We start from the raw sequence: 144,179 nt of genomic DNA, 5'->3' as shown, positions 1-144,179 counted from the left end.
CTATATTTTTGGTAATCCTACCTTTTTCTATTAAACGCTTAGTTCCGGAGGAATTTAAAAAATGAAAAAAACATGACATTTTGGTTGTTTTTCTTTTCAGCAAGGACTAAGCTCCACCCACAAATCGAGACAATCTCAGATTATTCATATCATACGCCTGCTTGAGTATTTAAAACACTTTTCAGAATTCAACTAATTTTTGGAAGGCAACTCCCTTTTTGGAGCTGATTTTACTCGCGTATCTCGGGTCCAATTCAAGCGGCTCGGATGTAGTGTTATAAAATTACGTTGACTGCTTCGTTTCAATTTAGCTGCATTCATGAACACTCTGTAAGTCTCTTTGATCGCCATTATGCATGGAAAAGGCTATAGAAGGACTTTATTTAGCAATCGGTGTCAAATTACTAATGATGATCACACAGAAAGGACGTTCCCGTCAGTCTATGCAGCGCAAAGCCCACAATTCAGTTACCTGCAAACACAGAGAAGCAACTTCGGATTTTATCATGGAGATCGATGTGCTCGTTTCTCTGAGGCAATTAATTTATCAGTATGAGGGATTACAGTAATCTGTCACTCGTTAATGCTCACTCAAAAACGTTTCATAACTTTTCCTGCAAATCTAAAGGCCTGTTTCCAGTATATATATCTTTATCTTCCACAACTTATAAAATTTTACATTGAATTAGTAGTCAGTACGCTCTGTCCAACTGAATTAGCCTATTTATAGGACATGGATAGGATATGACGACAGGAAGATCTTCCCAATTTGTTCGTTAGAATTCTCTCTCTGCCCAGTGATAAAATATTCGCAGGGAACTCATACTTTAAAAGCGCATTTCTCTACAGATGTCGCAGGTATTCCGTTTTACTTTAGCTTATCGACGCATTCTGCATTAAAAGGTCAAGGCCAAGATCAAGTTTAAGGAATGAAAACCTCACGTAGCTCAGTAGAACGTTTCGCCGCTCCGTATTCCGATGCAACTACTCTCGCCACGACTCCCATCGAGACCACCAAATCGTCGCCGATCAAGTTTCGCCAACAACCTTGTGCCACTCCCTCCCCCGCCCCCACAATTCATCCTTCATCCTCCCCTAGACGTACGTGACTCGCCGTTAGTTGCGGAGATTTACCGAAAATCACGCCGGCATTGCCGGTAAGCTGCTCACGTATTTCACCGCCAAAAGAGCTCAATCCTGCCAGAGAAAGGGATGCAAAACCCGACTGGGGAGACGTGGTTTTAAAATTAGTGCATTATGGGGATATTGAAATTCCACCTTCCAGACGTTACGTATCTGAGAGAGCTGAATACCGAGGCAGTAATGCAATTTCTTTGGAGTCAGATTTCTTTACAATATCTTTCTCGGTGACGATAATGATGATGGTCAGGATTATTGTGTTGGGAATGCTTGTCATTATGGTCATTAGCTCCCTATTGTTTCTACTGTATGACACAGTTGAGAGACATTAAACTATACCCTGTGGACAACTACATCTGAAATAAAGGAGACTGGAAAAATCGTCGAAAGTAGACGAACTGTCAAGTATGGACTTACATTAAAATAGAAAATAAAATACTAATTCAAATGGAAATAAACACTCGTAGCAGGAAAACGTGCTGCCGTTATAAAACTTGGTCTAAGGAACAATAGCAGAATGTATATGAAAATAGTAACTGTTCTCGAAAGAGCGGATACCATTGATGACCGTGCAGCTTCTCTAGAATAAATGATAATTAATTGAAACCTTCAGCTGCCGACAGGTGTTGTTGACATACCTTGGCAGAGACAGCTGAAAATGTCTGCTCCGACCGGGACTCGAACCGGGGAACTCCTGCTTACATGGCAGACGCGTTATCCATCTGAGCCACAGAGTACACAGATGAAAAGCGCGACTGCAGGGACTTGCACGCTATCCGGCCATTGACCTTCGTCTGTGCGAGTGCGTACAGCAGGTTGCCCTAAGTCTTACGGGAATCGTCAACTTAAGTGGGCGCGAGTAACGAGTGGATGGGCAAAGTATCTACTAGGAACATTACGTATGCACATTGTGGACAGTTTCGAATGTGGGTCTCACAGGAAGCGTGCAAGGGATAAGTCCCTGTAGTCACGCTATTCATCAGTGTCCTCAAAATGGGACTTAACATCTATGGTCATCAGTCCCCTAGAACTTAGAACGACTTAAACCGAACTAACCTAAGGACGTCACCCAACACCCAGTCATCACGTCAGTGTCCTCGATGGCTCAGATGGATAGAGCGTCTGCTGTGTAAGCAGGAGATCCCGAGTTTAAGTCCCGATCGGGGCACACATTTTCAGCTGCCCCCATCATGGTATGTCAACCACACCTGTCGGCAGCTGAGAGTTTCAATTAACTATCATTTAATAGCAGAATGTCTTTTGACCGGATCAGTCTTGTTTGACAATGTTTCCAACATCTGGCGGAGTTTACGCCCCACGAGTGAATCACGCCGGGGTCTCGGTTATGATTTGGGCAGTCATATCGTGGTAGTCCGTTGGCCACGTGGTTACACTGCAAGATCGCATTACAGCCAAGGATTATGTGACTACTTTAGCTGATCAGGTCCAACCTACGGTACAATAGTTGCCTCCTGATGACGTCGCTTTTTTCCAAGACGACATGTCTCCTATTCTAACAGTTCGCATCGTCAAGGACTGTTTCCGTGATCATAGGGATGAATTATTGCATCTTCCGTCGCCGCAATAGTCACCCAACCAGGCTACAAGTAAATCTACTTTGGATATTGGCATGCTGGAAACTGATCTTCGATCGGTCTTCCGCCGTAAAATTTTCGCGATCTGTGATACTGAATGGCGACCCTCGGTACAACAAATAAACTCCGTGTAATCAAGGAGACAGCGAATGTGTGGCAGCCATCCGTGCAAGCCACTCACAGGGAGTCCGTTGTCATTTGCAGGCTCCGCATCGGCAATACTTTGCCAACACATGGTCACCACCTCCGTCGCGAGGACCAACCTTGGTGTCGCTGTGGCTCCCACATGACTGTCGTCCACATCTTGTTGGACTGCCCTATTTTAGTCGCTCAGCGGGAGACTTTTAACCTTACCAGCACCCTGCCTCCGGTGTTGGGCGACAGTGCCTCAAGGCTGGTGTTGTTTTACGTTTTATTCGTTACGAGGGTTTTTATCACACAATCTAGGGGTTGGAGTCTGGCCTTCACTCCTAGGTCTCCCTCCATTTTAGCTCTTCCTCACTTTTTCCTCACTATTTGTTTGCCTTGATGATATTGTTATCCCCCTATGTGTGTTCATTGGGCCTTCTCTTTTAGGCTGGAGATTTTAGTGAGTTGCAGAGTGGCTGGCTAATCCTTGTTTATTCTTGTGTTCAGCTAGCCTCGGACAACTGCTATATGACTGTAATACCTTCCCTACTTTTCCTCTTAGTGTACGTTTTCCCCTTTTGGTTAACTTCCATCGTTTTTTCCGTGTGGTTCCCTGTTTGTTTCCGCCCTTTTCCTGACTCTTTTTGGGAATTGTTTTAACATGAGTCTTGTTTGCATGAGTAAAAAGGGACTGATGATCCTGTAATTTGGTCTCTTTATACCCCAAACCAACCAACCAATCACCAGATCTCTATATTATTGAGCCTTAGTGGTCTGCTTTGGAGAGAAGGGTGCATGATCGCTATGCACCTCTATCTTCGTTACGTGAACTTGCCATTACGTTGCAGTAATATCGAAATAAGATCCCTTTGGAAACCACACAGGACCCGTGTTTATCCAGTCTGAGACGACTGGAAGCTGTTTTGAACGCTAACGGGTCTCCTTCACAGTGCTAGGTATGGTAACGTCTTGTGTTTTTGGTGTTTCCATATGTTTGTAGACTACTGCATGTCGTACAGTCAGTAATGCCTCACTTGTTTCTAGTATTCAGTCCATCCTTTTATATTGGACATACAATTTGGCAGTCCTTGCGTAGGAGACTGCCACGAGGCAAATTATTTTTATGTGTTCCAACTTGTGTTAAACATTCTTCTCTGCATATACAGTAAAAGAAAGATTTCCTTAGTCATTAATAAAAACCAAAAATGTAACATATATTCAATGGAATATGCACTTCAGTGAATGGCAGTATTTGTGTAATAGTATGTGTTACAAGTATATTCATTCACTGTGTTGTAATTCGGGTGCCTAGTCGGTGCAGTGGGTACCGTATTAGGTTAGTATACTATCCTTTCTTGCTAATTCCTGTCCGCCCAGTAATACTATGGAACATATTGGCTAGAAAACATTACATATCCTAAAATAACATAGTGCAATAGTCTCAGCTATAAATATAATACACGGATAACTACAACGTAAACACGGGTGGAGGTTGCAGCCAGAATATCGCCGTCAGGAACAGATAACTGGAAGCTGTTCCGGGATTCGAGTTGCATGCATCTTTTACCGCTGATGCCATACCGCAGGCAATAAACAGTTTAATGCAGTTAGGTCATGCTCATGAGGGGTGATAAGTGGTTTTCTGTAGTGCCGAACAAATGTGTGACACTTCTGTTGCTGCTGTTCAGATTGTCGGCGAACTGTCTGTAGTCTACCTAGAAGTTGGGTTGGTTGGTTTGAGATATGAAGGGACCAAACTACTGGGTGTAATATCCATGCCTATGGTTTATTCAAAATAATATTCACGACAGCATTGTATGTGGAATGTGACTGAACTTTGATCGTATTCTCGTGATACTGATAAAAGGGACTTCATCGTTAGTAAAATAATAAATAATTATTGTCAACGAGATATTTTACATTTTGTAAAAAATTATATCTCAGACAATACCCATATAAAAAGATAATTAAAATCTCAAACTTCTGTTATCCATGATTTTTGTAGAAAAATCTTTCCTCTTGTTCGAACTGTTGTAATGATAGGTTGTGATTGATGTCTCGTAAAACAGAGGTCAGTAAGAAACTGTAGTAAAGTGTTGTTATCTTGCTAACTGATATTTGAAAATGGAGATTATGAGTTATTGAAATTAATTTCCTTTGTTTGGAGATTTATTTCATTGTAATTCTCGTCCTGTATAAATGTTAAGTTTTCAGTTCAGCTACCACAGAGCGCAGCCATTAACGATATTGATCTACAGCGCGGTTTATTGGTAAATAGTGAATATTAATGTGTCACTGAAACATTGATAAATATTTTCGAATGTTAATGCATACAGTAAAAGTGAGAAAAGATTTAATATATATTACTTATTACGAGTAAAATACAGCCTGAAGCAGAATCGGTAAATTTATTGCCTTATGTTAGCCGCCATCTTAGTGAAATATTGCAGCGGCAGTTTTAAACTGATTTTCTATACAGATTTAAATGTTATTGACTATAACTGCAATAATAATTGTGTACTAGTCGCCGAGGACCCACTCTGAGCTAATAAATTCCAGTTATACTCTGAACATACCGAACTTCTATGAATGCAAACAGCATCTCACTAGATATAAATTCTTATCTGCTGATGTATGAATCCTGGTAATTTCGTAACAACTTTTATGAAATATTTCGACAGCGAAATACATTAGTGTCGTGTACGTGTGGTACCGAGTGAGAAAACCGTTCATTTTGCTTAAAGAAAAGTGTTGCCACCTCGAAACAACAGTAACGATAATTTTTATAAACGATCTGCAAGCAGCAAAGGGCCTTCTACACAACACCACTGAAACTACTAAAAATCATTACTCTTGTTTAATTCAGATTACTTATTATACATTTAGCATGTTTGTTGGTTATAAATTATTACTTTTGTGAATGATGTTAGTGACATTTACACTCCTTGACAGACAACATTGCTACACGTTCCCAGGTGGAGATATCTTTAACAAGATAACGTTCATTAGCCGGGAAAAGCAGTGATTAAATAAAACCTCATGTTACACTGATAATAAGTAACTAGTTTTATTGTAATCTTCCTGAAATTTTACAACACCACACACGCAATTACACCACACACCACAAGGGTCATCAGTCCCTTTTTCTTGACTCAGACAATGCTCAAGATAAAAAAAAAGTACCTAAATTTAGTTTGGGAAAGTAAGAGGGGTAAACGGAATCGGGAAACACACCGAAAGAGAAAAGAAAAGGAGCGAACAAAAAAGGGGGAAAACGTACACCACAAGGAAGAGTACAGGGAGGTATTAAAACCATAGAGCAGATGGTCTGGGCTGGCTGACCACAAGAATAAAAGAGGATGAGGCAGCCACTCTGCAACACACGAAGACGTCCAACCCAAAAAGACAAGGCGAGATGAACACACAGCAAGCCAAACAAAATGCAAAGAAAGGATGACAGAGAGTGAAATCAGAGGGAGGGTGGAGGCCTTAGAAAGAAGGCCAGACGCCCACCCTTAGATGGTACAAAAAAAAAAAAAAACCCTCAGGAGCAAAACGTATAACTAAATCTGCAGTGGAGACATTGTCACCCAACACCTTAGGTAGGGTGCTGGGAAGGTTAAAAGTCCGCCGCAGAGCAGCAATAGTTTGGCAGTCCAACAAGATGTGGACGACAGTCATAGAGGTGCCACAGCGACACCGAGGAGGGTCATCGCGATGGAGGAGATGAGCACGTGTTAGCCATGTATGGCTGATGCGGAGCCGCGAAAGGACAAAAGATTCCCTGTGAGTGGCTCGTATGGACGACTGCCACACATTTGTCGTCTCCTTGATAACATGGAGTTTACTTGGTGTACTGAGGTTGCGCCATTCAGTATCCTAGATCGCGAAAACTGTGGCGGAAGACCGAACGCAAATCGGTCTCCAGCAGGCCAATCTTTTAGAGCTGGTTTAGTGGTAGTCTGTTTGGCCAGGCGGTCGGGAAGTTTATTACCCGGTATCCTGACATGTTCAAATGAAGGTCACTGAATGTCCACTGTTCTTGAGGGCATAAAGAGACTCATGAATGGTCATTACCAAAGGACGTCGAGGGAAGCACTGGTACAGAGCTTGTAGGCTGCTTAAAGAGTCACTACAGATGACAAAGGACTCACGGGAGCAGGAGCGGATATGCTCAAGGGGGCGATAGATGGTTACCAACTCTGCAGTTAAAAAAGACTGCAGCTATCCGGCAAGGAGCGTTGTTCAGTATGTCCAACGTGAGCGTATGCGAAGGCAACAAGATTGTCGAATATTGATCCTTCGCTGTAGACTATTTGAGTCCTGGAACTCGCTGAGAAGAGAGAGAAATTGCCGGTGTGGGGCCTCTGGTGAAACGAAGCCTTTTGGGCCGCCGGCCGCGGTGGTCTCGCGGTTCCAGGCGCTCAGTCCGGAACCGCGCGACTGCTACGGTCGCAGGTTCGAATCCTGCCTTGGGCATGGATGTGTGTGATGTACTTAGGTTAGTTAGGTTTAAGTAGTTCTAAATTCTAGGGGACTAATGGCCACAGATGTTAAGTCCCATAGTGCTCAGAGCTATTTGAACCTTTTGGGCCTTGTGATGGGTTCAGCTGAAGCCGTGGCAGAGGTATGGACAATGGAGGTGTGTGGAAATGGACCGTCAGGAAAGGTGGTATGGGGAAAGCATCGAGTTCATTAAGAAGAGACCGGCCACGGACGGCGAGAGGATTCCCAGTGCTGGGCGGCCTCTGCGTGAGATGGATTGCCGTGTTAGGAAAAAGTAAACGGTAATTTGGATGGCGAGGTGAACTACGAATGTGGGCGGTATAATTTGCAAGCAACAGTTGCCGCAATGGAGGAACGCCCAGGTGGGCCGCAGAGAGCGCCCATCCACGAGGCCTGCACCTTTCCAAGTGCTAGAATCATAATGTGGAGAGAAACTGGATGTGAGAATAGAACTGAATGAGAAATTACTGAAGGGAAGTTGAGTGGTCGCTAGTTGAGAAAGCGCGTTGTTGTACTATTCTTGAGCAGGGTACCAAATGACATATTCCAGCCAGATGACACGAGACCCTAGACTGCAGTACTCCACCAACACATTACGGTATGTACGTCCCCCTGATTTAGCACTCACAGAAGATGTCTATGATGCGATGAGCCTTTTACTGGCAATGTTCATGGACTAACATTGTATATATTTCAGGCATTAGTCAAGACGACATTCGGAGTCTGATGGCTTCCATGTTACAACTAATGCGAATGTCGATTCGTACTCTCACCGATCAGACGGCATACTAATGTTGACTGTGGACATTATGAGAATCCTGCAAGTCATAAGTACTTTCTTAGAACAGTATTACAACGCCAGAGATCGATCATCTAAATGAATAAATGAGTACTGTTTATGCTAATGAAAATGTACGAACGGCTACGAAATACCACGAGTGTAAATAAGTACGAGGTACTGACTGCGCTCCATAGCCATTAATCGCCGACGGGAAGGCACCCGATCTAATTATGTTGTGAGACCATGCCCTCAGGAAGATGTTAGTTTTCAGTTAATCATTATTCATTGTGTCGATATTATCAGTTTATCCTGTTTAGTAAATAAATACATCATGACGGCATTCTTTTTGAACGTTATTCCGCGTGATAGGGCCTCCCGTTTCAGCAACAGGAAGCAAAATTCTACTCTACAGAGAACCCGACGGTGCCGATACTGCTTCTGTAAGGGACGTAAACTTTGAGAGAATCTCGGAGAATCAGGTAGAAAGAATTCTACACTGAGAAAGTCTATGGACGGATTGTCTTAAATTCTCCAAAACTCGAATGGAAAAGTCCGGCCAGTCATATTGCATGCCTCTTATACAGACTCACTGGCTAAAAGAAGACATTTGTGGAGGTTTAGTATATGTAGAGGGGTGTTCCTGCGACAACAGTTCGGGACGGAGTGGCCCTTTAGTCAACTGTAACACTTGCCATTTTCATCAGTATGCCACATCTTCATCGTGGACTACACACTGATCATAAAATCGCTGAATGTTGGTTATTTATCTACCCTTGTCAGGGTTCTGTAGTGACATAATCCAAACCGCATGTAAATAACATGTTTCTTTTCCGGGATCAAGGATTAGACCCAGATGCGTTCCGGATAATAATAGTATGTGAACCATGCGAAAAGTATTTAATTTGGTAATTTTGTGTCGCTTCTGTTTGCACCATTCATGAGAGTGGAAACGGGCAATGCAAAACTAGATGTATTACACAGCTGAACCAATTAGCTTCCAAAATGTGTGTGTGTGTGTGTGAGAGAGAGAGAGAGTGAGAGAGAGAGAGAGACAGGGGGAAAGAGAGAGAGAGAGAGAAAGTCGGGTGTTCAGTGGCTGTGCGAATTAACTACCCGTTCTGTTTTACACTCTGTTAGGTACGGATATGTGATTAGCTGAGTGCACGCAGTGGCAATTTCACTATAGTGTCTTTTTTTTGTTTTTTTTTCCTGCGTGCCACAGTATCAAAGGAGTCATATTACGAAATTATCTGTGTTCAGTAACGCCTGAAAGCAGTTTGCACGTGCAGTGCCACGCGTCTCCGTTTATTAAACAAAATTTCTGTATGTTTAATTATCAAGTACGGCTGAGCAATGTACTCACTGCCGCAGCTAAGGTCAACGTGCTCACTTCAAGAGGACAATTGATCTGCACTATCGATGGAAAAAACCGATCGATTAAGACCGATACCGGTATCTGGGTTCTGAATAACCGGTATTTATCGGCATATGATCACGGTTATAGCAGGTCATTTTTTATTGATAACCGGTGTAACCTCCCCACAAAATTTTGAATGACAATACTTAATAGAAATGGGAGCCACAGCTAAGTGTAACCTCCCCACAAGATTTAGAAGTCAATACTCAAATGTTAATCGGAATAGAACCAAGTGTAACCTTCCCGCAAAAATATTAATGGCAAAGACAATTAAATGAAAGCTCGCTATCTGACTCAAGTATAAGTTCCCATAAAATAATGAACGATAATCTCATGACAATGAAACTACAGTGATAACCAAAAGTCAATTAAACCGAAATGTCGGTGTTTGCCCTGTGCGAATTCAGAATAAATTTCTTACCTTAGTGAAACTGCATGTCAAAATTCTGCTCTTATTGTTGGGCGCCGCTTGGAGGAAATGCATTGCAAGTACCTTTTGAAAATCTTTGTTAAAAGGAAATGGAAGGAAATTTGAATGATTGTCTCTAAAATTGCTTTTAAATCAAAATTATTATTGGGGGCGATTTTTGAAAGTTAAATACAATGACTGTTCGTTACATTATCTGATGAGCGCAAAGCTGCATGATTATTTATTTAAATAAATTATACCTCGTCCTGAATCTCGACCATTGCGATGCCGACGCCCGCCGACTGCTCTCCGCTACTGCTAGCAACCGACTCCTAGCACTACTGAGGACTGACTACTGCACACTGACTGACTGCTCGCTACTGCGAGTCGAGCGCAACTGCTCTGGTCAGAGATTCTACAATGTCTCAGCATCGCTGCCGCACAACATACGTGTTTCATAACCCTCCACTGGGGGGGCAAAAATTTGGCAGCGATGGTGAGTCATTTGGACTTGCCATCGTAACAAATTTTTCCTTTAATTAATTAACATTTACAAAATATTTGGATGTAATACATGAATTAAATGTTGTGCGCATGCACCAATTACAAAACATTACAGACAAGACAAAATATAAGTACAAAACAAATCAGGAAAAATGTATATACAAATTATTTGACAGATAACAAAGTGTACACACACTGAAAAATTCTTTAGCAGTTTCATAACAGGCAAAAAAAAAAAAAAAAAAAATCATGTTGACAAGTGTCATGAGTGCACATGCACTGCAGTGGAGAACATATCAGTAAAAGACGAAATATACAAGAGTAACAAATGACATAAATCATAAAAGGTATACAGAATGAACACAAATCATATCGAAAATTGAGAAGAGTGCACAGGCACTGTAGTTCAGTTGAAAACATATTCACATAAGTGCACATGCACTGAAAACTTTTGAACATTTTTATAACAAATAAACGCAAGAGTAGAAAAAATCATCAAATCACAAAAAGTATATACAGTATAGATGACAAGAGTGCACACATACTGCACTTCAAAACAAATCGAAAATGTCTTTAGTATTTTGACAACAAATGGCAAAAATCATGTCGACAAGTGACATAAGTGTACTCGCACTAGAGTTCAACAAATCGAGAAAAAATGTATATGCCATGAACATAAATGGTGTTAGTAAAAAAATGATTTTCACTATTAGGATAGGAAAGGAAGGATTGCATCATGGTTGTAGCACTTTAGTTTGCACATAGCTGCACTGAAAGTCCATATCTTTCCACAGAATCACAACTAAGTGATACAATCTACAGTTCCGTTCCCAGAAGTATTTATCAGCGTATCAAGACAGTGAAACGTCGTAGTAGTATTCCATACTATCATTTGACAGTATACCAGGTACACCAAACAGTGGGACCAGAATAACGTCTTCATCGCTTACGGTGGTGGACAGCATGTCGTGTCAACACCACGCTCTTAAGAGGCGGCACACAGTGCTCCATAACAAAGTCTTGATTAGTGATTACATAAGTAGTTTCTTCGCCTACAGTGGTGGACAGCATGTCGTGTCAACACCACGCTTTTAAGAGGCGGCACACCAACGTAGAATTAGTGCAAAAACCAAATATAGTGCTCCATGATAATGAGGATGGACAAGACAAATGGATGTTACAATAATTTCAGGTAGTTAGGTCAGAAGGTGAAGGACATTAACTAACACACAAGTCTTGATTAGTGATTACATAAGTAGTTTGCGGTATCCATACTCTAGTCATTGAACATTTCTGTACCATGAATGTAGTATTACAGAAAAATGTTCATTAATTAATTTAAAGACAAGAGTGGTAATCAATCGCCATCAAGTATTGAGTATTACAAAACATTTTTCCTCATTCAAATGACATATTTACAAGTAACTATTAACACTCAGTGGCCTAGCAACTTTCGATTAGTACAAAATATTAATCATCATTCAGTATTAATATGGGAAGTCATCATTGAAAACACTAACAAAACGTTAAGTTACATTAATTATTGGCACTCAGTGGCCAGCAAGTATTGAATAGTATAAAACATTATTCATCATTCAGTATTCTTCATATCATTAAGAAATCATTATTAAAAATCAGTTAATTACAGTCATAGCCTTAATAAGCATGGGCATTATAAGTTACATTAATTATGGGCACTCAGTGGCCAGCAAGTATTGAATAGTACAAAACATTAGTAGCATTAATAAGCATGGGCATTATAAGTTACATTAATTATGGGCACTCAGTGGCCAGCAAGTATTGAATAGTACAAAACCTTAGTAGCATTAATAAGCATGGGCATTATAAGTTACATTAATTATGGGCACTCAGTGGCCAGCAAGTATTGAATAGTACAAAACATTAGTAGCATTAATAAGCATGGGCATTATAAGTTACATTAATTATGGGCACTCAGTGGCCAGCAAGTACTGAATAGTACAAAACATTAGTAGCATTAATAAGCATGGGCATAATAAGTAATTACATTACAATAGATAGTGGCAATTATGTTTTGGTATCATTAAGAAGTCATTATTCAAGTGACATACTATTCAGAGCTGATCAGTGTTATTCAGAATTATCATAAACTAGTGACATTATCTGGGACTGTTAATACATTTTGTTTTTTCTGCTAGCAATGCATTGCTTTGGGTAATTATAAGGGAAAGCAAGAAGAAATAAGAGAAAAAATTGCTTCTAGGTTGTTCCTATAAATGAAAAGATTGTGTAACGTCATTCGTCATGAGTCAGCTGTAGCAAGGTTATCACATTTATAAATGATAGACACAAGTGGGTAAGAAAAATGCAAGTACTAGAACAGGTATAATAAGTAACAAGTTTAGTAACTATCATAAAAAGCTTCTCCTGAAAGAAAAATACAAAATGGATTATTGAACTGAAAGAAGAAACGCAGACTATGCTGAAAAGTAGTGAACTTCGAATTAACAGGTAGTGAAATGTGTATAAAAATGTGTTCCATAGCTGTCCTTTCCAAAACCTTCAGTCATCCTACTACGCAATATAACACCTGCTGTCAAAGTAAACTGCAACAAATACTTAAATAACTACATAGCATAAATACATAACTTCAACATTATCCTCATCTGTAAAGAAAAACTTCATTATTCATATCATCATAACTCCATCATTATCATCACCTGTAAACAAAAACTTCATTATTCATAGTACCATATTCTTCATCATTATTCTTTATCGGCATTCATTATCATCTGCAAAAATCATTTCATTATTCATCACACAACTATTCCTAATCCCTAGCATATTTCATCACTTAAAACTAAAATGTGTAGTTCTGTCTGACAGCTTGCATCAATCGCTTTGTATTCTGAAAGAAAAAATTAGTTAAGACTGCTATTCTGCGATGTGTATAATATATTCTGGTTAATGCTTGTTAATTCTGATCCATTTACTCGTCCTCATTAGCTTATTGCATCTTCTTTCATTTATTCCATAGGTGAAATTCCCACTTCTGTTTAATTCATTTCCTGTACGCATCATTTATTTCTGAAATTGATGAACAAAGATTAATGTCTTGCATTTAAATCATATACCCATTAAATAGTGACTGGTTAATGGTGACTCAATTAAGCATACAACATAACATGACAGAAAACGTAATATCTCAAAACATAGACAGTGTTTAAGGGCAAAAAGTGTACAGAGAATATGGTAATGCAGCAGCAAAAAAGGAAAATGTAAAACAGTCACGATGTTGAGATGTCACAAGGCAAAATGTCAAAGTCAAATGGTGTGTGTTATACCTTAACTAGTTCACAGTGCATACAAACAAAACATGAAAACAATCGTACATACATAAGAAAGACAAAATGTGACATTCGTTGTGTTCAGCTTATATGTAGTGTAGTTAATAGATGCGATAATTAAAGACTTCAATGGAGAGAGAATTTGATAAAATTAATGCGTCATTATAGAGAATTGCATAAGTATTCATAAAATGCGTAAGTTCATCTGAAAAAATGCACGGTCTAGTGTGTAACGACAAGAAGAGCGACCTGCTAACCTTACCTTGCCGGGCACTTGCCAAGAAAAAATACGATAATCATCAATAGGTAGTCACATAAATGTAATTGCATAAGTGGTCACAAAATGTGTAAGTTCATCTGGAAAATATGCACGGTCTGATGTGTAACGACAAGAAAAGCGACCTGCTAACCTTACCTTGCCGGGCACTTGCCAAGAAAAAATACGATAATCATCAGTAATTAGTAATGTCAATATAATTGCATAAGTGGTCATAAAATGTGTAAACGGCCTCATAGCATGTTACATCGTAAAGTGGTTTCATTCGATAAAGGGTTTAATGTTTGACACATGATGGTTGCCTTTCGATTTTCTGGTTCTCAGAGTTTCGACGTGTACAACATTGGGGTGAGGAATGCTGCGAATCCGATATGGACCTGCGTATAGAAGTTCAAATTTACTGCACTTACCTTTTAATTTGCTGGATAAATAGTGTGTACGTACTAATATCTTCTGTCCAACGTGAAAGTCTCGGTGTCTACAAACCTGTTTTTGCTGTCTTCTCCGGCGCTCTGCGGCACGTTTGATGTTGTTCAGCGCAATGTCAATTATTTCGTGGTGTCGTAATCGACGAGATGTAGGAAATGTTACTAATTCTTTGATTTTGTTGGGTGGTTCAACGTTTTTCAGTATAACAGACGGAGATAGCATAGTGGATTCATTTGGAATAGAATTAATTACATCTTGAAATGAGTGTACGTGTGTGTCCCAATTAACATGTCTTTTGTGGCAGTATATTCTACACAGTTTACCAATTTCTTTCATTAGTCGTTCACAAGGGTTCGAAGAAGCGTGGTACTTAGATATATAGATCGGAGAAATGTTTCTAGCTCGTAACATGCGTGTCCATATAGCAGAACGAAATTGTGATCCATTGTCAGAAATTACTTTCATCACATGCCCTACATGAAATAGAAAATGCTTTACAAATGCTTTCGAAACAGTTTTAGCAGTAGCTTTGCGTAACGGAGTGAAGGTAACAAATTTTGAAGTGAGTTCAACAGCGACAAAGATGTAGCAAAAACCTCTATTAGTTCTCGGAATTGGACCAAAAATGTCTACTGCGGCCATATGTCTTAATTTAACAGGTACAATGGGGTATAATGGAGGAATATGTGAAGTGGTGTCAGACTTAGCTTTCTGGCAAATTTTGCATGACGCTAAAACTCGTCGTATACGTTTTTCCATGTTTGAAAAATAACAGTTCTGTCTCAGTATAAGAAAACATTTTCTGGCTCCGTAATGTGCGTAACTTAAATGAGTGTACCAGATTAATTTGTTAACCAGTTCGTCAGGAATGCATAATAACCAATTGTTACTGTCTGGATGAGAGCGGCGAAACAGAATGTCATTGCGTACAGTGTAGTGGTTTCTAATCGTAACATTATTCTTATCTTGCCAAAGGTGTTTAATTTCTTTCCACACATTGTCTTTGCTTTGCTCTCGTGCTATGTCCTGTAATGACGATGAAATAAAATTTTCAAATGCAACTTGCTGAATGTACATGACACTGAAATTTGCTTTGCAGAAGTTGGTTGCTACGTCTTGCTGATTGTTGCTGAGAGAACGAGAAAGTGCGTCTGCTATAACATTTTGTGTGCCGGGAATGTGAACAATCGTAAAATTAAATTCCTGTAAATAAAGTTTCCATCTGCTTAATCTATCATGAGTAAATTTAGCCGAAAGTAAGAATTGTATAGCTCTGTGATCTGTGTAAACAGTCGTATGTCTACCATAAAGAAAGTGTCTAAATCTCGTAAAAGCCCATACAACACACAACGTTTCCAATTCTGTGACGGAATAATTTCGTTCAGCAGGTGACAGAATGCGGCTTGCAAATGCGATGTTTTTAATTACTGTAGAACCATCTTCTTCAATTTCCTGAAAAATATGTACGCCTAAAGCTGTGTTGGAACTGTCGGTGGCAATAGAAAAATCTCTAGTAAGGTCTGGGTGCGATAAAAGTGGTGTATTCAGCAAAGCATGTTTCAACAACATTCTCGTGAATAAGATTCTACGTGTCAAAATTATTGCTTACGTTACTGGAATATGCAACCTGTACTGTATCTGGTCAAATTCTGTCGTACGTACTGTTATTTACGGGACGATGCTGTGGCATATCGACTATTTGAACTGCTCTGTTATTTCTTACTGACGTGTTACGCTATAGATGACACCTATTGTCTGTTTCATTCATGATTATATGTTGTTGCTGACATTCTTGCTGCTGAAAAGATCGACTGTAATGAAATGTACGCTGAAAATTGTGCTCGTTAATTTTACGTCTGTCATAATAGTCACTTCTATACGGCGCATTACGATACGAGTCTAAATAGTGTGTTGTCTGTATGTAGTTATTTCTTTGCTGCCGTGCGTTACTATTTATTGTAGCTGGGACTATACGTGCACGCGGCGAAACATTAAAGCTTGTACATTACATTGTTGGTCAGGAATGCTAAGCGGTTGACTTTCATGCTGTTGTGGTGGAAAACGTCTATTGTTACCAAAAATGTGGTTGCTGTTACTGCTAATTTTACATATACTGATGATTACGATTTTTATGTTATTAAAATTACGTTGTTAGTTGTCATTACGGGAGTGCCTACTGAAAATTGTCACATTCGGTAAAATTGTCATATCCGGTGTTCAGTACATATTCTTAATTCTAGGTAGAGCAAAAGTTAAAGAGCTGTTTTGATAGATATAAAGGATAGTAGAAGAGAAGGCAGCAGTGCAGAAAACTAAAGATGAAACAGCACTACAGCAGCTCGGGGCCCTATGCTCGCTACGGCACATATTCATTAAAGCGTAATGAATCCCCTGAGGTCTATTACGCACTGCAAATAAATTTTAGCTTTAACGTTACAGGCAATAGCGGTAAAAATCCAATAGCAAATTGCTGTATCCATGCTAATTGCAGTTTTTGTAAAATATGCAATGTTGATGAAAATACAAAAATAAATTGTCGTATCCAGTTCAAAGCCAGCTTCTGCATTACAGGCAATAGCGGTGAAAATACAAAAATAAATTGTCGTATACGGTGCAAAACGTGTATCTGTGCTCTGTCATTATTATGTTCCTTAGATTTTCTTATAAATAAAATTTGCTCGTAATGTACGTTCTCGTCACTGATTTTAACAAAACGTTCAGGTTTGTGTGAGAATCTGTTTCTCTGTGTCATTTCTGAATCTACGTCCCGTACTCTCTGTTGATTACCCAAATTATACGCGTTACGCGAGTCTGGCAAATGTTCGAAAAGCGGCGTCTGCTGTGATGTGTTATTAACCGAAATATTTTTCATCTCTGTTACTTCTTGTTGTGAACTTGACGGTTTTCGACGCAATGTGTTATTAGATGAATCTATCTCATTAACAGTCTGCTGTAGATTTTGAAATTCAGTTGTTTGACTAAATGAAACCGGTGAAATGTCGTCTGATTTGCTGTCATTAGTACTTTCAATAGCATCAATACGACTGGCCAATTCATCATATTTTTCAGTCAGTATTTTTACCTGATCATCGGTTTTAGTGTCAGTGGCATTAATCTGGTTTTGCAATCTACGTGTAGTTTCGTTCAGTTTTTTAACATCAGCTTTCACGACATCGGAATCCTGTGTTAGTTCTAATTGTTCGAGTCTATCGGTCACTGTTTGAAAATCTGTTATGTATGTGTCTGTTTTCGATTTCAGATCAGAAATTTCGTCACGTAATTCTGTGTTTGACTGTTCGATGGTATTAATTTTGTCCGAAACTGTGGCAATATTATTGTCTACATACGTTTTTGCCTTCGCAAACATTTTACGTTTGTCTTCTTGTCTCTGTGCAGTGATTGTTTCCATTACCTGGCGTTTTACTTTATTTTGATCATCAATAAATTTACGAAAACGCGTATTACCGTTTTCTATGTGAAGACTAAGACGTTCGTTAATTTGTGTGTTCTGTTGTTCGAATTTTGCGTCAATCTTTTCATCCATTGTGCGCGAAAGTTCTACCGTCATTGCTTTAAACTCGTCGCGTAATTGTGTAGCTTTTTCAGAGCATTGTTTAGCGACTGTACTGATTTCCGCTCTAAGTGTTTCTGTTGTGGCTGTTTGCATTTCTCTTAATTCATGAGCAACAGACCTAATTTCTTCGCTATTTTTTTTTGAACAAGCCTCAATTTCCTCGCGTAACTGTTCCTTAGTGTCATGACACTGCGCGGCAACGGCTTTAATTTGTTCACTAAGCTGTCTGGAATTGTTGTCTAATTTTTCATTTAACTGTCTGGAATTGTTGTCTAATTTTTCATTCAACTGTCTGTTTTGTTCACTAAGTTGTTTGAAATCTTCACTCTGTTGTCTGAAACTGTCTTTAAATTGTTTGTTATCTTCACTCTGTTGTCTGACCTGTTCATTAAGTTGTTTGAGATTTACATTCTGTTGTTTGGACTCTTCACTCTGTTTGTCTTGTTTTTCAAGAACTTGTCGCAATAATGCCATGACTGGATCCTCAGTAACATTACCTATCCTATTATCTGTGCTGTTTAATGGTAGATCTGGAATTGTTTCGCTTTCTGTAACCATTTGGTTATTTTGAGATTTACTAAAAGGTTTGTCAGTCGGATGTGTACTGTCAGACATTATTTCGGAATTAAATAAATCCGGCGTACTTTGTGTATCCTGTTCTTTTTCATTTGAGAAATTTGTCTGTACGTTATTTAAATTTTCCAAACTGGGTGTGTTAAGTTGGGCAGCGCTCATTACAATAGAGCTCCCCGCGTCATCAATTGTCGTCAAATTAATAGAGGAGACAATTGAGTTCGTTTGTTCATCATTAAGGTAAAAGTCGTCATTAGCGGTTGGAACGCACTGACTGTTAGTGAACACAGCATTGTCATCACTACTCTGCGCGTCACAATTGCTATCGGTCATGTTTAAGTCGGAAATTTCATTCAAAATACCTCGCGATACACTATTCACAGTCTTTCGCGGCATTTTCACAATAGTCAAAATTATTCACAAAAACAAATAAGCACAATGCAAAAACAACACACAAACACAACAGAGCAACGAATTGCCGATGATCTAAGGAAAGAAAGTCACAAATTAGTAAAAGCGTTGCGCCAATTCTAATTATATCTAAGCAAATAAGAGCAGATATCTGATTGTTTTTCAAAAGATTCTCTACGAAATACGATCCTGGACCGGGTGTCGCCAAGTGTAACCTCCCCACAAAATTTTGAATGACAATACTTAATAGAAATGGGAGCCACAGCTAAGTGTAACCTCCCCACAAGATTTAGAAGTCAATACTCAAATGTTAATCGGAATAGAACCAAGTGTAACCTTCCCGCAAAAATATTAATGGCAAAGACAATTAAATGAAAGCTCGCTATCTGACTCAAGTATAAGTTCCCATAAAATAATGAACGATAATCTCATGACAATGAAACTACAGTGATAACCAAAAGTCAATTAAACCGAAATGTCGGTGTTTGCCCTGTGCGAATTCAGAATAAATTTCTTACCTTAGTGAAACTGCATGTCAAAATTCTGCTCTTATTGTTGGGCGCCGCTTGGAGGAAATGCATTGCAAGTACCTTTTGAAAATCTTTGTTAAAAGGAAATGGAAGGAAATTTGAATGATTGTCTCTAAAATTGCTTTTAAATCAAAATTATTATTGGGGGCGATTTTTGAAAGTTAAATACAATGACTGTTCGTTACATTATCTGATGAGCGCAAAGCTGCATGATTATTTATTTAAATAAATTATACCTCGTCCTGAATCTCGACCATTGCGATGCCGACGCCCGCCGACTGCTCTCCGCTACTGCTAGCAACCGACTCCTAGCACTACTGAGGACTGACTACTGCACACTGACTGACTGCTCGCTACTGCGAGTCGAGCGCAACTGCTCTGGTCAGAGATTCTACAATGTCTCAGCATCGCTGCCGCACAACATACGTGTTTCACCGGGTAAAAAGCTGAAATGTCAATTAAAAATAGCAGCAGTGGTAAATTTTTTTAAAAAAGGGTGGATGAATGGATGAGGGGCGGCGGCTACTTACGGTGCGCCACACCATACACACCTGCATACCATACCGTTGCTCAGCTTCCTCTGGCACGGCTATTTCATAACCGGCGACGAGCGACGCGGCCCTATGGGATGCGCGTACAGGATTGTCTCTCTGCGATGGATGTTTTCCATCGCGGTTGGAGCAGATTTCCACCTTGGCTCCTCCGGAGATACAGACTTATTTTAGGTTTGACTAATTTTAAGATAGATAGTAGACCAGGTTTTACATTCCGATCTCAGTTTTTTTAACATTTTAGATGCGCATCATGGTTTTACCGTCGTTTACACTGATGGCTCCAAACAAGAGAATTTTCTTGGCTGTTCTGTAGTGTTCCCTCATCATGTTACCCGGATTCGCCTCCCTGATGAATATACCGTTTTCGCCGAGGAGCTCCACGCGATCCTGAAGGCACTGGAGCAGATGAATCGTGTTCGGGGCAATCGGTTTCTACTCTGCTCCGATTCCCTTAGTGCCTTACAATCATTGCAGAATCTGTATCCAACTGAGGAGATGGTCCAGCTGATATATGACCAACTGTACTTGCTCCAACTGCGTGTTAAGGAGGTGTCCTTTTGCTGGGTTCTTGGTCACGTAGGAATTTGGGGAACTGAACTGGCCGATCCGGTTGCCAAGGAGGCCTGCAGAGGGCAGGACGTGGTCCAGTGTCGTATTCCCTTGCAGTCTGTCATTTCTGCACTCAAAAAGAAGTGCATGGAGTTGTGGGAGAAAGAATGGGTGGCGGTGACTGCCAATAACCTGCGGTTGGTGAAGTCAACAACTCGGCCATGGCGTTGCTCCTGCCGGTTGCTCTGGTGGGAAGAAGTGACCCTCAAGGTGCAAGGGCAGAAGCACAAGTTGATGGGGATCTGCCCTGTGTTTTAGCTAATGATGAGATGTGTGTGTCGAGGGTTTTAAAGTTTTGTGATGTGTCTGCACTCTGACTTAAACTTTTAGGCTGCAGGTTTTAGTGTATTGCAAAGTGGCTGGCTCCTCTGTTTTTTCCTTGTGGTCAGCCAGCCACTTTGTAACCTCCCTAAAAAAATTTTGAATGTTCAATAATAGTGAAATTGTAACCTCCCAGCAAGAATATGAAAGTCGATGTTAAGTGAAATGTTGTCTTCCCACAAAACTGAATAATAAAATTGAGCCAAGCGTAACCTCCTTGCAAAATTAAAGAATAATGATGGCCCAAATGTAAAGTCCCCACAAAATTAACGTTAAGATGATTGCTCATTAAAAGTCAATAATAGTGTTAATTAAATACTGAACCAAGAACTGTATGTAACATCTTAACACAAATAATTAAACCTGATAAATCTTATAAGGGCAGCTGCGCTGACCTTCGGCCTTGTGAAATAATTAAACCTGACAAATTCTTACCTCAGTAAAACTGCATCTATATGTGCTCTTATTTTTCGGCACAGCTCCGTGCAATGCTGGCCTATATTTTATTTTGATTCTTGGAGGGAATGCATAGGAAATATTATTTAACTTGAAATGAATCTTTTTGTTTAAAATGTGGAAAAATTCTTTAAATGGAAATGATTACTTTTCTTTAAAATATTTACTTTATAAAAAAATTATTATTGGGGCATTTCTTGAACAAATTAATTACAATTACCATACATTATTAGCTAAGCGCAATGCTGCTTCATTACGTTCTACAATAATATACATATCGTCCACCATATTTCTGACCAGACTCGTGGGCAGAGCACACCGCGGACGCATGCCGACTCGCTACACACAACTGTACCAGACTGCTACTACTCTCCAACTGAACACTCGCGCGGTCAAGCGCAGACTAGCAACGATAAATAACTCTCTGGTCAGAGATTCTGTCATGCCTCGCCATCGCTGGTAATGAATACATATGAAACGTACGAGTTTCATAAAAAAACTTCATTATTCATAGCTGCATATTCTTCATCATTATTCATCACCATTCATTATCATCTGCAAAAAAAAAACTTCATTATTCATTACACAATTATTCCTTATTTCTAGCATATTTCCTCACTAAAACTAAGATGTGAAGTTCTGTCTGACAGCCTGCATCAATCGCTTCGTATTCTGAAAGAAAAAATTAGTTAAGACTGCTATTCTACGATGTGTATAGTATATTCTTGTTAATGCTTGTTAATTCTGATCCATTTACTCTTCCTCATAAGGTTTTTGCATCTTCTTTCGTTTATTCCGTAGGTGAAATTCCCATTTCTGTTTAATTTATTTCCTTTACACGTTATTTCTTTCTGAAAATGAGGAACAAAGATTAATGTCTTGCATTTAATTCATATACCCATTAGATAAAAACTGGTATATAGTGATATAATTAAGCATACAGCATAGCATGACAGAAAACGTATTATGTCAAAAAATATAGACAGTGTTCAGATGCAAAAAATGTACACAGAATATCATAAAGCAGCAGCAAAAAATGTAAAACAGTCACGATGTTGAGATATCATAGGGCAAAAATGTCAAAGTCAACTGGTGTGTGTTATATCTGAACTATTTCACAGTACATACGAACAAAACATGAAAACAATCGTACATACATAAAAAAAATGATGACAAGAAATGTGACCTTCTTTGTGTTCAGCTTGCATGTTGTGTAGTTAATAGAGGCGAGAATTCAAGACTTTAATGGGGAGAGAATTTAATAAAATTAATATGTCACTAGGCAAAATTGCATAATTATTCATAAGATACATAAGTTTATCTGGAAAAATATGCACAGTCTGATGTGTAACGACAAGAAGAGCGACCTGCTAACCTTACCTTGCCGGGCACTTGCCAAGAAAAAATACGACAATCATCAGTAAGTAGTCACATAAATATAATTGCATAAGTGGTCATAAAATATGTAAATTCATCTGTAAAAATATGCACGGTCTGATGTGTAACGACAAGAAAAGCGACCTGCTAACCTTACCTTGCCGGGCACTTGCCAAGAAAAAATACAACAATCATCAGTAGGTGTTCATGTGAATATAATTGCATAAGTGGTCAAAAAAATTAGTAAATGGCATTACAGTGTGATAAATCATAAAGTATCTTCATTCAATAAAAGGTTTGATGTTCGACACGTGATGGTTTCCTTTCGATTTTCTCGTTCTCAAGGTTTCGACGTGTACAACATTAGGGTGAGGAATGCTGCGAATCTGATATGGACCTGCATATAGAAGTTCAAATTTACTGCACCTACCTTTTATTTTGTTGGATAAATAGTGTGTACGTACTAATATCTTCTGTACAATGTGGAAGTCACGGCGTGTACAAACCTGTTTTTGCTGTCTTCTCCGGCGCTCTGCGGCACGTTTGATGTTGTTCAGCGCAATGTCAATTATTTCATGGTGTCGTAGTCGACGAGATGTAGGAAATGTTACTAATTCTTTAATTTTGTTAGGTGGTTCAACATTTTTCAGTATAACAGACAGAGATAGCATAGTAGATTCATTTGGTATGGAATTAATTACATCCTGGAATGAGTGTATGTGTGTGTCCCAATCAATATGTCTTTTATGGCAGTATATTCTACACAGTTTACCAATTTCTTTCATTATTCGTTCGCAAGGTTTCGAAGAAGCATGGTACCTGGATATATATATCGGAGAAATGTTTCTAGCTCGTAACATACGTGTCCATATAGTAGATCGAAACTGTGATCCATTGTCGGAAATTACTTTCATCACATGCCCTACATGAAATAGAAAATGTTTTACAAATGCTTTCGAAACAGTTTTAGCAGTAGCTTTGCGTAATGGAGTGAAGGTAACAGATTTTGAAGTGAGTTCAACAGCGACAAAGATGTAGCAAAAACCTCTATTAGTTCTGGGAATCGGACCAAAAATGTCTACAGCGGCCATGTGTCTTAATTCAACAGATACAATCGGATATAATGGAGGAATATGTGAAGTTGTGTCTGACTTAGCTTTCTGGCAGATTTTACATGACGCTAAAACTCGTCGTATACGTTTCTCCATGTTGGCAAAATAACAGTTCTGTCTCAGTATAAGAAAACATTTTCTAGCTCCGTAATGTGCGTAACTTAAATGAGTATACCACATTAATTTGTTAACAAGCTCGTCAGGAATGCATAATAACCAATTGTTGCTGTCAGGATGAGAGCAGCGAAACAGAATATTATTGCGGACAGTGTAATGTTTTCTAATGGTAACATTATTTCTATCTTGCCAGAGGTGTTTAATCTCTTTCCACACATTGTCTTTACTTTGCTCTTGTGCTATGTCCTGTAATGACGACGAAATAAAATTTTCAAATGCAACTTGTTGAATGTACATTATGCTGAAATTTGCTTTGCAGAAGTTGGTTGCGATGTCTTGCTGATTGTCGCCGAGAGAACGAGATAGTGCGTCTGCTACAACATTTTGTTTGCCGGGAATGTGAACTATTGTAAAATTAAATTCCTGTAGATAAAGTTTCCATCTGCTTAATCTGTCGTGTGTAAATTTAGCGGAAAGTAAAAATTGTATAGCTCTGTGGTCTGTGTGAACGGTAGTGTGTCTTCCATAAAGAAAATGCCTAAATCTCGTAAAAGCCCAAACAACGCATAATGTTTCCAGTTCTGTAACAGAATAATTTCGTTCAGCAGGTGATAGAATGCGACTTGCAAATGCCATTTTTTTATATACAGTTGAGCCATCTTCTTCAATCTCCTGGAAAATATGTACGCCTAAAGCGGTGTTAGAACTGTCGGTGGCAAAGGAAAAATTTCTGGTAAGATCTGGGTGCGATAAAAGTGGTGCATTCAACAAAGCATGTTTCAGGTTCATAAATTCAGAATGTGCTTGCTTATCCTAGGACCAAATAGTGTTTTTACCTGTCAATTGACATAATCTAGGTGTGTCTAAAGCAGAGTAATGAATAAATTTACGGAAAAAGTTAATTAAACCCAAAAAGCTGCGTAGTTGTTTCTTCGTCGTAGGAACAGTAATGTCACGTAAAGCTTGAAGTTTTTCCAGGTCAGGCGTAATACCTTCTGCTGAAATTACATGTCCAAGAAATTTTATAGAAGTTTTACCAAAGTGCGATTTACTGAGATTAACTGTGAGTCCTTGTGCACGAAAAGTTTGCAACATTTGTTCTAGAATCAGATTGTGTTCAGACCAGTTAGCTTTTGTAATGAGAATGTCGTCTACGTACGTTGTGATTCTGTCCTTAAGTTCTGTCGGAAGTATTGTGTTCAAACCGCGAATAAAAGCGCTGAAGAAATTGTTAAGCCGAACGGTAATTTACAAAATTGATAACAGTCACCAAAACAGAGAAATGCTGTGTACTTTCTGCAGTTCGGATGGAGCTGAATTTGCCAAAATACCGATTTCAGATCTAATGTAGAGTAAATAGCAGTACCGTGAAATTTCTGTAGAAGCTCTTCTAGTGTCTGTGGGCGATCTGTTTCATTAATAATTATGTCATTGATGTAACGTGAATCAAGCACGAGGCGAAGTGAGCCATCCTTTTTCTTAACAATATGGAGCGGGTTTATGTACGGACTAACTGCCGGTTCAATAATTCCTTGGTCAAGCATATCTTGCAATTCTTTCTTAACTTGCTCTCTATGAATATACGGAATAGGATAATGTTTGGCTTTAAATGTGTCGTACTGTTTGACTTGAAATTCATACATAAAACCGGACATAGTACCAGGAACATTGTCAAAAACTGGAGCTTGCTGTAAAAGAATTTTGTGTAGTTGCGTGCATTCGTCGTCTGTATTTGCACTGCTTTGTTTAACTTTATCGGAAATTATCTGCATTACGTCGTAGTCAGCTTCGTCTGGAGTGTTATAGTTATGTACATACGTATCCGTGAACAATGTGGGATTACAGTCTATGTTACGTGATACGGAAATGACCTCTGTACGATTAATTGTTTGTTCTTCCGCAGATAAGGAATGCTGAAACTCTAAAGCCAATTGCACATTTTCATCCTTCAGCATTAAATAGGAATTTTGAAAATCAACCACTGCGTCGTGTTGTACCAGAAAATTGGTGCTTAAAATAACGTCTGTTGTCAATAAAGGAACAATCCAAAAATTTGAGTGAAATGTGTGACCTGCAATGCAAAATGATAAATGTGTCTGTAATTTAACGTCTATTCCTTTACTCGATACTGCTCCTTTTACTTTCGTTTTACCTAATGGTAATGTAGAATAGGTATTCTCTTTGTTACACTCGTTGAAAGTTTCTTCATTTATAACTGACATAGGTGATCCAGAATCGATTACTGCTGAAAATTTCGATGAACCAATTTTAATTTCGATGACAGGATGTGAAATGGTTTTCTGAACAATTGGTCTTTCCTGCAAAAGAGTGTCTCGGATGTCGTCAAAAGTAATAACATTTTCGTGAACAACATTCTGCGTGTCAAAAGTAGTGCTGTGTTACTGGAAGATGCGACCTGTACAGTAACCAGTCAAATTCTATCTGGCGTGTTATTATTTTCTGGAGGATGCTGTGGCATTTCCACTATTTGAACTGTTCTGTTATTTCTTCCAGACGCATTACGCTCTGGATGATACCTACTGTCTGGTTCATTCACGAGAATATGTTCCTGTGGATGATTTCGCTGTTCGTAAGATCGACTGTTATTAAATGGACGTTGAAAATTGTGCTCATTATTTTTACGTCTCTCGTGATAGTCATTTCTATATGGTGCACTACGATAGAAATTGAAGTACTGTGGTTTCTGCACGTAGTTATTTCCTTGCTGGCGTGCGTTACTATTTGTTGTGGCTGGGACTATACGTGCACGCGGCGAAACATTAAAGCTTGGTTGACCTTGTGCATTACATTGTTGGTTAGGTAAGCTAACCGGCTGACTTTCATGCTGTTGCGGTAAAAAACGTCTATTGTTACCAAAATGTGGTTCCTGTTGCTGATAATTTTGACGATATTGATAATTAAAATTTTGTCTGTTATTAAAGTTCTGGTGGTTGTCGTTCCTAAAGCGTCTGTTACCTTTGCTATTGAAATTACGTGGCTGATCGTAATTGCCGTACGTTTGTTGACCTTGGTTATTATAAGAAAAATTTTTGTTTATAAAGGAATAATCCGATTGCTGTACTTCCAAAACCTGTAACAGATCTCTGAATGCCGAAATGTTTTCCTTCTGCTGACCCCTTAAAAGAGATACTCGTAATGATCGTGGTAATTTAGAGATACATAGTTGAATAAGTGCAGATTCACTATAAGGTTCACTTAAGTACTGGTTTTGTTGGACCATGTGCTCAAAAAATTGCGTGACAGTGGAAAAATTTTAGTTCTCATAATTTGGTAAACTAATTAATTGATCCTTAATTCCGCGCTGTGTCGTCTTCGACCAATACGCTGACAGAAAAGCATTCTGAAATTCTTCTACCGAGTAACATTGTCTCGCGATCGGTCTCATACGAGTTGCTGGTTCGCCTTCCAAAAAACTGCAAATAAATTCAAGTTTACGTGTTACGGGCCAAGTCGGTGGAAAAGCAAAGCTGAATTGTTGTATCCAATCCAGAGGGTGAATCTGTGTTCTGTCATTTTTAAATACTTTAAATTTTCTCACTGATAGAAAATGTTTGTAATCAAAATCATCGTCTCTGTATGTCGGGACCGGTTCAGGATTGAATGAAAATCTATTTGACTGGGACTGTTCGGAATCTAACTCACGTACGCTTTGTAGATTACCTAAATTATACTGGCTGTGTGAGTGTGAGAAATGTTCGACATTCGCCGTATGCTGTGACGTGTTATTAACTGAAATATTTTTTATCTCTGTTACCTTTTGCTGTAAACTTGACAATTTTCAACGTAATGTGTTATTAGACGAATCGATCTCATTGAGTGTCTGCTGTAAATTTTGGAATTCAGGTGTTTAGTTAAACAAAATCGTTGCAGTATCTACTGATTTGCTGTCATTATTACTTTCAATAACGTCAATACGACTGGACAATTCGTCATATTTTTCAGTCAGTATTTTTACCTGATCATCGTTTTTATTATCTGAAGTATTAATTTGTTTTTGTAATTTACGTGTGGTTTCATTCAATTTTTTAACGTCAGCTTTAATGACATCAGAATCCGGTGTTAGTTCTAATTGTTCGAGTCTGTCTGTCACTGTCTGAAAGTCTGCTGTGTGTGTGTCTGTTTTCAATTTGAGATTGGAAATTTCATCACGCAATTCTGTGTTAAACTGCTTGATTGTGTTAATTTCGTCTGACACTGTAGCAATATTGTTATCTACGTATGTTTTTGCCTTCGCAAACAATTTACGTTTATCTTCTTGTCTCTGTGCAGTGATTGTTTCCATGACTTGTCGTTTTACTTTATTCTGTTCCTGTATAAATTTACGGAAACGCGTATCACTGTTTTGTAGGTGGTGATTAAAACGCTCGTCAATTTGACTATTCTGTTGGTCGAATTTCGCGTCTATCTTTGCATCCATTGTGCGCGAAAGTTCACTGTCATTAATTTAAACTCGTCGCGTAACTGTGTTGCTTTTTCAGAGCATTGTTTAGCGACTCCACTAATTTCGTCTCTAAGTGTTTCTGTTACAGTTGTTTGCATATCCCTTAATTCTTGAGCAACAGATCTAATTTCTTCACTACTTTTCCTAGAACAAGCCTCAATTTCCTCACGTAATTGTTCTTTAGTATCATGATACTGCGCGGCAACGGCTGTAATCTGTTCACTAAGCTGCCTAGAATTGTTGTCTAGTTTTTCATTAAGTTAGTCATGTTTGTAATTAAGTTGTTTGAAATTTTCATTAAATTGTTTGTTATCTTCACTCTGTTGTTTGGAATTGTTATCTAGTTTTTCACTAAGTTGTTTATTCATTTGTAGCAACAATGCCACAATTTGATCCGACCCAAAATTAGCAACTCTATTCGCGGTGCTGTTTACTGGCGTATCTGTAATTGTCACGTTTTGTGTATCCATTTGGATATTCTGTGATTCTAGAAAATGTTTGCTGATCGTATGTGCACTATCGGTCACTACCTCGAAATTAAATAAATCTGCCGTACTCTGATTATACTGTTCATTTTCATTAGAAAATTTTGTCTCTTCGTCACGTGAATTTTGCAAACCTGTTGTGTTGAGCTGGGCAGCGCTAATTGCAACAGAACGCCCCGCGTCATCAATTGTCGTTAAATTAACAAACGACACAATTGAATTTGTCTGTTCATCACTAGGGTCAGAATCAACATTAGTGGTCGGTACGCACTGATTGTCAGAAAACCGAGGACTGTCATCATTATACTGCATGTCGCAAGTACTATCGGTCAAGTTGTTTAAGTCGGTTATTTCACTCATTATACCTCGCGATGTACTATTAACAGTTTTTCGCGGCATTTTTACACAAATCACAATTATTCACAAATGAAACAAAGACAATGCAAAATCCAACAACACTATTACAACAAAGAGCAACAAATGGCCGATGATCTGTGAAAGAAAGTGACAAAATTAGTAAATGCGTTGCGCCAAGTGCTAATTATAATAAGTAAATAAGAGCAGATATCTGACTACTTATCAGAAGATTCTCAAAGAAATACGATCCTGGTCCGGATGTCGCCAAGTGTAACCTCCCCACAAAAATTTTGAATGGTTAATAATAGTGAAATTGTAACCTCCCAGCAAGAATATGAAAGTCGATGTTAAGTGAAATGTTGTCTTCCCACAAAACTGAATAATAAAATTGAGCCAAGCGTAACCTCCTTGCAAAATTAAAGAATAATAATGGCCCAAATGTAAAGTCCCCACAAAATTAACGTTAAGATGATTGCTCATTAAAAGTCAATAATAGTGTTAATTAAATACTGAACCAAGAATTGTATGTAACATCTTAACACAAGTAATTAAACCTGATAAATCTTATAAGGGCAGCTGCGCTGACCTTCGGCCCTGTGAAATAATTAAACCTGACAAATTCTTACCTCAGTAAAACTGCATCTATATGTGCTCTTATTTTTCGGCACAGCTCCGTGCAATGCTGGCCCATATTTAATTTTGATTCTTGGAGGGAATGCATAGGAAATATTATTTAACTTGAAATGAATCTTTTTGTTTAAAAAGTGGAAAAATTCTTTAAATTGAAATGATTACTTTTCTTTAAAAGATTTACTTTTAAATTATTATTGGGGCATTTCTTGAACAAATTAATTACAATTATCATACATTATTAGCTAAGCGCAATGCTGCTTCATTACCTTCTACAATAATATACATATCGTCCACCACATTTCTGACCAGACTCGTGGGCAGAGCACACCGCGGACGCATGCCGACTCGCTACACACAACTGTACCAGACTGCTACTACTCTCCAACTGAACACTCGCGCGGTCAAGTGCAGACTAGCAACGATAAATAACTCTCTGGTCAGAGATTCTGTCATGCCTCGCCATCGCTGGTAATGAATACATATGAAACGTACTCGTTTCAACTTCCATCTGCTATATTGTTTTAGCTCCTTCTACAACTTTCTTCCTGTGTTGTCCATGTTTTGCTGCTGGCGGCATGCATCGTCCCACGCTTCGGTGTAGGTAGGCACATATTGTTCAAAGCTTGTTACCTGAGTTTTATGTTCTGTTTTATCTTACTGTTTTGAGTATTTTCTTGACACCCGTCTCACTATGTTACTGAACAGGCGCTGAAGACCTTGCCGTCGTGCGCCCATACAACCCTCTCCACCCATGCATTTTAAAAACGAGTAACTTTTATTCGTAAAATCTGTAATAATTTTAAATATTATGTTGTCATGGTAACTGGGAAAACCAATCAGTGCTATTTTAATAACAACGCCAACATTTACATTTGAAAAAAGAAAACGATAGAACCGAAAATCGGTTGTTTCAGCGATAACCGACGTTCCTAATATGCAACTGAAACCATTAAGCACGTTTTATAGTCATTAATGCTGCCACGTGATGCCACCCAGTGAAAACTTTCACATATGGTATACTTAAGAAACAGGAAATTCAAACAGACAGAAAGCTGTGCTCTGAAACCTAACACAGATATATGTTCGTGTAAGTATCTGTGTGTTTACCCTTCTTACCTTTCACAGATTTTCAGAACTGATCATTATTAAAGTATTAATCAAATTGCGTTATTAATAAGATCAATGACTGTCTATGTATAAAAACTTTTTTTTATATGTCAAAATCTTTCTTTATTGAATTTATAAGTGTCCTACATTCTTGATCTGAAAGCAGCAAGGAACAATAACCATGTGCCTAGTATTGCCGGTCTAAGGGTTTTAGTTGAATTTTTCACTGATCCCTTTCATCTATGTACGTGTCTGATGAAGTCCATATCGAAATTAGTGCAAACTTATGCTGTGTACCTAATGAAATGCATTCCCTCAATAATGTCCACCATTAGGCATTCGGCTTAGCCAGTCAAGTTTTGGTAGAGTCTTCCTTTCTACGGAACCTTTTGGTATCCTAGAGCAGGTGTTCCCAAACTATTTCTCTAACGGCACAATTTGAGATTCCTGGTACTTTCATGGAGCTCCTTCCTTATTTTGAAGATTAACAAAAATTAAAGGAAATGAGAAACACTAGTTCTATTCAGCGATTACTTCAATTTTAAATCGTAAATAATAACACAGAATCCATGATATATTTCTAAAAATAATTAGTATTGTCATTGTGTGGAAAAAATAACGCCACGTTATTAATACTTTTTCGCGCAGCACTTATCCATTATCCACGGAACATCACTGTTCTGCGGAATATAATTTAGGAAGCCTTGTCCTAGAGTATTAGAATTACATACGTGCTGCACTCTGGAGTGCTGCAACCGATCATGGCTCCCCTATTGACTGGGGAACAGAGCTGCTCGTGTCCGGCCCCACGCGACTCGGCTCGGTCACGTACTCGCCCCATGTCTGTTGTCCGGATTCCGGACACGCGGATAACCGAGCATGACCGGTCACCGTTGTCGTCTCACTCTCACCTCGCCTCGCCCCGGCTCGCTGCACTGTATTGTACAAATCCAACACCTCTCTCTCTCTCTCTCTCTCTCTCTCTCTCTCTCTCTCTCTCTCTCACACACACACACGCACGCACGCGTGCAACAACGGGTATGTGACACAGCTAAATTCATAAAGCAATTGGGGAGTAAAATGATATTTCAATACAAACGCGGATAGAAGACGATTCTCATTTCCAAACACCAGATATATTTTTCCTTTCATTAATAAGAAACATTAAATAAGTGCTGTCCCTATAATCTAGGAGAGAACCATCTTCATAAAGAAAGCAGACAAAGAACATTAAACATTTACAGACGTAACTTGTCATACTTTACACTTGTTTGCAACAGAAACAAAATTATGGTTGTTGTTTATCAGCAGTAAATTACTAACGCGTTCCGGATTTAAATGGCTGCGGCAATTTGGTAGTAACATGCTGGCTTTACCAAAGCATCTTTCACTAAGTGCGCCTGTTGCTGGGATACACAAAATACGTCTTGCAACTGCAGCCAGGCGTGGCAGATCTGTTTCATCATCTCCGGGGTGCACTAAAATGTAGAGACCTACTTCATCTGCCTCCTCCATTCCTTGAAAGGATGTCTTTTTCTGCGTGGTGATGACACAGTGCTTGAAGGATCTATGATAATAAACAAAAGTGACAAGTAATAAAGTTTGTGTGTGGTTTGAGGTTTTGGGGCGCTAAACAGCATGGTCATCAGCGCCCAAACGCATAGAAACAGGAACACATGCGGTGAAGGGACGAAGACGGACAGCGAACAAGGAATACAGAACTGATGTGGAAATCATCGAAACGTTCCCGCAAAAACGAGGTGTTTGACGTTAATGAAATATTATACGAATTATAACATTCCCGTTTCTCTAAAATCCACTATCCACTAACTATGCAAAATCGGTTATGTTAATGATTGCATGTTGTACCTGCGTAAGTAGCACACATTTGTCGCACATTTCTAAGAATTTCCTGCTTTTCATTTATTTCAAGCATATTAAGATCATGGAAAGACGGCCAAAGAAACATAGCAATTTTATGTCTGAAAGTGATCACAATCTTCTCACAAACGGAAGTCAAGGCTTGAATTTTAATCCTTTTTACCTCCTGTTGAAAGATACATATCTGTTAGTACACACCAATTACGTTAGTTAATTATAAATCTATCGCGCATCGTAATGAAACATTGCTTTTAACTGCAGTAATTACTCACCTGAGAGTCAGTGTCATTGACACTGCAAATTTGTTGCAGTTTGTAAAACCAATGACGAACTAACCGGATTGTCGGTTCTTTTTCGCCTTCTAATTCATCTGTGGCCTCCTTAAATGGTCTCAGAAAATGCTCACATTTTCCTGCAAGCTCATTATCATATCCTTGCAATCTGTAAACGGAGTCTCTTTCCGTCAACAAAGCAGCAACTTCGTTATGTGCAAGGATTCCAGCATAATGTACTGTCTTTTTGCAAGACGACGCAACGACTGTGGTTAAGGTCTTACGGTTTTTTGTCCTGTCCAATTTGTTGCCTCGGATTTTAGGGAGAGGATTTTAATGTGCTGCTGGGTGACTGGCTCACCCAGGCTTTAGGTAAGAGGTCCGCCAGTCACGATTACCTACTTGTTTCACTTCGATTTCTGTTCTCTTTTCCTTGTGTTTCCTTTCCTTTTTTAGTGCGTTTCTTCTCCTCTTGTTTTGCCTCTGTATGCGAGGATTTGTAACTGCGTCAGGTCTCTGTCTTTTAGCCGTTCTCCTTGTTCGCTGTCTGTCTTCGTCCCTTCACTGCATGTATTCCTGTTTCTATGCGTTTGGGCGCTGATGACCACGCTGTTTAGCGCCCGAAAACCTCAAACACACACACACACACAAGCTGCTCCAGCGTGTGCAGATCTCTTGTTTCAACGATGATTTCAAAGACGAGCAGAGGTCACTTTTCTTAATGTACCTTACAATGCATTTTGCAGTATTTGTTGTTGATGCGATGTTCGGGGCATTAAGTTTCCTTTATCGAAAGTATGGCTAAGTGCTGTGTTTATACAATGAGCAGCACAAGGAATCCTTTCGTGATTTTCCAAAGCCTTTATTACATTGGAACGCTGGTCGGAGACAAAAACAAAACTGTGCAACATGTCCATAGAAATGTCCGAATCAGCCATCCTCTCTTCAATTTCTTTCATAACATTTACTCCCGTCTTCTTAACGTCCGGGAATTTTGTTGTAAATAAAACATTGTTCACAAGAGATCAATCTAGTGGTATCGATAGCAACAACGCCACGGCGTATTAAAGTTCTTAGGTTGGCACTACGACAGACACCGACAACAGCGCCCTCTAGCCGGTGTTGTGTAGCTACGATTCTGCCCATTTGATGAAGAGCAGACGGCCGGGACACTTCGCTTCAGCTTCGCACCTGCGTACTAAGTTATGTATGCCTCTATGAATATTCATGCACCAGTAAACCACTTTTACTTTCTTGCAGTACCGACGCGTATTACCTTTTCCTGCTCCTTCTCACATCCTTTATTCGGCCAACCTTTCTGTTTCCAGGAGCTGACCCACGCGCTGCCTTCCAGGCGAGATACAAAAGATCTGTGTTAACGTAATGTGTTGTAAGCGTCAAATAGTGCACCTGATTATGCGAAACAGTCCACATATCAACTGTCGCAGCACATGTTTGATTAACGTCTTCCGCAATAACAGAAGGCATAATGCTCTTTCGTATTGCATCAGCTTGTTCTTTGACATGTCTGCTTACAGTAGAGGGATGTGGCATGACATCTGCCACGTTAACTTCTCCATAATGGGCACCTAGATGTATTAATTCCTGGCCTAGTTCTCTGAAACCCTCACCGGAAACAACATTAATAGCTCTCACATCTTTAGTACACATTGCAAAACACTTTGTTGTAATACTATTTTTTATTACTGCCGGTATCCCTGAAGGAGCTGTATCTTTCTCAGGTTTCTTGCAAATGTGTTTCTTTAAATGAGTGGTTCCCGACTGGAAACACAATAATGTGGAGCAGTTTATGTACGATACGTACCCAGTAGATGCACTGTTTTCGTCTACAACCAACAGAAATGTACTCCATACTCGGCTTTCTAGACCTTCTCGTTTCTTCAATGTGTAAACATTGGCTTCAATCTTACGTCTTACTGGCTTCCTCGCGCTGCATGATTACAGAGCGATTGGTTGGTTTGTTTGTGGGATTATAGAGACCAGACTGCAACGGTCATCGGTCCCTTGTTCCAAAACTTAAAATCACTCACACAGAGTAAGAAAGCGGATAATCGAGACATCAGACGACACAGGACAAGAAAAACTCAGACAAAGAACAGACAAAACCAATGAAAATCACACAGAGTGTGATAGTGGTTGGCCGACCATAGAGATAAAAAAGGAAAAGCCGACAAAACGAATAAAAATGACACAGTGTGTGACAGTGGTTGGCCGACCATAGAGATAAAAATGGAAAAGCCAACCACCGACAACACATTAAAAACTCAATTTAAAATCGTAGGCCAAAGGCCAGAATCATCACAAAAAAATAAAACATAAACACTCAGATTAAATGATAAAAACCCCTTGCCCGAATAGAGACACACCACAAATGAGAAGCCCGTACTGGCTGCAGTCTCACACGGATAATGACACGCTTAATGTGTTTGAAGTTACGTGTTACGTATTCAGTCACGGCATCTATGCTCGGTAACAAGAACTAGTGCGGGCAGCCTATCTAGTCAGTGTGTGCTCGCCCCATCTCGTATGTTGTACTCGCTTACTCTGTCATGCAGGACTCTACTGCACATTAAGGAGACAAAAGTCATGGCATACTTCTTAATGTCGTGTCGGGCCTACTTTTGCCCTGCGTAGTTCAGAAACTCGAGGTGGCATGAACTGAGCAAGTCGTTGGAAGTCCCCTGCAGAAATATTGATCCATGCTGCCTCCATAGCCGTCCATAATTGCGAAAGTGTTGCCGTTGCAGGAGATTTTGTGCACGAACTGACCTCTCCATTAAATCTCATAAATGTTCGATAGGATTTCAGTCGGTCCATCTGGATGGCCAAATAATTCGCTCGAACTGACCACAACGTTCTTCATACCGATCGCGAACAACTGCCGTCCGCTGCCACGGCGCTTAGTCATGCACAAAAATTCCGTTGTCGTTTGGGAAAATGGTCTCCACATAGCCGATCACAACCATTTCCAGTCAATAATCGGTTCAGCTGGATCAGAGGGAGCAGTTCATCCCATGCAAGCACAGCCCACACCATTACGGAGCCACCAACAGCTTGCACAGTGGCTTGTTGAGATGTTTGGTCCATGGCTTAGCTCGGTTTGCTCCGTTCTCAAAGCCTACCGTCAAGTCATACCAACTGAAATCGGGTCTCATCTGACCAGGCCACGGTTTTCCAGTCGCGTAGAGTCGTACCGATGTGATCACGAGCCCAGAAAAGGCGATGTCGTGCTGATAGAGGCACTCGCATCAACGGTCTGCTGCCACAGCGCATTAACACCCAATTTCGGCGCAGTGTCTTAATGCATACGTCGTCGTACTTCCTACATTGATTTCTGTGGTTATTTCACGCAGTGTTGCTTGTCTGTTTAGCACTGACAACTCTACGCAAATGCCGCTGCTCTCGGTCATTAAGTGAAGATCGTCGGCCTCTGCGTTGTCCGTGGTGAGAAACAATGCCTGAAATTTCGTATTTTCTGCACACTCTTGATATTGTGGATATCGGAATACATTGAATTCCCTAACGATTTCCGAATTAGAGCGTGCCATGTATGTAGCTCCAAGTATCATTCCCCATCGTCATACGTATTTGAACCATCAGCTGTTTTTTTTTTTAACCCATCTTCCGTGAAGATGATCCTAGACCAAAACCGGTAAATATTTGGGCTCAAAATAAAAACTGCCGTTGGTTCAAATATACATTTTATACATCACTTAACGACTGTTAACAGTCGTCTTCCAAGAATGTTCTGTTAATTCCCATCCTGCGACCATAATCACTTTGGAAACCTTCTCACATGAATCACCTGAGTAGAAATGACAGCTCCGCCAAGGCACTCTCCTTTTACACCTCGCGTGCGCGATACTACAGTCATCTGGATATTGTATTGGATTGTATTGTATGTCAACCGGGGTCCTAGAAACGACGGGGAGGCTCCGTCCCCGCCACAGCCGCAGTGGTCCACAACCCCACGACGACTACCGCAGTAGTCAAGTGGCTCTGAGCACTATGGGGCTTAACATCTCAGGTCATCAGACCCTTTAACTTAGAACTACTTAAATATAACTAGCCTAAGGAGATCACACACATCCATTCCCGAGGCAGGATTCGAACCTGCGACCGTAGCGGTCGCGCGGTTCCAGACTGAAGCGCCTAGAACCGCTCGGCCACCATCGGCCGGCACCGCAGTAGTCACCACTCCGCCGCCCCACACTGAACCACTCTTCAGGGTTATTGTGCGGTTCGGCCCCCGGTGGCCCCACCAGGGAACGTCTCACTCCAGACAAGTGTAGCCCCTATGTTTGCGTGGTAGAGTAATGGTGGTGTACGTGTGCGTGGAGAACTTGTTTGCGCAGCAATCGCCAACATAGTGTAGCTGAGGCGGAATACGGGAAACCAGCCTATATTCGCCGATGCACATGTAAAACCGCCTAAAAACCATCCACAGACTAGCCGGCTCACCGGACCTCGACATAAGTCCGCCGGCCGCTCCTTCCCAATCCGGAAACCCGTGCGTTAGACCGTACGGCTATCCGGGCAGGCATCATCTGGATATGTGAATATTGCTATCCCATGACTTTTGTCACAGGGAAAGTGACTGCTATAGCCACAGTATTCTCTTGTTTTTTCCCTACCTGAACCAAAATTAGTATAAAGAATGGCTTTGACAGATCATCATTTAAGACACTCGCTATTGTATGTCAGTTATTTATTGAGTGAAAGGAAGTTAATTGGGTTTGTCACACTTTTCATTTAAGAGTCACCGACACAAATCTAGCACTGGTGGTATTCTTCTAATTGCTTACATCTCAGACTGTGATCTCACATGATGGCGTGGAGGGCACAACATAACTGCACTCTGCGTGACTCAGGAAACTTCACAATATGAGTGGTAGACAGACCATTGGCGCTGGTCCCAGTCCAACATGACGTCTCCCTTGGTGATATAATACAATTTCCAGTATAGACAACCCTTTGTTACCTAGCGCCTCACCCTGCTTGGAAGATGAATCAGACGTACGTCAGTGCCATTGTGCTGTCTTGTTCGACGTCACAATTGTTCCTCAAAAAAAGAATGCACACCACCTGGTTTGGATGTTCCCTCAAAAATAAAAGAATGCCCCCCCCCCCCATCTGATTTGTGTAAGTTGTCCATTCAGATTATGGCACAACTTCGTGTGTGTCCTCATATTAATACATTCATGACAGACTCCATCCCATAGTCCAACATGAAAGTATCCTTATAAGTGTATAAAACTGACAAATGGCTTTATGGGACAATGTACCATCACATTAAAAATGTACATTCGTCTTTAAGACTAGTAAGATGATTCCTTGTCACATCACCAACAACATTCAAGTTACATTAACACACCTATCGTCTACCTCCATAGCTGAGTGGACATGGGTAATCGGCTTTCAGCCCTGAAAAACTGCGTTTTGCGATGGTCATGGTCCCTAAGGATAGACCTATACTTGTGGCGATCCATTGTGCCTTCCACAACGATGAGATCACTCAGGGAATGCCACCAAAACATTCCACAGACCACTGCGCTCCCTCCTCCAGCTTGGACCCTTCCGAAGATTGTTGCAATTTGCTTGTTTCCAGTAGTTTTCTGCCTCACACACCAGTGAACATCCATCCTATGGAGCATCAAAAATGATTCATCTGAAAAAGAAAAACACCTGTCGCCAGACAGTGGACGTCCCGTTGGACTACTGGCGTGCCAATTCCAGCCTCCATCGCCGATGAACAGCAGTCAGCGCAGCGTGAGTGCACGAAGCACGCGCCCACTGTGGAGACCCATACGTAGCAACGTTTGATGAACGGTAGTTGAGCAGACACGCTGGTAGTCCCGCGGTTCATCTGGGCGGTCAGTTGCTCAACATCGGCACGTCTATTCGCCAGTACGCATCTTCGCCGTCGTCGTTCACTCCCCTCATGTATACTATACTACTGGCCATTAAAATTGCTACACCACGAACACGATGTGCTCCAGACGCGAAATTTAGCCGACAGGAAGAAGATGCTGTGATATGCAAATGATTAGCTTTTCAGAGCATTCACACAAGGTTGGCGCCGGTGGCGACACGTACGACGTGCTGACATGAGGAAAGTTTCCAACCGATTTCTCATACACAAACAGCAGTTGACCGGCGTTGCCTGGTGAAACGTTCTTGTGATGCCTCGTGTAAGGAGGAGAAATGCGTACCATCACGTTTCCGACTTTGATAACGGTCGGACTGTAGCCTACCGCGATTGCGGTTTATCGTATCGCGACATTGCTGCTCGCGTTGGTTGAGATCCATTGACTGTTAACAGAATATGGAATCGATATGACAGGCATCTTATCCGCATGGCTGTAACGGATCGTGCAGCCACGTCTCGATCCCTGAGTCAACAGATGGGGACGTATGCAAGACAACAACCATCTGCACGAACAGTTCGACGACGTTTGCAGCAGCATGGACTATCAGCTCGGAGACCATGGCTGCGGTTACCCTTGACGCTGCATCACCGCCTGCGATGGTGTACCCAACGGCGAACCTGGGTGCACGAATGGCAAAAGGTCCTTTTTTCGGATGAATCCAGGTTCTGTTTACTGTATCATGATGGTCGCATCCGTGTTTGGCGACACCGCAGTGAACGCACATTGGAAGCGTGTATTCTTCTTCGGCATACTGGCGTATCACCCAGCGTGATGGTATGGGGGGCCATTGGTTACAGGTCTCGGTCACCTCTTGTTCGCATTGACAGCACTTTGAACAGTGGACGTTACATTCCAGATGTGTTACCACCCGTGGCTCTACCCTTCATTCGATCCCTGCGAAACCCTACATTTCTTCGGGATAATGCACGACCGCATGTTGCAAGTCCTGTACGGTCCTTTCTGGATACAGAAAATGTTCCACTGCTGCCCTGGCCAGCACATTCTCCACATCTGTCACCAATTGAAAACGTGTGGTCAATGGTGGCCGAGCAACTGGCCCGTCACAATACGCCAGTCACTACTCTTGATGAACTGTGGTATCGTGTTGAAGCTGCATGGGCAGCCGTACCTGTACTCGCCATCCAAGCTCTGTTTGACTCAATGCCCAGGCGTACTAAGGCTGTTATTACGGCCAGAGGTGGTTGTTCTGGGTACTGATTTCTCAGGATCTATACACCCAAACTGCGTGAAAATGTAATCAAATGGTTCAAATGGTTCTGAGCACTATGGGACTTAACATCTGAGGTCATCAGTCCCCTAGAACTTAGAACTACTTAAACCTAACTAACCTAAGGACATCACACACATCCATGCCCGAGGCAGGATTCGAACCTGCGACCGTAGCGGTCGCGCAGCTCCAGACTGAAGCACCTAGAACCGCTTGGCCACTCCGGCCGGCAAAATGTAATCACATGTCAGCTCTAGTGTAATATATTTGTCCAATGAATACCCGTTTATCTTCTGCATTTCTTCTTGGTATAGCAATTTTAATGGCCAGTAGTGTATAATCCGGTGCCTATGTTGTTCAGGAGTCCTTCGAACATATATGCGTGTTGGAAGAAACAGGCACCGCGGCGAGTACAGCCCTTATGAAATACTTGAAATGTACTCGCAGTTGCGAATATGGACAGCCATCAGCTGTATAATGGAACGACGACAGTGAAAATTTGAGCCGGATCGGGACTGGAACCGGGATATCACACTTACCGCGAATGGTGCCTTACCGTTAGGTATCCGAGCACTCTCCACGGCCAGACTGAAACCGCTCGTGATAAGCAAATAATCGGTTTATAGTCCTGATCCGGCACAAATTTTCAATGTCGTCATTTCATTACTCAGCTGATAGGTGTCCGTATTCGCAACTGCGAATACATTTCAATTAGCCCGCGATCTACGGCCCGTGGTGCATCACAATTGCCTCTGGGTCTTATCTGGATAGCGCCATTTCGCCTTGCACGATATAGTTTAACCATAGCGAGATGCGAACATATTACATACTTAGCCGTATCGGAAATGCTTCCGCTCCTGATCAGAGAGCCAATGGTCATGCCCTTTTGGACATCACAGAAGCCGCTTGGGTTTCGCATTACGACAACTACTGCACTGCTTTTCCGCGTCCTCCCGACAGTCTATATACGCTCCCTTGCCGTCTGTGAGCGGTCATTGAACGTTGAACCGAAAAAATGCTGTGCTCACGTTAATGCGACAGGACCATGTACACTCCTGGAAATGGAAAAAAGAACACATTGACACCGGTGTGTCAGACCCACCATACTTGCTCCGGACACTGCGAGAGGGCTGTACAAGCAATGATCACACGCACGGCACAGCGGATACACCAGGAACCGCGGGGTTGGCCGTCGAATGGCGCTAGCTGCGCAGCATTTGTGCACCGCCGCCGTCAGTGTCAGCCAGTTTGCCGTGGCATACGGAGCTCCATCGCAGTCTTTAACACTGGTAGCATGCCGCGACAGCGTGGACGTGAACCGTATGTGCAGTTGACGGACTTTGAGCGAGGGCGTATAGTGGGCATGCGGGAGGCCGGGTGGACGTACCGCCGAATTGCTCAACACGTGGGGCGTGAGGTCTCCACAGTACATCGATGTTGTCGCCAGTGGTCGGCGGAAGGTGCACGTGCCCGTCGACCTGGGACCGGACCGCAGCGACGCACGGATGCACGCCAAGACCGTAGGATCCTACGCAGTGCCGTAGGGGACCGCGCCGCCACTTCCCAGCAAATTAGGGACACTGTTGCTCCTGGGGTATCGGCGAGGACCATTCGCAACCGTCTCAATGAAGCTGGGCTACGGTCCTGCACACCGTTAGGCCGTCTTCCGCTCACGCCCCAACATCGTGCAGCCCGCCTCCAGTGGTGTCGCGACAGGCGTGAATGGAGGGACGAATGGAGACGTGTCGTCTTCAGCGATGAGAGTCGCTTCTGCCTTGGTGCCAATGATGGTCGTATGCGTGTTTGGCGCCGTGCAGGTGAGCGACACAATCAGGACTGCATACGACCGAGGCACACAGGGCCAACACCCGGCATCATGGTGTGGGGAGCGATCTCCTACACTGGCCATACACCACTGGTGATCGTCGAGGGGACACTGAATAGTGCACGGTACATCCAAACCGTCATCGAACCCATCGTTCTACCATTCCTAGACCGGCAAGGGAACTTGCTGTTCCAACAGGACAATGCACGTCCGCATGTATCCCGTGCCACCCAACGTGCTCTAGAAGGTGTAAGTCAACTACCCTGGCCAGCAAGATCTCCGGATCTGTCCCCCATTGAGCATGTTTGGGACTGGATGAAGCGTCGTCTCACGCGGTCTGCACGTCCAGCACGAACGCTGGTCCAACTGAGGCGCCAGGTGGAAATGGCATGGCAAGCCGTTCCACAGGACTACATCCAGCATCTCTACGATCGTCTCCATGGGAGAATAGCAGCCTGCATTGCTGCGAAAGGTGGATATACACTGTACTAGTGCCGACATTGTGCATGCTCTGTTGCCTGTGTCTATGTGCCTGTGGTTCTGTCAGTGTGATCATGTGATGTATCTGACCCCAGGAATGTGTCAATAAAGTTTCCCCTTCCTGGGACAATGAATTCACGGTATTCTTATTTCAATTTCCAGGAGTGTATTTAAATTTGATTTCCCAACAAGCGGTAGCCCACACTGAGTCCTACGTCTGGCATTAAACAGTATTGTGAGTGTGTGGAGGCTTATGGACGCTCAACGTCAAAGTCATCAGCACCCTGGCTCACATTAAAAGAATCGAATGTGGACAAACTTAGTGAAATGGAAACATACACGCAAAGAAAGCGGTAAAAGATGAAAAATGCCGTATAAGGAAATAAGTAAGGAAAGGAGCGCCAAGGATGCCACAGGAAACTGTCACTGGCTGGCCACTTACGTAAAATATGGGCGAGCCAGTCATCCTGTGAACAAATGAAGACCCTCTCCCTAAAATCTTGGTAAAAACATGGGACGAGTCACCCAACTTTAAAACTTTAAGCACATTCGTTTGAGTATTTCCTAAAAGAGATGGCACGTTCGCCGGCAAGTCAGTCGCGGCCCGCTGGTCAGAAAACAAAACGCAATCCAATAAAACGTGGCGCACAGACACCTGGACGCCACAAGTACCACACATTGGAGGGTTTTCTCACCGGAGCAGGAAGCCATGCGTCATAGGACTGTGGCCTATCCGAAGCAGAGTGAGGAGAACCCCATCCTGTCTACGCGGTTGGAGGGAAGTACACAACAAACGCGTTGTGGGCTGGACTAAACTGAGGTTACTGTCAGTCATTTCTAGCCAATCGTCCTCCCACCGACGCATGACTCGTGAGCTCAACAGAAATGTGAGTGCGTGCCATGGAGATGGCACACTTGCGGATCGAGACACGCCTCCTTGGCTGCGAGATCTGCCCTCCCGATCCCAACAATGCCGACGTGCCCTGGAACCCAGCAGAAAGCCACCTCCTTCCCCAGTCTTTGTACTTGGAGAAGGGCAACCTGGATAGGCTGAACTATTTTATCTCCTGGATACAAACGTTGCAATGAGTGAAGGGCACTTAGTGCATCGGAACACACAACAAATTTAGGACGGGAAGAGCGTCTCAACTGCTCCAGTGCCCCCAAGATCGCAGCCAGTTCTGCATCAAGGACAGTAAACGCTGAAATGAGTAGCTCGCAAAGTACACTTCTGTACGGTAGGATCGACGGTAACATCTCGCTGGCTCGGCGTTTGTAGCAGTAGAGGTCTCACAGTGAACGTGTGCAAACCGGTATACATTTGAATGTCCCATCACTGTCTGTGCTCTCATGTGAAATTTACGTCTCTTGTATTCGAGAGGCGACGACCAAGATCTGTAACTCCAGATACATAGGAGGAGATTCTACATTCCGTGCACACGACTTCTTTCAGCGCACGATTGGTAGCTTTACGAGTGAATGTTGCCCATACGCGTGTCTGTAGACTGTTGCGAGAGCAACTGTTTATTCTCATGATTTACAACGTGCACATGTCTTCTCACAAGTTGATTACCGTACACGATTCATGTTCTGCAAGTGGTTCTGTCAGCAGTGTCCTACAAATTCGAGCTTCCCTGATTTAATGTTATTCACAGAAGAAGCACATTTCGCACGAGACGGCGTTACAGAATTCCGCAATCATCTTTTGTGATGGTGGGGAAAAGCACGTGCAAGTGTTTGGTCTCATAGCCAAGTGCGGTTCGCGCTCAACATGTGTGCAGGTATCATTGGTGATCGGTTAGTTACACCCTCTATAATTGTAAACAGACTTCGTAGCAGGCGTACACGAACTTCCTAGAAGGCATCATGCTTCATATTTTGGAAGACATTCCACTGATGATTCGTGTACATGCTCATTTCTTGCGTGATGGTGCGCTGCACACATCACATACATCAAATGTTTCTTGACCGATGGATAGGTAGGCTTCCAGGCTCACCTGATTTGACTGCTACCGATTTCCTCTTCTGGATCAATTTAAAACGATTGGTGTATTTGTCTCTGATGCCTGACATGGAATACCTCCGGAATCCCCTTGTGGCAGAGTGTGACGAAATACGCAGCACTTCTGCATCTTTCTGGCAGGGCCACGAAGCATCGCTGTAGGGCTTGCGTTTATGTGGGGGACGGACATTTTGAACGTCGTCTGTGAAGGTGGGAGGGAAAACTTTCTGATGAATATCGCTGTTTTGATGGCCGTAACTCGGAAACAAAGCATTGTCGGTTATATGTGATAGTGAACGTTTTTTATTTATGTACATATCAGAATACATACCTGAAATTATGGCCCCTATGGCGAAGTACGTTTCTTGCTTCAACATGTGAAATATGATACACCATACAACAATATTTTCTTTGCCGTTTAGGCAAGGATGCTGAACTACAGACCTAAAGAACGCTGCACAACAACATGTTGGGACTTGGTAGCAATAACACTGCCCCACACCTCCTCGCGCTGGGCCCAGGGAAGATAAAAGAAACTAAAGGGATCTCCGCTGTTCCCGCCAGTTTACGAGCTCTGCCGGAGGGCCGGCGTCAGTTGTGAGTGGCGGCAGGAGTGACGTCACAGCCCACTAGCGTCGAGCCACAAAAAAAAACCGGCATCGGTGCTCAGCGTGGACAAGAACTGGTGTGTGCTTGTGTATGGATGTGTGGGTGAGGAGGAGGGGACACAGACAAGAGGACTTAAGCACACATCACTTGCAAATGCTCGATCGTACAAAATATTCCACTGAAACAGGCGCCGAGCGCTGAGGGCGGAAGCCATGTTCGTGGCGGCAGGGCGTAAACCGATTTCTAATGAAAAAAAGAAGCAAAATGGAAAAAGTGGGTGCTGGTATCGACGCTTTGAACAGGGGCCTCCATCTCGCTTCTGGGATGACAGAGCAGCGTCACACCGCAGGAGTTCCGTTAGGTTTCCGCATTCATTCCTCTTCTCACCGGTTTCCTGGTCCTCTCGTCTTATTTCATTTCCCCGCCGCCACCACAACCCCGTCCCCCATGTATCTACATCTACTTCTATATATACATCCATACTCCGCAAGCCACCTGACGGTGTGTGGTGGAGGGTACCTTGAGTACCACTATCGGTTCTCCCTTCTATTCCAGTCTCGTACTGTTCGTGGAAAGAAAGATTACCTGTATGCCTCTGTGTCGGCTCTAATCTCTCTGATTTTATCCCCATGGTCTCTTCGCGAGATGTACGTAGGAGCGGGCAATATACTGCTTGACGCCTCGGTGAAAGTATGTTCTCGAAACTTCAACAAAAGCCCGTATCGAGGCTTCACTGGAGTTCATCTATCATCTCCGTAACGCTTTCGCGACTACTAAATGATCCCGTAACTAACCGCGCTGCTCTCCATTGGATCTTCTCTATCTCTTCTATCAACCCTCAACCCTATCTGGTACGGATCCCACACCGGTGAGCAGTATTCAAGCAGTGGACGAACAAGTGTACTGTAACCTACTGTAATCTTTGGACTTGTGGCGGCGCAATTAATCAGAAAACAGGAGAAAGTCGTTGAGTAGAACCAGAGTACGATAACTTCGTTTCTGGTCATTTTTCTTCAGTTGCGCTTGTGTCCATCCATCTGCCGGTAGCGATTTAATTGTTCTTGTGTCGCATATTCATGAAGGAGTGCAAGATAAATTGTTTTTATTTACCTGTATTGGTTACGTACAGACTCATAGAACACTAATTTGGTTTAAAATGTGTTTCGGATTCTGTCAGAATTTGTCCTCTCTAGTTACTAAACTGCGGAATTTTCAGGAGGTACATTCGTTGTAGCAGTTTAACAGTAAGCTCCACATCCAACATTGTCATTGTACACTCACGGAAAAATGGCAACACCAAAAAAAATTAATACAGAGTGATGAAATTTCGGAAATGCATTTGTCTAAGTATCGTATTTAAATGATTAACATTGCAAGATTAGAGATTAATGTAAGCGCGGCGTGAGTCCTTGCAAATGTGAAACGCTGGTGCATTAATAACAGATGTAACCGCGAGGATGTTGAATGCAAGCACGAAAACATGTATGCAGTGTGCTGTACAGGTGCCAGATGTCAATTTGTGGGATGTAGTTCCACGCCTTTTGTACTTGGTCAGTCAATTTAGGGACCGTTTGTGGATGGCACCCCAGTTGTTAGCCGATGATTTCCCATATGTGCTCGATTGGAGACAGAGCAGGTGGTCGAGCAAGCCAGAGCAACATGTCAACACTGCGTAGAGCATGTTGGGTTACAGCAGCGGTATGTGGGCGAGTGTTATCCTGTTGGAAAACACACCCTGGAATTATATTCATTAACGGCAGCACAACAGGTCGAATCACCAGTCTGACGTACAGATTTGTAGTCAGACTGCAAGGGATCACCACGAGACTGCGCCTGCTGTCATATGAAATTACTCTCCCAAACCATGCTCCAGCTGTAAGAAGATGATGATGATGATGATGATTAGTGTTTTAGGGCGCACAGCAACGAGGTTATCAGCGCCCGTTCCCAAAACAAATATTGACGAGTGCAGCCAAGATCTCTTAAACAAGGATCAATTCAGAGCCGATCTTTGCGAGAATTGTAAATGCTCAAATTTCAAGATTGGACCAGCACATCAAAGCAGGTAGATAAAACTAAAAATAAAATACCAGTACAAAGCAGGTAAAAATAATTAACTGTGGCTGGGTGACCACTTACAAATAATGGGTGACCAAACCACTTTACAGCACGTTAAGATCTCAATTCCAATATTTTGGGAAGAAGTCTAGACATCACACAAAAACGTGAAACTCTAGCCACACTCGCCTCATTATTAGTTAAAATAGAGGGCAGGTCTGGTGGGAAACTTAAATCTTCCGTCAAACCCGCATATAAAACACACTCATATGTCGTACCGACAGCTGTGTCCCACATGTCTGACACGTTGGTGGCTCCTCACGACGTAACAGAAAACCATGTGTCAACAGACAATGTCCTATTCGAAGCCGTGTAAGGGCTACTTCCTCAGTTCGTCGTTGTCGGAAGGAGGTAAGCCACGGTCGGACAGGTGGACTAGCTACAAGCTGTCCTTGAATTTAACGATTTGTAGCAGTTCGTTGTGTCAATTTGGTGGCAATTTCTGCTCAAAATGTTGCTGCAGATGCAATACTATGCGCCATAGTCACACGCCGAATATTATGTTCTTCCCTCTCGGTAGTGTCTCGTGTAGGTCGGGAGTCTGGTGTTCGTGACGACTGCAGCCAGCAGCTACATACAATTACGCCAATCTTTCCGCAGTATCGCAGAAGGATCGTCCAGCTTCTCATAGCTCTATTACATGAATTCATTCAAACGCAGTGACGTACTGATAAAGGCGTGTTTGTCGCCTTAAAGGCATTTTTGAGTAACATCAACTTAACACGCTCAATCTCAAAGATAACTTATGCACACGACAATTACAGCGTGTATTAAGGCAAAATGTGATTTTCATCTCCATAGTGTTGCTACCGGCGGCACTCTTGTGCAACTGTCGCAAAATTTAAATAGACATCAGCAATCAGAAGTGGAAACACGCCTAACACCTTTCGTTTAGTATGTCGCACAACTCCTTCTTGAAGTTGAGACATTGTATCGGTCGTAAGTAAATATTTGTAGTATTATCATTTAGTTTTCTTAATATATTCATACTCACAGAAACCCCTACGGCAACGAAGCAGTATCATCGTCAGCTACGTAAACTTTTAAATATTTTGCAATCTTTTTATTCATTCAGAAATGTGTTATCCTTTGTAACTGAAATCCGCCACCTTTCTGACAGCAAAAATACGGACACTTAGTAAAAGGCGTCCGCTACTGATAATCTGTAGTAAACGTCTGCCTTCTAACATGGACTTTTGTCTTACAGAGCCGGCCGCGGTGGTCTCGCGGTTCTAGGCGCGCAGTCCGGAACCGTGCGACTGCTACGGTCGCAGGTTCGAATCCTGCCTCGGGCATGGATGTGTGTGATGGCCTTAGGTTAGTTAGGTTTAAGTAGTTCTAAGTTCTAGGGGACTGATGACCACGGCAGTTGAGTCCCATAGTGCTCAGAGCCATTTGAACCATTTCTTACAGAACAGTGCTTATATTTTCCAACTTTCACTGAATGCCAAGCCACCTGAAGTCACATTAATATTCACTGAATTGGGCACTACGTTCTGTCTCAAACAAACCGCACAACGGAATCTTCACTACCGGAATTCAGAAAGGCCGATCAGGAAATGAACTTCACTAAATAATTTCTAGTACTAATTTCTCGATGGTGGTGAGCCACAGTCGTGGAATATCTGTTGGGAGAATAAGCCGCCATTTGAGTGTGTATTACCGTATTTATCTTCTGTACTATCTAGATTTCGGCCCTTATTCCATTTTCAAGTACAATGCTAAAAGCTGCAACATGCAAATAGTAAGACACATAGAAAAAAATTGAAAATCTTAAAAAAAATATTAGATGCAAACTAATTTAAAATTACGAGATATTCACTTATTTCTTCGACTATTAACACGTCGCATCTGTTAAGGCAATCTAAAACAGATAATCAAGACTAACACGTGTCTTTAAGATGTAACTGTCAAAGAACGTAGATTCTTGGAGATATGTATAGAAGTATCACAGGCATAAGCTTACGAGTGTTATGTGTCATCTGACAGCACGTGATTACCTATGGAGGCAGCAATGTGGGTTGCATTTACGTGTATAGATCAGATGGTTAATAATATGAAGCGAACATACGTTATGCAGCATGAAGGAAGTAAAGCCTGTAAGTAACAGGCGAAATAAAGTATAGAAGCGAACGAAGTGCAATTAACGATATAGTAAGTGCCAGTGATAGTATAAAAAGATTAAGTATAACAATGTGAGTGAAAAAACTGGTAGTGGTATAGGGGTGGAAATGGGGAGAGAAAGAAATAGGAGAAGATATTATTATGTGAAAGTGGTATAACATTAAGAAAAGGAAGAAGGTGAAGAGTCAGATTTGAAGGTCAAAGGAGGGGAGCATGGTATTCGAGGATATTAGAGGGGGAGGGGGATCCAACTGTAGAGGTCAGTTAGTGGTATGGATAAGCAAGAAATCTTGTGTTAAGTGTAGGTGAGTGTTGGAGGGTGAAGGCAGAGGGTAGTGTAGGTGGGGGTTTGGAGAAGGGAAATACCATAAGAAAAATGAATGAATATCTGATTGAGTGTTGAAGTTAGTTATATTAGAATAGGGATAAGGGGCGGGGAGAAGACTTGGGAGGGAGGTCAAAAATTACGAGGAATGGAGCAATTAACTAGGAGTTGAAAGTTTTGGAAGGGAGCGGGACGAGACTACAATGGACGTTACGATATACTAGCAGTTGAAATGGGAGCAGGGAAAGGAGAGTAATCCATTGGATTGGATTAGTACAGTAATGATGGCTGGAGGACAAAGGGGATGAGAAAACATGGGGTAGGTAGTGGGATAAGAGGAGCACTGGCAAACATGCATAATGAGGTGTAAGAAGAGAGAAAAATGGGGTGGGTAAAGTAAAAGGGGGGTAGGAGGGGGCAACAACGTGGAATAGGTGGTGGGAGTGGGAGCAAATAAAGGGGAAGGAATAGCTTGGGACTGAGCCACACTGCAGCATCCAAGTGTGCGTATGATATATAATACATGAATGGAAAAATATATGGTACCCATAATATGCTTACAGAAATATTATACCGAATTACAAACCGTATCGCATGGGGTAATTGCTCCTTAGTAAATAAAGACACCTTAAGAAAATAACTTTGATTCGACAAAGCATGAATCTGTATACATGTACATCACATCTTATTAACAGTAGATACAGATCCCAAATACTACAAGGAGGTTTACTAGGAGCAGGGAATTTATTAGATCTCCAGGATGGTCAATGGACCTTAGCTCAACACAAAGGCTACATGTGCAAAAATTATTAGATGTTTCACTTGTGAACTGTGCCAGAATTATTCTGTTCAAAAAAGAAAGTAAATTAAACAGAAAAGAATGCCAAAAAGTAACTTTATGAAGAAGCAGTAATAGTTGTCTTTCCAGTGTCAACAAGTAACAAAAACAGATTACTTATACAAAGCTATTTACAGGAACTTTTAACGAAGTACATCTATCCAGAAAATCTTTCATGCATCTAACTGAGTTACAAGATCAGTCAGCAGCACAGGGGTAAACTACAGTAACAAGTGCCTAGAAATGTTTGTTACTGTGGCATGCAACGTACAGGTTTAAATATTATAGATATTATCTTATACGAACTTCCCAGAACAAAATTCCTTCTGTTTCTTCTCCCCTCAATTATATCACACACCTTCCCTCCCACTCCATCCGTTTTTTCACTCATATTGTGATATTTAGTACTTTTTTGTGTTGTTACTGGCACTTACTATATCGGTAAGCGCGATTCATTGGCTTCTGTTCCTTATTCGCCTGTTTTTAACTCATATTGTGATATTTACTGCTTTTGATGTTATTACTGACACTAACTATATAGCCAAGTGTGATCTATTGGTTTCTGTACTTTATTTCTTCTCTTCATTACGTTATGCAGCATGAAGAAACCGACGTCAGTATGTTCACTTCATATTATTAACGATCTGAACTATATATGTAAATGCAGCTCACTGTGTTGCCTCCAAAGATAATCACATGCGGTCAAATGACACCTAACACCCGAAAGCTAATTGACCATTACATCTTAAAGTTACGTGTTACTTGCGTTTTCCTGCTTTAGACTGCCTTAAGAGATACCTCACGTAAATGGGCTAAGAAGTAAGTGAATATCTCGTAATTTTATATCAGTGTGCATGTAAAATCTTTTGAAGATTTTCAGTTTTTTTACAATGTGTCTTACTATTTGCATGATCCAGCTATTAGCATTGTACTTCGTAATAACATAAAAGCCGAAATCCAGATCGTACAGAAATAGAAGATAAATACATTAATACACAGTTCGATTGCGTTTTATAAAAAGAAAAAAAATTTTAAAAATAAAAAAATTCCTAGTATCTTTCTGTAAGAAGATAAATGAAGCTTATGACTACAGGTGGTGGAATCGCCCGCTGGTGTGACCACACGGGAAAAGTTTAACGAACTAAGCTCATCCCAAATTGATATTTATTCACAAAATGGAGCGTAATGCTCAGATTCAGTAAACATTTAACGTACACCCGTTTCTAATGCAATCTTTTGTTGAGGAGAAACATTTTCATGCTCACACACCAAGATTCCATCACTGAAAGAATACTGAAGGCAGAACTCACGGTATTGTAGTAAAGGCTGAGCCGTCAAAAGTGCCTTGTGAATGACAGCGGAAAGGAGCGCGACACTTCAACAGAATCACGACGCGGAACGCATCCATGACTGGATAAGAAACAAGTCTGCCTCATCTGAACCCACTCAAACGATAATTACGTTATCACTTATAAGAACTTCATAATGCTTGGGACAAATTACTTAACAAATTATAGAAAGTTCCTGACACGAAAGTCTTCTATTACAAATCAGATTCCAAAGGCAGAGGAAAGTGTGATTTCATGCTCAACAGACCATAGCAAAAACTAACTCTGTACGAAATTGTGACACCACAAGCCAGCTTTGGAAAGTTAAAACTCAATGGCCCTTTCCAGACAAGCTGAACCAAGAAAGTCCACCTGCATTTGCCAAAGAGCATGCGTCTGCAGCTACAGGTCCACTTATAGAGTCTAGCAGTCACCCACAGCAGAGTAGCACTGCAGGATCTGGATGAGATGGCTACCTTATCATATCCAGTAGAGGTTACATACCCAGCGTCAGCCTAGGTAGTTCACCTCTTTGGTCACATCCCCCTCCCAACTCCTCTCTCCCCTCCCCAGGAAACCACCAAGATCATTCAGTGGAATCCCTGCAAGCTTTAGGCAATTGTGTGATACTGGTCATATAAAAACGGAGGGTAATTCCTCCCTATCGATCTCAGCAGGTAGGAGCACCAATAAGAGTCGAGACCTCCCTAACTGTCCCCTTTATTACGTTACGAATCCACAAGCCAGAGTCCACTCATTCGAGGTCTAACCCTCGAACGAGAGGACGATGCAGTGCTATCAGCAGCAGGGAACAGAAGCACTTCCAGGCACAAGAGGAGTGGAATACGACTGTTAGATTTGAAAGTAAGGATCCAATAATGAAATAATTATTACAATTTTTATTAACAAATATCTATTCTAATATATACTTGCGGCTTGTTATTCTTCTAGCAGCGCAGTGTGTCGCAAAACCAGCAAGAAGCAGACGCACACACATACTACTGGTCGCACTGCCACAGCACCAGCCCACAGCTGGGCCACCCGATTTATCAGACCTGGTGTCGTTCGACTACACTACGCCACTACTGCAGAAGCCACCTTCGTTCAACTGTTCTGCACAACTCCCACGGGTACAACAGCTGCCGCAGATAGAGCTGCACAGATCACAGAATTACAGGTACGCATTGTGTGTGTGTGTTGGGGCTTATGGGCGCTCAACGTCGAGGTCATCAGCGCCCTGACACGCATTAAGGGGCTCCGGAAAGGCTCAAAATCATGAAAAGTTCAATTTTTACTTTTTTGCCTTTTCTGAATCTGCAGACTATTACCTTTTAATAGATATATAATTTATTCAATTCCGAAGACTACAACTATTTTTAAATTTTTTTATGAAATGTGTTCTACATGGGCGTGACCCACTGTGGTGCTGTTAAACTGCTGTCAAATGGTGTTATTATTAACGTCCGTGTTCATCAGGTACATTTTAGTGATGTGAGATAAAGTATGTGTTGTGGCTAACCTGTGATGGTTCAATATATATCGCTGGTGTGATTGTCGATTGTTTCATGTTTATTTACTCTGTCGTTATCTCGAAAATATTCGTAATTAATTCTGTTTCTTGAGTCTCTGTTTTGTTGAAGTATAATAATGAGTAAAAGTAAAGTTATTAGAAATCCTCTGAAGGCTTTTAAGAAAAGGAGAAATGTTGGAAAGCCAAAGGTATGTGTTATTACTGTAAACAATAAAGATGATAACCAAGTGAGTGAACCTAACCTCTCAAGTACACCTGCCCATAGCAGTCAAAGTGGGAAAGAAAATACTTCACAGAAGAAGCTTGGTTCAATGAGTGAAAACTATGAATGTTTTATGGGCGAATCGGATGTGAATGAAATATTTGATATGTCGGTTCTCAAAGGAATTTTTTCAAACTGTGTAAGATGTATTCATTGTAGTGAAGTTGGTCTGGAACTCTCCATAATAAAGCACGTAGGACTTGCTAGTGAAATACAACTGAAATGTGATAAGTGTTCATACATGACCACCTTTTGGAACAGTGTTGCAGTAACTGCAACTGAAGAAAATGGTAGCAAAATCTACGAACACAACATTAGATTTGTTTATTCCTTGCGTTCAGTTGGTAAGGGTGCTACTGCAGGTGCAATTTTGTGTGGCATCATGAATCTTCCAAATCCCCCAACCAAGTTTATGACCTATAATAAATTAATAGGGTCTAAAGTAGAAGATGTCTGTATAGAATCTATGAAGAACGCTGTGGAAGAGGCAGTAATGGAAAATAATGGTAACAGAGATTTGACTGCAGCGTTCGATGGTACCTGGCATAAACGGGGACACACATCTCTTCATGGTGTAGTATCTGCCACCAGTATGTATACAGGGAAAGTTTTAGATGTAGCAGTAATATCAAAGTATTGTAGATGTCCACAAAAATATAAAGGTACACATGAAAATAATTGCAAAGCTAACTGTAGTGGCAGTAGTGGAGGAATGGAAGTGGCTGGTGTTGCCAGTATATTCCAGCGTTCTGAGGCGTGTGATAAAGTGCGATATGTTAATTACCTTGGTGACGGTGATTCTAAAAGTTTCAAACATGTTCAAGGACTGAAGCCCTATGGTGATGATGTTGTAGTGCAGAAATTTGAGTGTATTGGACACGTACAGAAGCGAATGGAAACAAGACTTCGGCGACTGAAAGCTTCGTACAAAAAACAAAAACTCAGTGATGGTAAAGTGTTGGATGGGAAGGGAAGGTTAACTGACAGTGTAATTGACAAAATACAGAACTATTATGGAATGGCTATTAGGCAAAATACACAAAGTGTCTACGAAATGAAGAAGGCTGTTTGGGCTCTTTTTTTTCATACTTCTTCAACCGATGAAAATCCCCAACATAGCTTGTGTCCCAAAGAAGAAGACAGTTGGTGTAAATATAACAAAGGATTGCTAACTGGTGAAGTGTACACTCATAAGCATAGTCTGCCTCATGCAATAATGGAGGTGATAAAACCTATTTTCAGAGACTTAGCAGCACCTGAACTGTTGAAAAAGTGTATTCACGGAAAAACTCAAAACCCCAATGAAAGTGTAAATAGTGTTATATGGTCGAGAATCCCCAAGACTGTATTTGTTGGAATAGAAACACTTCACTTTGGTGTGTATGATGCTGTTGCGACTTTCAATGATGGCAACTTTTTAAGGTGCAAGGTATTTAGAAATATGGGAATGAAGATAGGTTCTAACATGGTACGAGCGATGCTTGCTTTAGACAAGGAACGCCTTCGGGCTGTAGACAGGGCTGTAAAGAGTCTAGAAATACAAGCAAGAGTAAACAGGAGGAGGAACAAGAGGAAGCTGGAGGAGGAGTTTGCAGAGGATGAAGATAATCCATCCTATGGACCTGGAATGCACTAAAAAGTTAATCCAATCTTCGTCACTCGATTCCCAAAGCTTTTATTTTCACATACTAATTACATGTTTTCTAAGGACCTTCCAAACATATTTGTTTCAAACTTTCAGTAAATGTTACACAGTACCTTCTGCATAATTTAAAACAGCCTTTTTCCAAAAAACTGTATATTTTTGAATATATAAATAAAAAATTGCAAAAAATGTGAATTTTCATTACAATTGAAAAAAAATCATATTTAATAACTGAACTAAAATTTTGTAAAATCCCTGTGTTAAGTTGTAGCCCATATTCCAATAAATAATCTGTAAAAAGTTCAACTTCCTACCTCAAATACTTTGTGAGGAAAGATGTAATTTATAAGCGTTATTTTAACATTGCAAGTATAGGGCGTTCCGGAGCCCCTTAAAGGGAACGAATGTGGACAAACGTAAGGAAAGGGAAAACGTAGCAACAAGAATGCCACAGTAAATTGTCATTGGCTGGCCACTTACATAAAATATGGGCGAGCTTGCCACACAGTGAGCAAATTAAGATCCTCTCGCTAAAATCTTTGTAAGACCATACATATAGAAATGTTTCATGAGGAACTAAACTAGTAAATGTAGGCCTGCATCCGGGTAACGACTTTGCCGCGGTTATTGTAGTTGAAAACTCGAAATATATTGATTCTAAAATTCAATTTTAATTGAACAAATGGGAATATAAGAGCAGTATGATGGGTTATATAAGGAATAACATGACGGACGAGAATGATTTTATCATAGACCAATTCATGTGCAAATTTTAGTCTGTAAAATCACCAATATCTGATATGTATGGTGAAGCTACATATTACATTTAACTTCACGGGGTCCAAATATGTGCCTTAGTATTCGAGTGTTGTCGCATTAGATGATATGTGCTGTGCAATACTGATCACTACAGATACATTGTCCCATTGGTAGCCAAATGCAAGAGCTGCTTACTGTGAGTTTGTAGACTGTTTGAACAACAGTAGTGTTACAATGGACCGAGTGGGACAGTGTATAAATTCCTGTATATCACCGTGTGCCTCAGCGTCTAACTGTGGAATCCGTGAAGATTGTAGAAATTTAGTTCACAGAGGGAGTTATTATGTGACTAATGTTGTCTATTGGCTTGAACGCCATACAGACTAAGCTTGAGGCCTACAGACAGCACCTTTTTTCCAAATTTTCTGCCACCACTACGCAGTATATCTAAAATTAAAAGGGTAAGAATATACAGGGTTCATGCCAGGGGTCAGAGCGCTGGCGCATTGTCTCTGGTGCCCCAGCCACCCCGCCACTTGGCGTGCTGCCACCCACTGCCCCCTGGTACTGCTACCGACGTGTTCGCTACGGATGCTCGTTGAGACAGCCGCAGGCTATCAGTTTATTGGTGCCCAGCAAACGGCTGCTGGTGCTTGACCAAAGTGTCTGGCTCGTATGTCAGGAGCGGCTGCAGTGAGTGAAGTCCAGATGGCTTTCAATGATATAAGAGTTGTGGTTTATGTACTCAGTAAACTTCTGCGATTACACATATAATTTGACAAAAATACATTGCACCGGAAAAAATCATTCATTTATTTTCCATTTTACAACCACCACAGTGCAGTTCAATGGGTGGAGGCCCATCAATCTGGCATCGAGCATCCATATGATAAAGGTTATAGCAGCGCTCGTACATAGAAAGACAAACATCGTCTCCTAAACAATTGAGACAGTAACTTCAGTCCGTGTCAAACGTCAAACGTCAGGTATAAGTTGTATAGGAAATGGGTAATAGTCGACTGCATTTACACTGTTGCATCGTTCAGTAAGTTTCCTATACATTTCAAAAGCACTTTACAAAAATTTCGTGATTGCAGCCACTTGAACATGGAATGGACAGTAGTAACTCACCCCGAACTCCTGGGCTAAGGTGTCTTCTTGAATACACTAAAGTTGAGCAGCCACTATTATCCCTAAATAGTGAGCTAACGGTCGCCGCATCAGTGGATTGGACATCCAGTACACACTACTTACTGCCCTCATTTAACTTAATGGCGAGCTCAGGTGTTCCACAGATCATCGCTACCTTGTTCATACTGATGATGAACTGACAGTAGAAGACTCTGTGTTTGTCTTCCTATTTATTTATTTTGAAAGATGCAACGGTGCAGCAAAAAAATGAATACAGACAGAGATCAATGAATATTCTACCGGTTGAGAGCGAACAGCAAACAGCTAAGAAGTTAATGTGCGTAGCAGCAGCAGCTAGAGAGCCGAGAAAGCCTTATGACATGGTAATTATTTTGTTTAAAGTTAGCTACAATTTAAATAGGACATGATATAGTAGTGTCAGCTCGGTATGATATCAGACCAAGTGTTCCATTCGTTGGCCGAATATGAAAATCCACAATTTTGTGGCACTAAAGGGATATTAAGCCAAGATGTATGTTATTGGCTATGTGATATGTCAATGCACATTGTTCCACAGTAAAGTTCATTCACTGTCATTAATGTTGGAAGATCACTCTCTCACAGTGGGACACTTCCCTGGACCAATTAAAATAATTAACAGTAGAGGGTGAATACATCTGTAGGAAAAAGATGTCCAAGACCAATGTACACAAGTCTTTGTATATGTATGCTGTACACCGTCGGTTTAGTTGGCAATGCTGTGTCCAACGAATCTAGAAGACAATGAAGAGTAATCTCGTGGAGTCTGTCCACCGAACTGTACGATTCGTGTATGATTCATGTTGCGACTGGAATGGAGGTGGAAATGTATGAAACAAGTGCGCCATATTTAGGTACAGAACTGCACTCTTATTATGTCTGTTCATACACCCTATGTAAGATCTCACAAAAGTTTAGGAGCCACATGTATTTTCTCTGTAAAATATCTAAGATACCAATGTGGGCATGGAGTAGTCATCATAATGGAGTGGACGAAACATTCCCTTCAGTGGAGTCTTACGTTAACCGACTGGATGATGCTGGAAATCAAAGGAGGAAGAGGAAGAAGAATGAAACTATATTGTTCAAATGGCTCTGAGCACTATGGGACTCAACTGCTGTGGTCATCAGTCCCCTAGAACTTAGAACTACTTAAACCTAACTAACCTAAGGACATCACACACATCCATGCCCGAGGCAGGATTCGAACCTGCGACCGTAGCAGTCTCACGAACTATATTGTTCCAACGACTTTTTTAACTCTCATACATCTATGATATATATATGCATACTGAAGTGATGGATGAGAATTTGTATCAAGGCCAGGATTCGAACCCAGGTCTCCTGCTCACTAAGCAGGTGCACTAACCACTGTGCCACCCTGGCACAGAGACTTAGCACAACTGCACTGACCACCCTAGAATGCCTCCATTCACTCCTCACCCCAATTGGTATTCCTCCTAAGCCCGAACAGCATTTCAGAGGTCTTCAACTTCGTTGGAACAGCGCCTCAGCAACGAATGAAACGGGCGATCCTGCCTGGAACCCAGGTGTAGGTGCTTTAATAAAATGAAACTATGTGGTTTCAGAGACCTTTCCAGGTCTGAAACATCTGTGATGTATATATGCAGACTGGAGTCATGAATGAACCCTGACAACACACACTGAGGAAATCCGCTTCGAGGGTGTACATATTTTTCTTCAAAAATCTGTTTCAGCCAAAATACCAGCTATTGCAAGAGATACTCCACGGCACTGAAGGGGCAATGTACCAGATGTTCGGGGAAAGCAGACATATTCAACAACCCGAAAAAGTGAAGCAGAAGAATTCAGTCATATCTGACGACATAGCAGTGGAAATTTGTGTCAGACGTACTCAAGGATCCCAAAGAAGTTGATGTGCGTTAATGCAAACCTTATTATAGCTTTGAAGCAAGACAGCATGAATTTAAAGCATATTCAAGCTCATGTCGGAACTGGAATGTTGTTCAGTGCATTCTTTACAATATGTAAAAATTTCTGGAATAACTCACAGAATGGTTTTCTGGCTACTTAAAAAACGAGGAAATTGAATGAGATTCCGCATAAAAGACAGTGTCCCAAAACGTAATCCTGTCAGTGCATTGTTGGCTATGCACAAATTTGCACAGATGCACTGTGCTCATCCCAACTGGTTTAAACATAACCCAAACATACGTTAATAGCTCGACCAAACAATCAACACAAGATTAACGAAACTCGATAGTGCTACCAAGGTAGTGGCTGCGAAAGGATGGATGGATGTTGGATGGGTGGATAGATGGAGAGGTTTTTATGGGCGCACGATAGCAAGGTCTTCAGCGCCCACTCATAAACAGATTGAGACGGGTATCAATAAAATATCTAGAACATAAAGATAAAACAGAACGTAAAACACAGTTAACAAAGGAAGGAAAACTATGTGCGTACCTACACTGAATCAAGGGATGAAGCATGACGTCAGCAGTAAGACATGGACCACACAGGAAGAAAATGGTAGAAGCAGCTAAAATAATATAGCAGATGAAAGTGGCTGACTGACCGCAAGGGAAAAAAAGGAAGGAGCCAGCCACTCTTCAGTACACTAAAACCCCTAGCCTAAAAGTTTAGGCCAGAGGCCAGACATATCGCAAAACTTTAAAACGCTAATTACACTCGTCTGATCATCAGCTAAAATAGAGGGCAGATCTCCACCAATTTTAGCATCTGCCATTGCATCACGGTATAAAATGCAGTCTGTTAAAATATGGCGGACAGAGATGTGTACACCACAAGCATCATAAAACGGGGGATCCTCCCGCCGTAAGTGAAAGCCCAATCCGAAGACGCGGAGGGTCACTTCATCCCGCCTGAGCAACCGGCAGGAGAAACGCCACGGACGAGGTGTTGGCTTCACCAATCGCAGCTTATTGGCCGTCACCGCCAGCCATTCTTTTTCCCACAACTGCATGCTCTTCCTGTGGAGGGCACAAATGACAGACGGCAAGAGAATAGGAACGATGCCACATCCTGCTCTCTGCAGGCCTCCTTGGCTGCCCGATCGGCCTGTTCATTGCCCCATATTCCTACATGACCAGGCACCCAGCAGAATGACCCCAGCTTACCCCGCCGTTGGAGCAAGTACAGTTGGTCATACATCAGCTGGACCCCTCCTCAGCTTGGTACAGTTTCTGAAACGATTGTAAGGCACTAAGAGAATCGGAGCAGAGGAGAAATCGATTGCCCCTAACACGATTCATCCGCTCCAATGCCTTCAGGATCGCGTAGAGCTCCGCTGCGAAAACGGTATAATCATCAGGGAGACGAATGTCTGTTACATGATCAGGGAACACTACAGAACAGCCAAGGAAATTCTCCTGTTTGGAGCCATCAGTGTAAACGACGGTAAAACCGCGATCCACATCTAAAGTGTTACAAAACAGGCTCTGTCGGATAGAGCGTCTGCCATGTTAGCAGGAGATGCCGGGTTGGAGTTCCGGTCAGGGCACACATTTTCTACTGTCCCGTTGATATTTATCAACGCCTGTAAGCAGCTAATGGTCTGGATTTTTCATTGTAATTTTACTGACAGTATCAGCCAGTGCAGGGAATACAGCGCACAATAACAGAGTAATATCAATGATCTCTCAGCATTATTGAATAATAATGGAGATAGTGAACTGTGAACTGTGAACTACACAGACCTGCTCGTAAAACATTTCAGAGCAGACCAGTCATAATGCATGGTTTGGATTATTTATGGCAGGCCGATCTTGCGGAAATGAGAGAATTCTCACATATGAATAAAAGGTTGAAGTATATGTTAATGAACATACATACATATTCCAAATTCACCTGGACCCATCCTGTGAAGGCAAATACTAGGAGGGCGCAGCTATCTGAAGAACTGCTGCAAGCTCGTATGACTCAGTGTCCTAACAAATTGCACGCCGACCACGGAGGGCAATTTTACAACAAACGTTAGAAATCAGTAATAATAAACCACTATTCGACTTCGCCCTCATAAAATTGTCCGAACAGAACCATTAAGAGACCTATGTGGATGCAATACAATCTTTGTAGTTTATACACGTGGCTAGACAGTTTCTCATAAATTATTGGACAGTAGATTTGAAACGAATGTCGTACAGTTAAGACAAGACGGTTCGGTGTATGTGACAGGTATTTCTGAATACAGCATACAATCGTATTAAAATGGTAGATCCACAGAAGCAGAAGTTCATTGTAGGTGATCTGCTAAGTTTTTCGAAATACAGAACTGCTTTTGGGAAGTCTAACCTTCGTAATTGGTCAGCTGAGATATTTGCTGAGTCTAATGTACAGAGGACATACTCGTAAACTTAGATCTTAAAGAACAGCGATGATGGAGAAATTGCAGGCAGGTTTTACAGAGATAAATTACAGAAATTTTCTTAATCTGTCTTGTTTCCTGTAGGACGCATCATAAGGCATCATTAAAACATGGCTTTTGTGCAATTACTTGGCTTTCCAGCAACAAGAAACAGTTGGGTCAATGTTCGCAATTTGCAAATTTTTTGCATAATAGGGTGCGCATACCTCGCACAGTGTAGTATTGCAGTAGCATACCTTGATTGCTACAAAGTGCATCAGCAAAGGTGGTGGTGGCATTCTCGATAAACTGCCAGCTGAACTTCCTCTTTCCACATATAATTTTTGTGGACCTGAAACCAAACAGAAAAAGAGTCTGGCTTGTGATAATAAGGGCATTATTTTCCTTGACGAGGAGCGCAAGAGGCGTGATTTGCCATATCACTGCAAATGAAGGTTCGGCAAAATCTCGTGCTGCAGATTGAATTTTAGCTGATAAAGTGAAGCAAAGAAATCCAAGAAGCAACTTAGGCAAAGGACAACGTATTTCGGCATTCACAGTTCGTAAAGCAGTGCGTTCCAAACTTTTAAATTGAAACAAATAATGAAAACAGCTCATCGCTCGCTGAAGAAAAAGAGACGTACTGGTTGTTTGAAAATGTTACATCCAATCAGCGATTGTGGTGGCAAACAGTATCATGAAGATCGGAGCAAGAAGAAGTCATATTAAAATGCCCAGGGTTCTGCCAATACCTAAAACATCTGGTGGAAGTATCCCATTGCTAATTCCAGTGTTACCGGGGCTATAGGCTGTTGAGTCACTGACGCGTGACACTGCTGCCATGGCCCAAACAGTGAAGAATGCACAAAACGCACAATAGAACAACAGGAATCTAAAAGGAATAATTGTATGATGGACGTCGTCACTGTCGTAGAGGACTGTAGTATTTTTAAAAAGTCCATGATTTATACTCCCTAACAGATCGTGTAACGATAATTATCTGATTAAATTTGTCAATAAATCTAAAATCCCAAGATTTCGTGGCTGTTTATGCAATATACTTTAATAAAACTGATTTGGAAGTCCAAGGAATGTGAAGTTAAAAATTAGACGTTGCAGGAGGATTAGAGCGCACTGTGTTGTGTCTGTTAAGACGAAACAGAATAATGTGCTGTACTTTCACTCGCACTGGGATTTACGACTGCCAGGAGAACGGCGCCACCAATAGCTGTGTGCTCTGCAATTTTCGACTCTACTAAGACTTTTTTAATGGGTTGACTCACACATCAGGTAACCATTTTCAACAAGCGCAAACAGACCCTCTTCAAGTCTGGTAAAGTAAGTTGGACAACATAGGGTACACTGTCCTTCCAAAACCACATTAAACATGACTTTCCTTCACTACCTTCTTTAGGAGGGTAAGTAGGGGAACTACAGGGGTGCCACCCCACTTTCCATTGTTGACAAATTTATTCAAGATGGCGGCGATGACGTCATCCAAGATGGCTGCATGTAGACTTGGCAACAGCGCATGATGTAATCCGAGATGGCGGCTTTTGGCGGGAAGATAGGTCAATTGGGCTACGTCCACTAACCTAACCTTCCAGAAAAAATGGCGGGAAGTTTGAATTTTGGCGGTAAAATAGGCCAATTGGGCTTCGTCCACTAACCTAAGCCTCCAGAAGAAAAAATCGCGGACAGTTCGAATTCCTACAGGATAATGGCGGCTTCTCATTATTATTTATTATCATTTATTGTTATTTACTATCATTTTTTATTATTTATTATCAATTACTATTTATTACTATTTATTATTATTTATTATACCATGCACGTGTGTTTGCTACGAGGTCCGTGTTAGTTCATACCCATGACACCAGAGAGTGCCCCCTGTGAGGTCATTCAAGATGCCTGAGGGAAAAGCCAATTGAGCCACTCAACTGCTGTTATGTCCTTAAATGCACATTCAGTCTTTGCTGAGATGTCGTTGCCACGTGTTCGATCATTGAGATGAAAGTGGGGGATAGAGCAGCTTTCAGCAGCTGCATTACATGTAGACATTCGAGACAGGACTGTAGCCACACCTCACTACATCAGGTATGGAAGAGCATGATAATGGACGAGTGTCATGGTAATGAGCACAAGAATTCTGTTCACCAGATTTCGGCAATGCAGAGGGATGGAGTCAGGATGTATCTCGTAACCAGTACTTGCTCATGCACATGCGCCAATTGCCTAGGTATTCGTCATGAAGCATTCACTCTCCCAAAACGCAAGAGACGTTCAGTTGACACCAATTCGCTTCGGCGTAAGTATATTCGTATACTCGATATATACCATTGAAAACCATCCTACAGAATGTCTTCTGCACACGAGTTATTGGTGTTTGACCGCAATGAGTTTAAGAGCAGTGTAGTTTGCAAGCATACAGTCGAGAACTGCCCCTTAGCCTCCTACATGCTGGATGGAAACGTGCATTAATCCTGGAACATATGAATAAGAACAAGAACACAGTCCTCCAAATAAATTCCCTCCGACGAAATGCTTTAAAAATGCATTACCCATCTCATGGAAACATCAGCTACTGTTGGAACTGTCTACCTTTTCTAAAGCCAACAAATAAGTTCCCAGCCCACAAGAGACGACTGCCTCCGATCCAGCAGAGCGACGAACTGATCTAGTTCACGTGTTCCCCACTAGAGGGCACTTCGATAGGTCACGTGTTCACCTGGTTCAACCAATAAGAACCCGGCATCATGATGACGTAGTTGGCTTCTATATAAGGAGCACTCAGCAGCTCCTCGATCTCTGTTCCAGTCAGACAAGATGAAGCGTCAGTCACCACCACAGCAGAATAGCAGGAGGAGCAAGCACCATCAGAAAAGTAAGTCCCAAAATTATTATTATTTTTATTATTGCTACTATTATTATTATTATTATTTCTCTACCAACATCACATCATTTCTTATAAATATTCGTCTTGTTCCTCCAGCAGCTCCACCCGTGACGCCAGCATCAGCAGGTCCCAGCATGTCCCGGTCCACACACGTGAAGGCATCGGACTCGTCCACGCAGGATCCTGAAGCTCAGCTTCTCAGCATGCTGGAGCAGGATAGCCAGGTGTTAATGTCGGTGCCAGAGGCTGTGCTTGCCTGGGCTTCACAGTACTGGGCTCCTTCGTATGCACAGTCCACTGATCATAATCTCACAGTGCAAGAACAGTAGGCTAACCGCACTAGTGTGGATGTCGTGGATGAGAAGATACCGATCGCCACTGCACCTCAATCTTTACTATTTGCCTCAAGCTATGTGTTAACAGTTAGTAGTTCAAAACGTATCCATGTAGGACTTGAAGTTTCACAATACGGTAGCCTGTCAGCTGTGTTAGTGCTGGAAAATGTGCTCAAAATTATTAAAGTTAAATTTTCTAACTACAAGTGGGATGAACTGTGTCGTTTAAAAACACACATCAAGAATCATATGACTACCGAATATTATCCATCCCACTCCTACCAGGACATGTACTGCTGCAGTCTAACTGTGAGTATTCTATCAATGTATGATGATGCAACACTAAAAATTAAAAGTGCTGTCGGTTATAGTATTTGTTGTGGATTGGCAGGAGAGCCAACGCAGGATTATAGAGGAAGCCGAAAGGCACGCGTTTTAGGTCACGCAGGCTGGCGTGAGGTCTGCAACAGGACAAAGAATTTAGACTAGAAAAAAAGGATGTAGCTGGTGGAATACTTAACTTTAATCCATTAATGTTGAACGTAGCTCTTGTCTGTACATTATTTACAATATCAATAGTAACTGAACATGGCGCCTTGCTAGGTCGTAGCAAATGACGTAGCTGAAGGCTATGCTAACTATCGTCTCGGCAAATGAGAGCGTATTTTGTCAGTGAACCATCGCTAGCAAAGTCGGCTGTACAACTGGGGCGAGTGCTAGGAAGTCTCTCTAGACCTGCCGTGTGGTGGCGCTCGGTCTGCAATCACTGATAGTGGCGACACGCGGGTCCGACGTATACTAACGGACCGCGGCCGATTTAAAGGCTACCACCTAGCAAGTGTGGTGTCTGGCGGTGACACCACAATATTTTCTGCATCACCCCACTGTTGATAACTTGTTCAGTTTAGACTTGGCTCTAACTAGTACGACAGAAAGACTAAATAGATGGTGCCCTTATGTTCAGGCAGTATACACCGACATCATTAACTGGCTTCACATATGTAGCATCCACATACATGATATAGAACATTATTTTAGTACATGTATAACACCAGTGCCCAAGTCTTGTGACATTCCTCGAATAAGTGTTGAAAATGTCCAACTCACATTTACTGACGGAGTACCAGACTACCGTAATTCACCCATAACTTTACGAGAAATACGTGCTGAATTTCAAGCCTACAAGAAGCAGCTATTTTCCAAATACTGTACTTCTGCTGCACCGCTTAAAAAAGGATGTACTGTTTTTTTGTCATTCTGATCATATTTGTAAATCTTTTTTATAAATAAATATATTTCTAATTTTATAATAGTGTTTGTGTTTTTATTTCTCAAGAGAAAATGTCACTGACATTAATGTATATGACAACCTTCAAATACATCACTTTTAGTTCATTCTATTGTGTAGCCGTTGTAGCTCAGTTGGTAAGGTGACTGCGCTATAGTGAATACACACAAACACATATTTTTAATCATATAAAAGCGTATTCCACACCTTGACCGACTGGTCGTGTGATGACGACCAAGACCAGAAGACCAACAACAATGGAGCACTCCTTCCTGACAGCATACGAGCTATAGGTCCATCCAACTGTGGTAAGACAGATGTCTTCATGGCTCTGTTAACGCACATAGACAGAGTCCGCTTCGAGCACCTTTTCGTCTTCTCCAAAACACTCTTTCAACCCAAGTACCAGTTACTAAAGAAAATATTAGATGGAGTAGATGGTTTAACGTACAGAGCCTTCAGTGAAAGCGACGACATCCCCCTACCTGAACACGTTAAGCCTAACACCGTTTTCATATTTGACAATGTGGCCATTGAAAAGCAGGATCAAACCCGTAAATATTTTTGCTTTAGCCGTCATATGGGTGTTGATGTATTTTATCTGAGTCAGACATATTACAGGATACCAAAAGAGTTGGTGAGGGATAACGCCAACCTCATTATAGCCTTCAAACAAGACAATCTCAATTTAAAGCACATTTACCATGCTCACGTTGGGACTGACATGTCATACAATGAATTTGTGAAGATATGTTCTGATTGTTGGAACCACTCACAATACGGGTTTCTCGTTATTGATAAAACTCGCACACTGAATGGCGGTAGGTATAGCCGGAACTTCCAAGACTTTCTCCATATATAAACGTGATATATAGCTTAGTGCTTCAGTTGACACTACACCATGGAGAAATTCGCATGCATGGCGCACGCTCAGTCTGAGAGGTTAGGTGTGCAGAGACAGAATGTTCGCATATACACCGATATCAAATTTAACGATCTTGAAGCGAGGTTCGTTAAGGTTGTAAGGGAATTAAAGGACACTCAGAAACTTCTTGCGATTAACCAAAACCGGATTGAGAACAGAATTAGTGCAATTGAGCAGCAGATTGAAGCCGAGGCTGTTGTTATTGAAGAAGGTAGTGTAGGAAATAAGAGAAAGAAGAACAACAAAGCAAGTTTATCCAATAGCACAATACTCATCGGGGATACACAGTTTAAAAGAACCCTTGGATTAATGAACCTAATCTTCCTAAGGCCATCAAAAAACTTAAAATACTCTGCCGATGATCGCAAAGTCTATCGTGAAATACTTCACTTGACTGATCTGTATAAAAATCCTGACATAACACTGAGAAAGCCGGAAAACTCTAAATACACGACAATTATACAACCTTTACTTAATGAACAACCTAAAAGCATCGGTGAGCGTGTAGATTTCCAGCATAAAGGAGTGAGCAATCAACCCCCGCAGTATAAATATTACGATGAGCCGGATGAACTAATAGACAGACTTCGACTGTTGATGGCTTCGGCTGCTGCGGGTAATACAGCTCATTCGAATGAGGTTGTATCCATAATCTCCGAGCTTCGAGAGAGAGATATCATCAAATAAGTAAGGAGACCGTGGTTCGAGAACTACACAAGCCAGCACGCAAAACATACCCTCATAGGCATGTCATGATTAAAGTGCTGGATGACTTGAGGCAAGCTGGTCTTGTAGATATGAATCGATAGTCACCTCATAATAATGGATTCAAATACATTTTTATGGTTATTGATGCATACTCTAAATTCGCATGGGCATTACCTGTGAAAACGAAAACCGGTAGAGATGTTGCTGTGGTGTTTGAGCGTTTGCTGCAGACAGGAACGAATCGATGCCCGGCCAATCTTCAAACCGATCACGGTGGGGAGTTTTACAATGAACATTTCAAAACTGTGATGGAGAGGTATGGCATACACCACTACTCCACGTTTACCCACTTTGAAGCTGGTATCGTCGAGCGGTTGAACAGAACAATCAAAGCTCAAATGTGGATGCAGTTTAATCTTCGCGGTTCGTACAAGTGGGTAGATATCCTCCCACAGATAATTGCAAAGTATAATGGAATCAAACATAGTACAATAAAAATGAGACCGATCGATGTTCGCGATAATTCACTCATGGACACAGTATATTTCCGGATTAAAATGCTGGACCCTCTCAAACGGAGGTTCAATATAGGCGACTTAGTACGTATTTCAAAACACAAGACAGCGTTCGAGAAATCGTACTTACCAAATTGGTCGGCTGATATATTCACAGTACACAAAGCACAGAGAACCAACCTTAGGACGTATATCTTAAAGGACGGCAAGGGCGAAGAAATTGCAGGATGCTTTACACGGAGGAATTGCAGAAGAGTTCTGAACCAGATGTATTTCTCATCGAGCGCGTGATAAGGCGTCGTGTGAATAGAGCCCTGGTTAAATGGCTAGGATTTCCATCATCAGAAAACAGTTGGGTCGAAGCCGACAAGTAAGTGTATAACAGGGAGAGTAGACCTCTATCTCCTCAGTAGCATACCATGCACGATAGGAGGCACATCATAATAAGAGGTGGAGGTGTTCTCGACAAGTTGCCTGTTGAATTGCACATTCCCGGATAAGAAGAAAATGGCTTTGAGCGCTATGGGACTTAACTTCTGAGGTCATCAGTCCCCTGGAACTTAGAACTACTTAAACCTAACTAACCTACGGACATCACACACATCCATGCCCGAGGCAGGATTCGAACTTGCGACCGTAGCGGTCGCGCGGTTCCAGAGTATAGCGTCTAGAACCGTTCGGCCATTCCGGCCGGCATTCCCGGATATAACTTCTGTGGGCCTGGAACAAAGATTCAGAAGCGCCTGGCACGAGGTGATAAAAGTATTAACCTACTAGACGAAGCCTGCCTTGAGCACGACCTCGCATACGCAGCAAATAAGGATCTCCCAGCACGCCACGTCGCCGACCGGATATTAGCAGATAAAACCAAGCAAATAAGGCGAAGAAAAGATCTCGGAATAGGCTAACGCGTTGCTGCATTAGTGGTTGATAAAACCATGCGTGGAAAAATTAAGTTGGGCTTTGGTGTGATGAATTTCAAACGAATTATGAAAGCACCGCGAACAGCTTTGCGAGCGAAGAAGAACAAGATGAAGAACAACAAACCCGGTTGTTTGAAAAACTATATTCTCACTTCGATGTCTGCAGCTAAACGTGTGTTGAATGGTGGGAACAAGAAGAAAAACACGACTTCAATTAAACCGCCTAGAGTCCTACCACCACCAAAGATTTCGGGCGGAATTATCCCGTTCCTCGTTTCAACCCTTGCAGCCCTGTCTGCTGTAGGTTCACTCACAGGCGGGGCCGCAGCTGTAGCCAAAACGGTCAAAAACGCACAGAATGCACAAGCCAGAAGACATAATCGCGCTATGGAGGCAGCAGCTATCGGAAACCATACAGGAAAGGCCTAGGTCTCTTCATAAATAAAAAAACAAGTCCGTTACTTATCCTACCCGACCGAGTACTCACAAATAAAGATCTAGTTAAAATTGTTACAGAAAAACTTCACATTCCCGTATTCCGAGGGATCTTTATGCGTGATACATTACCGAAAACCATGTGGCGTATGTTAAGAAAAGTGCAAATGCAGTGCAGTATTTCGATTCATTCGGGGATTTACAGCCACCTGAAGAATTACTACGCTGATTCACCAGCAAAAGGCGCGTCCTCTACAATTTCCGACGATATCAGGACTTTAACACATACCTGTGTGAGCATCTATGCGTTATGTTCCTCATCACAGCGACGGCGAACCCCCGGAATGCGCGCTATATTTAGACCGAGAAGTCCAGAATGCTCGCTTTCTCCTATCCTCGTCAGAGCAGGTGTGCGAGATATAAGAGAGATGTCACTGGACGGATGGCCATCATTTGATGTTTAGAGGCAATGTCGTACACTCTGACTCTAAAAGAGCGAGGATCAGTATTACGTGCAAATTACTTTCCACCGATTGAGTTAAGTGCAGGGGTGTGGAGTATTGCGCCGATTGGTCTAGAGACATATAACAGCATTCCAAATATCACAAAGACCAACAATAAACTTCATCTTGAAATTGGTGTCCGGAACGAGATTCTACAAATACAACCTGGTACCTACGATATTGATGATTTAAATGAAGTCTTAAAACAGTCAGGAAAAGGTATTGAACTATGGTCAAACATTAATACCCTTACATCTGAAATATGGACAGAGAGTGCTACAATTGAATTTACACAGAAAGATTCAATAGATCCACTGCTAGGTTTTGCAAAGGATCGTGTTTTGGTGAAGGACGTGAGTAAATTTTACTCATCGGATCAAGCTGTAGATATACTCCCAGTGAGCACAATCCACGTTGAGTGTAATATTGCCACAAGCTCATACCTGAACGATAAGTTGATTCACTCAATTTACGGATTCATTCTTACAGTCGGTACAGGTTCAAGCCCCCACAAACGCTATATATCTCCCAGTGACAGTTCAGACATTGGACTACCTAGAAATGCGTATTTTGGATCAGAATAATCAGCTTGTTAACTTTAGAGGAGAAGAGATCATTGTACGCCTGCATCTAAGGCGAGAGGGGGATAAAGTATAAAGCTAGCACACCGAGCTCACAATCCGTCAGTGCATTGCGGAAGGGCAAGGTGATAGCACGCCTTAATTACGAATTCCTCATTTCAGCAGGTTTAAAACCGCAGAATGACGTCGCTCAACGTAACTCAGTCAGTAGAGTACGATGACCGAATTATACGTTATGAATACCACTCACACAAACCCTACACCTCAAGTACATTTAACAAAAATGATGAAATTAGGATTGTTATCCTGCATCTGGATGCAGTAACACTGACTTGCAAGAGCTTCCTGTTTCTGGACTGCACATTTTGAACTCAATGGAACTGAACTCGACCGGACACGCCATGTCGGTCCTACGTCAACCCTTAAGACGTACGTTTCAGCCTCACCCTCTGATTCAAACAGCTTGGAAAATGCTGTGTGGTTCACAGATGCGCCAGATGGTGACAGGGGACACAGCCGATTTTCCGTGTGCGTACCACTAAAAATGCTTATGGGTTATTTTGAGGATATGCAGTGGATAATTATCAACGCTAAACAGGAGCTTATTTTTGTGCGGAGTGCAAGTGAGGTGAATTCATTCTCTCAAACAGCTGCAGAGAATGTTCAAATCAAAATTAATAACACAGCATGGAAAATGCCTCATATCACCGTTGCCGACAAGGAGCGCTTGAAGCTCTTAAAAGTTCTTAATGCCGGCACCTACCTACCACTAACCTTCCGATCATGGGAGCTTTTTGAATACCCAGTCCTACCTACAGCATCCACAAATACTTGGGCTATTAAAACATCAGTGCAGTTGGAAGCACCTCGATTCATCGTACTCGCATTTCAAACTCAAAGGTGTGGTAATGTATCAAAGGACTCAACAGAATTTGACCACTGCAAGTTAACTAACGCCAGAGTCTACTTCAATTCAGAATACTACCCATACGAGAATCTACATCTACAGTGGGACAGCAATGTATACAGTCTGGCATTTGACATGTATGCGAGATTTTGGGCATCTTACTATGAAGGTGTCGAAAATGAAGGATGCCTACTCAGTCCACAGAGTTTCAAGAAGCTAGCACCAATAATTGTGATTGACTGTTCAAAATAGAATGAGATAAAATCAGGGCCAGTAGATGTACGGACTGAATTTTAATCTTCAACAAACTTCCCTGATCAGACATCGGCATATGCTCTCGTTATGCATGATCGTCTTGTTAACTACTGCCTGGTCACGGGTGTAGTGCAACGAGTTCTATAAATTAATAGACACTCTGCTAGCTCTAAGGCAGATCACGATATTACCTCAAGGTGTGAGGATCATAGCTGATATTCAGGGATTCATAATTAAAGACTGTGCGTTAATAGCATTCACGCTAAGTGATGGAGTAATAGGAACATTTGCATCAAGAGTTGAATCGCCGAAACCATTCTAAGATGTCAGGTGCAATACGACGGTAAGAAGTGCGATGTGGTTAACAAGATTGTATCATGGAATTCACTGGCATGACCCTGGCATCTCTTATAAAAATTTGGTGCAATTGGTGCGAGTATTTGATCACAAGGAGACAATCACCATGAGAAGATTACCTGGCTGCATGCAATCTTCAAGTATGCAGCTATTCGGAACATGGAATACTACGATTGCCCACCTCTCCATCAACTTAGACGGCGAACGTGTGAAGAAGAAGAAGAAAATAGTGTTGTCTCTGCATGTGAAAATGTAAAATTACTTTTAAAATGGTTCACAAATAAATAAATAATTTTTTTTCTCCATAATAAAAAAATTTTTGTTTTCTTTCTGTGACATCTACATCCATAGAAGTAAGTTTATTGGTGATACTGTGCGTGAAGCGTATTCCACTGGAGCTGTCTGAGCCACTGTACCTGCTTCCACCTCGCCTGCTCGGCGATGAAAGTGACAGGACCTGAAAGAGGGCAAGTGGTAGGGTCCACTTCGTCAGATCTCTGCCGTTTAAAGTGACAGGACCTGAAAGAGTGTGCTGTTGTCGGTTTGCGACCGGCGGACGAGGTCCAGGACTCGTCATTCAGAATTCATTTCTGTCTTTAAAGCAGTAAAAACATGCAGTGCACTGTGGCTCTATCAGCATTTTGTATATACTTATCATTTTTTTAATAAAAAAGAATGATCATGATTGAGGATGAAATAATAAGAACACTAGAAATTTTTTTACAATAAAATAAGTTAGTTTATTATTGAATTCAGAATTTTTTTACAGTGTTTGCGAAATATCAGTACAATCATCGAGTTTTTTTATTCACATTATATGAGTTTACAGATATATTATTTTTGTTCACGTAAAATATGAAATTTCTGCACTTTTGCAGATACGTGTTTTACATTATTCACAAGCAGTGTGCTAACTATATATATTTATTACAACTAAAGCAGAGGTATCACAAGCTAAATACAGTATCTTACAAGGTAAATAATAGTATCGCTAGTGAAGTTCCACGGGAAAGACTTTTTTTCACTAATGGCATACGTATTTTTACTTCAAGTTAGTGCCTCTAAAACATATTCCACTACAAAGACCAATTGAAAATACATTTCATTCAAGTAAGTTGGTTTAAACAATTTTTTCCACTACAACAACCAGTTGAACATATGTTTGTCGTTATAAACATTTGATCCAATAAAATGAATATATACACACACACACACACACACACACACATATATATATATATATATATATATATATATATATATATATATATATATATATAATCGAAGCAGATATGAACAGCACAAAGTTGTATTTTCTTCTTCTTCATTATAAAAGGAGGAATTGAAGGTCTAAAATTTTATATTTGTGCTCATATATACATTAACTAGTAATATTCGTCAATAAATATATACAGATATATATAAATACTTTTTTAATAATTTTATTTTTAGTTTTCTGTTTTTTTATTTTTTGTGTTTTTTATGATTTTCTTTTCTTTGGTAGAATAAATAATGTTTATATTTACACACAGACACACTTAGCACAGGCCTGCCCACATTCACACACTCAGACGTGCACGGAAGCACGCAAGCTGATACACACTACAAAACACTCTAACCCAATATTTGCACTATGATAAAAGGGTCATACTACTACTGTGCAATCACTCCTGCTCTCTCTCTCTCTCTCTCTCTCTCTCTCTCTCCCTCTCTCTCTCACTCTCTCACTCTCAATCAGAGACCCCCACCCCTTCTCTCGCTAAAAGCGAGTAGTGTGAGTACGGGCGAGTTTCAATGCCGTCATCAAAGATGACCCTTTTATTGTCCGATTTTAAACTGCAGCACAGTGTACACCTCGTGCGCTATCGATCGAATACTAGTTTGTCGTACCATATGCGGTGGTTGCGGTTCAGCACCGCGAACACCTCCGCATAGGCATTGCAAATAGTCTTCGATAGACAGAGCTCGCGATGCCATGCGTCGTACCCCCTTAGCCCGTCTCTGAGTGGGACCTTCCAATGTGCGATGTGCATACAACTTGGACCGAAGACCCCAAAACTCCAGAATCGGCAATCCATTCGACTCGTCCTTCATGAGACCGATAACCTTCTTGTTATGTGGAACAATACCGTAAGGATTATCGGCCGCATAAGAAGACGTGTCAAATTCATTGCCGTGGTACCTAATTACTTCATATGGATCGCAGTTGTTCACCCAATAGATGAAGCTATCTGTATCCACATAAAGTAATTTAGGATCTACGAAATTAGTTTTCACGAACTCATAATGAAAGCGGTAATGTGGTGTTTAGAGAGGTCTAGTATGCACATCCCCACATAGATAGGTTCAGTAAACTCTACTGCAGTTTTAGCCATTTCCACAGCATTATTGAAAATAGTGACCCCTTTATAATTTGGTCTGACAATGCATTTTCTTACGCCATAACGCCCATCCCATTGCGTTCTAATAAAAATTTCATGTCGCACCCTCAAATTCTCCATAGTTTTACCGAAAATTGAATTATTCATTAATTTATAAAAGTCCTTCTCAAAATCACACGTCGTGGAAGCTCTCTGTCTCGTTTTCAAATCAATATACTCCTTCCACCAGGGGGACTGCTTGAAGGAGATGGCCCAGGTGAATTTAACCAGCTCCATACCCAAGCTGAGGCATTGCTGGAGGCTACGATAATGAATAATATAACTCTGCTTGTCGCCCAGTGTTGTCATTCAGTTTGGGTGTGGAACCTCCTCGCGGAACTAGTTGCTCTGGACACAGAGGCAAATCGGTATGCGCATCATGCAAACTAATAGGGTATTTGAGTTCTGCCTCCACAACATATCCTACATCAGAATCACCTGCCATACCCCTGATGATTTTTCCACCAAATGCCTTGCATTCATTTTCGGACAGCCACCGAAACTCGCCAGTCGGCAGTGATTGCTGCATGGCATGGTTGGTTGGTTTTTGGGGGAAGAGGCCAAACAGCGAGGTCATCGGTCTCATCGGATTAGGGAAGGAAGTCGGCCGTGCCCTTTCAGAGGAACCATCCCGGCATTTGCCTGGAGCGATTTAGGGAAATCACGGAAAACCTAAATCAGGATGGCCGGACGCGGGATTGAACCGTCGTCCTCCCGAATGCGAGTCCAGTGTGCTAACCACTGCGCCACCTCGCTCGGTGCATGGCATGCCCATATAAGTTATTGACGTCTAGATTCATTATGTAACTTGAATCAAGGGATGCGTTGAACCTGTCACCCATCCGTGGGTTATTTGCTTTTGCGTGTCTATGAATACATTGGCAGAGCCCCCCACGGATCCCCCGCTCAAAGAAAAGAAGCATGTCAGGATCGGTCAATAATTTGGGACTGCACTTCATTTTCTTGAGCATTGCATCCCGAGACAACCCAGGTGCCGCGTAATAAAAGGCGGGGTCCAAAGAATATGTGGTCATACGTAGACTCCGGAACTTCTCGAAAACGTCCGCAAACAAGCGCACGTCTGTGTCCATGTAAAGCCGTGCATACTCTCCTAAACTGGGAATATTGAATTCCCGCCAGACATTCACGCCATGCTCATACTCTGCATTCGTTATGGCGTCGCCTGTGAGGTTGATGGAGAATGCAGTTATGTCGGGTAGCCTGGTTTCGTTGAGTTTGGCCATACTATCCACATACTCATATGGGAAAACCCCTTTGCGAGTGACGAGTTGAAACTTTTCCTCATCGGGAAATGCAGCTCGAGTGATATGCATATCCGCTGGAGGTAGAGTTTCAACAAGTTTCTGAAGTGATGCCTGCATAAAACGTAGGGTATCGAGGAAGCGGAGGGTAGTTCTTGGCGTCATTCGTTTGGAGAATGAAATATACTTCTCGACACTCTCAGGTAGGACCGCGGTGTCACCGCCAGACACCACACTTGCTAGGTGGTAGCCTTTAAATCGGCCGCGGTCCGGTAGTATACATCGGACCCGCGTGTCGCCACTGTCAGTGATTGCAGACCGAGCGCCGCCACACGGCAGGTCTAGAGAGACTTCCTAGCAATCGCCCCAGTTGTACAGCCGACTTTGCTAGCGATGGTTCACTGACAAATTACGTTCTCATTTGCCGAGACGATAGTTAGCATAGCCTTCAGCTACGTCATTTCCTACGACCTAGCAAGGCGCCATTATCATTTGTTATTTATCTTTGGATGCATGTACAGTCAGACCGATGTTCACCAATTATGGATTAAAGTTAAGTATTCCAGCAGCTACGTACTTTTCTTGATAGTATAATTACTTTACCTGTTCCAGACCTCACGCCAGCCTGCGTGAGCTTAAACGCGTGCCTTTCGGCTTCCTCCAAACCCCGTGAATTGGCTCCTGCCAATTCACAACAAGGACACTGAGCTGATCTTTCTCCAAACCGAAATCTGACAAGTCCTCGACTAGAAAATGAGCATCATACCCACTTAAATTATGAAATAAAACAGGTATGTCTCTAGGTAATTCGTACTTCAAATTGCATGCATTGTCAGCTGCTGCACGGAATTTCCCCGTAAGATGACAGTGGTCCCTACGAGGAGTTTCCGCTTTTCTGTCCAACGGCAGCCCACAAATATGTCACTCGGTGGCGTTATTATACAAATCTTCATTCTCCTTCGATTTGGTCATTGGAACGTTGCCGCTGTACAGGTTATCAACTTGCAGTGAAAATTTTTCAAGCTCAGAGAGCAACCAAATTAAGGGCTTATCCCCGACGTAAGATTTGTATCAGTTAAGGTTGGTGTCATATGACGATACAATTTGGTATACTGCCGCATATGGTACGTGTTTTTCTGTAAAGGTGGTGTGGGAGGTTGTAGGGCCGCCCTCACAGCGGGTCACAGGAGCGAGGAGGCACTCAAACTAGGCGTACACTACAAATGGACACCGCTCCTGGTGGTGAGCACTCCTCAACTTTATGACTTTGTTTTTCTCAGTGGGCATAATAACACGTACCCGGTCCTTGGAGGTACAGTTTACTAGATGCATAGCTAATAACTCTTCAGAGAAGAAATAATTGAAGCATCTTAAACAAATATGCTTTTTACACTTATAGTTATTCAGTTGGCTGTAAAGGAGTCGGGACATTTGGAGAAATGAAGAGGTCCTATAACAACATGCTTGTCTTGCTCATCTGACTTGCTTCTCTTCTCCAGGCCATAAACGTGTACTGATATTCCGGTATTTTGTGCCTCAAATTTAGGTATGTCCTGGATCTTGACGGGGAATTCTGTACCATGAAAGTTATAACCTGAATGAGTATTATCACCTACATTGTATGTACTCGGATGTTCAGGATGATGTCTATAATTATACTTTATTTCACAAGCCAGGATTGACCACGCAAAACAAGCGTGATCTTTTCTATTTTCAACATTAATGCATGCTTGTTTATTAGCTATATCTTTAGGGACCCTCCATTTAATGAATCGTGGACATCCTTATGGATGTCCAGGCGTAGAATTCGGCTGAGTGCCTTAGCTGAGCCATTGACTTCCATCTCGGAAAACCGGCCCAATATGACACTGAGGTGGATTTACGAAACCACTCGGCGATCGATGTGCTCCGCGTTATCACGCCATTATCCCCCCAAAGATGATGGATGCTGGTCTCCCCGTCACCAGACTGAATTTGGAGGGGGGGGGGGGGGGAGGGATGCGATAACTCAATGCAGAGCACTGCACTGCCCTGCACTTAACGGCGGGATAACGCGGATTTTGGACAACCTTGAGGAGCTCGGTTTCTAGTACAGGGAGGCACGTGTTTCAAAATCCAACAGGATCGCGGTACCCCCCTGCCGGGTTTTCGATCCTCTTGATTGAGATTCGCTCCTAAATGCGTCGGCAATCGCTGAGTACTGTAACTGCGGTATGGTGTCACCGACCTGATCTACTTGACTTAAAGGGCCGGTGAGAGAACTGCCACTAGCCACAGGACGATCATTAATACTATTACTGCTACTAATACTGGGGCTCCAGCCGGTGGATGATGGTGTTAACGATGGCGCATCATCATCATTTAATAGGATTGGTGTCCTTGTTGGTACATGAACCTTGGGCTGGCGGTGTCGTGGGCGGTCATCTTGTAGAGGGGGAGAAGGCGGCGACGAGAGACCAGCCTGCGTGGAGGGATCCCTGGCAGTGCTGCTACCCACTTGTTGGGAACCCAATGACGCCATATTGTTTGGGGCATGACTTGGGCTGCTGCCGCGGCCTGTCGAGCTGCATTGATCGGTGCGTGTCTTCGCCCACCCTCGAGCCCCACACCCGCAACCGCTGCTTGCGGAAGACGGACAATGCCGTGTGATATATCTGTAACATAAATATAAGTTTAATGATCTGAATTTAAAAGAAGGATAAATAATAATAATTATAAGAGTAAATAATGGTAATTATTTTGGACTAATGGTGAAAACTATTCAGCTTCTCCGATCTCATTCCACGGCTTCAGCAGTTCACTGCCACATTCCACAAGCCCCTCAGGCCATTCAGGTATGTTCAGGTTGTCCTCGTCTAAAAAGTTATTACTGTGCTCGGCTCCCTGGCTCTGCATGGAATTAGGATGATCTAGGAACAAAATATATGTTACGACTGCATCTATACACTAGGAAGAAGGGTATATATTAGAATTAGAAGGAAAAGTTATTTAATTTTTTTAGCGAGTATGATTTTTATTATTATTAGAGATGTACTTACATTCACGCAGAGCTCTCTCCATTTCGAGTTGGCGATCAAGGGCTTCTAGCGCTGGGCCGATGTAATCTAGAAAGATGAAATATAATGAGTACAATATAAAGCAAAAAATGTTTGTGGAAGAAGTTTGGTGATATAGAAATGAGAGGACGAAGGCACATACAAAAAAATATGAAATCTTTATAGAGAGCGAGTATAACAGACACGCACATATACCACGTGAAAAGCGGATCTTTATATAGAGCTATCCAAAAACAGATGTAGTGCTCGTACATGGAGTTAAAGGGTAGAGATGTCAGAACATTGAAAATGTACTTACCAGGTAATGGAACTTATTCAGGACAAGGCTGATTGACGCCACCTGCTGGCTCCTCAGACTCGAGGATAAAGTCCGCGAGGTCCACTGGAATATATATATATAAAAGATATACAGGAAAATCGATAATGAAGAATTCAAATTATTTACTTACTCAGTAATGGTGAATCGTGGGGTCTAAGTCTTCGCAGAAGCAGCAGACTCCTGGCTATTGAATCTCTTCATTTTAATACACACACACGCACAATAGGGCAGGCAAGTGAAGAGTGAGAAAGATGACAGGGGGGGGGGGGGTGACTCCTTATATAAGCGTGATGACGTAGTATCACGTGATCTTAGGATGAACGAATGGGTGTTGAGAATTCTGTGGGGGTGGTGAATGAGTTCTAGCGCCCCCAGTAGCTTAAAGCTGAACTAGTCAGATGTTTCCAGGACATGGTGGAGGGCTGAGAATTTTATAATTTATAAAATTATATACAAATAATTCATAGTATGAGTGAAGATCTTATTTAGAATAGAGACAAGATGTGTGTGTGTGTGTTAGGATGAATGATTTATTATTATTATTATTAAGAGTGTGTGTGTGTGTGTGTTGGGGTTTATGGGCGCTCAACATCGAGGTCATCAGCGCCCTGACACACATGAAAAGGAACGAATGTGGAGAGACCTAATAAAACTGAATCTTATATAGACGTAATTCGAGATTAATGGTATTACGAATGGCGCTGAAGGAAATGTTTTTGGAGATGAACATTGATAGCTATTTTTATTGGCAAGGAGTTTATGGGAGGTAGCGAATTTATTTTGAATGAATAAAGGGGATATTAAATATTTGTGGGAGCATATAGAATTTGAGTGAGTTGATAGGTATGTGAGTTGAGAAGTTTGCTAGGAGCGTGCGATGGCTCCAGCATGTGCACGTGATATTGATTTGTTATTTTTTTTTTATTTGAGTTGAGAGCTTCGTGTTAAACTGACTTGCGGAGGTACATATCTAGGCGGGAGCGACGGTTCACGAGCACGTGTGTGTTTTAGCGAAGATCTTGGATTAGGTAATCGGAGCATGTGGGTTGAATAATGAGACTTGCATGATCAGTTAACTTAGCGAGAGCGCTCTTTATCCCACACAGCCGCGTGGTCGATCGCGTGTTGTGACGTAAAGGAAGTTCAAAATGGTTCAAATGGCTCTGAGCACTATGGGACTCAACTGCTGAGGTCATAAGTCCCCTAGAACTTAGAACTACTTAAACCTAACTAACCTAAGGACAACACACACATCCAAGCCCAAGGCAGGATTCGAACCTGCGACCGTAGCGGTCGCGCGGTTCCAGACTGAAGCGCCAGAACCGCTCGGCCACCAAGTTCAGAACTCGGTAGCAAACATTCGAGTTCGAGCGTGTCGGTTCCTGTCTATCGGTCGGGAATTCCAAAATTTATGGGGAAGGGAGCGTCCTTTGTGCTCCATCATCACACGTGCTGGTGGCGGTGGCCGGTGCCGTTGAGTCGCGGTACGTGGCGTGAGAGTGGTTTGGACAAAGCAAACGTGTCGGTTTCTGTCTGTCGGTGGGGAATTTCCGAACTTTAGGACCGATGTAGCTTTTAGCGGGTCACGTGATAGAACTTTGGAGCTTGTAGCTAACATCTAGGGCGGTTGTGTGACGTAGGTATTGGCAGGTTCCAACCTGCTCGGAAAAATAAATTTGAGGTGAAACGTATCCTTTGTCCAGCACGTGGTCTACACGTTCCATCCTGTCCAGAGTTAAGTGATCGCGAAAAGATGTTTACGTAGCGGGACTCTTGAGACGCTGGCGGGCCGGGGGCGCCTACCTGGCGCGCGGGCCTAGGAGAAAGCGGAGCGCTTCAGCCGGCCAGGGGCGGCTGATGGAGCGGGCTCAGCCAGCCAGTGGCGGGCGCGTACGTCAGTTACGCTCTGGCGGTCTCTGTGTGACCATCACGAAGTCAGTTGGGACACAGCTGCATGACCATAATGTCTGAAATAAAGAGTCCTTTTCCCACCTTGTGACTTAGCGTAGTACAAGTGACGAGATTTTAATAATTTAGCAGCAGAAGCATAAGTGACCACGAAAATTGAAACTTGGTGGACTTAGGTTAGTGGACGTAGCCCAATTGGCCATCTTTAATAATAATAACAATAATAAAGAGAAGCACGCCATTATCCTGTTAGAATTCAAACTTCCCGCCATTTTTTCTTCTGGAAGCTTAGGTTAGTGGACATAGCCCAATTCGCCTATTTTCCCAGCAAAATTCAAATTTCCCGTCATTTTCTTCTCGAGGGTTAGGTTAGTTGACGTAGCCCAATTTACCTATTTTCCCGCCAAAAGCCGCCATCTTGGATGACGCCGAGTACTGTTGCCAAGTCTACATGCCGTCATCTTGGATGACGTCATCGCCGCCATCTTGGATAAATTTGGCAACAATGGAAAGTGGGGTGGCACCCCTGTAGTCCCCCTACTGGGGTATATGTACGTTATGCCATTACAATGGTGAAAGTCACAACAGGTGGAAACCCTATCACAAGTTTGACTTATTACACGAGAATTTTTTTAATTAATGAGCCAATCGTATTATAAGGGCAAAGGGTATTTTTTCCTTATTGTATATGAAGTTGACACGTTGAAAATATTGGTGATGGACTGGAATTCGAATTCAGATCTCTCCTTTCACTTTTGATTGACCCCTCTGAGACGATACAGCTCGATCGTTTCATTATTTGTCCGATATATCGAGCTCCTCAAGGTCTCACCGATGAGTGTGTCTTTCGGTTGGAATCCTGGTCTGTCACAGAAGTTTCCATTTTGTCATTTCCATTTGTAGCATGCGCACAACAAACTACAGATAACAAATGGTCACGATTTTTAATACCTCTCCATTCGTTTTCAACAATAACGATGGGTAACGTTTTCTACTCCCAGTCACACAAAGCATTTCGTCATATCATTTCAGGTTCAAACATGCCGCTCTCAGTTACTGATGAATAACAATACCGATAGTCAATACCTCTTTGTATGTAGTCAACAACGATGATACGTGTAGGTTTCGATTTCGTGTCAGCACAGCACGTTACGTCATGTTATTTCCGTTCAGAGATGTGCACATATCGCTACTGGTAAAACAAACCGATTTTTAACGACTGTTCGTGGCCGCTAAACAACGGCGATAGGTGCTATGTTCAAAACCTGCTAAGACAAAAGTTTCTCGTTTTAACAGTTCAGTTTCAGTCATCTCGCTACTGCTGATGATTTTTTATGGCTAACATTTTGATTGTGCTTGGTTAACAGTTCGACTAGGTACTGGGTTTGAATCTCCATCCAATACGGAACTTCGTGCAGCGTCATGTCAAGTTTAAACCAGCGCACACTTTTTTTATTAGTGGCTGAAACCATATTTAATATTATCTTCGATAAGTAAAGGAAATAGAATTGAGACTCATATGTCTCCAGGAGAATATGATTCCATCGTATGTAAGATCCTTCATGGTTAGTTGACAGGACTGACAGGAACCACACTAGCTGGATTGGAAATTTCCTAATGTAATTTCTAATTGAAATTTGCTTTTTGCATTGTAGTTTATTGTAATAAATTTTAGTTTAAAAGCGTAATGGCTGTGTTATCACTAATAACGTGTTTTCTGATATTTACATTACTGTGATATTAATTTGCACCTCGACAAATAGCGCGGTTATCTTCTGTCGCATCTTGTAGTAACCGTTTTGCGTCGTCAAGCAACTGTTCCGCATAGAGTGTGTGTATGTGGTTTGAGGTTTTCGGGCGCTAAACAGCGTGGACATCAGCGCCCAAACGCATAGAAAGAAGGACACATGCGGTGAAGGGACGAAGATGGACAGCGAACAATGAGCACGGCTAAAGGCCACAGACCTGACGTAGTTCCAAATCCTCACATACAGAGGCCAAACAAGAGGAGAAGAAACGCTCTAAGAAAGGAAAGGAAACACAAGGAAAAGAGAACAGAAATCGAAGTGAAACAAGTAGGTAATCGTGACTGGTGGACCTCTTACCCAAAACCTGGGTGAGCCAGTCACCCAGCAGCACATTAAAATCCTCTCCCTAAAATACGAGGCAACAAATTGGACGTGACACAAAACCGTAAGACCTTAACCACAGTCGTTGCGTCGTCTTGCAAAATAGAGGGCAAATCCGGTGGCAAGGAAACCACCACCCTCTGGTCAGAGAATAAAGGACAGTCAAGTAAAATGTGGCGGACAGTAATCTGGACGCCACAAGCACTGTAGATTGGGGCGTCCTCCCCCTGGAGTAAAAAACCATGCGTTAAGGGACTGTGCCCGATGCGGAGGCGAGTGAGAAGAACCTCATCCCGCCTGCATGACTGGTAGGACGTACGCCATGGCCGCGTGGTGGCCTTGACCAGACGCAGCTTATTTTCACCGACTGCCAGTCACTCCCCTCCATAACACGAAAATGCAAAAGGCAGGTAACAGCATGGAGGGGGACGGCACATTCAGCAACGTGAGGGAGGGAACATGCATCTTTGGCAGCCACATCCGCCAGTTCGTTTCCCCTAATACCCACGTGCCCCGGCACCCAGCAGAAGGAAACCTCCTTCCCCTGCCGTTGCAGGTGGAGTAGGGCATCATGGATGTTCTGGACGACCGTATCCGCTGGGTACAAGTGTTGCATGGTCTGAAGGGCACTCAGGGAGTCAGAACAGATGAGAAACTTAAGACTGGGAACACATCTCATCTACTCCAGTGCCCGCAAGTTCGCAAACAATTCGGCATCAAAGATGGTAAACGCCGCAGGAAGACGTAACTTGACGACTCGATCAGGGAAAACAACAGCACAACCAACAGAGTCCCCCTGTTTAGAGCCATCCATAAATACTGGTACATAGTCGGGATGCTGCCACTTCGATCAGTTCCAGATAAATAATATGCTTAAAATAAATACGTTATCCTTCTGAGTGGAATCACAAGTGTGGTGCGCGTACTGTAAGACCTTCCGTACACACACCATCAGATTATTTGACTTGACGCTCTAATGAAATCGGCGAGTGTCAGCAATATGTCTCGTGGTCTTATTGTGCCGTGTTAATCTTCTGCCCTTAGATCAGACGATAGAAATGCCACTTGCACGCTTAGAGTAGCAGATTGACAGTGACAACTTTAAACAGAACTTGATTAATTTTCACACACATTTATTAAAATAATAAAAAGCATAGACATTACGTAACTTGATTGTAGATGCTGTTTACAATTGACAATCTGAAGTTCCTTTGGTCTTGGTACGTTAATCTTATTCTCACATATGTCTGATACTTTACAAAGTGTTTATACATTTCTCTTCATGGCTATGTACAGGAATATGATAATCTTATTAGGCGCAGACTGAAACTTGACTATAGACTGGTACAGACTAATGCAGACAAATGTAGTCTGACTAATCGGAGGTCTGTACACTCATTATAATACCTCGCACGTTCAGGTATCGCTGCGCGAGTGTGATCTGCAAGGAGAAAAGGTTCTACGTCAGCAGCAATCTTACTGGCTGCGTTACATATTAAGATGCGGATCGGCGGAAGCAGAATTTGGGCTGTCTCTAAGGCAGCGCCATCTCGTAGTGCGGAGACGGACAAGCGCTGCTCCTGCACTGTTGTGCTTAGCGGGGCGCGCTCTAGTGGAAAGTTGTGTACGCGCTGACTACGCAGAACTATGTACACAACAACAAGCAAAGTACAAAACGTAGTCGCCGAGCGGCATACAATTTGTATTTACTGGTAATGTTTGAATTGTAGAATGATATACAGTCTACAGGGGGATTATATGATGATGTTACAAACTGTAGGGGATGATAGAGAAGGTTAAATGTATCAATTTGCGGTAAGTGACCATGGTCCGGAAACGAGTGAGTCGAATATTATAAGCGAAAATTGCGCTGGTATCTCTGACAATCTACTTCTTCTACAGATTATTTACTGTCCATACTTTGAGACAAAGTGTTGTGGACCAACACTAGCAAAACATTTCGTTAAAAAAGCACTCTTAAGGAATGTACCTTAAGATTCATGAGCACTTGTTAACCTTTGCTACTGAACAATTACTCCTAGCTCATAAGGTACACCTTTAAGAACACATGCTTACCGGATCTTTTTTGTTGTTTTGGACTACACTGCCTCATCCTAAAATATGAAAAGCAAACAATGTGCAGAATAGGTAATAGAAGGATTTTCCGTTGTAGTTCTACACTCGGTCGTTTCCATCGTCTCTGAAAGTTTGTAACATCATCATGGATTACAGCTACCATTGTCTGTATCTTCTTCATTGTCGCCCCAGTTTACAACAATGATCTGTCACTCAGCAAGAGAGAACTTACTATATAAACGGACCTACAGTTTCACAAACTCTAAACTAGCCACAATGTCATCATCTTCCGCAGGACAGGACTGTAGATGAGGTGAATTATAGAAGACCGAAAATCGGTTTTCTTTTCGAGTGCAAATACTGAAATCCCTATGTTAGGATATGTATACATTTTATTAATGCGGAAAGTAATTCTGAATTAATCTGACTATCTTTTTCTGTTGCAGGAGATCCACACGAAGCAGAAGCATGACATGGTGTCTGCATGGGTGTTGAGACATTTTGGGAGCGCCCGAGACCGCTGTAGGTGGATGGAAGGTCTGCGCGCTGATACTGACAACGCATTCGTGGCAGAGGTAACGTACTGCGAATATTTCAGCTGCGCAAACAGTGGTGAGTAGGACAGTAATATAAACAGAAATACCTTAAATGCACGTAATGTGGTGATATGTCAAAGGCTAGTTCGTTGTGTCTCATTCAAGTGTGGAATTGAAATCACATGATGAATGTTTACACCCTTTATTTCTAGAATCAGAAACGTTGATCCGAAACCAAACAAAATAAATTGGAACTACTTTGGTCACAGATTTCATTTCACCTGTTGTCTTCATATGTTTACTCATTTCAAGTTATAAAGACATCACTGGATCACAAATATTCCTTAAACTCTTAAATGATTCCCCAGGACTCACACAAGCCAATACACCTGCACATACGACGGTATTGTTGTTCTAGAAACATGTCACTTCTTGCTTCGACCATTATTTCCACAATGATTTGCATTTTTCACGCTGCATGAAACTAAAAACGATTGGCATCTGTATTTGTTCAGACGTTCACGTGGATGTGCTTTTTACAACTTCACTACTTCTCAGACGTGAAAGTGGACTTTGGTAACAATGTACTATGCTGCCAGTAGTCAGTGATGGTAGTTTTACAGGACTGATGTTCGTCTGTGATTGAGAACATAAGCCATGCGTCTACCTCAGGATGTACCCTACGACAGATAACTATCAGATCAGAGACTGTACTTATTAGCCCTCTCCACTGACGTCCCAAGATGTAACTGACTGTTCGAACATGCCTACAGTTTTCAACAAATTATCAGAGATACTGATCAACAGAGATCCTTATCATTTAAACTGTTGTGGAAACAGGTTCCTTCAAAAATTAAGGCTGTGGAAAGGCATACGTTACAACCAAACGTAATAGCACAAGTAGTTTTCATACAAGTACAATGTGTAATGTATCAATACTTCGAGTTACATAAGTGCATCTCTAATAGTAGAACCACGGCACTTGTGGCTGATTCAGGAGCTTGAATCAAAAATACGATAGAAATCCCAGTTCTCGTCCATGAGTACCTAGCCACCTACACTGAAAGATATTTCAAACTTTCGTTAGCAGATCTGTCCAATGACTAAAGCCCAATAATAGTGCATTATCGCTTATTACCATTAAAAGTGTTTCTTTCAACTGCCTACATAAAAGTAATGGCTTTTAGTCAGTTAATCGTCAAAAAATTGCGCAAATGTTTATCGAACAATGTCAAATGTACCATACTGAGATGTCAACAGAACGAGCTGTGATAGCTGTTGGCGGTTTTGTGGGTCAGCTCCAGCCCTCGCCCAAAACGTTGACGATCTTAAGTGTGTGTGTGTGTGTGGTTTGAGGTTTTCGAGCGCTAAACAGCGTGGTCATCAGCGCCCAGACGCATAGAAATAAGAACACATGCGGTGAAGGGACGAAGATGGACAGCGAACAAGGAGAACGGCTAAAGGCCACAGACCTGACGTAGTTCCAAATCCTCACATACAGAGGCCAAACAAGAGGAGAAGAAACGCTCTAAAAAAGGAAAGGAAACACAAGGAAAAGAGAACAGAAATCGAAGTGAAACAAGTAGGTAATCGTGACTGGCGGACCTCTTACCTAAAACCTGGGTGAGCCAGTCACCCAGCAGCAACATTAAAATCCTCTCTATAAAATACGAGGCAACAAATTGGACAGGACACAAAACCGTAAGACCTTAACCACAGTCATTGCGTCGTCTTGCTATGTACAGGGCAAATCCGGTGGCAAGGAAACCACCGCCCTCTGGTCAGAGAATAAAGGACAGTCAAGTAAAATGTGGTGGACAGTAATCTAGACGCCACAAGCACTGTAGATTGGGGGGTCCTCCCGCCGGAGTAAAAACCCGTGCGTTAAGGGACTGTGCCCGATGCGGAGGCGAGTGAGAAGAACCTCATTCCGCCTGCATGACTGGTAGGACGTACGCCATGGCCGCGTGGTGGCCTTGACCAGACGCAGCTTATTTTCACCGACTGCCAGCCACTCCCCTCCATAACACGAAAACGCAAAAGGCAGGTAACAGCATGGAGGGGGACGGCACATTCAGCAACGTGAGGGAGGGAACATGCATCTTTGGCAGCCACATCCGCCAGTTCGTTTCCCCTAATACCCACGTGCCCCGGCACCCAGCAGAAAGAAACCTCCTTCCCCTGCCGTTGCAGGTGGAGTAGGGCATCATGGATGTTCTGGACGACCGTATTCGCTGGGTACAAGTGTTGCATGGTCTGAAGGGCACTCAGGGACTCAGAACAGATGAGAAACTTAAGACTGAGAACACATCTCATCTGCTCCATGCCCGCAAGATCGCAAACAATTGGAGCTGAAATGGTATAAGCGAACATAGTTCTAGTATTTCGGATAGTCGGCGTTTTCTGCTGTAGTCTCTTCCCTGTCCATACATTTGGAGAAAGTATTAAGGATTAAAACAAGCAAAAATGCGGTGTAAATATCTATTCTAAAGAGCATACGTTAAGAGCTATGAGTACTTGTTAACCTTTTCTACCGAACAGTTGCCCATTGCTCATAAGGTACAAATTAGAACCCATGTGTACTAGACAATTTTTCTTGTTTTGGACCACACTACCTTATCCCAAAATATGGAAAGCAAAACGTTGCAAAAGAGGTCATTCCTGTCAGAGGGAATAGAACGACTTTCGTTTGTAACTTCACAATCGGTCGTTTCCATCACCCCTGTAAGTTTGTAACATCATCATGAATTAACCCTTGACAGCTACCATTCTCTGTGTGTTCTCCGGTAATGCCACTGTTTACGACAATAATCTGTCACTCAGCACAGAGAGAAGCTACTATTTTAACAGACCTAGAGTTTCGCTAACTCTAAACTAGCCACAATAACTTCATCTGCTGCAGGACATAACTGAAGACGAGGTGATTTACAGAAAATCCGAAAATCAGATTTCTTTTCGAGTGCAAATACTGAAACCTCTTTTTAGGATAAGTAAACATTTCGTTAATGCGGAAAGTAATTCTGAATTAATATGACTGCATTTTTCTGTTGCAGGAGATCCACACGAAGCAGAAGCATGACATGGTGTCTGCATGGGTGTTGAGACATTTTGGGAGCGCCCGAGACTGCTGCAGGTAGACGGAAGTTCTGCGCGATGATACTGACAACGCAGTCGTGGCAGAGGTAACGTACTGCGAATATTTCAGCTGCGCAAACAGTGCTGAGTAGGACAGTAATATAAACAGAAATTCATATACCTTAGCTACATTACACTCTACACGTAATGTGGTGATATATCTATGGCTGGTTCGTTGTGTCTCATTCAAGTGTGCAATTGAAATCACGGGATGAATGTATATACAGATTTGATTTCTAAAATCAGAATCTTTCATCAGAAACTAAACAAAATAAACTGAAATAACTTTGTTCACAAATTGCAATTCATCTGTGGTCTGGATAGATTTACTCACATCAGTTTATAAAGACATCATACGATCATTAATCTTTCTCAAACTCTTAATTGATTACCCAGAATTCACGCAAGCCAGTACACCTGCACATATGGCAATATTGCTGTTCTAGAAACATGTCACTTCTTCCCTCAACCATTATTTCCACAATGATACGCATTTTTCACGCTGCGTGAAACTAAAAATGACAGGCATTTGTATTTGTTCAGGCTTTCACGTGCAAGTGCTTGTTACAACTTCACTACTGCTCAGACTTCAAAGTGGATTTAAGTAGGTCGCGACCAGTAAGTGATCGTAATTCTGCAGGACTCACTTTTGTCTGTGACTGAGAACATCGGTCATGAGTCTAATTCACGATGTCCCTACGAAAGGAAAATGTCAAATCAGAATCAGTACTGTTGTAACAGGCCTACAATTTTCAACAATCCATCAAGGATACTGATAGCCAGAGATTCTCATCAATCAAACAGTTATGCAGCCCAAATGTTTCAAAAATGGAGGCCATGTAAAGTCATAAATTACCAGCAAACGTAATTGGTTTTTCCATACTAGAAACCAGATGTAATGTATCAACATATCGAGTTACAGAAGTCCATGAGTACTTAGCCAATTACACTGAAAGATATTTCAAACTTTCATTAGCATATCTGTCCAATGACTAAAGCCCAACAATAGTACATTATCGTTTATTGCCATTAAAAGTGTTTTTGTACCTGCCCAGCTAAAAGTAATGGCTTTTAGTCAGTTAAACGTCAAAATACTGCGAAAATGTTTATGGAACAAAAACAAATGACCCACACTGCGGTGTCATCAGAACGAACTCTGTCAGTTGTTGGAGGTATTGTAGGTGAGCTCTACCTGCCGTCCCAAACGTTGAGAAATTCAAACTTTTTAAGCCAAAAGTAATAGCAAAATAACAGCTCCTGAGCGTCACATACGAGCTGCTGTGTATTCAGTGTGTGTGTGTGTGGTTTGAGGATTTAGGGCGCTAAACAGCATGGTCGTCAGTGCCCAAACGCATAGAAACAGGAACACATGCGCTGAAGGGACGAAGACGGACAGCGAACAAGGAGAACGGCTGAAAAACACAGACCTGACGCAGTTCCAAATCCTCACATACAGAGGCATAACAAGAGGAAAAGAAACTCACTAAAAAGGAAAGGAAACACCAGGAAAAGAGAACAGAAATCGAAGTGAAACAAGTAGGTAATCGTGACTGGCGGACCTCTTACCTAAAACCTGGGTGAGCCAGTCACCCAGCAGCACATTAAAATCCGAGGTAACAATTTGAACAGCACACAAAACCGTAGTCGTTGCATCATCTGGCAAAATAGAGGGCAAAACCGGTGGCGAGGAAACCACCGCCCTCTGGTCAGAGAATAAAGGACAGTCAAGTAAAATGTGATGGACAGTATTCTAGACGCCACAAGCACTGCAGATTGGGGGGTCCTCCCGCCGGAGTAAAAAACCATGCGTTAAGGGATTGTGCCAGATTCGGAGGCGAGTAAGGAGAACCTCATCCCGCCTGCATGACTGGTAGGACGTACGCCATGGCCGCGTGGTGACCTTGACCAGACGCAGCTTATTTTCACCAACTGCCAGCCACTCCTCTTCCCATTGACGCATAACACGAGAACTCAAGAGGGAGGTAACAGCATGGAGGATGACGGCACATTCAACAACGTGAGGGAGGGAACATGCATCTTTGGCAGCCACATCCGCCAGTTCGTTTCCTCTAATACCCACGTGCCCCGGCACCCAGCAGAAGGAAACCTCCTTCCCCTGCCGTTGCAGGTGGGTAAGGCATCATGGATGTTCTGGACGACCGTATCCGCTGGGTACAAGTGTTGCATGGTCTGAAGGGCACTCAGGGAGTCAGAACAGATGAGAAACTTAAAGACTGGGAACACATCTCATCCGCTCCAATGCCCGCAAGTTCGCAAACAATTCGGCATCAAAGATGGTAAAAGCTGCAGGAAGCCGTAACTTGACGACTCGATCAGGGAAAACAACAGCACAACCAACAGAGTCCCCCTGTTTAGAGCCATCCGTAAATACTGGTACATGGTCGGGATGCTGGTTTAAAATATCGTAAAATAACGAGGTAAAAACAAACGCAGGAGTGCAGATGCAGGGTGATAGTTTATTATCGTGACACACACAATGATTAACTTTTCTTCTAGTAATGGTACGTATGTTTGTGTTTCACATTCTCAGAATAAATCTCAATATACATGTTTTATGTTCTGACGTGGTATTGGCAACAACCACAAAATTGTTACACGGTAAGAACTGATTTTCGTAGATCGTAAAATCGTTTTGGGTTTCTTCCAGTCGTGCCAAAGATCAGCAAACGGTTTGTGCTTCTGCTAGGCGAGGACTAATAAACTGTATTCAAATATTGAAAGTAAAATTGTGATTTACCATCCAAAGACTCGAGAAACTATTAAAAATTTTGTTTTAATCCAAAAACTTTTTGTCGGCAAAGAAAAAAATCCTCAAATAAAATCGTGTACATACAGTATCTCCAGACATTGAAATGAGCCTACAAAACATTCGTATTTCATTTATTTATTTTTTTGTTTGTGGTACGTGATTTTCATGCTTCAAGTATTAGTTAACCAAAGCAGCCGATTCCGCTCTCAAAAATACTCAATATAATCGTCTCTGAAGTTTCTCGAGCATCTTCAGTGCCTTCAATTACGCTAAACTTTATGAAGGTTCACGTATCCCTGTGTTAGAATGCTTGCCTGCAACGTGACAGATTGGTTTCGATTTCTCGCCAACCAACAGTTTCAAACAAAACTGCATGGTCTTCGAGAACTTCCGAGATGCGCAAAATATATAATGATGAAACTATGTAGCTGTATTTACGAACTGTAATGAACAATTGCTAAAGCCGCAGCATCTGACTTGAAACAGAGTGAAAGATACCGGCAACACAAATTGCTTGTAGATAAATTAACGAAAAGCCCACTGTTTAGCCCCACTGCATCATGAATCACTTATAGGCGATAATTTTCTCAGCAATATACTTGCATTAGATTCTGTCAATCTGAAAGTAAAACCTCCCGTTAGATTGAAACTGTGTGCCTGATCGAGATTCAAACTTATGACCTTTGCCTTCCATGAGCAAATGCTCTAACTACTGAGCTACGCAAGCGTGTCTAACGATCTATGCTCACAGATTTAGTTCACCCGTACCTCACCTAGAAGGGGTTTATTAGACCAGAAATGAAAATCTTCCATCATTAAAACTAATTTATTTGAAGGTGGGGTATGAAATTACTGAACTGCACTTGTGCAACACCCTTACGGTTATTTAGCCAAAAAGAAATCCCTGTTAAAGAAAGATGTCATTTCCAGTGTTTGGGTCTATACTCGACCTCTATCCACACGTTAATCACGGCGTAATTTTTGAGCTCTTCTGCATTTCCTCATACATCAAAACCAATGAAAAAAGATTACAGCTCTGTAGCCAGCATTAACTTGTCTTTTGTGTTTTAATAAACCCATACCTGCTAGTGACAAACGAGACATACGACTGATATCATTAGTTCCACTTGCAGTCGCCATAATCTGCAGACTAACTGTCAAGTATTTCAAACCACACTGGCGTAAGCAGCTCTTTTTTCTTGTTGTTGATGATACCAACACATGTCCATTAGTCGAAATAAAGATTCACAAAAACGATTATTGAAGTGAATGTCAATCAAAATATTCTGGTGACTGCTTTCCAAAACGATGAATGCTATTCAGAAAATTCCATTTCTTGTAGTGTAGCGGAATAGTGGTGTTATTGAACTAGCTTTTCTGGACTTATTAGACTTGAGAAACACTCCATCGGAGCTTCCTGGAACCAAATTGAAACGATGTAGTAATGGAACGACTCTGTTGCTCATTTGTACGTTGATTTATATACAATGTGATTTAGAGATCCAATAACAATATAGTTGACTTACTGCATAAAACACTGCATGAAGTGGAAGGTCACGTTTATGTCTTATGATCTCTCGATATTAGGGAATCTATCTAACTAAACATGCATACGAGAATTGAATCTATATTAGGGTGTGTATTGTTTGTACCGTTGCATGTACACATATGCTCACACGAAGAACATACCTACATACACTCACGAAATACACTCCCAGATTAATATCTCAAGAAATCGTATACAATTTTCTGCATGTACAGGATATTGCAGTTCCTCATTTCACCATACTGAGGTTACACTGATTTTGCACTTGTACTCCTCACAGGTCTTACTGTCTACATTAGCTTGACGGTTCAGTAGCTAGGTCGTGTTGCAGGAATTGTGTATGTGAGTGAGTACACTCTTGCTATGGCAAAAACTGTTCTGATAGAAATTTCAGTGCAATCCGTGTAGTAGCTACCAAGTGAGAAAATACGAAGAGAAAGCTGCAAGAACTCCGTTTTTCAGAGACACAGTGCTGTATGGGATGTTAATGTTGTGCATAGGCAAGACAGCCAACCCACTACGAGAGGAAGCCGAAAGGCACGCGTTTTAGCTCACGCAGGCTGGCGTGAGGTCTGGAAAAGGTCAAGGAAATGAGACTAACAAAAAACGTACGTAGCTGCTGGAATACTTAACTTTAATCCATAATTGGTGAACATCGTTCTTGACGGTACATGTTTTACAGCATCAATAGTAACTGGTAATGGCGCTTTTCTGGGTCGTAGCAAATGCTATGCTAACTATCGTCTCGGCAAATGAGAGCGTATTTTGTCAGTGAACCAAGTCGGCTGTCTAACTGGTGCGAGTGCTAGGAAGTCTCTCTAGACCTGCCGTGTGGCGGCGCTCGGTCTGCAATCACTGATAGTGGCGACACGCGGGTCCGACGTATACTAACGGACCGCGGCCGATTTAAAGGCTACCACCTAGCAAGTGTGGTGTCTGGCGGTGACACCACATTGCTCCCCCGCAAATCGGCGGACGGTTGTGGCATAAGGATTCCGCCCGCCGTGGAGAGGACCCCATGTTGGCGTATGCGACGAGGTGGCGAGCCTAACAACAGGCGAGGCTGTGCCACCCGCACCCTGCCATTCGGACCGAGGGGAGCTAGGAAACGCCTGAAAACCTGCTTCAGGGTGCACGCCAACATGCGGTGTATGCGCCCGTAGAGAGACAGGAGGGGCCGAAGGGTCGACCTCCATCAGGCCGGGGCACCCGACGGGCGAAGACGACATATGGTCCGGAGCGGGCAAGAGTTCCATGGCGGAGGACAACTGGTCACAGGAAGCGATCGGCGGCGCGTGACCCAGGGAGGCGCCCGGCGGTTGCACCGACGCGTCCACTGCGGGCGTCGCCGGCGGGAGAACAGGCGGCGGCGGCGGCGGCGCGTCGCCACGGGGCAAAATGGAAGGCATCGTCGGTAACACCTGGGGCTGAGGCGAGCTAGTAGATGGGTCCCCAGGGCGCTGACCGGACGGCACCGTCGCTGAAAGCAGACGGCGAGCGGCAGATCCCATGCGACGACAGAGGCGCAGCTGGTTGAGATGCCGGCGCACCTCACCAGAGGCCCCCAAAACCAGTTACATAGCGCGTCCGAGGCAGCGAAGAATGCGCCCCACGAGCTAACGCCGTGAACCTCGGTAGTGACGATAGTAGACAACGTCGCCTGGAGCAAAATCAGGTGTCTGCCGCTGCACAAGAACCTGATGCGGCGGATGTAGCAAAGACATCAAGGTTCGATGAGGACGACCGTGGAGCAACTCAGCCGGCGAGCGACCATCGCGGGGCTGAGAGCGATACGAGGAGAAAAAGAGCAATAACGTGTCCTCCCGAGAATGCGACCCTTTCAACTTCAACATCTGTGAATTGAAAGTCCTGACCAATCGTTCAGCGGCACCGTTTGACTGTGGCGAAAACGGCGCGAACGTCAGATGTTTAATACCATTGGCCTTGCAGAATGACTGAAATTCTGTGGACATGAATTGGCCATTGTCGGAAACAATAGTCTGTGGAAGACCTTCAATGCAAAAGATAGCAGATAATGCTTGGATGGTGGCAGATGACGTCGTGGATGACATCCAGACAACAAAAGGAAAATAACTGAATGAAACTACCACAACCAACCATCGAGCATTCCAGAATGGACCAGCAAAATCGATGTGTAAGCGTTGCCAAGGGGAAGTGGCTTTTGGCCATGCAAAGAATTGCCGCGGTGGTGCTGATTGTTGTTCGGCACACACCATGCAAGAAGAGCAGATGATGAAGATGATGATTATTAGTGTTTTAGGGCGCACAACAGCGAGGTTATCAGTGCCCGTTCCCAAAAGTTCACATTTGTGTAATCGCAGCATCGATTCCAAACCAAGTACAGTGCTGACGAGCAAGTTGTTTCGTTCGCACTATACCCCAATGTCCTTGGTGGAGAAGTCGTAAGACAGAGGACTGTAACGAACGTGGGACCACGACCCTGGACTGATCATTATCAGAACGCAACAGCAAAACACCACGTCGTACAAAAAATCTCTCCTTGTGAGCAAAAAACCCGTAGCTGCCTGTGCCCTGTAATACTGAGACATTTTAGCCTGTAACACAGAGATCTAGTTTCGACTAATATTGAACTCTTGTGTTACAGCGCTCATGTACCAGCGCGACGTGCAGTCAGAGCCGTCTCCAAGACCTGCACTCATGTACGTAGTAGAAAAAATGGCAGCAGGTGAGGTGGGAGAGTAGCAAGACGGAGACGAGATAACCCAGCAGCAGCAGCCGCAGTGGGACTGCGAGATGGTGCAATCAGGTGGTCGGTGAAGACGAGGAGGAGGGGGAGGGTAGGGAAGTCGAGACCAGCTGCGGTCTGCTGCGGAGGCTGCTAGCCTGCCTCTGCATTAAGCTGCCACGTGGGCCCAGGTTGAGGAGGCTGTAACAGGTGACTCTGGCCTATTGTGTCGTGTCTTCAGTGGGAACTTATCATGTAACGCAGTTGTCTTCACGAATATGGCGACATTGCCGTTCCAAATAGTGTCCGCTAGGGTAGCAGAGAGTGGGGGAGATGTGTTTGGGCTTAGTCACATTTATGTTCAGCAGCAGTGTGCTGGGACTTGTGTATTGCTTCTCATTCTTTAATATTTTGCTGGTAGGGAAGTAGTTCAGACAAGCCTTCTATGGGACAATGAGCAAAATCAAAGTAGTAACAATAACTACAGCGAGATTGGGTTATTTATGTGAAATAATGATGTATTTATTTTAAACAAATTAAATAATAGTATCTAAATAACAGTTTCGCAAGGCAGCAATTTGCTTCTTTTTTTGTATGAGTAATTAGTGTAAAAATGTTTCTGAATCTATAGAGATGTAAAACTAAAATTATTTAATTTATTTCCGAGCTCATCCTGAATCCGTGCCGACACCTGTCAGTCAGACTAAGGAAGTGAGCCCTGCCACCAACATACCAGTAGTATACTGAAAATGAAACATGCAAATATATATATGAATCCTATGTAAAGACATCTAAGATGCTACTACTTTTCCACTAGTAATTTCACAAATTTTAGTAGCAGTTAACTAATAAATTATAGAGAAAACTTGGCATCATCCTTGACCTACATAAGCTGCAATATTTAGTTAATTGAACTCATCCAAACACAAGTTGTCGAAGCCTAAGTTAATTAAGACAGCAGTAAACAATAACTCAGACCATTTATGTATAACAATCTATGAGTCACAATGTATCCTTTACTCCATGTGTAAAAGCAAAGATCTTCTGCGACTAAGAAACCGGTACAAACTGAAATTTTGTAGTTATTATTACTTCTTTCCTTTCATCCTCTGCAGCAGAGAGTAGTGTGGGTCGTCTGCAGTAGGAACAGATCTTGTCAGCGAAATGGCAGCTGACTTAGACGTGAATCAGATGATCATCCATCTGCGGATTCTTAGGACGGTTTTTCAGACTAGAATATGCCTCTAAACTAAGTTTATCTTCTCGAAATAATTGTTTGGAACTGGAGGATAACAATAATTTATGATTTACTTCTAGCGAATATGTCATTTTCTTACACAAAATTTTGATATTCTGGAGCATGATTGAATATCTTCTTAGCTTTGTAGCTTAGTAAACATGACGATAATGTCAGCATGTGCAGCGTACCTATAACAGGCACCAGGAAAGTCATTGACTCTGCCCTGTTTTACACGCTTAGGAACATGTCCTTGATAATTTTTGGTGGGGCATGTTCCTCACCAATGAAAATTAATGTGGCTACAGTCTTGGCTCTATATACTCTTTGGGGAGGTTTGTCTTGGTTTTAAGCTACTGCATTCCCCTCTCTGTTATTGCAAATCAAAAAGCCCCCTGGCTACACAAGCCCTTTGGAACCACGTAAGTCTTACTGCACCCGCTTTTACTGTTGGCTGGTAACATGGATATTCATCTACTCTTATATGTCAACTAGCAATGCTACATTTTTACAACAGAAGGACGTGAGTTAGGCGCTGCTATTTCCTGCAGATAATGATAGGTTAGGATGCTATGTACCAATATACAATCATTCAAAATAATTGGTTTCCCTGTATCTGCACATTGGTACATACACAACAGCCGAGAAACGATAATGACAGACGTATGGGTACAATCCTGCAAGTCATGACTGTCTCACTTTACCTAGCGCTTTGATACACACAAGATACGTTCATAAAAGTGTGTGTGTGTGTTGTGTACTTCGATCAGTTACAGACACAAGAAGATGTTTAAAATAAATATTGATTGCTAATACATTAAGTGTTGAATCACAAGAAAAGTACAAAACGTTATCGCCAAGCAGTATACATATTGTATTTACCCGTAATGTTTTAATTGTAGGATGATATACAGCCTACAGGGAGATTATATGATGATGTTACACATATTATGGGGTGACAGAGAATATTAAACGTATCAATTTGAGGTAAGTGATCATGGTCCCGAAACATTGAGTCGAAAATTATAAGCGAAAATTGTACTGTAATCTATGACAATAGAATTCTTCTGATGCTGACTATTTACTGTCCACACTTTGGGAGAAAGTGCTATGGATTACCACAAGCAAAAACGTTCAGTAAATAAGGACTCCGAAGAGCGTACCGTAACATCTATGAGCACTTGTTAACCTATCCTACTGAACAAATGCTCATAGCTGATAACGTAACCGTTTTAAACCCATGTTTACTGGAAATTTTTTGTTGTTTTCGACCACACAGCCTCATCCCAAGATATGAAAAGCAAACAATCCAATGAAGAGGTAACGCCCTGCCAGAGGTAATAGAAAGACATTCCCTTGTAATTCCACACTCGGTCGTTTCCATCATCCCTGAAAGTTTCTAACATCATCATCCATTAACCCTCTATAGCTACCATTCTCTGTATCTTCTTCAATGACGCCATAGTTTACAACGATGATTATCGCTCAGCACAGAGAGAAGCTACTATTTAAACGGACCTAGAATTTCGCTAACTCTAAACTAGCCACAATGTCGTCATCTGCTGCAACACAGAACTGTAACGAGGTGCATTACACAAGACCAGAAAATCGGTTTCCTTCTCGATTGCAAATACAGAAAACCCTTTGTAAGAATATGTATACGTTTTATTAAGTAATTCATTAATGGGGAAAGTAATTCTGAATTAATCTGCCTTTTTCTGTTGCAGGAGATCCACACGAAGCAGAAGCATGACATGGTGTCTGCATGGGTGTTGAGACATTTTGGGAGCGCCCGAGACTGCTGCAGGTAGACGGAAGTTCTGCGCGATGATACTGACAACGCAGTCGTGGCAGAGGTAACGTACTGCGAATATTTCAGCTGTGAAAACAGTGGTGAGTAGGACAGTAATATGAACAGAAATTCGTATACCTTGGTTACATTACACTCTACACGTAATGTGGTGAAATATCTATGGCTGGTTCGTGGTGTCTCATTCAAGTGTGGAATTGATATCACGGGATGAATGCTTACAGACTTTATTTCTAAAATCAGGATCTTTCATCAGAAACTAAACAAAATAATTTGAAATTACTTTGTTCACAGATTTCATTTCATCTGTTACCTCCATATGTTTAGTCACTTCAAGTTATAAACACATCATAGGATCACTAATCTTTCTCAAACTCTTAATTGATTCCTCAGAATTCACACAAGCCAATACACTTGCACATGCGACTGTATTGCTGTTCTAGAAACATGTCACTTCTTGCTCAACCATTATTTCCACACTGATATATGTTTTTCACACTGCGTGAAACTAAAAATAATAGGCATCTGTATTGGTTCAGAGGTTCACGTGCATGTGCTTTTTACAACTTCACTAATTCTCAGACTTGAAAGTGGACTTTGGTAGCGATGTGCTGTGCTGCGAGCAGTCACTGACGGTAGTTTCACAGGACTGACGTTCATCTGTGACTGAGAACGTCAGCCGTGCGTCTACTTCAGGATGTCCACTGCGACAAATAACTATCAAATCACAGACAGGACTTATTAACCCTATCCACTAACGTCCGAAAATGTAACTGACTATCCGAACAGGTCTACAGTTTTAAATAAATTATCAGGGATACTGATGACCAGAGATTCTTATCAGCTAAAAAATTGTGGAACCAAAATGCTTCAAAAATTAAGGCTGTCGAAAGGCATACATTACAGTCTAACGTAAGAGCCCAAGTATTTTCACAAAAGAAGAATATGTAATGCATCAATAACTCGAGTTACAGAAGTGCACCTCTTACAGTAGATTCACAGCACTTGTGGATGGTTCAGGTGCTTGAATCAAAAATACGATTGAAATCCTAGTTCTTGTCCATGAGTACCTAGCCACTTACACTGAAAGATACTTCACACTTTAATTAACAGATCTGTCCAGTGACGAACAATTATAGTACATTACATTTTATTACCATTAAAAGTGTTTGTTTTACCTGCCCATTTAAAGGCAATGGCTATTAGTCAGTCAATCGTGAAAATACCACGCAAACGTTAAGGGAACAATGTCAAATGACCCATACTGTGATGTCAACAGAACGAGCTGTGTCATCTGTTGGATGTTTTGTGTGTCAGCTCTACCTGCCGTCCTAAACGTTGATGATGATGATTATTAGTGTTTTAGGGCGCACAAGATACTCAAGTTTCTTAAACCAAAATTAGTAGCAAAATAACAGCTTCTGAGCTTCACATACGAGCTGCTGTGTATTCAGTTAACTTCAGATTCCTTCAAAAGTACAGCGAGATAGGAACATTCAAAAGATTTATCGTTCTTGAATGGCAAGTAGTAATCATAATGGCAGTTCAACCTTTTCAGTTAAGAGCTGTAGTTGTTGTGTTTGATGTAATCATTCATAGGATAATATATCTTAAGCAAATTTATATTAGCATGCGAGATATTTCCTGTCATAAAGTGTAACAGTGCAGTTATAATGACTTTAATAGTGTGGGTAGTAAGAAAGAGTAAATGTTCTTGCAAAATAATTATCACAGTTCCGTTAATGGTACCATAACACAAGAAAGAGGAAGATATGAGTTAATGCATATATTCTGATCTAAAAGAAAAAAAATCCATATAATGATTACTTCCTCGTGAATTTCAAACAATTTGCATCAACAGAGGACGAACATATTTAGGGTCTAGGTTCTTTGAATATTTGGTTGACTGGTTGATTTGTGGCACAGGACCAAACTGCGAGGACATTGGTTCCTGGAAAGAGGGAAGAATGGAGAAGGAAGCTGGTTGCGCCCTTTCAAGGGAACCATCCCGCCATTTGCCTGAAGCGATTTAGGCAAATCATGATGACAGGGCGCGGGTTTGAACCGTCATCCTCGTGAATGCTAGTCCAGTGTGCTAACCACTGCGCGGCCTCGCCTGCTCCCTTGATTTTTTATCAGATGTAAAAAAATTAGCGTGATATTGTTAATATAGCGTTAGTGATTCTTTAAATATCACATTAACTGATTCCATGTTCCTCTATTCCTGTGTGTAGGCTCAATTTTTTATCATGTGAGACAATAGCATTTTTCTACCAGAAACCATAGAACATCAACAATAGATGACAGTCGCCGATCGCTAATGTCGAAGTGTGTGTGTGTGTTTGAGGTTTTCGGGCGCTAAACAGCGTGGTCATCAGCGCCCAAACGCATAGAAACAGGAACACATGCAGTGAAGGGACGAAGACGGACAGCGAACAAGGAGAACGGCTAAAAGACACAGACATGACACAGTTCCAAATCCTCACATACAGAGTCAATACAAGAGGAGAAGAAACGCACTAAAGAAGGAAAGGAAACACAAGGAAAAGAGAACAGAAATCGAAGTGAAACAAGTAGGTAATCGTGACTGGCGGACCTCTTACCTAAAGCCTGGGTGAGCCAATCACCCAGCAGCACATTAAAATCCTCTCCCTAAAATCCGAGGCAACAAATTGGACAGGACACAAAACCGTAAGACCTTAACCACAGTCGTTGCGTCGTCTTGCAAAATAGAGGGCAAATCCGGTGGCAAGGAAACTACCGCCCTCTGGTCAGAGAATAAAGGACACTCAAGTAAAATGTGGCGGACAGTTATCTGGACGCCACAAGCATTACAGATTGGGGGGTCGTCCCGCCGGAGTAAAAAACCGTGCGTTAAGGGACTGTGCCCGATGCAGAGGCGAGTGAGGAGAACCTCATCCCGCCTGCATGACTGGTAGGACGTACGCCATGGCCGCGTGGTGGCCTTGACCAGACGCAGCTTATTTTCACCGACTGCCAGCCACTCCTCTTCCCATTGACGCATGACACGAAAACGCAAAAGGGAGGTATCAGCATGGAGGGGGACGGCACATTCAACAACGTGAGGGAGGGAACATGCATCTTTGGCAGCCACATCCACTACTCATTACCCTAGCCCATAACGTCCCAAAATATAACTGACTGTCCTAACAGGCCTATAATTTTCAAAAATCCATCAAGGATCCTGATGGCCAGAGATTCTCATCAATCAAACAGTTATGGAGTCAAAATGTTTCAAAAATTATGGCTATGTAAAGTCATAAATTGGCAGCAAACGTAATTGGTTTTTCATACGAGCAACCAGATGTAATGTATCAACATTTAGAGTTACAGACGCGCACTTCTAATAAACGAACCACAATACTTGTATGCGATTCAGGTCCTTGACTCACACGAACGACTGAAATCCAATTTCTTGCCCATGAATACTTAGGCACTTACGTTGAACGTTATTTTAAACTTTCATTACCAGATTTGCTGTATGACTTGTAGAATCTAATAACAGTAAATTTTTATTTGTGTCTACTAAAAGTGTTTATTTTTTTTTTTTAACGACTGAAATCCAAGTTCTTGCCCATCAATACTTAGGCACTTACGTTGAACGTTATTTTAAACTTTAATTATCAGATTTGTCCTATGACTAGTAGAATCTAATAAAAGTAAATTTTTATTTTTATTTGTGTCTACTAAAAGTGTGTGTGTGTGTGTGTATTTTTTTTTAACCTGCCCGGCTAAAAGTAAGGTCCTTTAGTCAGTTAATCGTCAAACTACTGAGCAAATGTTTATGGATCAATGTCAAATGAACCACACTGCGATGTGATCAAACGAGTTGTGTCAGCTATTGGAGGGCTTGTGGATTAGCTCTGCGTCCGTCCCAAACGTTGAGAAACTAAAGTTTTTTTGAACCAAAAGTAGTAGCAAAATAACCGCTTCTGAGCGTCACATACAGGCATTTAAAATGGTTGTTAAAACTTTTCAGGTAAAAGTTGTAGTTGTGTTTGGCGAAATCATTGATAGGATGAAAGTGTAATAGTTCAGTTATAATGACTTTAATAGTGTGGCTAGCGGGTAAGAGTAAACGTTCTTGAAAAGTAATTATCGCAGTTGAGTAACTGATACCATAAGACAAGAAAGAGAAAGGATGTGAGTTAGTGCATATATTCTGATCTAAAAGAAAAAAAATCCATATAACGATTGCTTCCTCGTGATTGTCAGACAGTTCGCATCAACAGAGGACTATCATATTAAGGATCTAGGTTCTGTGAATACTTGGTTGGTTGGTTGATTTGTACAACAGGACCAAACTGCAAGGTCATTGGTTCCCGGGATGAGGGGAGGATGGAGAAGGAAGTAGGTTGTGCCCTTTCAAGGGAACCATCCCGGCATTTGCCAGAAGCGACTTAGACAAATCAGGATGACAGGACGCGGGTTTGAACCCTCGTCCTCGTTAACGGAAGTCCAGTGTGCTAACCACTGCGCCGCCTCGCTTGGTCCCTTGAATTTTTATCAGATGTAAAAATACTGATCGTGATATTGTTAATATAGCGTTAGTGATTCTTTATATATCACTTTAACCGTAATACTAATGTAAATTATGATATTATATTAACGTTGTTTGAATCATAAGAAGAATAGAAATAATTTTTTGTGTGATTTACATAAAAATCATAGTGAACTATGGCAGCAGAACGTGAATAAGAATATCGGAGTGAAATAGTGGGCTGGCACTACTCTAATTTGAGTGAAATGTGATATTCACATTAGCGAAGCTACAGATCTGACTGTACGGCTACGGTGAGCTAGCTGGCAGGACAGGGAGGTGGACCAGACACGAAAGGAGTCCACACATTGGACTTACGTCCATTGGTTGGTTCACTGGCCTCTCTGAGTATGGTTTTTAGGCGGTTTTTCATGGTCCAACAGACGAATGCTGGGCTGCTCCCAATCTCTGCACACAGAAAATACCATACACAAGTATATGAAGAACAATACAGAGCTGCTTTTACAGGATTCGCACACAACACATGGTTTTCCTCTGTTTAACTTAAGGCTGTTTTGACGGAAAGTGTAACCAGCTACAAAGTCAAAAATAAAACTAAGAAAATACTACGTCACAAAAACTGTGGACCTCGACCACCTACATGTGCTGTCAGAGGTACATTGATTATACATAGCCACTGAAATGAGGATCGGTAGAATTTATTTTGTATACATGAAACATTATAGATTACACACACTGGTTTAGGACTTAAATCTCTTAGAGTTTCTCACTCTTAGTGGTTTTTAACGGTAACCATTGAAATCGAATCGAATGTGATTTAACTGTTGCATAGATGAAACTGTTTCAGTAACAAAACCGAAAGCTGTCAAACATACACATTTTAAACTCGTGATGGCGCAAAGTATGTGAAAATATAGGTATTATTCTGCAGGGTGTGGAACGAAAGTATTAATTATAGACACTAGATAACAACATATTTCTTTCAAATTGACATAAAATGTGTACCTATTACACTGTTATTTTCCATACATATTCACCATATTGGTGGCTAAAACATTACATGAAACGTAAAGTATACTCTTTCCACGCGAAGACACATTTTGTATATGAAAAATAACAGACATTTCACATTACAACTTAGGCATAAAATATCGAAACCATCCTAACCAAGTTAAAGTACTATATAAAAACACAAACAAATGATAATTTAAAATGCCATCAATTCAGCCTACTCATTTAGTAACACACTGTATTTCAGCACCAGTTTAGGTAGGGCCGAGATAATACATAACATAACAGACTGCAATTATTATAAATGATTACACCTAGGTTGCCGGCCGGTGTGGCCGAGCAGTTCTAGGCGTTACAGTCTGGAACCGCGCGACCGCTACGGTCGCATGTTCGAATCCTGCCTCGGGCATGGATGTGTGTGATGTCCTTAGGTTAGTTAGGTTTAAGTAGTTCTAAATTCTAGGGGACTGATGACCTCAGAAGTTAAGTCCCATAGTGCTCAGAGCCATTTGAACAATTTGAACACCTAGTCGAGACTACGTCTGAAACAAACACGTTTACAGACTGTGATTCCTATAAGCAACTCAAATATGTAATAAAAATACCCAGTGTAAAACTCCACACATACATACAACATACCCAAATACTATTTTAGGAAGTAAAGAATAAGGTGCTTTAATATGATATATTACTTCAACTGGAAAATGACGGCTTTGTTTGTACACACACAACAATCAAATGACGGTGACGGAGGTGTAACACAACAAAGAAAAAGACAGACTTGATACTTCAAAAGCAAACTCTTCTTTCAAATTAGTTATCGTTTAACGAATAGAAGAGTACACACAAACACACACATACACATAGATGGCGGCTGCTTACTGTAAAAGTATAACAACAGATCCCTGTAATAATTAGCTCAAATGAAATTTCTGGAAATATGGAATATTTCGCACACTTTGCAAAACACACTGGACCTTCAGATTAAATTATTCCACGTGTAAATGTCTGCATTGCTTACTTTAAAATGTTTTAGACAGCCTGAGTCACTCTTACAAAAGTTGTATAGAGCAATACTTCCCATAGAAGAAGTTTTTTTCATACCCAGCCCAAGTACGTCAAGTCATTTGCAATAAATTCCACCGATTTATGTTTCTAAGGATTGTTTATCTTTGCTCCTCCTAAACTGGTGAACTATTTCCGACGCGCCAGCTCACGGATTTCACCAGCAACGTGCATGATGCAATCCTGCGGTGTAGCTTTTCGCATGAATTACAGATCCTATGTTCCTCCATTCCTGTGTGTAGACTCAATTTTTTATCCTGTAATACAGTAACATTGATCTACTAGAAACCATAAAACATCAACAATGGATTACGGTCGCCGTTCGCTAATGTCGTATCCATGGAAACAGATCTCGATCTCGTCAGTTGGTTTACGGTGACAGAGAGTCGCAAGTGACCCAGCTGCTGTGCCGGACATAAAGAAGAAGGAATATTAAGTGCCGTGGCACCGGTACGGACAGGTAAGTGGTAAGTTCCAGATAGTTTAACGTAATACGCGTAGCAGTGGCGACAGCGTGGAGTAGATGTGTAGCTGTAAAATTCGAATGTAGTATGTACGTTTTCGCTTCCATACAATGCTTTTCGGGTGGCTGCAAAACGGTCTAGCTGCGAAACACATAATGAAATCTTCGACTTTCAAAATAATATCCTACGATATTATTTAATTTGAAACAATACTCTGTTCATCGTAAGAATGAATCTGATATAAACATTACGCCTGTATTCTTCCGTGTTTGCTTGAATCTCACTTGATGTCGTTTCACGTGGAGCAGAACCTATGATGTGACCAGCACAGTCAAGTAGCATCATAAGGATACGTTTTATGCTGTTTTACACCCACATAGACTGAACGATAACCGGGAACAACAGCCTTACCGAGGGATTAAACATTGACAGTACAAGTCAGCCAGCTTCCAACTGACCTGCAATGGTATCAGCAGTAGCAGTTCAGACGAAAAAAGAGACTAGAAAGGAAACAATGTAGCTTCGAATGTCATTTAATGTTTAAAAAGAATGAAATAATATTTGGCAAAACTCCCGGACTAACGCGCGCTTCTTAGGTAACCAGACGGAAAGTATAAAATGCTCTCGTTCTCACCTCACATAGTATTCTAATTACAAACAAGTGTGAAGAAAATAGTGTGTGTGTGTGGTTTGATGTTTTCGGACGCTAAACAGCATGGTCATCAGCGCCCAAACGCATAGAAACAGGAACACATGCGGTGAAGGGACGAAGACGGACAGCGAACAAGGAGAACGGCTAAAAGATACTTAAATACAGCGTACTTTTTCTGAGCGAGCTATGTGTGATGCAAATCCGTACGGCAGGGATTTCATTGTATTGTTCAATACTGAAGCCACTGAAAGTATTAATTCGTCAGTCGTGTGGTAATCTCTTAGCTCCTTTCTTATCTGGATTAGAGTAATCTTCTTTTGTGAGGTGGCATTCTATATTCCGCCAGCGTTCGGCCGTGACATGTGAAAAAGCTGCGTACGTTAGTTCCAGTACGTTTGGTAGCTTAAACAGTACTTTTATTTCTCGCGTGTGTGTGTGTGGTTTGAGGTTTTCGGGCGCTAAACAGCGTGGTCATTAGCGCCCAAACGCATAGAAACAGGAACACATGCGCTGAAGGGACGAAGACGGACAGCGAACAAGGAGAACGGCTAAAAGACACAGACCTGACGCAGTTCCAAATCCTCACATACAGAGGCAAAACAAGAGGAAAAGAAACGCACTAAAAAAGGAAAGGAAACACAAGGAAAAGAGAACAGATATCGAAGTGAAACAAGTAGGTAATCGTGACTGCTGGACCTCTTACCTAAAACCTGGGTGAGTCAGTCACCCAGCAGCACTTTAACCACATTCGTTCGAGTGTTTCCTAGAAGAGATGGCAGATGCGCTGGCAAGTCGAACGAATTCCACGAATGTAAATACATATGAAAAATGGAGCGATTTTGAGGGCTTCCTGACGGATATCTTACTAGTTCTAATTAATTATAGATTCAAACGAGCTAAACATACAGCAATTTCAAGGACTTGTTCTTGTAACATTAATAATTTATTCTGAACCGAATGTCTCGTATCAAGGCCCGCCACGTTACCTGGCATTTTTGTTTGCTTTCCTTATCGGCAGATGCTGGGTGATAGTTTATTGTTGTGACGCACACAATGATTAATTTCTGTGCTCATAATTGTACGTATGTTTGTGTTTCACATTCTCAGAATAAATCTCAATATTCACGTTTTATGTTCTAACGTGGTTTGGCAACAACTAAATAATTGTTGCATCGTACACACTGTTCTTCGTAGATCATAAAATCTTTTTAACTTCTTTTCCAGCCCCGTTAGTGATCAGAAACATTTTCTACTTTTAACTAGGCGACGACTAATAACCTGTCTGTATTCGAATATTGAAAGTAAAATTGTGATTAACCATTTAAAGGCTCGAGAAACTATCAAAAATTTTGTTTTCATCAGAAAATACTTTGTCAGTAGAGACAAAAAATTCTCTAATGTAAGTGATAATATACACTATATCCAGACACAGAAGGAGACCACAAACCAGTCGTATTTTATTGTTTATGGTACGTGAACTTCATGCTTCAAATATCAGTTAACCAAAGCAGTCGACGCTGTTCTCAAAAATTTGTAATATAATCATCTCTGACGTTTCCCGAGCATCTTAAATGCCTTACATCACGCTAAACGTTATGTAGGTTCACGTATCGCTGTGTTAGAATGCTTGTCTGCAGCGTGACAGCCTGGTTTCTATTTCTGGCCAACCAACAGTTTCAAACAAAACTGCATGGTCTGCAACAACTTCCGAGATGCGCAACATATATAAAGATGAAAATATGTAGCCTGTATCTACGTACTCTAATTAACAGTTCCTAAAGCCGCAGCGTCTGACTTAAATCAGAGTGAAAGAGACCGGCAACAAAAATAGACTGCAGGCAAATTAACAAAAGCCCTCCATTTACCCGCACTGCATCATGAATCACTTATACATGAAAATTGTCTCAGTATTATACTTGCATTTGGTTCTGTCAATTTGATAAATTGAAACTGTGTGCCTGATCGAGACTCAAACTTGTGACCTTTGCCTTCTAAAGGCAAATGCTCTAACTACTGAGCTAATGATGATGATGATTATTATTAGTGTTTTAGGGCGCACAACAGCGAGGTTATCACCGCCCGTTTCCAAAAGTTCAATTCGGAGCCGAATTGTGAGAGAATGGGTGTTGTTCAAATTGCAAGATTGGACACAGCACATCAAAACAGGGAGATAAAACTAAAAATAAAATAGCAGTACAAACAGGTAAAACTAATTAACGGTGGCTGAGTGACCACTTACAAATAATGGGTGACCAAACCACTGGATAGCACATTAAGACTTCAATCCCAATATTTTGGGAAGAAGGCCAGACATATAAAACTAAAAATAAAATAGCAGTACAAACAGGTAAAAATAATTAACGGTGGCTGAGTGACCACTTACAAATAATGGGTGACCAAACCACTGGACAGCACATTAAGACTTCAATCCCAATATTTTGGGAAGAAGGCCAGACATCACACAAAAACGTAAAACTCTAGCGACAATCGCCTCATTATTAGTTAAAAGAGAGGGTAGGTCTGGTGGGAAACTGAAATCTTCCCTCAAACCCGCATATAAAACACACTCAGTTAAAATATGTCGTATCGACAGCTGTGTCCCACATGTCTGACATGTTGGTGGCTCCTCACGACGTAACAGAAAACCATGTGTCAAAGGACAATGTCCTATTCCAAGCCGTGTAAGGGCTACTTCCTCAGCGCGTCGTTGTCGGAAGGAGGTGAGCCACGGTCGGACAGAATCCTTCACCGCTCGCAACTTATTATCCCTCACGTCCAGCCACTGAGCCTCCCACCAACGCATGACCTTCCGAGTCACGAAAGACGTAATGGCCTGCAGGGGGACGGAACAGCGAGCAGCAGGTGGGATGGAGCAAGCCTCCTTGGCAGCCGCATCTGCAAGTTCATTTCCAGGAATCCCTATGTGCCCTGGAACCCAGCAGAAAATTACATCCTTACCCTGCTGTTGCAAGAGCAGGAGTGCGTCCTGCACCACTTGCACCATCCGATCTGCTGGGTACATCTGTTCAGGAGCGTGTAGAGCACTTTGGGAATCGGAGCAGATGATGAATTTCGTGCCACGATGTCGGCGCATATGCTCTAATGCTTGCAGAATGGCAAACAGTTCTGCATAGTAAACTGAGAACTGCTCTGGGAGCCCTACCCGATGGACAGTATCGGGAAACACAGCAGAGAAGCCCATAAAATCCCCCTGTTTAGACCCATCCGTGTAAACAGTAATAAAATCGGAATGACGTTCTAAAATCTCAGTAAGTTTAATTTTAAAAAGGTGGTCGGGAGTACAATACTTCCTGTAAGCAGCCAGATCAAGAAGTAATCTTGGCCTTTGTAGTCGCCAGGGAGATCCCCTACTCCATCCCTGGTGGCGTACCTTAATGCCCTCCAGGTGTACTGACTCGAGACTCTCCTTTGCACGGATGCCAAACGGCTTTGTTGCCGCCGGACGGTGGCGAAAGAGACGTGCCAGTGCCGGCTGGGAAAAAGTGTTGGACGCCAATGAAAGTGGAGTGGACTTGGCCCTGTACGCGTGCCGTACCACGAGGAGAAGACGCCGAATGGACAGTGGAGGTTCTCCCGCCTCGACATACAGACTAGCAACTGGACTCGTGCGATAAGCCCCCGTTGAAAGCCTAATACCCTCATGGTGAATCACATCCAACATTTTGAGGTAGGAAGGTCTTGCAGAGCCATAAGCTTGACATCCGTATTCCAGTCGAGGTCGCACAAAGGCCTTATAAAGTTGGAGCAGAGGATCTATGACTGACGCATTTAAGGACGTTTAAAGCCTTGAAACAGCGGACTTTTAGATCCTTTAAGTGTGGCAACCATGTGAGCTTCTCATCAAAAATAAGCCCGAGATATTTAACTTTTTCCATAAAGGTGAGCTAAGCAAGCAAGTCTGACGACCTATGTTCATACATTTACTTCCACCCGTACCTCGTCTAGAAGGGGTTTATTAGACCAGAAATGATAATCCTCCATCATTAAACTCAATTGATTTGAAGATGAGGTATGAAATTACTGAACTGTACTTGTGCAACACCTTGACGATTGTTTGGCAAAAAAATAAAAAAAAAATCCCTGTGAAAGAAAGATGTCATTCCCATCGTTTGGATCTATGCCCGACCTCTATCCACACGTTAATCATGCTTACTGCATAAAATACTGTATGAAGTGGAAGGTCAAGATTATATCTTATGATCTCTCGAAGCTACGGAATATTCCTAAACATGCATACGAGACTTGAATCTATATTAGGATATGTATTATATGTGCGGCGGTATGTACACATATGCTCACACAAAAAACATACCTACATAAACTCACGAAATACACTCCCAGATTAATATCTCAAGAATTCGTATACTATATTCTGCACGTATAGGCTGTTGCAATTGCTCATTTCACCATAATGAGGGCACACTGATTTTACGCTTGTACCCCTTACACATCATGCTGTCTACATTAGCTTGACAGTTGAGTAGCTAGGTCGGGTTGCAAGAATTGTGTGTGTGAATGAGTACACTCTTGCCATGGCAAAAACTGTTCTGATGGAAATTTCAGTTCAATCCGTGTAGTAACTTCCAAGTGAGACAACACGATGAGAAAGCTGCATGAAATTCGTTTTTCAGAAACACAGTGCTGTGCTGGATGATTCCAGAAACGCTACAGCAACGGTGCTATTCAGTTCTTTTCATCTTACGAAGTAGTAGTCTTACAGGCATCCAAGACTTACCAGAGGTCAGTAAGTGCTAAGTGGATGTCTCAGTCACGTCTTTATTCTCTTATTTTTAACATCCTTTGTACTAACTCATAGGTGCCTAACATAAATAGGTTAATAAAAGGAAATTCATTCACGAGTAATTCATTTACAACTTCATATCCATCATGAAACACTTATGGCCTCCAACAGTGTTACATTTGCCGCTATGTACTCCAACTGTCATCCATGTGACGAGCTAATACCGTTGAAGTGTGATAGTGACAGTTGTTGTTAACATAGCATCATAAGTAAAGGATCTGACACTTTTTCTGAACAGTGATAAAACTAGTTCAAGTACGAAGATTTAAACAATCCAGGCAGATTAACCGATCAAACCAGCGTACATTCTGTTGCAGAGTGAGAGATTTAAATTTGAAAGTGGGCACCATGCAAAGTCTCTACCTCATGAGTAAACGGAAAATTTAAAAAAATGTTCATGTGGAATCATACCACCCACTTGAGCGTATTCGCACTTCAAGCACGGTTCTTGGAACATTTCACAGTTATTATTTCAATTTCCTGTCTCAGGACGAGAACTGCCTTATCCGTGGGTTAAACAAGTGGTGAAGGGTAGCGACAGATACGTTAAAATGTTTATCGCCTCTAATTGATAAAATGATTATAGAGAAAACAGAAACTCCTAATTCGTAAGTTCAGACAGCAACAGCAATTGTCTAGATGAAGGATTTCTGTATACACTGTTGTACCAGGGTAACCGATAGCTGGCTATGCCCTGTACTGCTGAGACATTTTAGCCTGTGACACAGAGATGTAGTTTCGACTAATTTTGAACTCTTGCATTACAGCGCTCATGTACCAGCACGACGTGCAGTCAGAGCCGTCTCCCAGACTTTCACTCACGTACGTAGTAGAAAAAATGGCAGCAGGTGAGGTGGAAGAGTGGCAAGACGGAGACGAGACGGCCCAGCTGCAGCCGCCGCGGGTGGCCCACGAGGTGGTGGAGGCAGAGGGCGGCGAAGAGGATGAGGTGGTGGAGGAGGGGGAGGTGAGGGACATCGAGACCAGCCGTGGTCTGCTACGGTGGCTGCTGGCCTGCCTCTGCACTAAGCTGCCACGTGGCCGTAGGTACAGGAGGCTGCAACAGGTGACTCTGGACTACTGTGTCGTGTCTTCAGTGGGAACTTACCATTTATCGCAGCTGTCTTCACGAATATGGCGACGTTATCGTACAACATAGTGTCCTCTAGGGTAGGAGGGAGTAGCCTTTGGCCTTAGCCACAATTATGTTCAGCAGCAGTGTGGTGGGAATTGTCTATTCCTTCTCATTCTTTAATAATCTTCTGTTAGGGAAGTAGTACAGACAAGCCATCAATGAAATTTTCCTATGGGACAGTGAGCAATCTCCAAGTAGTCGCAGTAACTCAACTACAACGAGTTTGGGTCATTTATGTGAAATAATCATGCCGAGAAACTGTAATGACGCAGGTGTAAGTGAATGTACAATCCTTCATGCCTGTCTCACTTTACCTAGCACTGTGATACACACATGTTACGTTAATAAAAGTGTGTGTGAGTGTTGTGTACTTCGATCAGTTACAGATACAAGAAGATGTTTAAAATAAATATTGATTGGTAATACATTAAGTGTTGAATCACAAGCAAAGTACAAACTGTTATCGCCGAGCAGTATAAATATTGTATTTACTCGTAATGTTTTAATTGTTGGATGATATACAGCCTACAGGGAGATTATATGATGATGTTACACATTTTATGGGATGATAGAGAATATTAAATGTATCAATTTGAGGTAAGTGACCATGGGCCCGAAACATTGAGTCGAAAATTATAAGCGAAAATTGTACTGGAATCCATGACAATAGAATTCTTCTGATGCTGACTATTTACTGTCCACACTTTGGGAGAAAGTGCTATAGGTTACCACAAGCAAAAACGTTCAGTAAATAAGGACTCGAAAGAGCGTAACGTAACATCTGTGAGCACTTCTTCACCTATCCTACTGAACAAATGCTCATCGCTGATAATGTAAACGTTTTAAACCCATGTTTACTGGAAATTTTTTGTTGTTTTCGACCACACAGCCTCATCCCAAGATATGAAAAGCAAACAATCCAATGAAGAGGTAACGCCCTGCCAGAGGTAATAGAAAGACATTCCCTTGTAATTCCACACTCGGTCGTTTCCATCATCCCTGAAAGTTTCTAACATCATCATCCATTAACCCTCTATAGCTACCATTCTTTGTATCTTCTTCATTAACGCCACAGTTTACAACGATGATTATCGCTCAGCACAGAGAGAAGTTAGTATTTAAACGGACCTAGAATTTCGCTAACTCTAAACTAGCCACAATGTCGTCATCTGCTGCAACACAGAACTGTAACGAGGTGCATTACACAAGACCAGAAAATCGGTTTCCTTCTCGATTGCAAATACAGAAAACCCTTTGTAAGAATATGTATACGTTTTATTAAGTAATTCATTAATGGGGAAAGTAATTCTGAATTAATCTGCCTTTTTCTGTTGCAGGAGATCCACACGAAGCAGAAGCATGACATGGTGTCTGCATGGGTGTTGAGACATTTTGGGAGCGCCCGAGACCGCTGCAGGTAGACGGAAGTTCTGCGTGATGATACAGACAACGCAGTCGTGGCAGAGGTAACGTACTGCGAATATTTCAGCTGTGAAAACAGTGGTGAGTAGGACAGTAATATGAACAGAAATTCGTATACCTTGGTTACATTACACTCTACACGTAATGTGGTGAAATATCTATGGCTGGTTCGTGGTGTCTCATTCAAGTGTGGAATTGATATCACGGGATGAATGCTTACAGACTTTATTTCTAAAATCAGGATCTTTCATCAGAAACTAAACAAAATAATTTGAAATTACTTTGTTCACAGATTTCATTTCATCTGTTACCTCCATATGTTTAGTCACTTCAAGTTATAAACACATCATAGGATCACTAATCTTTCTCAAACTCTTAATTGATTCCTCAGAATTCACACAAGCCAATACACTTGCACATGCGACTGTATTGCTGTTCTAGAAACATGTCACTTCTTGCTCAACCATTATTTCCACAATGATATATGTTTTTCACACTGCGTGAAATTAAAAATAATAGGCATCTGTATTGGTTCAGAGGTTCACGTGCATGTGCTTTTTACAACTTCACTACTTCTCAGACCTGAAAGTGGACTTTGGTAGAGATGTGCTGTGCTGCGAGCAGTCACTGACGGTAGTGTTACAGGACTGAAGTTCATCTGTGACTGAGAACGTCAGCCGTGCGTCTACTTCAGGATGTCCATTGTGACAGGTAACTATCAAATCACAGACAGGACTTATTAACCCTATTAACTAACGTCCGAAAATGTAACTGACTATCCGAACAGGTCTACAGTTTTAAATAAATTATCAGGGATACTGATGACCAGAGATTTTTATCAGTTAAAAAGCTGTGGAACCAAAATGCTTCAAAAATTAAGGCTGTGGAGAGGCATACATTACAGTCTAACGTAATAGCTCAAGTAGTTTTCACACAAGAAAAATATGTAATGTATCAATAATTCGAGTTACAGAAGTGCACCTCTTACAGTAGATTCACAGAACTTGTGGGTGATTCAGGTGCTTGAATCAAAAATACGATTGAAATCCAAGTTCTTGTCCATGAATACCTAGCCACTTACACTGAAAGATACTTCACACTTTGATTAACAGATCTGTCCAGTGACGAACAATTATAGTACATTATTGTTTATTACCATTAAAAGTGTTTGTTTTACCTGCCCATTTAAAGGCAATGGCTATTAGTCAGTTAATCGTGAAAATACCACGCAAACGTTAAGGGAACAATGTCAAATGACCCATACTGTGATGTCAACAGAACGAGCTGTGTCATCTGTTGGATGTTTTGTGTGTCAGCTCTACCTGCCGTCCTAAACGTTGATGATGATGATTATTAGTGTTTTAGGGCGCACAAGATACTCAAGTTTCTTAAACCAAAATTAGTAGAAAAATAACAGCTTCTGAGCTTCACATACGAGCTGCTGTGTATTCAGTTAACTTCAGATTCCTTCAAAAGTACAGCGAGATAGGAACATTCAAAAGATTTATCGTTCTTGAATGGCAAGTAGTAATCATAATGGCAGTTCAACCTTTTCAGTTAAGAGCTGTAGTTGTTGTGTTTGATGTAATCATTCATAGGATAATATATCTTAAGCAAATTTATATTAGCATGCGAGATATTTCCTGTCATAAAGTGTAACAGTGCAGTTATAATGACTTTAATAGTGTGGGTAGTAAGAAAGAGTAAATGTTCTTGCAAAATAATTATCACAGTTCCGTTAATGGTACCATAACACAAGAAAGAGGAAGGATATGAGTTAATGCATATATTCTGATCTAAAAGAAAAAAAATCCATATAATGATTACTTCCTCGTGAATGTCAAACAATTTGCATCAACAGAGGACGAACATATTTAGGATCTAGGTTCTTTGAATATTTGGTTGACTGGTTGATTTGTGGCACAGGACCAAACTGCGAGGACATTGGTTCCTGGAAAGAGGGAAGAATGGAGAAGGAAGCTGGTTGCGCCCTTTCAAGGAAACCATCCCGCCATTTGCCTGAAGCGATTTAGGCAAATCATGATGACAGGGCGCGGGTTTGAACCGTCATCCTCGTGAATGCTAGTCCAGTGTGCTAACCACTGCGCGGCCTCGCCTGCTCCCTTGATTTTTTATCAGATGTAAAAAAAATGAGCGTGATATTGTTAATATAGCGTTAGTGATTCTTTAAATATCACATTAACTGATTCCATGTTCCTCTATTCCTGTGTGTAGGCTCAATTTTTTATCCTGTGAGACAATGGCATTTATCTACCAGAAACCATAGAACATCAACAATAGATGACAGTCGCCGATCGCTAATGTCGAATCCGCGGAAACAGATCTCGAGCTCGTCAGCTGGTTTACGGTGACAGAGTGTCGCAAGTGGCCCAGCTGCTGTGCCGAACATCAAGAAGAAGGAATCTTCTGTGCCGTGGCACCGGTACGGACAGGTAAGCGTTAAGTTGCAGATAAGCCCGAGATATTTCACTTTTTCCATAAAGGGGAGAACAGTGTCTCCTAGTTTTAAAACAGGGAGATTAAAAAGAGAACGGGAACGGTTAAAATCTACACAAACGGTCTTCTCCAAAGAGAATTTAAAGCCCGTGGTCTTGGACCATTCCTCCAATCGCACGAGTGTCAGCTGCAATTGGCGTGTAGCAGCTGTGAGGGAGGAAAACGCACAGAAAATGGAGAAATCGTCCACAAACAAGGAGCACTGCACGGGCCGTCGTACTGTGGACGCAATACTATTGATGGCAATTGCGAAAGCTGTCACACTGAGGACACTTCCTTGAGGGACACCGTTCTCCTGCTTAAAACGGTCAGACAGGACATTCCCAACCTTATACTTAAAATACCTGTCCGACAGAAAGGATCTGATGAGTGTGGGTAAACGCCCACGGAAACCCCACTCATAAAGCTGCCGCAAAATGGTATGCCTCCAGGTAGTATCGTACGCCTTCTCCAGGTCGAAGAAAACCCCGATAAGGTGTTGCTTACGTAGGAAAGCATCTTGTATCGCTGTTTCGAGTAGGATCAGGTTATCTAGGGTGGAATGATACCTCCTGAACCCACACTGGCAGCGGGTAAGTAAGGATCTGGATTCGAGAACCCACACCAGGCGCCTATTGACCATACGCTCAAATGTCTTTCCGACGCAGCACGTGAGACTAATGCTACGGTAGCTACTGGGTTCGGTCCGATCCTTCCCTGGTTTTAAAAGGGGAATTAAAATCGATTCTTTCCACGAACTAGGAAAGTCGCCTGTCTTCCAAATTTCATTAAAAAGTTGAAGGAGGACTTCCTTTGACCGCAGATCCAACTGCTGCAGCATGCTATACGATATCAGGTCTGGACCAGGTGCGGTATCCCGAGATACGGACAGTGCAGAGCCCAACTCCCACAAAGAGAAAGGCTGGTTGTATTCCTCAGCGTTCTTTGAACGGAAATCAAAACCAGCCCTCTCCTGTGTACCCCGATAGCGCAGAAATTCTGGGTCCTGGCTAGAATCGGCCGTAATAGTTTGAAAAGATTCTGCCAACGCCCGGGCGATGTCTCTAGGAGATGTTAGGAGACACCCCCGCTCACGTATAGCTGCTAGTGGCGGTCGAGAGTATCGCCTTGAGATCCTCATAATGGCTTCCCATACTTTGCTTGAAGATGTGGACCTATTGATGGAGTTCAGGAACTCACGCCAAGACCTCCGTTTACTCTCCCTAACGATTTTTCTCGCCCGCGCCCGTGCTATTCGGAAAGTTGTCAGATGCGCAGCAGTGGGGCACCGACGGAATCTTCTCAAAGCCGCCCGCCTGTCTCTGATGGCGGTACGACAGTCGTCATTCCACCAAGGGACAGGCTGCCTCACAGGTGTTCCCTTTGACTTTGGTATGGATACATCAGCGGCATGGTACATCACCGCCGTAATGTGATCCACCCAATCCTGGACGCCTTCACACCGTTCAAAAACAGCCAACTCCCGGTAGAGCGTCCAGTTTACCTTCCGGAACAACCATTTCGGCGGCTGTGCGACACGACCCATTTCAACTGGCAGATGGAGCCACATAGGATAATGGTCGCTGCCATGAAGGTCGTCGTCTACGACCCACTGAGCAATGTCCGCAAGCACAGGCGAACAAATAGAGTGGTCTATGGCAGAAGAGGAACCTGAAGCGGTGCTAAAATGCGTGGCCTGACCTGTGTTCAGCAGTATGATGTCGGAAGTCCTGATCAACTGCTCAATCATCTGGCCTCTGGGGCAGGTTTTGTTGGAACCCCATAATGCATTATGAGCATTAAAGTCTCCTAAAATGAGAAAGGGACGGGGTAGCTGATCAATGAGCCGTGCGAGGGCTTCACTGTCAATGAGCTCAGCGGGTGGTAAATACAAGGAGCACACTGTGACATTAACCTGGGCCAGGATCCGAGCTGCAACCGCTTGTAGCGTTGTGGTTAAGGTCACAGGTGAGGAGTGGAATGTGTCTTTAATGAACACTGCCACCCCACCCTGAGCCCTATTACCAGTCAGGCCGTCTTTCCTGTACATGTGATATCCTGTAAGTACAAGCGTGTCAGTCTCTTTAAAATGTGTCTCTTGCAAAGAGATGCAAAAGAGGTTTTCCTGTACTAACAGCCGCAATTCTGCAAAGCGAGGTCTGACTCCATTCAGATTCCACTGAATTATGGGAGCCATATCAGCGTTTCGGTTTAGATTTCCCCATGTCTTTGCGCCGCGCTGGTGAGGCACTTGTAGAGCGAGTGGCAGCAGAGGGGCTGCCAGGTTCTGGGGAAGAGGTATCAAAATCCATGACGATTTCCTCCTCATCAGTCAGGGATGCCATGACGACATCCGATGGTGCCTTTGGCAGGTTTGACGTCAAACGCCGTGCCCCTTTCCCTAGTCCCGTTTTCTTTGTGGAAGTCGGGGATGGGGGAAGTGGAGAGACACTCTGTTTCTGGAGGGTCTTCGAAGGCTTCACTGTAGCTTTCTCTGAAATAGCGGTTGGTGCAGGCGGAGCAGCCTGAATAGCTATATCGTTAGTGGGAGTGCTCTGGCAGGTACAAACGCAGGTACAGGTATTGGTGGAGGATACTGCTACGCTGGACATGGTCTGCGTCGAAGAGTCTACTTGCGACGCACGGTTGTGCACCAAGGAGGCATAGGATGTGGCAAAGACAGGGGGTTTTGTAGCCCTATACTCTTTTTTGGCTTCCACATAAGGTAGCCTCTTTGTCACCTTGATCTCCTGAATATTTCGTTCTTCCGCAAAGACGGGGCAGTCGCTGCTCCAGACGGGATGGCTCCCAGAGCAGTTGATACACAGCGCTGGAGATGTGCAGTTGGTCCCAGCTTCATGAGCTGCCTTGCCACATATACCGCAGGTTGGTTCACCCCCACAACTCATTGTCGTATGGCCAAATCGCTAACATTTGAAACATCGCATAGGGTTAGGTATATAAGGCCGAACCCTAAGTCGGAGGAAACCAGCCAGAACGTATTCGGGTAAGACAGGCGAATTGAAAGTCACAATGAAGGTGGCAGATTTCTCAATAACTCCATTATTCCTACGTGTCCTTTGTTCCACGTCTACAATCCCCTGTGTTGCCCATTCTTGCTTCAGCTCGTCGACATCGATATCCATTAAATCACTGCAGGTGACAACGCCTTTACTGGAGTTGAGTGAATTGTGCAACTCGACAGTAATATCATACTCGCCTAACTTGGTTGACTTTCGAAGCAGCTCCACTTGCTTTGCCCTAGTAGTCTCAACTAACAGGGTACCATTCCTCAGGCGTTTGATAGATTTCAGTGTACCTGCGAGTCCTTCTAAACCTTTATGTATGTAGAAAGGAGACACTTTTTCAAATGAGCCCTCCTTCCTCTTAATCACGATGAAAACATTCTCATTTATCACTCCATGAGCCCTGTTACTCTTTTCTATCTGCATATCTGGAGGACTAGCCTCCCTCATACGCTTGACTGATTGCGAAGTTGGTGAAGGGAACTACGTGGTTGCCATGTGCGTCCCACGAGCAGCTAGGGAACTAAAGGTCCGCTCAGACAGAGCCCCGCGTGCCTGAGTAAGCCTTATACAACTGGGGCGCGGCAGGTGCCCCAGAGGTTGCCCGCTTGCGACTGTTCCACCCCAACAGCCATGCATCTCATAGGCGCGGAGCACACCGGAAGATTGAGGGGTTTTTATAGAGGTTGTCCTTCCTCACAGTCCAGGCGGTCAAGCCAAGATTACCATTCCCCGCAGCACATACGGTGGTCGCTGAAGCATGTCCAGGGGTTACGGTGACAGGAGACTGGCGGCGCTGACCAGTCCCCAGCTCAGGATCCCGGGGTCGCCAAGCCCGTACTCAGCAAATGAATGCTGAGCCCCTGGGGAGGGGGGCAGAGGCAAAAGGGTCTGTCATGTAAAAGGAGTCTCAGTTCCGCCAGAAGAGTCTTGTATGCATTTATATTCGATTGACGTATGGGAGCAATTTCGTCAATGTGGTCTTGATTTACCCCTGTCTTTGTGCCATGGTCGTGAGGTGCTTGTAGAGTGAGGCAGCTTGTTGGGGCTGACTGGGTCTGGTGATGAGGCATCAAAATACATGATGTCCTCCCCATCAGTCAGACATGCCAGAATGCGGTCTGATGGTGTCCGGGTTAGCTTTCGACCCGAATGTTGCCATCATTTCCCTGCTCCCTTTCCTAGCAAGGATGAGGGGGAAATGGGTTCGTGAGAGCCACTTTTCTTTGAAGAAACTTGGCTTTGAGGGACGCTCTGCTTTTAGGGTGCCTTCGGGCTGTGCACTGTGGAAGCATTACTGGTATCTTCCATTGTAACTGTTTGAATCGCTATGTCTTTCACTTTACTTTGGCTCATACAGGTGCAAATACAGATGCTAGAGGTGGGTAATGGAACACTGGACGTCGTATGAGTCGAAGTGTCGATCTTAGTAACAGGTTTCTGCAACGACAAAGCATAGGAAGTGGAAAGGACAGGGGGTTTCATCGCCTGATAGTCCTTTTTTGCTTCTGTGTATGGGATTCGCATAATCGCTTTGATATCCTGAATTTTGCGTTCCTCTGCAGAAACAGGGCAGGCTTGGCTGCATACTGGGTGGCTTCCAGAGCAGTTACTACAGACTGCTGGAGATGGTCAGTCAGTCCCAGCTTCATGGGCTGCCTTTCCACATCTCCCACAAGTCGCTTCGGCACTGCAACTTAGCGTTGTATGCCCAAAACGCTGGCATTTGAAACATAGCTTGGGGTTAGGTACATAGATGATAATGATTATTATTATTAGTGTTTTAGGGCGCACAACAGCGAGGTTATCAGCGCCCGTTCCCAAAAGTTCAATTCAGAGCCGATCTTTCCGAGAATTGTAAATGCTAAAATTTCAAGATTGGACACAGCACATCAAAACAGGTAGATAAAACTAAAAATAAAATACCAGTACAAACAGGTAGAAATAATTAACGGTGGCTGAGTGACCACTTACAAATAATGGGTGACCAAACCACTGGACAGCACATTAAGACTTCAATCCCAATATTTTGGGAAGAAGGCCAGACATCACACAGGGCGGAACCCTAAGTAGGAGGAAACCTGCCATGATGTTTTCAGTCTTCAATATTCATTCACAATAAAAGTGGCAGTCTTCTCAGTCTCTCCATTGTTCTTGCGTGATCCTTGTTCCACATCTATGATCCCCTGTGGTGCCCATTCTTGTCTGAGTTCAGCAACGTCTATATCCATAATATCACGACAGGTTACCCCAACCTTGCTGGACTTAAAGGAGTTATGCAACTCAACAATAATGTTGTACTCAGCCAGTTTCCGTGACTTCCTAAGGAGTTCCACCTGCTTTGTCCGGTTAGTCTCAACAAGCGAGGAACCATTGCGCAACCACTTAATAGACTTTAGGTTACACAGGGGTTGCCCGCTAATAACTGTTCCACCTCAACAGCCAAGCATCTCATCTATGCACAGCACACCTTAAGATTGAGGTTTTTTTTTATAGAGGTTTATTCCATCGTTGCAATCCAGCCAGTCAAGCGAGGATCCCCATTCCCTGAGACGCACAACGTTCCACCATCGCGCCGCTCGGTGGTCGCTGAAGCATGCCCAGAGCTTGTCACCAACTCAGGAACCTTGGGGTCGCCAAGCCCATACTCAGCAAATGAATGCCGAGCGCCTGGGGGCTTAGAAACACAATGCTGTATGGGATGTTTCCAAAAACGATACTGCGACGGTGCTTTCAGTTCTTTTGATGATGATGATGATTATTATTATTAGTGTTTTAGGGCACACAACATCTTATGAAGTATCAGTCTTACAGTCATCCCAGACTTATCAGAGGTCAGTAAGTGCTAAGTGGATGTCTCAGTCATATCTTAATTCTCTTATCCGTTATATCTTTGGTACTAAGTCATAGGTCCCTGGCATAAATAGGTTTATAAAAGGATGTAATATCTCTTTATATTCGATGAATTATTCTGATACAATTCTACCCTTGAATGACGTTTACTAATTTTCTATCTTCATACTCGAAGAATGCATGCGCAAAATAGTTTCATACAATAGCTATGCCATGAGCGCATAATTATTCTTTGTAGAACTCTCTCTGGTGGATGTTAAAAAAAAGCTTCCGAGATGATCTTCGAGCCGATTAGCCTGAGCATTGTTTGAAGAATTGTAATCTGAATATTGAGATTTATGACAAAAGATAACTGATACGAAATTGTACGATTAAAAGGGAAATATATATATATATGGCTCCTTCATACAAAAGGTGGGTATTTGACATTTGAGAAGTAATGATATTCATCGATATATTGCGTAGTTGTTAATCAGAAGGGAACTTTCAAAAGACTGGATACGAACCTGCATTTAATAATCCAAGAGCTCCATTACTTCTTCGGAAGGTTAAACTTCATCAAAGCCAAATATCCGCTTGATCTGAGGTTTCCCGACTGATTATACACCGCTCCCAAAATTACGAGGCATTTTTTTTTGTACAGATTAGCAGACTGCCGCAAAGCACGAGCCTGCAGAGAAGAAGAATCATCGCCTGATTTCATTCTAACAAGTAAAATTTCTGAATCATTTTGAGTGACTGAGCTATGATTGTGTTTCCTATTATGAGTGATTGATTGCTCGAACGAATTGAGAACTACATAACTACATAATTACATAGATAGGAGGAAAAATTACAAGGAAATTCATTAATAACTAAATACATTAAAACTTCATGCCCATCATATAACATTTATGGCCTGCAATAGTGTTACATTTGCCACTATTTACTCCACCTATTATCCATCCGACGATATATTACCGTTGAAGTATGATAGTGACCATTATTGCTTACATACAGTAATAGATAACGGACTGATAGTTCACATTCTTTCTATGTGTGTGTGTGTTGGGGCTTATTTGCCCCCAACGTCGAGGTCATCAGCGCCCTTACACACATTAAAGGGAACGAATGTGGGCAGACCTAATAAAACTGAAGCACACACGCAAAGAAAGCAGAACAAGAAGGAAAATGCTACATAAGAAAGTAAAACGTAAGGAAAGGGAAAACGTAGCAACAAGAATGCCACAGAAAATTGTCATTGGTTGGCCACTTACATAAAATATGGGCGGGCTTGTCACACAGTGAGCAAATTAAGATCCTCTCCCTAAAATCTTCGTAAAAACATTATACATGGCACAGAACTTTAAAACATTAACTACATTCGTCCGAGTGTTGCCTAAAAGAGATGGCAGGTTCGCTGGCAAGTCAGCCGCGGCCCGCTTGTCAGAAAATAAAACGCAATCCAATAAAACGTGGCGCACAGTGACCTGGACGCCACAAGCACCACACATTGGAGGGTCCTCCCGCTGGAGTAGGAAGCCATGCGTCATAGGGCTGTGGCCTATTCGAAGCCGAGTGAGGAGAACCTCGTCCCGTCGATGGGGCTGAAAGGAAGTACACCACACATGCGTTGTGGGCTTGACTTATACGGAGCTTATTGGGTGAGTGCGTGCGGGGGTATAGCACACTGAGATACTTGTGCATCGAGACACGCCTCCTTGGCTGCGAGATCTGCCCTTGAATTTCCAGCAATGCCGACATGCCCCGGAGCCCAGCAGAAAGCCACCGCCTTCCACAGTCGCTGTAGTTAGAGGAGGGCATCCTGGATGGTCTGGACTATGTTATCTGCTGTAATATTGATATATATCTACCTGTGTATGTACATGCGTAACTATATGTATGTATATATACATGTATGTATGTGTATATGTATGTACATAGCAGAAAAAAATTAAATAAAATAGAAAAAAGATTAAAAAAGATACCTGAGTGGTCAGCATGACGGATTGCCGTCCTACGGGCCCGGGTTCGATTCCTCGCTGGGTCGGGGATTTTCTCCGCTCAGGGACTGGGTGTTGTTCTGTCTTCATCATCATTTCATCCCCATCCGGCGCTCGACCTGCACCAAGGCGCCGGCCGCGGTGGTCTAGCGGTTCTAGGCGCTCAGTCCGGAACTGCGCGACTGCTACGGTCGCAGGTTCGAATCCTGCCTCGGGCATGGATGTGTGTGATGTCCTTAGGTTAGTTAGGTTTAAGTAGTTCTAAGTTCTAGGGGACTGATGACCACAGATGTTAAGTCCCATAGTGCTCAGAGCCATTTGAACCATTTTTGCACCAAGGCGGCCGGACCTGCCCCGCAAGGGACCTCCCGGCCAATGACGCCAAACTTTCATTTCATTTCCATACTGTGTATTAACAGCGCGACAATCAGAATACAACAGTGCTGAGGCTGTCACAGCACATGATTTTTGAAATAAAAGCTACATAGCTAATGCGTGATTGAAAAATAAGTTGATGGCTGTTAATACATTTGAATATCTTAGTTTCATTTAACGTAAAGTAATAATATAATATACAATACTGCACCATGCTTCGTCATCTGCCAGTGGCGTCGAAGAAAATCCTCCTCCTGTCACTCAGCACAGAGAGAACTTACTGTTTAAACGGACCTAGAGTTTTGCTATCTCTAAACTAGCCACAATGTCTTCACCTGCTGCAGGGCATACCTGAAAACGGGGTGAATTACAGAAAATCCGAAAAGCGGCTTTCTGTTCGAGTGCAAATACTGAAACCCCTTTTTTAGGATAAGTATACATTTTATTAATGCGGAAAGTAATTCTGAATTAATCTGACTGCTTCTTTCTGTTGCAGGAGGTTCACACGAAGAAGAAGCATGACATGGTGTCTGCATGGGTGTTGAGACATTTTGGGAGCGCCCGAGACCGCTGCAGGTAGACGGAAGTTCTGCGCGATGATACGGACAACGCAGTCGCGGCAGAGGTAACGTTCTGCGAATATTTCAGCTGTGAAAACAGTGGTGAGTAGGACAGTAATATGAACAGAAATTCGTATACCTTGGTTACATTACACTCTACACGTAATGTGGTGATATGTCAAAGGCTGGTTCGTTGCGTCTCATTCAGGTGTAGAATTAAAATCACGAGATGAATGTTTACGGACTTTATTTCTAAAATTAGAATCTTTCATCAGAAACTAAACAAAATAAACTGAAATAACTTTGTTCACAAATTGCATTTCATCTGTTGTCTAGATATTTTTATTCATATCAGTTTATAAAGACATCATATGATCACTAATCTTTCTCAAACTCTTAACTGATTACCCAGAATTTACGCAAGCCAGTACACCTGCATATAAGGCAATATTGCTGTTCTAGAAACATATCACTTCTTGCCTCAAACATTATTTCCACAATGAAACGCATTTTTCACGATGCGTGAAACGAAAAATGATTAGGCATTTGTATTTGTTCAGGTGTTCACGTACAAGTGCTTTTTACAACCTCACTACTGCTCAGACTTCAAAGTGGATTTAAGTAGCCTGCGACCAGTCAGTGATCGTAATTCTGCAGGACTCACTTTTGTCTGTGACTGAGAACATCAGTCTTGAGTCTAATTCAGGATGTCCCCTAGGAAAGAAAAATGTCAAATAAGAAGCACTACCCATTACCCTAGCCCATAACGTCCCAAAATATAACTGACTGTCCTAACAGGCCTATAATTTTCAAAAATCCATCAAGGATCCTGATGGCCAGAGATTCTCATCAATCAAACAGTTATGGAGTCAAAATGTTTCAAAAATTATGGCTATGTAAAGTCATAAATTAGCAGCAAACGTAATTGGTTTTTCATACGAGCAACCAGATGTAATGTATCAACATTTAGAGTTACAGACGCGCACTTCTAATAAACGAACCACAATACTTGTATGCGATTCAGGTCCTTGACTCACACGAACGACTGAAATCCAATTTCTTGCCCATGAATACTTAGGCACTTACGCTGAACGTTATTTTAAACTTTCATTACCAGATTTGCTGTATGACTTGTAGAATCTAATAACAGTAAATTTTTATTTGTGTCTACTAAAAGTGTTTATTTTTTTTTTTTTTAACGACTGAAATCCAAGTTCTTGCCCATCAATACTTAGGCACTTACGTTGAACGTTATTTTAAACTTTAATTATCAGATTTGTCCTATGACTAGTAGAATCTAATAAAAGTAAATTTTTATTTTTATTTGTGTCTACTAAAAGTGTGTGTGTGTGTGTGTATTTTTTTTTAACCTGCCCGGCTAAAAGTAAGGTCCTTTAGTCAGTTAATCGTCAAACTACTGAGCAAATGTTTATGGATCAATGTCAAATGAACCACACTGCGATGTGATCAAACGAGTTGTGTCAGCTATTGGAGGGCTTGTGGATTAGCTCTGCGTCCGTCCCAAATGTTGAGAAACTAAAGTTCTTTTGAACCAAAAGTAGTAGCAAAATAACCGCTTCTGAGCGTCACATACAAGCATTTAAAATGGTTGTTAAAACTTTTCAGGTAAAAGTTGTAGTTGTGTTTGGCGAAATCATTGATAGGATGAAAGTGTAATAGTTCAGTTATAATGACTTTAATAGTGTGGCTAGCGGGTAAGAGTAAACGTTCTTGAAAAGTAATTATCGCAGTTGAGTAACTGATACCATAAGACAAGAAAGAGAAAGGATGTGAGTTAGTGCATATATTCTGATCTAAAAGAAAAAAAATCCATATAACGATTGCTTCCTCGTGATTGTCAGACAGTTCGCATCAACAGAGGACTATCATATTAAGGATCTAGGTTCTGTGAATACTTGGTTGGTTGGTTGATTTGTACAACAGGACCAAACTGCAAGGTCATTGGTTCCCGGGATGAGGGGAGGATGGCCGGCCGAAGTGGCCGTGCGGTTAAAGGCGCTGCAGTCTGGAACCGCAAGACCGCTACGGTCGCAGGTTCGAATCCTGCCTCGGGCATGGATGTTTGTGATGTCCTTAGGTTAGGTAGGTTTAACTAGTTCTAAGTTCTAGGGGACTAATGACCTCAGCAGTTGAGTCCCATAGTGCTCAGAGCCATTTGAACCATTTTTTTGAGGGGAGGATGGAGAAGGAAGTAGGTTGTGCCCTTTCAAGGGAACCATCCCGGCATTTGCCAGAAGCGACTTAGACAAATCAGGATGACAGGACGCGGGTTTGAACCCTCGTCCTCGTTAACGGAAGTCCAGTGTGCTAACCACTGCGCCGCCTCGCTTGGTCCCTTGAATTTTTATCAGATGTAAAAATACTGATCGTGATATTGTTAATATAGCGTTAGTGATTCTTTATATATCACTTTAACCGTAATACTAATGTAAATTATGATATTATATTAACGTTGTTTGAATCATAAGAAGAATAGAAATAATTTTTTGTGTGATTTACATAAAAATCATAGTGAACTATGGCAGCAGAACGTGAATAAGAATATCGGAGTGAAATAGTGGGCTGGCACTACTCTAATTTGAGTGAAATGTGATATTCACATTAGCGAAGCTACAGATCTGACTGTACGGCTACGGTGAGCTAGCTGGCAGGACAGGGAGGTGGACCAGACACGAAAGGAGTCCACACATTGGACTTACGTCCATTGGTTGGTTCACTGGCCTCTCTGAGTATGGTTTTTAGGCGGTTTTTCATGGTCCAACAGACGAATGCTGGGCTGCTCCCAATCTCTGCACACAGAAAATACCATACACAAGTATATGAAGAACAATACAGAGCTGCTTTTACAGGATTCGCACACAACACATGGTTTTCCTCTGTTTAACTTAAGGCTGTTTTGACGGAAAGTGTAACCAGCTGCAAAGTCAAAAATAAAACTAAGAAAATACTACGTCACAAAAACTGTGGACCTCGACCACCTACATGTGCTGTCAGAGGTACATTGATTATACATAGCCACTGAAATGAGGATCGGTAGAATTTATTTTGTATACATGAAACATTATAGATTACACACACTGGTTTAGGACTTAAATCTCTTAGAGTTTCTCACTCTTAGTGGTTTTTAACGGTAACCATTGAAATCGAATCGAATGTGATTTAACTGTTGCATAGATGAAACTGTTTCAGTAACAAAACCGAAAGCTGTCAAACATACACATTTTAAACTCGTGATGGCGCAAAGTATGTGAAAATATAGGTATTATTCTGCAGGGTGTGGAACGAAAGTATTAATTATAGACACTAGATAACAACATATTTCTTTCAAATTGACATAAAATGTGTACCTATTACACTGTTATTTTCCATACATATTCACCATATTGGTGGCTAAAACATTACATGAAACGTAAAGTATACTCTTTCCACGCGAAGACACATTTTGTATATGAAAAATAACAGACATTTCACATTACAACTTAGGCATAAAATATCGAAACCATCCTAACCAAGTTAAAGTACTATATAAAAACACAAACAAATGATAATTTAAAATGCCATCAATTCAGCCTACTCATTTAGTAACATACTGTATTTCAGCACCAGTTTAGGTAGGGCCGAGATAATACATAACATAACAGACTGCAATTATTATAAATGATTACACCTAGGTTGCCGGCCGGTGTGGCCGAGCAGTTCTAGGCGTTACAGTCTGGAACCGCGCGACCGCTACGGTCGCATGTTCGAATCCTGCCTCGGGCATGGATGTGTGTGATGTCCTTAGGTTAGTTAGGTTTAAGTAGTTCTAAGTTCTAGGGGACTTATGACCTCAGCAGTTGAGTCCCATAGTGCTCAGAGCCACAAACAAGTGTGAAGAAAATAGTGTGTGTGTGTGGTTTGATGTTTTCGGGCGCTAAACAGCATGGTCATCAGCGCCCAAACGCATAGAAACAGGAACACATGCGGTGAAGGGACGAAGACGGACAGCGAACAAGGAGAACGGCTAAAAGATACTTAAATACAGCGTACTTTTTCTGAGCGAGCTATGTGTGATGCAAATCCGTACGGCAGGGATTTCATTGTATTGTTCAATACTGAAGCCACTGAAAGTATTAATTCGTCAGTCGTGTGGTAATCTCTTAGCTCCTTTCTTATCTGGATTAGAGTAATCTTCTTTTGTGAGGTGGCATTCTATATTCCGCCAGCGTTCGGCCGTGACATGTGAAAAAGCTGCGTACGTTAGTTCCAGTACGTTTGGTAGCTTAAACAGTACTTTTATTTCTCGCGTGTGTGTGTGTGGTTTGAGGTTTTCGGGCGCTAAACAGCGTGGTCATTAGCGCCCAAACGCATAGAAACAGGAACACATGCGCTGAAGGGACGAAGACGGACAGCGAACAAGGAGAACGGCTAAAAGACACAGACCTGACGCAGTTCCAAATCCTCACATACAGAGGCAAAACAAGAGGAAAAGAAACGCACTAAAAAAGGAAAGGAAACACAAGGAAAAGAGAACAGATATCGAAGTGAAACAAGTAGGTAATCGTGACTGCTGGACCTCTTACCTAAAACCTGGGTGAGCCAGTCACCCAGCAGCACTTTAACCACATTCGTTCGAGTGTTTCCTAGAAGAGATGGCAGATGCGCTGGCAAGTCGAACGAATTCCACGAATGTAAATACATATGAAAAATGGAGCGATTTTGAGGGCTTCCTGACGGATATCTTACTAGTTCTAATTAATTATAGATTCAAACGAGCTAAACATACAGCAATTTCAAGGACTTGTTCTTGTAACATTAATAATTTATTCTGAACCGAATGTCTCGTATCAAGGCCCGCCACGTTACCTGGCATTTTTGTTTGCTTTCCTTATCGGCAGATGCTGGGTGATAGTTTATTGTCGTGACGCACACAATGATTAATTTCTGTGCTCATAATTGTACGTATGTTTGTGTTTCACATTCTCAGAATAAATCTCAATATTCACGTTTTATGTTCTAACGTGGTTTGGCAACAACTAAATAATTGTTGCATCGTACACACTGTTCTTCGTAGATCATAAAATTTTTTTAACTTCTTTTCCAGCCCTGTTAGTGATCAGAAACGTTTTCTACTTTTAACTAGGCGACGACTAATAACCTGTCTGTATTCGAATATTGAAAGTAAAATTGTGATTAACCATTTAAAGGCTCGAGAAACTATCAAAAATTTTGTTTTCATCAGAAAATACTTTGTCAGTAGAGACAAAAAATTCTCTAATGTAAGTGATAATATACACTATATCCAGACACAGAAGGAGACCACAAACCAGTCGTATTTTATTGTTTATGGTACGTGAACTTCATGCTTCAAATATCAGTTAACCAAAGCAGTCGACGCTGTTCTCAAAAATTTGTAATATAATCATCTCTGACGTTTCCCGAGCATCTTAAATGCCTTACATCACGCTAAACGTTATGTAGGTTCACGTATCGCTGTGTTAGAATGCTTGTCTGCAGCGTGACAGCCTGGTTTCTATTTCTGGCCAACCAACAGCTTCAAACAAAACTGCATGGTCTGCAACAACTTCCGAGATGCGCAACATATATAAAGATGAAAATATGTAGCCTGTATCTACGTACTCTAATTAACAGTTCCTAAAGCCGCAGCGTCTGACTTAAATCAGAGTGAAAGAGACCGGCAACAAAAATAGACTGCAGGCAAATTAACAAAAGCCCTCCATTTACCCGCACTGCATCATGAATCACTTATACATGAAAATTGTCTCAGTATTATACTTGCATTTGGTTCTGTCAATTTGATAAATTGAAACTGTGTGCCTGATCGAGACTCAAACTTGTGACCTTTGCCTTCTAAAGGCAAATGCTCTAACTACTGAGCTAATGATGATGATGATTATTATTAGTGTTTTAGGGCGCACAACAGCGAGGTTATCACCGCCCGTTTCCAAAAGTTCAATTCGGAGCCGAATTGTGAGAGAATGGGTGTTGTTCAAATTGCAAGATTGGACACAGCACATCAAAACAGGGAGATAAAACTAAAAATAAAATAGCAGTACAAACAGGTAAAACTAATTAACGGTGGCTGAGTGACCACTTACAAATAATGGGTGACCAAACCACTGGATAGCACATTAAGACTTCAATCCCAATATTTTGGGAAGAAGGCCAGACATATAAAACTAAAAATAAAATAGCAGTACAAACAGGTAAAAATAATTAACGGTGGCTGAGTGACCACTTACAAATAATGGGTGACCAAACCACTGGACAGCACATTAAGACTTCAATCCCAATATTTTGGGAAGAAGGCCAGACATCACACAAAAACGTAAAACTCTAGCGACAATCGCCTCATTATTAGTTAAAAGAGAGGGTAGGTCTGGTGGGAAACTGAAATCTTCCCTCAAACCCGCATATAAAACACACTCAGTTAAAATATGTCGTATCGACAGCTGTGTCCCACATGTCTGACATGTTGGTGGCTCCTCACGACGTAACAGAAAACCATGTGTCAAAGGACAATGTCCTATTCCAAGCCGTGTAAGGGCTACTTCCTCAGCGCGTCGTTGTCGGAAGGAGGTGAGCCACGGTCGGACAGAATCCTTCACCGCTCGCAACTTATTATCCCTCACGTCCAGCCACTGAGCCTCCCACCAACGCATGACCTTCCGAGTCACGAAAGACGTAATGGCCTGCAGGGGGACGGAACAGCGAGCAGCAGGTGGGATGGAGCAAGCCTCCTTGGCAGCCGCATCTGCAAGTTCATTTCCAGGAATCCCTATGTGCCCTGGAACCCAGCAGAAAATTACATCCTTACCCTGCTGTTGCAAGAGCAGGAGTGCGTCCTGCACCACTTGCACCATCCGATCTGCTGGGTACATCTGTTCAGGAGCGTGTAGAGCACTTTGGGAATCGGAGCAGATGATGAATTTCGTGCCACGATGTCGGCGCATATGCTCTAATGCTTGCAGAATGGCAAACAGTTCTGCATAGTAAACTGAGAACTGCTCTGGGAGCCCTACCCGATGGACAGTATCGGGAAACACAGCAGAGAAGCCCATAAAATCCCCCTGTTTAGACCCATCCGTGTAAACAGTAATAAAATCGGAATGACGTTCTAAAATCTCAGTAAGTTTAATTTTAAAAAGGTGGTCGGGAGTACAATACTTCCTGTAAGCAGCCAGATCAAGAAGTAATCTTGGCCTTTGTAGTCGCCAGGGAGATCCCCTACTCCATCCCTGGTGGCGTACCTTAATGCCCTCCAGGTGTACTGACTCGAGACTCTCCTTTGCACGGATGCCAAACGGCTTTGTTGCCGCCGGACGGTGGCGAAAGAGACGTGCCAGTGCCGGCTGGGAAAAAGTGTTGGACGCCAATGAAAGTGGAGTGGACTTGGCCCTGTACGCGTGCCGTACCACGAGGAGAAGACGCCGAATGGACAGTGGAGGTTCTCCCGCCTCGACATACAGACTAGCAACTGGACTCGTGCGATAAGCCCCCGTTGAAAGCCTAATACCCTCATGGTGAATCACATCCAACATTTTGAGGTAGGAAGGTCTTGCAGAGCCATAAGCTTGACATCCGTATTCCAGTCGAGGTCGCACAAAGGCCTTATAAAGTTGGAGCAGAGGATCTATGACTGACGCATTTAAGGACGTTTAAAGCCTTGAAACAGCGGACTTTTAGATCCTTTAAGTGTGGCAACCATGTGAGCTTCTCATCAAAAATAAGCCCGAGATATTTAACTTTTTCCATAAAGGTGAGCTAAGCAAGCAAGTCTGACGACCTATGTTCATACATTTACTTCCACCCGTACCTCGTCTAGAAGGGGTTTATTAGACCAGAAATGATAATCCTCCATCATTAAACTCAATTGATTTGAAGATGAGGTATGAAATTACTGAACTGTACTTGTGCAACACCTTGACGGTTGTTTGGCAAAAAAATAAAAAAAAAATCCCTGTGAAAGAAAGATGTCATTCCCATCGTTTGGATCTATGCCCGACCTCTATCCACACGTTAATCATGCTTACTGCATAAAATACTGTATGATGTGGAAGGTCAAGTTTATGTCTTATGATCTCTCGAAGCTACGGAATATTCCTAAACATGCATACGAGACTTGAATCTATATTAGGATATGTATTATGTGTGCGGCGGTATGTACACATATGCTCACACAAAAAACATACCTACATAAACTCACGAAATACACTCCCAGATTAATATCTCAAGAATTCGTATACTATATTCTGCACGTATAGGCTGTTGCAATTGCTCATTTCACCATAATGAGGGCACACTGATTTTACGCTTGTACCCCTTACACATCATGCTGTCTACATTAGCTTGACAGTTGAGTAGCTAGGTCGGGTTGCAAGAATTGTGTGTGTGAATGAGTACACTCTTGCCATGGCAAAAACTGTTCTGATGGAAATTTCAGTTCAATCCGTGTAGTAACTTCCAAGTGAGACAACACGATGAGAAAGCTGCATGAAATTCGTTTTTCAGAAACACAGTGCTGTGCTGGATGATTCCAGAAACGCTACAGCAACGGTGCTATTCAGTTCTTTTCATCTTACGAAGTAGTAGTCTTACAGGCATCCAAGACTTACCAGAGGTCAGTAAGTGCTAAGTGGATGTCTCAGTCACGTCTTTATTCTCTTATTTTTAACATCCTTTGTACTAACTCATAGGTGCCTAACATAAATAGGTTAATAAAAGGAAATTCATTCACGAGTAATTCATTTACAACTTCATATCCATCATGAAACACTTATGGCCTCCAACAGTGTTACATTTGCCGCTATGTACTCCAACTGTCATCCATGTGACGAGCTAATACCGTTGAAGTGTGATAGTGACAGTTGTTGTTAACATAGCATCATAAGTAAAGGATCTGACACTTTTTCTGAACAGTGATAAAACTAGTTCAAGTACGAAGATTTAAACAATCCAGGCAGATTAACCGATCAAACCAGCGTACATTCTGTTGCAGAGTGAGAGATTTAAATTTGAAAGTGGGCACCATGCAAAGTCTCTACCTCATGAGTAAACGGAAAATTTAAAAAAATGTTCATGTGGAATCATACCACCCACTTGAGCGTATTCGCACTTCAAGCACGGTTCTTGGAACATTTCACAGTTATTATTTCAATTTCCTGTCTCAGGACGAGAACTGCCTTATCCGTGGGTTAAACAAGTGGTGAAGGGTAGCGACAGATACGTTAAAATGTTTATCGCCTCTAATTGATAAAATGATTATAGAGAAAACAGAAACTCCTAATTCGTAAGTTCAGACAGCAACAGCAATTGTCTAGATGAAGGATTTCTGTATACACTGTTGTACCAGGGTAACCGATAGCTGGCTATGCCCTGTACTGCTGAGACATTTTCGCCTGTGACACAGAGATGTAGTTTCGACTAATTTTGAACTCTTGCATTACAGCGCTCATGTACCAGCACGACGTGCAGTCAGAGCCGTCTCCCAGACTTTCACTCACGTACGTAGTAGAAAAAATGGCAGCAGGTGAGGTGGAAGAGTGGCAAGACGGAGACGAGACGGCCCAGCTGCAGCCGCCGCGGGTGGCCCACGAGGTGGTGGAGGCAGAGGGCGGCGAAGAGGATGAGGTGGTGGAGGAGGGGGAGGTGAGGGACATCGAGACCAGCCGTGGTCTGCTACGGTGGCTGCTGGCCTGCCTCTGCACTAAGCTGCCACGTGGCCGTAGGTACAGGAGGCTGCAACAGGTGACTCTGGACTACTGTGTCGTGTCTTCAGTGGGAACTTACCATTTATCGCAGCTGTCTTCACGAATATGGCGACGTTATCGTACAACATAGTGTCCTCTAGGGTAGGAGGGAGTAGCCTTTGGCCTTAGCCACAATTATGTTCAGCAGCAGTGTGGTGGGAATTGTCTATTCCTTCTCATTCTTTAATAATCTTCTGTTAGGGAAGTAGTACAGACAAGCCATCAATGAAATTTTCCTATGGGACAGTGAGCAATCTCCAAGTAGTCGCAGTAACTCAACTACAACGAGTTTGGGTCATTTATGTGAAATAATCATGCCGAGAAACTGTAATGACGCAGGTGTAAGTGAATGTACAATCCTTCATGCCTGTCTCACTTTACCTAGCACTGTGATACACACATGTTACGTTAATAAAAGTGTGTGTGAGTGTTGTGTACTTCGATCAGTTACAGATACAAGAAGATGTTTAAAATAAATATTGATTGGTAATACATTAAGTGTTGAATCACAAGCAAAGTACAAACTGTTATCGCCGAGCAGTATAAATATTGTATTTACCCGTAATGTTTTAATTGTTGGATGATATACAGCCTACAGGGAGATTATATGATGATGTTACACATTTTATGGGATGATAGAGAATATTAAATGTATCAATTTGAGGTAAGTGACCATGGGCCCGAAACATTGAGTCGAAAATTATAAGCGAAAATTGTACTGGAATCCATGACAATAGAATTCTTCTGATGCTGACTATTTACTGTCCACACTTTGGGAGAAAGTGCTATAGGTTACCACAAGCAAAAACGTTCAGTAAATAAGGACTCGAAAGAGCGTAACGTAACATCTGTGAGCACTTCTTCACCTATCCTACTGAACAAATGCTCATCGCTGATAATGTAAACGTTTTAAACCCATGTTTACTGGAAATTTTTTGTTGTTTTCGACCACACAGCCTCATCCCAAGATATGAAAAGCAAACAATCCAATGAAGAGGTAACGCCCTGCCAGAGGTAATAGAAAGACATTCCCTTGTAATTCCACACTCGGTCGTTTCCATCATCCCTGAAAGTTTCTAACATCATCATCCATTAACCCTCTATAGCTACCATTCTTTGTATCTTCTTCATTAACGCCACAGTTTACAACGATGATTATCGCTCAGCACAGAGAGAAGTTAGTATTTAAACGGACCTAGAATTTCGCTAACTCTAAACTAGCCACAATGTCGTCATCTGCTGCAACACAGAACTGTAACGAGGTGCATTACACAAGACCAGAAAATCGGTTTCCTTCTCGATTGCAAATACAGAAAACCCTTTGTAAGAATATGTATACGTTTTATTAAGTAATTCATTAATGGGGAAAGTAATTCTGAATTAATCTGCCTTTTTCTGTTGCAGGAGATCCACACGAAGCAGAAGCATGACATGGTGTCTGCATGGGTGTTGAGACATTTTGGGAGCGCCCGAGACCGCTGCAGGTAGACGGAAGTTCTGCGTGATGATACAGACAACGCAGTCGTGGCAGAGGTAACGTACTGCGAATATTTCAGCTGTGAAAACAGTGGTGAGTAGGACAGTAATATGAACAGAAATTCGTATACCTTGGTTACATTACACTCTACACGTAATGTGGTGAAATATCTATGGCTGGTTCGTGGTGTCTCATTCAAGTGTGGAATTGATATCACGGGATGAATGCTTACAGACTTTATTTCTAAAATCAGGATCTTTCATCAGAAACTAAACAAAATAATTTGAAATTACTTTGTTCACAGATTTCATTTCATCTGTTACCTCCATATGTTTAGTCACTTCAAGTTATAAACACATCATAGGATCACTAATCTTTCTCAAACTCTTAATTGATTCCTCAGAATTCACACAAGCCAATACACTTGCACATGCGACTGTATTGCTGTTCTAGAAACATGTCACTTCTTGCTCAACCATTATTTCCACAATGATATATGTTTTTCACACTGCGTGAAATTAAAAATAATAGGCATCTGTATTGGTTCAGAGGTTCACGTGCATGTGCTTTTTACAACTTCACTACTTCTCAGACCTGAAAGTGGACTTTGGTAGAGATGTGCTGTGCTGCGAGCAGTCACTGACGGTAGTGTTACAGGACTGAAGTTCATCTGTGACTGAGAACGTCAGCCGTGCGTCTACTTCAGGATGTCCATTGTGACAGGTAACTATCAAATCACAGACAGGACTTATTAACCCTATTAACTAACGTCCGAAAATGTAACTGACTATCCGAACAGGTCTACAGTTTTAAATAAATTATCAGGGATACTGATGACCAGAGATTTTTATCAGTTAAAAAGCTGTGGAACCAAAATGCTTCAAAAATTAAGGCTGTGGAGAGGCATACATTACAGTCTAACGTAATAGCCCAAGTAGTTTTCACACAAGAAAAATATGTAATGTATCAATAATTCGAGTTACAGAAGTGCACCTCTTACAGTAGATTCACAGAACTTGTGGGTGATTCAGGTGCTTGAATCAAAAATACGATTGAAATCCAAGTTCTTGTCCATGAGTACCTAGCCACTTACACTGAAAGATACTTCACACTTTGATTAACAGATCTGTCCAGTGACGAACAATTATAGTACATTATTGTTTATTACCATTAAAAGTGTTTGTTTTACCTGCCCATTTAAAGGCAATGGCTATTAGTCAGTTAATCGTGAAAATACCACGCAAACGTTAAGGGAACAATGTCAAATGACCCATACTGTGATGTCAACAGAACGAGCTGTGTCATCTGTTGGATGTTTTGTGTGTCAGCTCTACCTGCCGTCCTAAACGTTGATGATGATGATTATTAGTGTTTTAGGGCGCACAAGATACTCAAGTTTCTTAAACCAAAATTAGTAGCAAAATAACAGCTTCTGAGCTTCACATACGAGCTGCTGTGTATTCAGTTAACTTCAGATTCCTTCAAAAGTACAGCGAGATAGGAACATTCAAAAGATTTATCGTTCTTGAATGGCAAGTAGTAATCATAATGGCAGTTCAACCTTTTCAGTTAAGAGCTGTAGTTGTTGTGTTTGATGTAATCATTCATAGGATAATATATCTTAAGCAAATTTATATTAGCATGCGAGATATTTCCTGTCATAAAGTGTAACAGTGCAGTTATAATGACTTTAATAGTGTGGGTAGTAAGAAAGAGTAAATGTTCTTGCAAAATAATTATCACAGTTCCGTTAATGGTACCATAACACAAGAAAGAGGAAGGATATGAGTTAATGCATATATTCTGATCTAAAAGAAAAAAAATCCATATAATGATTACTTCCTCGTGAATGTCAAACAATTTGCATCAACAGAGGACGAACATATTTAGGATCTAGGTTCTTTGAATATTTGGTTGACTGATTGATTTGTGGCACAGGACCAAACTGCGAGGACATTGGTTCCTGGAAAGAGGGAAGAATGGAGAAGGAAGCTGGTTGCGCCCTTTCAAGGAAACCATCCCGCCATTTGCCTGAAGCGATTTAGGCAAATCATGATGACAGGGCGCGGGTTTGAACCGTCATCCTCGTGAATGCTAGTCCAGTGTGCTAACCACTGCGCGGCCTCGCCTGCTCCCTTGATTTTTTATCAGATGTAAAAAAAATGAGCGTGATATTGTTAATATAGCGTTAGTGATTCTTTAAATATCACATTAACTGATTCCATGTTCCTCTATTCCTGTGTGTAGGCTCAATTTTTTATCCTGTGAGACAATGGCATTTATCTACCAGAAACCATAGAACATCAACAATAGATGACAGTCGCCGATCGCTAATGTCGAATCCGCGGAAACAGATCTCGAGCTCGTCAGCTGGTTTACGGTGACAGAGAGTCGCAAGTGGCCCAGCTGCTGTGCCGAACATCAAGAAGAAGGAATCTTCTGTGCCGTGGCACCGGTACGGACAGGTAAGCGTTAAGTTGCAGATAAGCCCGAGATATTTCACTTTTTCCATAAAGGGGAGAACAGTGTCTCCTAGTTTTAAAACAGGGAGATTAAAAAGAGAACGGGAACGGTTAAAATCTACACAAACGGTCTTCTCCAAAGAGAATTTAAAGCCCGTGGTCTTGGACCATTCCTCCAATCGCACGAGTGTCAGCTGCAATTGGCGTGTAGCAGCTGTGAGGGAGGAAAACGCACAGAAAATGGAGAAATCGTCCACAAACAAGGAGCACTGCACGGGCCGTCGTACTGTGGACGCAATACTATTGATGGCAATTGCGAAAGCTGTCACACTGAGGACACTTCCTTGAGGGACACCGTTCTCCTGCTTAAAACGGTCAGACAGGACATTCCCAACCTTATACTTAAAATACCTGTCCGACAGAAAGGATCTGATGAGTGTGGGTAAACGCCCACGGAAACCCCACTCATAAAGCTGCCGCAAAATGGTATGCCTCCAGGTAGTATCGTACGCCTTCTCCAGGTCGAAGAAAACCCCGATAAGGTGTTGCTTACGTAGGAAAGCATCTTGTATCGCTGTTTCGAGTAGGATCAGGTTATCTAGGGTGGAATGATACCTCCTGAACCCACACTGGCAGCGGGTAAGTAAGGATCTGGATTCGAGAACCCACACCAGGCGCCTATTGACCATACGCTCAAATGTCTTTCCGACGCAGCACGTGAGACTAATGCTACGGTAGCTACTGGGTTCGGTCCGATCCTTCCCTGGTTTTAAAAGGGGAATTAAAATCGATTCTTTCCACGAACTAGGAAAGTCGCCTGTCTTCCAAATTTCATTAAAAAGTTGAAGGAGGACTTCCTTTGACCGCAGATCCAACTGCTGCAGCATGCTATACGATATCAGGTCTGGACCAGGTGCGGTATCCCGAGATACGGACAGTGCAGAGCCCAACTCCCACAAAGAGAAAGGCTGGTTGTATTCCTCAGCGTTCTTTGAACGGAAATCAAAACCAGCCCTCTCCTGTGTACCCCGATAGCGCAGAAATTCTGGGTCCTGGCTAGAATCGGCCGTAATAGTTTGAAAAGATTCTGCCAACGCCCGGGCGATGTCTCTAGGAGATGTTAGGAGACACCCCCGCTCACGTATAGCTGCTAGTGGCGGTCGAGAGTATCGCCTTGAGATCCTCATAATGGCTTCCCATACTTTGCTTGAAGATGTGGACCTATTGATGGAGTTCAGGAACTCACGCCAAGACCTCCGTTTACTCTCCCTAACGATTTTTCTCGCCCGCGCCCGTGCTATTCGGAAAGTTGTCAGATGCGCAGCAGTGGGGCACCGACGGAATCTTCTCAAAGCCGCCCGCCTGTCTCTGATGGCGGTACGACAGTCGTCATTCCACCAAGGGACAGGCTGCCTCACAGGTGTTCCCTTTGACTTTGGTATGGATACATCAGCGGCATGGTACATCACCGCCGTAATGTGATCCACCCAATCCTGGACGCCTTCACACCGTTCAAAAACAGCCAACTCCCGGTAGAGCGTCCAGTTTACCTTCCGGAACAACCATTTCGGCGGCTGTGCGACACGACCCATTTCAACTGGCAGATGGAGCCACATAGGATAATGGTCGCTGCCATGAAGGTCGTCGTCTACGACCCACTGAGCAATGTCCGCAAGCACAGGCGAACAAATAGAGTGGTCTATGGCAGAAGAGGAACCTGAAGCGGTGCTAAAATGCGTGGCCTGACCTGTGTTCAGCAGTATGATGTCGGAAGTCCTGATCAACTGCTCAATCATCTGGCCTCTGGGGCAGGTTTTGTTGGAACCCCATAATGCATTATGAGCATTAAAGTCTCCTAAAATGAGAAAGGGACGGGGTAGCTGATCAATGAGCCGTGCGAGGGCTTCACTGTCAATGAGCTCAGCGGGTGGTAAATACAAGGAGCACACTGTGACATTAACCTGGGCCAGGATCCGAGCTGCAACCGCTTGTAGCGTTGTGGTTAAGGTCACAGGTGAGGAGTGGAATGTGTCTTTAATGAACACTGCCACCCCACCCTGAGCCCTATTACCAGTCAGGCCGTCTTTCCTGTACATGTGATATCCTGTAAGTACAAGCGTGTCAGTCTCTTTAAAATGTGTCTCTTGCAAAGAGATGCAAAAGAGGTTTTCCTGTACTAACAGCCGCAATTCTGCAAAGCGAGGTCTGACTCCATTCAGATTCCACTGAATTATGGGAGCCATATCAGCGTTTCGGTTTAGATTTCCCCATGTCTTTGCGCCGCGCTGGTGAGGCACTTGTAGAGCGAGTGGCAGCAGAGGGGCTGCCAGGTTCTGGGGAAGAGGTATCAAAATCCATGACGATTTCCTCCTCATCAGTCAGGGATGCCATGACGACATCCGATGGTGCCTTTGGCAGGTTTGACGTCAAACGCCGTGCCCCTTTCCCTAGTCCCGTTTTCTTTGTGGAAGTCGGGGATGGGGGAAGTGGAGAGACACTCTGTTTCTGGAGGGTCTTCGAAGGCTTCACTGTAGCTTTCTCTGAAATAGCGGTTGGTGCAGGCGGAGCAGCCTGAATAGCTATATCGTTAGTGGGAGTGCTCTGGCAGGTACAAACGCAGGTACAGGTATTGGTGGAGGATACTGCTACGCTGGACATGGTCTGCGTCGAAGAGTCTACTTGCGACGCACGGTTGTGCACCAAGGAGGCATAGGATGTGGCAAAGACAGGGGGTTTTGTAGCCCTATACTCTTTTTTGGCTTCCACATAAGGTAGCCTCTTTGTCACCTTGATCTCCTGAATATTTCGTTCTTCCGCAAAGACGGGGCAGTCGCTGCTCCAGACGGGATGGCTCCCAGAGCAGTTGATACACAGCGCTGGAGATGTGCAGTTGGTCCCAGCTTCATGAGCTGCCTTGCCACATATACCGCAGGTTGGTTCACCCCCACAACTCATTGTCGTATGGCCAAATCGCTAACATTTGAAACATCGCATAGGGTTAGGTATATAAGGCCGAACCCTAAGTCGGAGGAAACCAGCCAGAACGTATTCGGGTAAGACAGGCGAATTGAAAGTCACAATGAAGGTGGCAGATTTCTCAATAACTCCATTATTCCTACGTGTCCTTTGTTCCACGTCTACAATCCCCTGTGTTGCCCATTCTTGCTTCAGCTCGTCGACATCGATATCCATTAAATCACTGCAGGTGACAACGCCTTTACTGGAGTTGAGTGAATTGTGCAACTCGACAGTAATATCATACTCGCCTAACTTGGTTGACTTTCGAAGCAGCTCCACTTGCTTTGCCCTAGTAGTCTCAACTAACAGGGTACCATTCCTCAGGCGTTTGATAGATTTCAGTGTACCTGCGAGTCCTTCTAAACCTTTATGTATGTAGAAAGGAGACACTTTTTCAAATGAGCCCTCCTTCCTCTTAATCACGATGAAAACATTCTCATTTATCACTCCATGAGCCCTGTTACTCTTTTCTATCTGCATATCTGGAGGACTAGCCTCCCTCATACGCTTGACTGATTGCGAAGTTGGTGAAGGGAACTACGTGGTTGCCATGTGCGTCCCACGAGCAGCTAGGGAACTAAAGGTCCGCTCAGACAGAGCCCCGCGTGCCTGAGTAAGCCTTATACAACTGGGGCGCGGCAGGTGCCCCAGAGGTTGCCCGCTTGCGACTGTTCCACCCCAACAGCCATGCATCTCATAGGCGCGGAGCACACCGGAAGATTGAGGGGTTTTTATAGAGGTTGTCCTTCCTCACAGTCCAGGCGGTCAAGCCAAGATTACCATTCCCCGCAGCACATACGGTGGTCGCTGAAGCATGTCCAGGGGTTACGGTGACAGGAGACTGGCGGCGCTGACCAGTCCCCAGCTCAGGATCCCGGGGTCGCCAAGCCCGTACTCAGCAAATGAATGCTGAGCCCCTGGGGAGGGGGGCAGAGGCAAAAGGGTCTGTCATGTAAAAGGAGTCTCAGTTCCGCCAGAAGAGTCTTGTATGCATTTATATTCGATTGACGTATGGGAGCAATTTCGTCAATGTGGTCTTGATTTACCCCTGTCTTTGTGCCATGGTCGTGAGGTGCTTGTAGAGTGAGGCAGCTTGTTGGGGCTGACTGGGTCTGGTGATGAGGCATCAAATTACATGATGTCCTCCTCATCAGTCAGACATGCCAGAATGCGGTCTGATGGTGTCCGGGTTAGCTTTCGACCCGAATGTTGCCATCATTTCCCTGCTCCCTTTCCTAGCAAGGATGAGGGGGAAATGGGTTCGTGAGAGCCACTTTTCTTTGAAGAAACTTGGCTTTGAGAGACGCTCTGCTTTTAGGGTGCCTTCGGGCTGTGCACTGTGGAAGCATTACTGGTATCTTCCATTGTAACTGTTTGAATCGCTATGTCTTTCACTTTACTTTGGCTCATACAGGTGCAAATACAGATGCTAGAGGTGGGTAATGGAACACTGGACGTCGTATGAGTCGAAGTGTCGATCTTAGTAACAGGTTTCTGCAACGACAAAGCATAGGAAGTGGAAAGGACAGGGGGTTTCATCGCCTGATAGTCCTTTTTTGCTTCTGTGTATGGGATTCGCATAATCGCTTTGATATCCTGAATTTTGCGTTCCTCTGCAGAAACAGGGCAGGCTTGGCTGCA

General features: G+C 42.3%; 1 non-coding gene across 1 annotated transcript; it reads right to left on the bottom strand.

The window, feature by feature from the left end:
- Window positions 1-58,853: 58,853 nt before the first annotated feature.
- Window positions 58,854-58,925, bottom strand: Trnat-agu (transfer RNA threonine (anticodon AGU)). The gene has a single exon. It is a non-coding gene; the product is annotated as a tRNA-Thr (tRNA).
- Window positions 58,926-144,179: the final 85,254 nt, after the last annotated feature.

The sequence above is a fragment of the Schistocerca nitens genome, chromosome 6 (assembly GCF_023898315.1).
Source record: "Schistocerca nitens isolate TAMUIC-IGC-003100 chromosome 6, iqSchNite1.1, whole genome shotgun sequence".
NCBI lineage: Eukaryota > Metazoa > Arthropoda > Insecta > Orthoptera > Acrididae > Schistocerca > Schistocerca nitens.
The sequence above is the reverse complement of the archived record's forward strand: the minus strand, read 5'-3'. Positions and strand labels throughout refer to the sequence as shown.